Raw genomic sequence first — 144179 nt, 5'->3', positions numbered from 1 at the left:
ATGTAAGTGTTTATAGTAAATAATTATTTATATGTAAACATTATATGTGCGTGTATATATATATATATAATATAAATATAAATGGGTAGTTGAAGTATCAATGTGTCCTATGGTGTGACGGTGGCGATAGACCAGACTGGGTTGGATCCATTTGCAGCTTTTATTAAGATTGGTCAAACAGGCAGGGTCAATCACCAGCAAACTCGAGAAAATAGGCGGAAGGTCGAGGCAGGCAGCGAGAATCAAAAGTCCAATAAACAAATCCAAGTCGGGGCAGGCAGAGAACAATCAGCAACGATACACACTCCAGGGTCGAGAGGTATAAAACAAACACGGGTAATAACGCTCATAAATGACAGCCGGTGCAAATCAAGACTTCGCAATGAGGTGCTGTGTGTGAATGGCTTTTATGTGTGTTAATGAGATGCAGGTGTGGAGTGCAATCAGTCCCAGGTATGAGGCATGATGGGAATTGTAGTCTGAGGTGGCGTGCAACAGTTAGTGTAGTGCAAGGGTTCATGTGGTGAGCGAATGACCTCTGGTGGTGAGTTAATGGAAGTTCATGGCCAGGATTCCTGACAGACGGAAAAATGTACACAAAAAACGTTTTTAACAATTCTCAAAAATCATGTTTTTTCATTATGCATTCCAATTCATCTCAATCAAACTGCAGTTGGGTTATTTTGACTCGGTTAAAAAGTAACTTTAAAAACAGCTAACTAACACAAAAACAAATAAACTAATAATCATTGACCAAAACAAACTATTAAACTATTTAGGTATGATATTGTAAGGTACAGATGCATTAGTATTTGTAATAGATTGATCAAGAAACAAATGAATCATCACATTTGTGTATAATTTTGTTTGTTTTTGTAGTTGGATTTGCTAAAAACCAGGTGGTTCGTCTGAGCTCCGGACAATTCCTCTGCTTTCAGGACGCGGGGTGTGTGTGTGTGTGTGTGTGTGTGTGACATGTACCACCTGTGAGTGTAAATACTCTCCTAATGACGGTGTGTGTTTGACAGAGCTGTCAGAGGAGACTAAAGTGTGTGTGAGATGGTAAAACATGTAAATCCACCTTTTTGTTGGGTTCACGATGGCATCTGTTGTGTTTCATGTTGATGGAGAGCCGATGAGTCACTGTGATACTCAATACAGAAACACATGCTTCAGATTGAGTGTGCGAGTCCCCTGCGGTGTGTGTGAAGTTCATGAGAAATTCACACATAATGGGGGCTTTCCATTGACTTCTGTTGTTTTTGTGCTGCGTTTGCTGGCAGTGCAGTCCGTAATAATGATGATAAAACCAAACATATACGCTTGTGTGAGTGATTTAGTGTGGTAATGTTCAGCATGAGCCCTCGCAGTGATGTTGTGTAATCAGATCTGTGATGGTGAAGCTGATGTGTCAGTGAGCGTCTCTCCTGTGGAGCTGCTGGAGCCGATCGTGTCCAGCTCTGTCGCAAGAAAGACAAGCCTTCCCTCACTCTTCAGACTCACACAGATGAGCAGTTCTCTCACCGTTCACTCAATCTCAGGTCGATACAAACCTGTGTGTTTCTTGCTTCTATGCAACTTAAAAGGAGATGTTTAGTTGAATGTTCAAGCTCCTCATTTCCAGACAAGCGATCAACTCCATCAAGCCCCAAACATAAAAATCACTTTAAAAATAGTCCCATTTTCAGTCTGTTTCTCACTCAAAGCATTATATGACTTAATAATATTTGTGGACTAATATATATATATATATATAGACATATATATTAGGGGTGGCACGGTACATGTATTCGTACCGAGCCATCACAGTACAGACATCTCGGTTCGGTGCATGAGGCCTTACGATGAATACAGGCAATTGACCCTCAATCTAGAAGGGGGCCGCAGTAATGCAGCGCTGTTTGATAACCGCCAGCAGAAGAACAGCGAATGCTAGGTAGCGCCATGCGTATCCCTTCTAGCCTTTAGAGATGAGCACTTGAAAACAAAGCCCACTAGACAGTGACCGTGTGCTGATTCTGAACGTGTCTCTCACATAGACTGACAAAGGAGTATACTTTAAAGCAGGGCTTGAAAACGAAAAAAAAAAGGCAATCGGTTCACTCCGAGCAGAATCGATACTTTAACGTTTCCGTTCCTGCGTTCCTCTGTAATTTTACCGTTCCATAGAAAAAATAACGGTTAATAATGTAATTGTTTTAATTGTCTTTGCCTATAATAATAATAATAATAATAATAAAGTACAGTGTTTCTTTCCACAAAAAGAAAAATAAAGGGGGAAAAGAACAGGAATAGATGGAGCTTAGTCACAGCCAATACGGCATCATCTTTTCTAGATTTGCCTAAATGTAGGCTACTAAACAAAATATATAAATATATATATGTAATATTATTATTATTATTATTACTACTGTTAACTAAAGCTATTCAAATTGTTTTCATTTGCTGAAAATGTGCTGAAATCATATAAAATAGAAATATTAGGTGGAAAAAAAAAGAAAAAGTTAACTAAATAAATGAGTTGAAGTACTGAAATTACTCAAATGTAAACCTAAATAAATACAAATTAATGATAAATTAATGCAAATAACAAAAGCATATAACATAATTTCTAAACGTAATAGTAATTGAAAATATTAAATATTGTATAGTAAATATACACAATAATATATTATTAAAACATTATGTAAATAAATACTATGATATAACTTATACACACACACATACATCATTTTAAAATAACTGATGAGGCTGAATGTTAATTTTTGGTTGAAATGGTCTTTTAGTAATAAAAGAATCCATATGAGTTATATTTCTGACTTTACTGTACTCTCTGCTGTTTGTGGGTGTTTTTGATGTTGTGAGTGTTTCTGGTTGTGATTTACGCCTCTCGTAATCCTGACACATGCCCCTACAGATGTATCTCCATTAGTTCTGTTGACTTTACTCAGATGGTGGTTTTATGGCTGGTTATTTCGGAGGGATTTTGTCATGCGCTGGTTTCCAGAGGCCAAAATCAGCTCTCCTTGAGGTTCAGAGGAACGCCAGGAATCCTGCTCTCCTCCAGGAGCTACCGGGACTTAAACACAGATCCATTAGGACAAAACCAAATGCTGCTTCACATAAAACACCTCCCGATGATCCTCTGATGGAGATTACGAGATGGTCACATATGAATCGAAGGCGTCATTCTGCTTTAAAATCACTGAACATTTAAAAATCAGAAAGTGCAATAATTTTGTCCTTGTGTGCATATATGTTGCTGATTTAAAGTATAGTTTGTTAATTAGCATAGTATGTTTTGTTAAGTTATATATGAACATCAAAACACACTTCCTGCCTGATGCTTTGATGATAATTATGTGTGTTTCAGGATGACTTTATGAAGCCTCAGAGAGTTAGACTTCAGTACGAAGCTGCTGCAGCGAATCCAACCGCAGTGAGTAATAATAAAGTTAAGACATTTATAATGTAATAGAAGATTAATAAACGCTGTTCTTTTGAACTTTCTATTCATCTGTGAACCCTGAAAAATAAAATAGATCAGTTTCCACAAAAATATACTGTTTTCAACATGGATAATAATCAGAAATGTTTCTTGAGCTGTAAATCAGCATATTATTTAGAATGCTTTCTGAAGATCATGTGACACTGAAGACTGGAGTAAAGATGCTGAAAATACTGTTTTGATCATAGAAATCAATTACATTTCACAAAATATTCACATAGAAAACAGCTGTTTTAAATTGTAATAATATTTTACAATATTTGAAATATGAACCAAATTGATACACCAGGACAGAAACATGGTCTCGTGTATTTTTCATAAGCAGCATCAGCAGGAGGGCCAGCAGTTATTTTTACAGTGTTAAGGTCTTGAGGTCTGGTTTGTTGATTTGACCTCTGACCCCGGGTCACAGCGGGCGGAGTGGCGACAGACCGAAGAGCTGCGGCGCTAAACAAACAGAGCACCACTGATCACATGACAGGAAATGAGGCGGACCAGTGAAAGCGGCTGTTGTGTTTTGGTGAAGGTGTGTGTGTTGGTTTAGGGTGTAACTTGAGTTTGTGTTGTGATCTGCCCAGGCTTTACTCTATACACACACACACACACACACATTTATAAATGTAGAAATGTTTTCTAACTTTATAAACTTCTTCACTGTTACTTTTGATCACTTTAATGCATCATTGATGAATAAAAGCATTCATTTCTTTAAAAAACACACACACCTTAAATCCCATATTTGCCACTAACGTTGTGTGTGTGTGTTTTGTCAGATTGTGTGTTGTAAAGTGTCTCGTGTTCCTGAGGGCTCCACTGAACGTTACACCAGGTGGATCAACTCTCTGAGTCCAGAGCAGGTCTCACTCTCATCAAATCAACATTCATTTTCTGAATGCTATTTTATTGATCTTAATTTGAAAGATGCATCAATACAAGTTTTATTTTCTACATTTTTTTGGACTTGGTAATGTTTAATCAAATATCATAACCAGCTCTTCTCGAAGCATTTAGTTGGCTTAAACTCCGCCCCTTTTTTACTATCCAAGCTCACGTTCAGATCCGTATGTGACCCTGGACCACAAAACCTTAAGTAGCTGGGGTATATTTGTAGCAATAACCAAAAATACATTGTATGGGTCAAAATGATCAATTTTTCTTTTATGCCAAAAATCATTAGGATATTAAGTAAAGATCATGTTCCATGAAGATATTTAGTGAATTTCCTACCGTAAATATATCAAAACTTAATTTTTAATCAGTAATATGCATTTCTAAGAACTTAATTTGAACAACTTTAAAGGAGATTTTCTCAATATTTAGATTGTTTTGCACCCTCAGATTCCAGATTTTAAAATATTGTCCTATCATAACAAATCATACATCAATGGAAAGATTATTTATTCAGCTTTCATATGAAATAGAAATCTCACTTTTGAAAAATTGACACTTATTACTATTTTTGTGGTCCAGGGTCACATATATATATATTTAGCTTAGCATTTTATTATGAATTCAGCATTTAGTGTTAATTAATTCAAAATAATTTAATTTCACTTCGTTGCCAGGACAGAACATTTCATTTTTTTCATTTCATTAAATGGAAGTTTAGTAAAATATTTTATTTTGTTTCAGCTTTATTTTAACTTACAAACTTTTTAAATAGTTTTCGCTTTAGTTACCAATAACTGATAGCAATGCTGGACTCGATTTCATGCAGGTTTTTATCAGTTTTGGAAATTAATTGTATCGTGAAAATTGATTTGTGGTTCTTTTTATTTTTCAGTAAAAATGGAGTCCATTATAAAAACATTAATGAAAGTTACTTATTTTTTCTTCAGAATATTGTGTGCTTTATTAAGGAAGTGAAGGAAGTGGCTCTGAAGAGTGTGTCTCTTTCATGACAGTCTGTTTGATCTCTGTATATCTCAGTGGGTGTGTGTTGCCAGGATGTGTGTGTGTGTGTGTGTGTGTGTGTGTGTGTGTGTGTGTGTGTGTGTGTGTGTGTGTGTGTGTGTGTGTGAGTGAGGAAAGGCGAGGCGTGTTGTGTTATGAGGGGTCGCGTGCCACACGGTCAGTGGGTCGCCACCGAAACAGGATGTGTACCTGAAGACAGATATTTCCACGGAAACGGTGCGCGGGTGTGAGCGTAGAGCGTCACAAACGCTGGCGGGAAACGGATCCCGAGGGTCCTGAGGTCAGACTGATGTGTGGAACCTTCCCAAATCATCCCCAAAACACTCCAGTTACCATCCCAAACAGAGAGAAAGAACAAGTGCTGTTTCACACGGCAACATCAAATTCTAATAACACCCTAGCAACTGCCTGGCAACCATTCGAAACTGGCAGTGCCCTAGCAACCTATATGGAATTGCATAGAAATGGCCTACCAACCTGGCATACATCTATAGAAATATCATAGCAGCTGCCTAGCAACCACCCAGAACTTCCTAGCCATGTCGCAGGGACTACTAACAGCACCATAGGAACCACAATGAAAAACTCTGTAACTTTATAACACCTTAGCAACACTCTAGCAACCACCACACACAACCAGAACACCATGACGCCACTCTGCAATGCCCTAGCAGCTGCATGGCAACCACTCAAAACATCCTAGTAATGTGACTCCTCACAGCACCATAGAAACCATAGAAATCAATAGTAACATGCTAAGAACGCCTTAACAACAAGAACAACAACCTAACAACGCCTTAGCAACCATTCAAAACACCCTCTTAACTGTCTAAGAGCCATGCAGAACATCCTAGCAACACCCTATGCCTGCTCACATTACCCTAGTAACTGCCAAAACTTAGATACTGCATAGCAACCACGCTCAACATCCTAGCAACATCCTATGTCTGCTCACAACACCCTAGCAACTGCCAAAACCTTAGCAACATCATAGCAACCACTCAGAACATCTTAGCAATACCTTAGGGATTGCATGCAGCAACCTAGCAACAAGCAACTATTCTGAAAACCATAATAACAATAACACTAACACACTCAGAACATCTTAGCAACTGCATAGCAACACCCTAGCAACCTGGCGCACATCATGGCAGCATGTTTTAGATGATAAACGCTCATTTTTCAGTCATGAAAATCTGTTCTGAATGATTGTTTTCTGCTGTTAGTTTCTCCTCCGCATGTTCTCGTTCACTGAGAAGGGAGTCATGTTTCTCTTGGGTGTGTTTGCACATTCCAGACGAGGTTATCCAGTGAAACACACACACACAGTGTCCAGTGGGCAACATCTCCGTTACGACACACTCGCACCAGCTCAGTGTCAGAGTCTGAATATGGACAGACTCACTCTCACACACACACACAACCTTTGACACAGGACTAGTACGAACAGCAGGTTTTAGTTTGTTATTAAAGATGCTGATGTGATGTGAAAGTGATATTTCACCCAAAAATGAAAATGTTGTCATTAATTACTTACCCTCATGTCGTTCCAAACCCTTAAGACCTTCGTTCATCTTCCGAACACAAATTAAGGTATTTTTGATGAAATCTGAGAGCTTTCTGACCCTCCATAGACAGCAATGATATGACCATGAGCAAGGCACCAAAACGTAGTAAGGACATAGTTAACCCTCTGGGCCCTGAGGGTGTTTTGGGGGCCTGGAGAACTTTCGACATGCCCTGACATTTGTGCTTTTTTCAGTTGCTTATAAAAATATAAATAGCTAAAGTCTAATAACACTGTAAACAGCACAAACTGGGCTACAATAATATGTTAGCAGCATTTATGTACATGATTGTGTTTTTGAGAAATCAACGTTTATGCTTGGTTATTGAAAAACTAACATTTTGAAGTCACTGAAATAAGGCCATAAAACACATACAGAACAATTGTTCACAAGACTTTGGAGAAATGCCTCTTGTAGCCTAGAATGTTTGCTTCAAAATTATGTGAAAATCATCTTGTTTATTTGCTCACAGAAAACAATACATTGATTTAAATTTTTAAAGACATGTTTTGTGATTGAAAGCCAATATGCGAGGGAGTGGTAATGGGCTTGAATATTAAGTGATTCTCACCTGAGAGACAAAGGGCCCTCCCCTAAAGCTGCTAATGGGCCATCAGTGTGACTGTGACTGAGGCAGGTAAGCCAGAGAGTGTGAGGAGACTGAAAAATGGGTTTTTAAATTATTTGTATTTTATTTACAACACAGTATAATCAAAACATACATAATGAAGGTCAAAGACACTATTGTGCACTGATCTAACCACAGAGATGTGAACAGACTTTGACTCGTTCCTGCAACAGATTCTGTTCAACAAGTGAAACAAATATATCATACCTGATATTTACATGTTATTTAAGTGTTTCTGCTACTTTCCATGGATTCAAGAAGAAACTGTTCTGAACTTCTGATGTTGGTGCAGCGCTCTCAGAGGAAAACAGTTGGAAGAGACTGAAAGTCAGCAGGATTCATCATCTGTGGTGCAGGTGTCGGATTCAATAAAATACAAACAACCAAAAAAAAAAACATTTGTGAGCATGTTTATATCAATGCAAAAGATAGGGAAAAGTAAGTAGTCTTTTCATCTCTCCTGGTATGACAAAGTTAGCTGGCTGACTGGAAGTGCTGTGACAAAGAAAATGTACTGCTGGGAACGTAGGGCAGAATTTATGTAGAAATAAATAGTCAATTTTTATGATGTAGGCCGAAAATGAGCTTCCCCTCTTTGAAAGACCAGCAGCCGCCACTGATTTACACATACGAGGAATCTGTTTTAGTGACAGAAGCTCCACAGTGCAACAGAGAGACAGCGACAAGACAAGACACAGATAATACAAAGAATAATATACAAAACAGACACTGTAGAAAATAGCAAAAAATACAATATGTTATATAGATGATATGTGCATAACTGTACATACATAATTGTCTATATTATATATTGTGTTTTTTGCTATTTTGTACATTGTCTGTTTTGTATAGGCCTATTTGTATATTATTCTTTGCCCATATTCTTTATTTTAGGTTCAGTGGATAAGCACAAACTTAGGATTGTCAGAGAATCACAGTCACCTGCACCTTCATTAGCCAGATCCCAATCACCTGAGTACTGATTCCCCGCACCTGTCACCGGCTAATGAACAGCACTATATCCACTCACCACAAGCACTCCTTCCTCGTCCGGTCTACCGTTCACTACCCGAACCTAGCCTGACTACTAACCTTGTGTTACCTTCCTGCAGACCTCCAGATTCCCCCTGTTCCTGTTCTCCACCGCTCCTGGCTCTTCCTGGTCCTGTTCCTCCCCGCGGCAGTGCGCACCGCCGACTCCCCTTCCTGGATCCTGTTCCCGCTCCTCCACCCAGCATTCACCCTTGCACCTTTCCCAATAAACCCTGTATTGACCTTACTCCTCCGTGTCTCCTAGCCTGTTCGTGACAGAAGACCGGACCAACTACAGCACCGCGTGTCATGGAGTCCCGGCCACCCTCGGCCGTCGACACGCTGGAGGAGTTGGTCAATACTCTCCGGGCTTCCCTTCTTCCACCACCTGTCCCACCACCTGCCTCTGAGAGTCCCGTGGCCATTCCATCCAAGTACGCGGGTGATGCGGCGGGGTGTGGCGGCTTCCTGCTTCAAGTGTCCTTGTACATCGCGGCACAACCCCGTAAGTTCACCACCGAGAGATCGAAGGTGGCTTTTCTTACCTCCCTCCTGTCCGGCAAGGCGTTGCTATGGGCGCAGGCTATCTGGGACGCGCAGAGCACCATCATCAACTCCTACGAAGCGTTCACCAGCCACTTCAAGGAGGTCTTCGGAGTCGCCGCGGGACGCATCTCTGTGCAGGATCGTCTTCTTCGCTTACGCCAAGGAGAGGCGTCCGTGGATGACTACACCTTGGAGTTTCGCACTCTAGCGGCCACCAGCGGCTGGAACGAAGCAGCTTTACTGAGTGCCTACCGCCTCGGCTTGAATCCCCGCCTGCGCGCCCAGATGGCCATCTACGATGACAGTGTAGGACTAGAAACCTTCATGCAACGCGCTTCTCGCATCTCTCAACGCCTCACCGCCTGCCTCGAGGATGAGTCCGCCCCCCCGTCAGCTTCACCCGCTGCAAGCTCCCCAGTACCAGAACCCATGCTCGTAGACACCGCCCGCCTCTCCCGCATGGAACGTGCGCGCCGCCTCGCGGCCAACCTATGCCTCTACTGCGCGAAACAAGGACACTTCATCCGGGAATGCCCCGTCCGACCTCCACGCCCCGCGGTGAGTACCCTTCAACTTGAGCCAGATATTTCTTCATTATCACTGATGCCAGTACAACTCCTCACCCCAGACTCCTCTCTTACAGTCTCCGCCCTGGTCGACTCGGGCTCCTCGGGGAACTTCATTTCCCAAGCCCTACTAACCCACCTCAATCTCCCCCGGAGGCGGCAACCCCAGGAGCTCCGAGTCGAGACCATCCAGGGAAAACCGCTGGGGCGTGGTAGAGTGAGGTATCGCTCTCCTCCCGTAACACTCCGGGTCGGCTGTCTACACGAGGAGTCCATCACCTTTCTGGTACTGGAGGGGCCCACGGTGGATATCATCCTGGGACGCCCATGGCTCAATCTCCACTCTCCAGTAGTCAGATGGGATCCATGCGAAGTCACTCGCTGGAGCGAGTTTTGTTCCCAGTCCTGCCTGCAGTCAGTACAGAGGATCCCTACGAACCCCGCCCCCCTGACAGTCTGTTCCACGCTAGTAGAAAGTCCTGAGCCCCAGGTGAAGTGTACCGTCCCATCTGACTACCAGGCGTTCCAGGATGTCTTCAGCAAACAGGCAGCCACTCGCCTACCACCGCACCGGCCATGGGACTGTGCCATTGACCTGCTGCCTGGGGCAAAACTTCCTAAGGGTAAGATTTACCCCCTGTCCATCCCGGAGCGCAAGGCAATGGAGGAGTACATCAAGGAGGCTCTTCAACAAGGCTTTATCCGGCAGTCAACATCCCCCGCCGCCTCGAGCTTCTTCTTCGTGGGCAAAAAGGACGGAGGCTTGAGGCCCTGTATAGATTACCGCACACTCAACGAGCAGACCGTCAAACTCCCATACCCGCTTCCCCTGGTCCCGGCCGCCCTCGAGGAACTCCGTGGGGCCCGCATCTTCTCCAAGTTGGACCTGCGAAGCGCGTACAACCTCGTGAGGATAAGGGCGGGCGATGAGTGGAAGACGGCGTTCCACACTCCATCTGGGCACTACGAGTACCGGGTTATGCCGTACGGCCTCTCCAACTCACCGTCCGTCTTTCAAGGCTTCATGAACGAGGTGTTCCGGGAGTTCCTCCACCAATTCGTGATCGTCTACATCGACGATATCCTGATTTACTCCCGGAACCTGGCCGAACATCGCCACCACGTTGAGCAGGTCCTCCAGCGGCTCAGAGAGCACCGGCTCTACCTTAAACTGGAGAAGTGCGAGTTCCATCGCTCCACGGTACAGTTCCTCGGCTATACCATCAGTCCCGAAGGAATCCAGATGGACCAGGGGAAGGTCCAAGCGATCCTGGACTGGCCCCTGCCACAGACGGTCAAGGAGCTACAGCGCTTTTTGGGCTTCGCCAACTTTTACAGACGTTTCATCTGCCAATTCAGTCGACTGTCGTCACCCCTCACCTCCATGCTCCGGGGTAAGCCCAAGTCTCTGTCCTGGAGCCCCGAAGCCCACGAAGCGTTCCAAAAGCTCAAGGAAGCCTTCAGCACGGCCCCTATCCTACGCCACCCGGATCCCCAGCTCCCCTTCGTCGTGGAGGTCGACGCCTCCACCACAGGAGTCGGGGCCGTGCTGTCCCAGCACCACAACGAGCCTCCCAGCCTCCATCCTTGCGCTTACTTCTCGCGGAAGCTGTCCCCTGCGGAGGTAAACTACGACATTGGCAATCGAGAGCTGCTGGCCATCAAACTAGCCTTGGAGGAGTGGCGTCACTGGCTGGAGGGAGCCGCCTGCCCCTTCACTGTCATCACGGACCATAAAAACCTCCAGTATCTAAGAGATGCCAAACGCCTAAACCCCCGTCAAGCACGCTGGGCCCTCTTCTTCACTCGGTTCTCCTTCACTATCACCTACCGCCCCGGAATCCGCAACACCAAGGCCGATGCTCTCTCCCGCCTGCATGCCCCAGAAACACCCACAGACCCCGAACCCATTCTCCCTCCAGCCCTCATAGTCAGCCCCATCCAGTGGACACTTGACGACAACATCCGTGACGCCACTCTCACCGAACCCGCCCCGCAGGGAGGCCCAGAAGGGAAAATTTATGTGCCCCGCTCCCAACGCCTCACCCTTCTGGGCTCAGCTCACGAAGTACCGGGCTCTGGACACCCAGGCAGCCAGCGAACCCTCTCACTCCTCCAAGCTCGGTACTGGTGGCCCGGTATGACCGCGGATGTCATCAGGTACGTCCGAGGGTGCTCAGTCTGTGCCATGTCCCAGTCTCCTCGCCATCTGCCCGCGGGCAAACTGGTTCCCCTGCCCATTCCCCAGAGGCCCTGGTCCCATCTCGGTGTGGACTTCGTCACCGACCTCCCTGAGTCTGAGGGCCACACCTGTGTCCTAGTTGTGGTTGACCGCTTCTCCAAGGCCTGCAAACTCATCCCCCTCAGGGGCTTGCCCACGGCATTGGAGACCGCCGAATGCCTATTCCACCATGTGTTCCGCAATTTCGGCTTACCGGAAGACATCGTGTCGGACCGTGGCCCTCAGTTCGTGTCCCGGGTCTGGAGATCCTTCTTCCGCCTCTTGGGAATCACCGTCAGCCTGTCCTCGGGCTATCACCCCCAGACCAACGGCCAGACTGAGCGTAAGATCCAGGAGCTCGGACGCTACCTCCGGTCATACTGCTCCCCCGATCAGCACAGCTGGAGCCGTTTTCTCCCATGGGCCGAGTATGCACAAAACTCCCTTCGCCAGGCCACCACCGGTCTCACCCCGTTCCAGTGCATGCTCGGCTACCAACCCCCTCTGTTCCCCTGGACGGAGGAACCAGCGGAGGTTCCAGCTGTGGACCACTGGTTCCGAGAGAGTGAGAGGGTTTGGGACTCAGCACATATCCATCTTCAGCGGGCAGTGCGGAGACATAAACGCTTTGCGGACGTCCGGAGATCCGAGACCCCCCAATACCAGCCAGGAGATCGGGTCTGGCTGTCGACCAAGGACATCCGTCTCCGCCTGCCTTGCAAAAAGCTGAGTCCCCGCTTCATAGGTCCGTTTAAGATCCAGAGGCAGGTGAACGACGTCACCTATGAGCTTCAGCTCCCCCCCAGGTATCGCATCCACCCCACCTTCCACGTCTCACTGCTCAAACCCTTCTCCCCCTCTACACCAGGAACCACGGGACCGGACGCACCCCCTCCTCCGGAGATGATCGATGGGGCTGAGGTCTACCGGGTCCGCAACATCCTGGACTCGCGGCGACGGGGCGCCCGGCTCGAGTACCTGGTGGACTGGGAGGGGTATGGCCCAGAGGAAAGATCCTGGGTGGCCAGGGACGACATCCTCGACCCCTTGCTCCTCGAAGAATTTCACCGCAATCACCCTAGTCGTCCCGCACCCAGAGGCCGAGGCCGCCCCCGTCGCCGTGGTAGGGCGTCAGGAGCCGCCCCTGGAGGGGGGGGTAATGTCAGAGAATCACAGTCACCTGCACCTTCATTAGCCAGATCCCAATCACCTGAGTACTGATTCCCCGCACCTGTCACCGGCTAATGAACAGCACTATATCCACTCACCACAAGCACTCCTTCCTCGTCCGGTCTACCGTTCACTACCCGAACCTAGCCTGACTACTAACCTTGTGTTACCTTCCTGCAGACCTCCAGATTCCCCCTGTTCCTGTTCTCCACCGCTCCTGGCTCTTCCTGGTCCTGTTCCTCCCCGCGGCAGTGCGCACCGCCGACTCCCCTTCCTGGATCCTGTTCCCGCTCCTCCACCCAGCATTCACCCTTGCACCTTTCCCAATAAACCCTGTATTGACCTTACTCCTCCGTGTCTCCTAGCCTGTTCGTGACAAGGATATGATGATAATTCACTGTAGTTCAGTAAAACACAGGACAAACCCGCAAATGGTTTTATTTTAAAGAACAACTGCGGTGACAAATAAGACAATAATACCAAATAGCCCATCAGCATGAACTGGGGTTTTATGAGTGGATAATGGGAATGAAAACCTTAATATTTAAACCTTAAAATTAATATTTTATTATTATTATTATTTTGCATATAGACCTATTTTAAATGTTTTTGTTTACTAAAACAGCTGTTATTAAATCTGACCAATCGAATCAAATATTATTAATGGGTTTTAGTGCATATTTAAGCAATAAATGTACATATATTTTCTCTGTAACATTTTTATTTATACTTTTTTATATAGGCTGTGCACAAATTAAATGACTGGTTTTGTGGCTCAATCCTTTAAAAAGAACCACTGGAATCACTGTATATTAGACCTACTGATTTTAGATTTTTAGTAGGCTAGTTATTATAGTTATTATATCTTTAATAAATAAAAAAATATTAATCACAGAGACGGTCTCTTTTACTCATTAAAAGTTCACATATATATTGCTCTGAATGATTTAATATTGGATAGTTCTGCAGGTCTATATGGCTGCAATGATCGAGTGTTAATGAATCTAAATTCATCCCGTACACAGATTAGAACAGGCACACAACGATCGCGTGGATACAGAAATAATTGGATTTTTAATATCTGATGTGATGTGGACACTTATTTACTATAATATAGGAACCTTTAAAAATGTTAAGAGAATCAATATAGGCTCAAATATTTTATTAAGATATAAACAAGGAAACATTGTGCTTGCCATGAAAACATTTTATTAGCACTTTATAACCTACAAGTTTGTGACGCATTGAGCAACGTAGACTATAACTCATCTCTTTAAACAACAACAAAAAACAGTTGTGCTTTAAAACGTAAAATCAGCCGCTTATGTTCGTGTTTGTCCATCTCTAAATTATTCTAAATTATCATCATTTGCATATAAAATCCCAATTTAGTGCTGATCCATGGCCTGCCGATCCTCAAGGCAATATGAATGAAGCACTATTCAGCCTGAAGAACCCAGAGGTGCTGTCATCAAGAGTTTATTTGTAAACAATGACTTCATCTGACTAAAATTACCATGGTTACTAATCAGATAATAATTAAGATAGGCCTAGGATACTAGTTAGCTCATAATATTTCTGTAATATGGCCAAATCAATTACAAAATTGTACACAAAGGAATGTGCATGCTCGGGTCTACACCAATAAGATTTGCCGTGTTATAAACCAATGGAATTGCACTCTGGAGTACTTGATGAAACAGACCTGTGTGCTTTTTTAGTATAAGTATGCAATATAATATTTCTCTCTAAAGAAAAAGTTTTTTTTTTTTTGTCTCTCAGTGGATGCATATGAATTATTGTCATTGATATCATTATCGCAATAAATAGCAGAAACTCTCATGATATATTTTTAAGTCCATATCGCCAAACCCTAAGTGCACACAGATCCCAGTGCTCTAGTTAGTTTTGTTGCCCTGAAGCACATCACTGATTTCATCTATTTTGTCATGATTGAAATATTCCTCTTTCCTCTCTCCCCTCCGTCTTTCATTCTTTCTCAGTCTGTGTGTGTGAGAGCGTCTGGCTCTCCCTGATCTTTAACTCTCGGTCTGAACACACGCGGCCAAAGTAAACTCATCAGAGCAGTGTGTGTGATTAGAGAGTGTTGTGAACATGTAAATGGTTTTTATCTGCCAGACGCTGTGTGACAGCATTGGTCTGTACAGACTGGAAGCTCAAATACTGCATAACAATCGCAGACAGTCAGAACATATTTGATGTTTAATATGTTTAATATGATGTTAAATCAGTGATTTTGGACCAATGAGAATTCGCTGTGGGCGGAGCTACTAAACACATGCGAGAAATGGAGACTAAACATCCTGCTTGGTGGACAAAACTCAGATTTTAAGTTTCGATGGTATTATTTGTCATCTCCTCATGTGTGTTAACTTTAACCAATGCAACGAATCCTGTCACGTGCAGTACAGAAACTGCTAATGTGTTGTTTTTGTCATAAATAGCCCATAATGCAATCTCATTGGTCTCACACTCCACATCGAATATGATCTGATTGGCTCTGATTCTTTAAGCATTTTGCCTTTAAATGAGGATATGACGATAGTAAACTTAACTGATGCTATAAGGCTGCTTACACTAGCGTTCAGAAGATTTAGGTAAAAAAAAATTTTCTTTTTGAGTCTCTTCTACTCACTAAAGCTTCATTTGGTCTTCATTTATTCATTTACTGTCACTTTTGATCAGTTTAGTGCATCTTTAATAAATAAAGTATTGATTTCTGTCCTAAATTAGCTGTACACGTCTCACGGGCCGACGGTCATCATGCCCACCTGGTTCTGTTCTCGTGACTGGTTTGAGAAAGTGGGTCCGTTTAGCGAGGGAAGGTGAGGCTCTTCTGATGTTAAAACAGATGTGAATCTCATGATCGGCGGTGATCTGAACTGATTCTCTGTCAGGGCGTTCCTGAGGATCTGCTCTTCTTCTACAAGAGTCTTCGTCGCGGAGGTCACGTGATCCTAACGCTATCATGAACACAGCTACACATTCAGTGCTGGAGTGAGTCAGTTTACAGTCACTGTGTCAGTCTGAAACTACTGCAACATAGTGCTGTCAATCAAAGAAACACAGACACGCCAGATATTTCGTAAATACAGTTGAATACAGTTAATACTGTATTTTTTATTTATTTTTTTCTTAAATATACTTTTTTCAACTTCAATTTTTTGTAACTTATTTCAAAAAGTGAAACTTTTATATATGTTACATTCATAACATGTAAAGTAAGACATTTCAAAAGGTTTTTTTTTTTTTTTTAATTTTGATGATTAGAGCTTACAGCTCATGAAAGTCAAAATCAGTATCTCAATATATTAGAATATTTATATTTGAGTTGCATTAAACGACCATCCCTACAGTATACATTCAGAGTATCTCTTGTTCTTTGAAACCACAATAATGGGGAAGACTGCTGACTTGGTAATGATCCAGAACCACAAAGAGGGTAAGTTACAGAGGGTCATTACTGAAAGCTGTGGCTGTTTACAGAGTGCTGTATCAAAGCATATTAAATGCAAAGTTGACTGGAAGGAAGAAATTGGGTAGGAAAAGGTGCACAAGCAACAGGGATGACCGCAAGCTTGAGAATACTGTCAAGTAAAGCTGATTCAAACACTTGGGAGAGCTTCACAAGGAGTGGACTGAAGCTGGAGTCAGTGCATCAAGAGTCACCACACTCAGACGTCTTCAGGAAAAGGGCTACCAAGCCACTTCTGAACCAGAGACAACGTCAGAAGCGTCTTACCTGGGCTGTGGAGAAAAAGAACTGGACTGTTGCTCAGTGCTCCAAAGTCCTCTTTTCATATAAATAAAAATTTAGCATTTCATTTGGAAATCAATGTCTGGAGTCTGGAGGAAGAGTGGAGAGGCACAGAATCCATGTTGCTTGAAGTCCTGTGTGAAGTTTCCACAGTCCGTGATGATTTGGGGTGCTGTGACGTCTGCTGATGTTGGTCCACTGTGTTTTATCAAGTCCACAGTCTACCAGGAGATTTTAGAGCACTTTATGCTTTCATCTGCTGACATGTTTTATGGAGATGCTGATTTCCTTTTCCAGCAGGACTTTAGCACCTGCACACACTGCCAAAACCACTTCCAAGTGCTTTGCTGACCATGACATTACTGTGCTTGATTGGCCAGCTAACATGCCTGACCTGAACCCCATAGAGAATCTATGGGATATTTTCAAGAGAAAGATGAGAAACAGTCGATCCAACAATCCAGACGAGCTGAAAGCTCAATAGTGCCTCAGCAGAGCCACAGACTGATCGCTTCCATGCCATTCCTCACTGATGCTGGAGTTTGTGCTAAAGGAGCCCCGACCAAGTATTGAGTGCATAAATGAACATACTTTACACAACTTGAACTTTTCTGCTTTGCAAATCCTTTTTTTTTTATTGATCTTAGAAAATATTCTAATATTTTGAGATACTGGATTTTGACTTTCATGAGCTGTAAGCTCTAATCATCAAAATTAAAACAAAAAACTTCTGAAATGTATTTACATGTAATGAATCTAAAATATATATGAAAGTTTCACTTTTTTAAATAAGTCATGATATTAATTTTTTTTTTTTAGATGTACATGTAGATGGATATATATAACCAAAATATAAATAAATAGCTAAATGTAATCAAAATAATTACAATAAATGAATAATTAAAAATATGTATTTTTATTTAAAATTCTGAAGGGACTTTAAACACTAAAATAAATAAATTAATTAAAAATAGGCATGAATATTTACACACGTAAATATATTTATAATAATTATGATAATAGCAATAATAATAAAGTTATAGTACTAAATAAACAACACGTAAACATATTTACACACGTAAATATATTTATAATAATTATGATAATAGCAATAATAATAAAGTTATAGTACAAATAAACAACATTAAATGAATTAAAAAAAAAATATTATTATGACTGTCAATCCATGAAAAACTGTGATTTTCCTGACAAGCAATGAAAGTGAATCATGATCCTCATCTGCATGTGTTTTATAATCCTGCATGACACATTCAGCTTGAATGTTGTTTTTGTTACAGTTTATCAGTGGAAAAAATATTTCAAGATCCTCGTATTCTCACGGGTCACTTCATCATTGTGTGTGTTTGTGTGTGTGTGTGTGTGTGTGTGTGTGTGTGAGAGTGAGTGTGTGTGTGTGTGTGTGTGTGAGAGTGAGAGTGAGTGTTATCTGTCTCTGTTTGGAATGAGTGGCATCCTCTGACTCAGGGATTCCGCTTGTTTTCTCTCCATGGGCCCAGCAGTCCAGCGGGCCGCAGCTGTCTGTCAGTCTGATTCTGTGTGTGTGCTCAGTGTTGAGTGTTGATTGATGGATCTCTATGTACAGAGGAAGCTCAGTGCTCTTTAAATAACCCAAAGCAGCATGTTTCCACCTGAAGCGCTTCTGCTTCCTTCGCTGTCGCTGCAGTGTGTGAGTGATGTGAGAGATTTAATTAACTGTCTCCTGTCCTCTGCTCTCAGAGAGACCATCTAGAGTCTCTGTGCCGACTTCCTGCAGGAGCGAGTGCTCAGCCAATGGGAATCTTCCACCGTCTGGAATGCTGGGAAACAGGGCCGCAGACTTTACCGCAGCTTGAGCCCCACCAATCAGAAGAAGGTACCGGATCCAAACATCACCGCACGCTGCCTCATGTTTACAAACGATAATATCAGGAAATACAGAATACACTTTAAAATACTAAAATAAATAATAATTCATTACAAATAATTCAAATAAATAAATCATCATCATCACACTTATTATTATTAATTATTTAGGAACTTAAAAATACATTAACATTTTAAAATAAAATTTGTGTTAATTATATTAATAATATATATTATTACATAAGGACTTGTAATCATAAGAATATAACAGGTAACGGCTCAAAACATTACATCAGATGTTTCCTTGTGTATTACAGTAATATAAGGAAATACAAAATAGATTTTTAAATACAAAAATAAATTCGTTTTTAAAAATATTATTATTATTAATGTGATTAATGTTATTATTTTATTACTAAGTAATTAAATTCTAAATAACTGAATAACTAAATAATAACTAAATAACTGTAGTATTTTAAAATACTATAAAAATTATTATATTAAAATAGTATTTATTTTACTACAGTAAATAAATAATAACAATTAAAAATAATCTAAATAAATTATTCATTGTTATTTTTATCATTATTAGTTAAAATACTGGACCTAAATACTGAATTAAATAAATAATCATGATTAATTAAAAAATACATTAGCATCATGCTACATAAGACAATTTATGAGATTAATAGTACACTTTTACTCAGAACACCACAGCACTGCAATAATGAATTAACATTGGATAGTTAGTTAATTAGTATTCAGTTCATTCATGTTTAATAATTCAGTAATTGAAGAGGTTGTGTTGTTCTTTATTGTGTCTGTGTTTGTGATCGCAGGTGAAAGCGTTCTGTGACGTAGATGAGAACAGCATTCAGAAAGGCTTTTACACGTACGAGGAGTCGAAGGTGGGTCACTTCAGCTCATTATAATCTCTTTATGATCAAACACTCGCTTTAATGCAGAATTATAGTGCTTATATATGCTTTAATACAGGAATATAATCATAGTTTCAGCTGGGAACATTTTCATGGGAATGTGGTTGATGTAAATGCAGAAAAGTGATTAGTTGTGCATATGTAGCGCTAGTAATGGATCAGTGTTTATGGTCAGACACAGATTAGCCGTCAGCTGTTTGCAGAAGTACATGCAGTGACTAATTAATTTCCTGGGAAATCCATCATTAGCCACATTAGCGTATGAAAGCACCAAAACCATGCAATCAACACAGGAACAGTCACTTCCTGCAGAGCAGCGATTATCTGAAGATGAAGAGATGAAACCACTCTCACTTGAGCTTATTAATAACCGCTAATTAAACAGTGAAGCGCTGATATTGCAGTTAAACACTCACTCGTTTTCTGTGTTTCTCTCAGGAACGGCCCAAACCCAGGATTCCTGTGCTGCACTTCACAAATGCATGACCACCATTCATCGTGTGTGTGTGAAGCTGGTGAGTGTGTGTGTGTGTGTGTGTGTGTGTGTGTGTGTGTGAGAGAGAGAGTGTGTGTGGAAACACTGTTTAATAGAACATAGGAAATTACTTTTCTCTAATATCTGACCGCTACACACACACACACACACACTCTCACTCTCACTCACTCACTCACTCACTCACTCACACACACACACACACACACACACACACACACACTCTCTCTCACACACACACACACACACACTCTCTCTCACACACACACACGCTCTCTCTCACACACACTCACACGCACGCTCTCTCTCTCTCTCTCTCACACACACACACACACACACGCTCTCTCTCTCACACACTCACACAATGCTCTCACACACACACACACACACACACACACCATCACTCTCACTCACACACACACACAAACTCTCTCTCTCTCTCTCTCTCTCTCTCTCTCACACACACACTCTCTCACACACACGCTCTCTCTCTCTCTCTCACACACACACACATATATTTATTTATGTATTTTTCTGAAAATACTGCAGTGTGCTGGATGGAGAAACTGAGAAGTTTATAAACAGATGGCATGGAAGAAGAGAGTACAACAAAGAAATTATTCTTAAGCTATGCTCCAAATGTACCATTTACCATTGAGATCACTGAGATCTAACTGTGTGTCAATATGTGTCCCCTCTTTATCTCTCTTTCCTTTTTTCTGTCCCTCTTTTAGGATAAACTTGAGGTCCTGGGAGTTCTTAGAGGTTCTAAAGTGGTTTTTTATGCATTTGTTGATGTCAGTTTTTCAATAATAAATTCTCATATTTTTTACATTTTTACTTGGGGGTATTGAGGGGGACTCTGCACGTGTGTGTGCATGTGTAATATTTGTGGAAACAACATTGTTAAAAAAGATTTGAAACACAGTCTCTGAGCGCTGCTACTTCACAGGACTGCAGAAGGATACTTTCTCGAAAACAACAAATATTACCCAGAATTCATTGTTTTTTGCAGGATTTTACTGTTGTAATGAAAAAACAGGATGTTACTGTCAGAATATGGCCTTTTTTTACACTGTATACATTGCCATTAGAGTAAAATTACTGAATCTAAACATAGGAGCCTGATAGAAATGCTCATGAAAGTTTCAGACGCACTTAGAGAGGCTTTTGCATCTGAACTCTTCAAATGTATATTTTATATCTATTTTTATCTAGCTGTTGGAGTGGGACTGAATCAATGTTGTGCTCGTGTTATGGCGCTATATTCGGTGAGCGGTCGTGTCCCGCGAGGCGTGTGCAGCCGTAATAACAGCGCGCGACTCAGCAGCATCTGATAGCAGTGTTTATAGAGCCCAGAATAACCGCAGCCACCTCGAGACACACGCCTGGAGTCACACACACCCTACAGAAGAGCCATGCCAAATACTGAATATACAGCCTACCGTTATTTATGGTTTTTGCCAGGACAACGAATTTCGGTATAGGCTATGATCACTGTATAGTAGCCTATTGTGTGTGACAGTTACACAGTCAAATACACAGAAGTACCCATGTTTTTGGACATGTTCCATGATAGTTTTGTTTACAGTAGACTGTACGGTTGTATCATGATGTTGTATCTTCAGTAGGCTACTGTTTGGGACTTGAAGGCCTACATTGAAGGTGCTTCACATACAACCACAGTACCACTAAATGGGGTTATAAACTTAAGTTATAACTTAAGACTTAAATAGGACTTAATTAACATAAATACAATCCTGTTCAAAAGGTTGGGATCAGTAAGATTTTTAGCGGGTTTTTTTTTTAGTCTATTATGCTCACTAAGGCTGATCAAAAATACAGAGAAAAAAACAAAAAAATACAGGAATATTATTAAAGGTTAAGAAGAACAGCATTTATTGAAAATAGAAATCTTTTCTAATCCATTTAACACATCTACTGAATGAAACTAATTTCTTTTTTTTAAAAAAAGAAAGAAGGGAAGAAAGAAAAAAAAGTATCCTGAAAGAAATAAATAAAGAAAGAATCACAGGTCCCAAAAAATATTAAACAGCACAGCTGTTTCCAACATTGATGATAAATCATCATATTAGAATAATTTCTGAAGGATCATGTGACACTGAAGACAGGAGTAATGATGCAGAAAATTCAGGTTTAATCACAGGAATAAATGATATTTTAAAGCACATCGAAATAGTTACTTTGAATTACAGTAATATTTCACAAAATTACTGTTAGATATATATATTATTTTCATTTGTGTATATTTGATCAAATAAATGTAAGATTGATACGCATAAGAAACTTCTTAAAAAACAAACAAACAAACAAATATTCAAATTCTTAATGATCCCAAGCGTCTGAACAGCAGTGTAAGTGTGTTGGCGGAGGTGTGTCGCGTGTTGTGGGCGGGGCTTGGGTTTGTATGAGGGAGAAAGTTTCTGCGGGTCTCTTCTCAGTGTCTGGGGTTCAGACTCACGCGCGATCATGCTCTTCATCCCGGATCTGTCTGCTCTTGATCCGGTCATGTTGTTTCTGATGTGATCCAGAGCGGCGGTGGTTTGAGATTTTCTACAGACTAGAAGAGATTGATGGGGGTTTTGAGGATGTTTTTATTCATTCTGTTATCAGCTCTGGTCCTGTGTGGATGTGCACAATATTCCAGTGACCAGTGCAACTGGAGAGGAAGGTGAGTCTTGCATTTCAATCATTATAAAGGTCTTAAAATAAAACGCTGTCGTTATTCTGTCCGGAGAAAATGCCTACAAAACTAATTACACATTAAAAACTATTGTTTTTGGATAGTACTTTGCATGATTGCATTGCATACAAAACAGGCTAAATATTTTATAAAATATCCTATTGATCATTGTCAATTCATCTTGCATGTTTGTAGCTATATGGAAAACTTTTGTAGACTATGCATTTTAGTACTATATAGGCCTATATATATATATATATATATATATATATAAACCCATTGCATCTTACACTTCTTAACAGTTATTGGAAGTCTTTGCATTTAAGAAATTATATATATATATATATATATATATATATATATTTTTTTTTTTTTTTTTTTCTTTGTTAAGAAGTGTAAGATGCAATGGGTTTAAATAATGAAATCCTGTGAGAGCTAGGTGATGGGGAAGGTCCGGGCATGCTCTTAAAGGACATTTATTACATTTTACCTGAAGACACTGATTCGCGAACCGATCGTCCTTATGAACCACTTCTTAACCGGAACGATTCGGATTCAGAAGGTTTGTTCGTAAATTATTACTCCAGTGGATTACAACTTTGTTTAAGCGTGAAACGTTTAACATGTATGCATCATTAGATCGCATCTGACACAATATACTTTGTCATTACAAGAAAATAATACGCGAAATGATTCACGAACTCCAAAAATGAACCGTTCGAAAGAATCGATTCACTAAAATGCATTCGCTAAAGCGAAAAGACGCCACTGATTTGTTTTCAATCGTATCTTATACGCCCATATTGATGTTCGTATCCATCTGTTCTCTCTCTCTCTCTCTCTCTCATTGACTGACTGTGTTTTGTCTGTTCTCTGGTTTAGTAGCTGACTCGCACTTTTCCTTTGAACTCCTTCATTTGACTCCTTGAAGCAGACCGCGCTGAATCTGGCCTCTATTACGCGCAGCGAGCTTAATTGACTCCAGAAAATGATTTAATAACGTTAATTAAAAGCAAGCCGGATGAAATGGGGGTCATGAGTGCGAAACTCGGCTCTTTTGCTCTGAGGACATTTGGCACTGATTTCAGCAGAAACCAAACCCCGTCTGTTTAATTATAACACCCCAGCTGGAGTCCAGCCATCATCCTCATCCTCATGAAGACCCAGTCCTTCAGTATTTGGTGGAAATGCAGGAATATGATCAATCTGTATTTTGGAATCAGCCAGTAGTTTTTAAATGCATGAGATTGGACAAACTCAACTAGTAAAGTGAATGGGGTTTTCAATGGTGCTTTTTTCAGAAGGAGGTCATGTTTTTTCATGCTGTACACCTGAAGAGTGTAAATCTCCAAGCCTCTGCAAACCCATCAGCTGCAATCCAGCCGAAACAGACACAAACGCTGTAATCATCCCGAAATAAGCCAAATCACAACCACTTAAAAGCTCTGTGGCGGGTAAAATGACAAAGTCACATCTGGATGAAAGCTTGTGCCATATATCGGCATGTAACCCTTCTCATATACGATACGCTTCTTGACTTCAGGTTGAGCTGATATCTCACACATCTGACATCTGATCTGTCCTGATGTTGCTCTTGGAGATGAGGAGCAGGTCACGGGATCAAAGCCGTGGACATCACAATTGGTCAAGCTCTCAGATTTCTGTGCCATTTGAAAAAATTAGCAATTCGTGCACTTTGGCTTGAACTAAAATAATAACAATAAGAAATGTATATAAATATTGTAAACAGGAATACAAATGACAAAAGCCCATAACAAAGTTAGTAAAACTAAATTGAAAATATGAAGATAATTCAAAATATTAATAAATAAGTAGATAGGCCTAGATGGTAGATATAGTAGATGCAATACTAGAATAACATTGGAAAGTTGGCAGTGCATGGCATTTTACATTCTTTAATGGTTTTATATATATTATTATATATATTTTTTTTATTATAATTTTTTTCTGTATTGCTAAAATTGTGCATTGCTAAATTAGTGCATATAAATACAATAATGAAATACATTTTGTGGTATTTTAGTTTTTCTATTCTATTACAGTATTTGTTAATAATTTAATAGTATTATTTAATATTTAATATTATTTAATATTTTAAATGAGCTTATACTTTCAGTTTTATTTTAAGTTTTACTAATTTTGTTATGTGCTTTTTCATTTTTATTTTTTATTTATTTATTTAATTGAGTTTTAATTCAGAAAAAATGTGGAAAACATCTGATTATTATTTTATATTATTTTTACTTTTTGCATTAAACATTTTGAATCTGTTTGGCTGTGATTCAGATTCCCTTGACTGGGGAAAAAAAAAAAATATATATATATATATTACAGGTATTTCAAAGCAAATGCATAATTTTCCAGATAAATAATGAATATTGTGTAAGATTTTCAGTTCTCCTGGAGTGTGTGTGAAGTTCAGCTGATACTGAAAAGCTGTGATTCTCCAGGAGGACTGTCCACCAGGGTTTGTGACAGTATGTCTCGGTCGTGCAGCGAGCGTTGAGGAATGATCAGCTCTGTTTGTGCTCTCTGTCTGTCTGCAGCGGGCTGACACACGAGTCTCACGCCCGAGACGTGGAGCAGGTGTACCTGCGCTGCGCCGAAGGCTCTCTGGAGTGGCTCTATCCCACAGGAGCCGTCATCGTCAACCTGAGGCCCAACCTGCCGTCGGTGGAGGGTCCCCTGCGCGCCTGCGTCAAGCCGCGGCCGGACTCGCGTGGGGCCAGGCTGTATGTGGAGCAGGCCGGAGTGCTGCGGCTGCTGCTGTCGGAGCAGGACCAGGCGGCCGGACGCGTGCGCTGCTTCAGTCTGCACGAGGGGGTGCTGTTCGTGGAGGCCTCCGCCCGCCGGGACATCAGCCGGAGAATCGCTGCCTTTCAGTACCAGCTGACCTCCACATACACGCCTGGAGACCGGCCCCACTCACATACAGGTATACTGACAACAAAACTGTCTCAATTCAGACTTTACCTCCAATATGTATACACTTGCCCTGAAATGCCTTTAAAAAAATTGTTTTTATTATTTTATTTTTATTTTCACACTCAAAAGAATCATAATCACAATCATAATAACATTGTTGTCAAATACATCCAATACTAGAAGTAAAATATAATAAGAATAATCAGGCATGATTATTACACTTTTTCATTAAATTTATGCAGAAAATATATATTTAATATTTATTTATATACAGCAATTTAACAATACACAAATTTGTAGTTGTTTAACATATATATATATATAATATGTTATTTATATACACCAATTTCACAATGCACAATATAATTTTTTTAATACAGAATACTACTACTACTAATATTAATAATAATAATAATTACCTGTTTTTTATACAAAATGAAAACATGTAAAATGCCATCCAGGGACATCTTGACAATAATATTTTTGTATTAAATACTTACTATAATGTATATTAAATTTGATTTTGTTTTTATATTTTCAGTTTTCATTTTTGTGTAAGATTTAGTAATTTTGTTTTGTGCTTTTTTCATTTTTATATTTTTTAAACATTATTTAACTTTTGTTCTACTTTATTATTATTGTCATTGTTATTATTTATTACGTTTTCATAATTTTTGTACTTCAACTTGTTGCTAATGCAACATTTAATTTTTTTTTTAGTTTTGCATCTAATATTTAATATGCTGTATTTATTAGATACATTTTTCTGATCTTTTTTAGCTTATTTTAAATAACTTGATTTTCAATAGTTTGTGTGCATTGGTTTTTAATTAGGATGCAAATGAATAATCAGAGTTCTGCACTGATTCACTGGTTGAAACATGAGAAGAAAAGGAACTGTGTGCGTTTTTTGCTTCTGAAGTTTTAATAGTCTTATATTCCTGATACAAGTAGTGCGTCCGAAACTGGTTCACCGATATGATCATCATAATATTTACATTGTTAGTGAATTGTATATAATAATAAAAAAAAAACAATATTGAATATATTGTAAATATTCACCATATTACCCAGCTCTAGCGTATACAGGAATATGTGTGAAAAAGTGAGTGTTGTGTTGGGGGTCGAATAACAACACTGTCCATCATTCACATGAAAGACTGGTTTAGAGAGGTTGTAAAACCTAAACCCATCCGCCCCCGCCGCTCCCCCGGATCTATGTTCAGCCTGACATAAGAAAATAAACAGTCTAATCAGGAGGCCCGCCGGGGTCAACCAGCCTGTGGAGCTGTCAATCACAGTCTCATTGGTCCGATACTCGCCCAGGTCCACTCTCATTGGTTAGTTTGATATGAAAGACCCTGTTGTATTGTCTGTGATGGTGAGATGAACTTAATAGCTTCAAGAGGGATTTGTAGTGATATGATTCCGTTCTCTTTGTAAACAATCACATCCTGCATACTGAAATATTCATGATTCGTCCTTCGTTTCTTCCACAAAGCTACCTGGAGTTCCCTTCAGAATGCCTTTTTCTTTTGTTACCCTTCCCCCTCTCTTTTCCCTTTTTTCCCACTCCATTCCCAGAGGCGTTAGATTCATAAACATGTAAGTCTTGAGCTGTCCTGAGCTCCTCACCTGTTGGTCTCACTCACACTCACGCTTGGACAGGCTTCTGATGGATCTACACGGAGTAAAGTGTGTGTGCATGTTAGTGAAACCAGGTGTTTTTAGGAATGTCCAAACTGATCTCTTGTAAGCAATGAAAGTGGACCCTGATTTATACAAGCTCAAGCTCCATAAAAGTAACGTAACAGTCATCCAAATGACTAAAATCCCATTTCTGTCAGTTTTTCAGTCAGTAAATTTTATTCTGTTCATCATAGGGCTATCAAACCGTGATTTTTTGGTTCATCTGATACTTTAACTGAAGTCTGCGGTGCTCATAAGACAGCTGTTTCAGTCATTGATGGTTCGCAGAACAATCTGAGAATGTTCGATTTTTGAGAACATACATTTATTTAATTGGACTCTCATAATAAAATAAGATCGCTGGTCTGGAGGCTTCAGCTGTGTGTGATCAGTAAAACAAGACGGACACCCGTCACAATCTCAGCTCCGCATGTTAATGAGCCGTTAGCCGCGGGTGGAAGGTGATCAAAGTTGTTAAAGAGCAGTTTAGAGCGCTTTGATTCGGGATCTGTATGCAAGTGTGAGTCTGAATGTGCTTTTATGTGTTAAATCAGGTGTGAAATCACATTTACATTGAATCATTTCACAGGGCGAGTCTGGAGATCAATGCTTTACTTTTACATTTTACCCAATTTGTCAGTCTAAACTGAATTTGATGTGGAAAATATGTATGACACTGTCTTCTAAAACATGTAAATACAAACATGCAGCACGACCAGTGTAGTCTGATTCACTTCTGATCTGCTTGAATCATTGTAACGAATCAGAACATCTGACTCACTTGAGTGAACTATGACAGCCTTTTTATATAATAAACTAAATTAAACCACAATAATACACCTATAACATTAAACTGTGAATCTTTAAAATATAAAAAATGTTACTAATTATTGTGCTTTTTTCTGCTGTGATATCTGATGAGAAAAGGAAGAAAAGCGAGTTTGGCAAAAGACGGATCGATCGTATTATACGCTAATCCCCATTGCATTACTCTCCAAACTCCACCACTGCAGGCGATCATTTACGCCGTCCAACGAGATGAAATGAACAAGACACAAGTGTGTTTTTTCTCAAGATTTAATAAGTTTTTCCTCAAAATGTAATGTTTATTCTCAACGTTTTATTTTCGACTTTTTTCTCACAATTTAACAACCTTTTTCTCGTAATTTAATGAGTTTATTCTCAACATTTTATCTCAACTTTTTTATGGCACTTTTATCAACTTTTTTCTCATAATTTGAGTTTATTTTCAACATTTTATTTCGACTTTTTTATCAAAATTTAATGTTTATTCTCAGCATTTTATCTCAACTTTTTTTCTCGCAATTTAATGAGTTTATTCTCAACATTTTATCTCAACTTTTTTCTCGCAATTTAATGACTTTTTTCTCGTAATTTAATGAGTTTATTCTCAACATTTTATTTAGACTTTTTTATCGAAATTTAGTGACTTTAATCTCGAGATGGTTTTATTTATTTTTTATTATTGCTTGGCCCTAATCCTTCCGTTTAAAAATAACCATTAAGGAACGTTCTATAATTGTTTTTTTAATGTTGTGAATATAAAACCTACTCTGAGAATTGTCATAATAAATGTTTTTGGTTCACAGGATATACATATTTACGATGTCACTCTCACTGAACATTGCGAGTAACACAGACAACAATTACAATAGTAAAAACTGTTCAAATACTGAAAGGCTAAACAGCACAAATATGCAACCTTTAAAAGTATTAGGCACTGGAGGAGCTCTAATATCATTGGGTGGATTTTTGGGTAGACTTTTCAAATATTATGTGCAAATCAACCATAAAAGCATTCTTTAAAGGTACAGGTGTTTATTTTACAGATGTTTAACATGCTGTAATGTGGTTTAATCTCAGTCAGATGCTGGGTTTGGCGGCAGGGAAGGCAGATAATGATGATAATATCTGAACGGGGTCAGAGGGCAAAGGTCAGAGATCACAGGACTCAGACACAGCTGGAGTGTGACGGGTGTGACGCAGCACAGGCCTGACGTGTCTGAGGAGGAAATGTGTCTCCAGTTCCCTGCGTTCGTGTGTGTGTGTGTGTGTGCCACAGCTGCAGTCTCAGACTCATGTAACGTGTGTGTGTGTGTGTGTGTGTTTTAGCTGCATGCAGACCTTGTGCTGATGAGGAGCTGCTGATGGCGATCTGCACCAGCGATTTCGGTAAGATAAACCTGATTCTAACTGCTCTAAACTATTAGTTTCCCTGCCAAAATGTACCATATTTTCCTGAAAATAAGCCATACCTGACTATAAAGGTCTTTGAAATTCTTGTCCGAAATTTTTGCATGTAAAAAAATAAATACAACCTCACGTTGTGTCAATCACATTTACACACTGCCTCTGAAACATTCATCCGTCATAAAAAATCAGGTTCGATTTTCTGCGTTTTCGCATCCGTTGCAAGCATTTTGATAGGAAAGGATGACTAATACAAAAAATAAAAAAAAACGCATCAGTGTGCAAGGACCTTAAGTCACACAGTCAAAACTGCATTGTTGAGAGAAAAAACTAAGTTGCAAACTAAGTTGTACTGGTTAATAAAATAAAACAGACTTTGTTTTGCATGCTTGATTTTAATTGCAATTTTAAGACACTTTGTAATAAAAGTCGCAGCACGTTTCAGATGCTAAAAAACTCAACTTGAATTTCGGAAAATAAGTTAATTAAAAAGAAAACACTTTGTGCATGTTTTGCCTGTTTAATATTATTTGCGTTATATAAGCTCTAGCACGATTCAGATATTGTGCGTTTTATTCTGTAAATCGTGGTAATCTCTGTCGCTGCTCTCTGTCTCTCAGTGGTGCGTGGCAGGATTCATCATGTGGAGGAGGAGGATGAAGACCAGGCGTCAGTGGTGGTGTCGTTGAGTCACGTGTATCGTCAGAAGAGCCGTGTGTTCGTGTCCGGCGGGGGGCGCGGGCACGGCCGGTGGACAGGTCGTGTGAAGATGCCGCGGCGCTGTGGCCCGCAGGCGGGACAGGGCGAGTTCCTCTTCACGGGAGCCGTGCGGTTTGGGGAAGCGTGGCTGGGATGTGCTCCGCTTTATAAAGACTTCATCAGACTGTACCGCGCGGCTCTGGCCGTGGGAACAAACCCCTGCCACATACACACAGACTGAGCAACCTCTGCTGAACTTAACGCACTCTGGTCAATCTCATGAAAACATCTGGGTTATTTTATTATTTTTTTGATTCATGCCTAGGTCCAAGGTCGCATTTTATCCCAAAATCAAAAGGAAGAAATAAGATATTACATTTAGGATGCTTAAATAAAAAACAGATTATTTTATAACCAGGTTTTGAAATACTTTTAATAATAATTAAATACAATTCCCCTCCAAAATTCTCATTACTGCATTTCACCCAGAGGCTTTTCAAAATTATTATTATTGTTATTATTTATAATTAATAATTTTCAGCTGGGATTTTCTTTAGATTTATTACTGATTTAATTTTACATTAATACAATTAATCAACATAAATTAAATTGAAGTAAAATCCGGCAAATATGTATAAATATTTCACTTATTTCAATATTTAATTTACTTTAACATTACTGAAATAATAATAATAATTATTATTTGTTATTATAAATAATATTATTTGTAAATACATTGATTTATAAATATTACAAATATTTAAACAAAACTTAATAATGCATACCATGGTCCAAAATTGTCAGAATGTTAGAATTATTATGATGATATGACGAAAAAGCAGTAACATAGTATATACGTAGTGAAATAGTTGTATATAATGGCTCTATTTGTAGTGCTGAATTGAAATAATAATAATAATAATGTATGGGATGGGATATCCAGATCTCAGTCGTCAGTCCTCCCTGAGGGTTCAGATCTTGGTTACAGACAGAAGTATGTTTTTTTGTCTGTTGTTGCCTGATTCCATACGTCTTTAAGCCATACAGAGAAAGTGTGTCGTGAGATGAGCTCTTGCCTGCACTCGTGTGCTGCTGCGAGACGATGAACGCTGCTTTTGTTTAAAGCTTTGTTTATAGTTATTGAGCAGTCAATTCTTCTGACTGACATCTGGACTGTGTTCATGTCTTCGCGAGTGAGTTTGAGTGTATTGTGTGCGCGTTTATGCTGTGTTTGTTTCCTTGGACTCAGAAATAGTCTGGAATAAAACACTCCTAATGGAAACATCATGGTGTCGTTTTCTGTGTTTGTGTTGCTGGGTGTTTTCTGTACAAACTGCCCAACTGTGAAGAAAATTGTGAAATGTTCGTATTATCATGTGAACGCAAGTGATGTCAGCTACACAAGTCTGATGTTGCTGCTCAAAGTACATTACCTGAATGCCGTAACAGGATTTGAAGTAAACGTTTTCAATTAAACTGCGAACAGTTGGTTTAATCAATTCTCTGTCTAACCCTACCAGATTAACTTTGATATATAGCTTGCTATAACGGTAACACATCTCATTCCACTGAATGGGTGCCATTTGCTAGACTGAATGTAGTAATACACATATTTAACTATTCAAAATCTGTATTGATCCATCTCAGGTAAGAATTTTTTTACACAATTCTTAAGTGGAAGATTTATCTCAAGTCATGTTACCAGAACTCTAATGTCTTTTAAAAAGCATGTTTTAAATTATTTCAACAAATTCCTTCATTTCCCCCTCAGGCATGTGTTTATTTTAAAGAAATGGTTGGTTTCATGGTAAAAAAAAAAAAAAAAACATTATTTTCATCATAAAAAGTCACTATTTATCTACAAAAGGTGTATTTTTCAAAGTACACAAACCCAATTTTTTCATTTTAAAGACGAACCTCAAGCTAATCAGTTTTCTATGATGCAATTTATTAAACAATAGGATAAATTATGGACCAAACTTAATTTAATTTATTAATTATGAACCAAACTTTATACTAAAATAATGTATACTCCTCCACTTCCTGTTACCCATTTCATTCCTGTTACTAAATAGTGTTTTTCTTTTAAAAAATAAAGAGAAACCACTATTTTTAATTTATTTTTTTTATATTAGTATACAGGTTTGACTACATGTGAGGTGTTAATGTCCTCACTGATACAGAAACATTATGCTTTGGGGGGTTTTCTGCTAAGGGGACAGGATAACTGCATTGTATCAAAGGGCCGATGGACGGGGCCATGTACCGTCAGGGCCAGGGCATTGAAGCCGGCCAGGGCACTGAACATGGGTCGTGGATTGGTATTCCAGCATGACAATGACCCAAAACACGGCCAAGGCAACAAAGGAATGGCTCAAGGAGCAGCACATGAAGGTCCTGGAGTGGCCGAGCCAGTCTCCAGACCTTAATCCCACAGAAAATCTGTGGAAGGAGCTGAAGGTTCGAGTTGCCATACGTCAAACAATGACTTGGAGAGGATCTGCAAAGAGGAGTGGGCCAAAATCCCTCCTGAGATGTGTGCAAACCTGGCGACCAACTACAAGAAACGTCTGACCTCTGATTGCCAACAAGGGTTTTGCCAAAAAGTACTGTCATGATTTGTGAAGGGGTCAAATACGTATTTGACTCATTAAAATGCAAATCAATTCATAACTTTTTTTAAATGTGTTTTTCTGGATTTTTGTTGTTTTTCTGTTTCTCACTGTTCAAATAAACCTACCATTAAAATTATAGACTGATCATTTCTTTGTCAGTGGGCAAACGTATAAAATCAGCGGGGGATCAATTTATTTATTTTTTTTACACTGTATAAGTATATGATATATGAGTATATGAGTAACAGGATTGAGATTTTAGGATAAAATCAGCAAATACATATAATCTAGCCACATGGAGTACATGCTAATATTATGAGAATACTCAGCAAATTATAGTGATTCACCACAGATTTGTATTTTTAAAATAAACAAATAACATCTAAGAAATAATTTAGGTAACAGGACCGTATATTTATAATGATGCACCCACCGTTACAATATCATCAAATATACAGAAAAGAAAATAAGACCACATGTTTTCAATCATTTCATTGCCTTCAGAAGAGCCAGATGTTGCAATATTATGTTGAAAATGTGTTTTGCGGATTTTTCCCAGTTTTTTGGAATGTGTTAGATTAACAGGACTAAGTGAAAACCTGGGGACACGACTAAAATGTGTATTTTATCCAAAATATTATACATTTATTTAGAAATACAGGTATTTAAAACACAGATGGGATATGGAGATACACAAAAATTCAAAACAAAAATGATTTCTGAAGGATTTTAAACATTATATTTCAAGTTCAAAAGTAGCGTTAGACACTGGGGACATGTACAAATGCTATATTTGCAGTGTTTTAGGTAGTTTTTTTATTTTTAATTATATATTTTAAATTTGCAGTTAGATTAATGTGCAGGACACTTTGCTTAATATTAAAATGTATTTATAATTCATTTTTATGCATGTTTGTACCTATAATCTGGGGACATTCGGTGGATTTAAAGGAAACTCTAGCGCCCCCTTGAGTACTGCGGCTTAAGAACTTTAAGTATGAAATGATATAATGTTGAACAAGCCTTGAGAAAATTTACTTTGTATGAATATTTTTGTGGTTTATGGGGACTCTCCATAGGCGTAATGGTTTTTATACTGAACAAACTGTGTGTGCTATTGCCCTACACCAACCCTACACCTAAACTTAGCCCTCACAGGAGACTTTGTGCATTTTTAGATTTTCAAAAAAACACCATTTAGTATGTTTTTTAAGCCTTTTGAATTATGGGGACATAGGCAGTGTCCTCATAAACTACCTTCATATTGTAATACCTCTGTCATACCCATGTCATTATACACATTTGTGTCCTCATAAACCACATAAACATGCACACACAGACACACACACACACACACACACACACAGACAAACCTGCAACCTTTGGGTCACAAGTCCGACTCTCTATCCATTAGGCCACAACTGCCCCCACAAATTAACCGTGGTTTTGATACACTAAGCAGTTTAACCATGTTTTTTTTAGTAAAATTGTGGTTATACAAATGGTAGTCAATACGCCAAAAAATCATGGTTACTACACTTTTACTACAATAAAACCATGATTAATTTTCACAAGGGAAGTGTTTTCCACCAAAGTTCTGTCAGAATCAGATTAGCCTATGTTTTCAGACAGCAAATCTGGTGTTTGTGTTTGCTTACAGATCCTGGGCAAACATAGCTCTATTCATCTCACCCTGGACCACCAGAACCACGACAATAACTGTGTTTCCATGGTCATTATGTATGTCATTGTTCAGAGTTTGTCTTTCTGAGCTGTTCCTCCAATCGTTTCCGGGCTGATCTCCAAGCAGAGCGAACACGAGCCTAACTCTCATCTGATCTGTCTTGAATCTTAAGACTTTCTCCCACTCAGCTGTCTCAAGCACGGCTGGAATGAAAGCACAGAGGACTCAGACATGACTCTGAGTGTGTGTGACGGGTTATTATTAACAGCACTGTCCTGACGCAGAAACTGTCTGTCTGTGTCTCTGTGGTTTGGGGGTCTTGAATTGTTTGTTTTAACAGTGCGCTGCTGTTTAGCTTTAATGCAAGGAAAACCAGCTGATTGCGATTTTAAAGTCATGCAGCCTACAATTTCATGATTGATAACTGCCTGTTTATTTTTTTATGGTGTATTAATACCGTATTCTATCCCAGTTTTAACAGAGATACCATTAGGCTGACTTTAGCATAAACACCGCAGAGCAGCAAATCTTTATGGTTAGATATGTAGCCTATTTTGAGCAGAATACGCATTTTTTCAGTAACGATGTACTTAATTTGTCAAAATGTGCATGCAATACTGTGTCCCAAAATGCAACGCGGTCAACAAGACTTTTTTTAATCTGCATTTGGAAAAATCAGATCAGCTGTCTTCTACTTTGGTGCATCACTTTTGGTTTGCACAGAGTTTTGTGTCAGTGGCCTTTAACCCTTGTCCAAGATTTAACCCCTGCCCTCACCTTATTTTTAACTTAAGCGCTGCGAGGCTATTTGTATTGTGAATGTGCGAGCTAGGCTTCCGGTGTCATATGCTTCCGGTTATTTTAGCTGTACATAAAAAGATCCTTTGTTTGTACACATTGTTGTATTATTTAAATGTATTGAGACCTCAGGTCAGCAACATATCCGTGTGAGCTGAGAGAAACTAAAGACTACTCATAGAATGCTCCCTGGTGGACAGTATAGGTAAGTATATCTCTACTGAAATTGTTTACTCCCCTATAGGGTAAGGGAAGTGGTGTGTGGCCAAGTATGGTGACCCACACTCTGCATTTAACCCATCCAAGTGTACACTCAGTAGTGAACATACACCTGGAGCAGTGGGCAGCCAATGCTGCAGCACCCAGGGAGCAGTCGGGTCCCTCAAGGGTCTCACCTCAGTCGTGGTATTGATGATGGAGAGAGTGTTGGTTATTCACTCCCTACAATCCCTGCCGGACCTGAGACTCAAACCCATGACCTTCGGGTTATAAGTCAACTCTCTTTACAATAGACCACGACTGCCCCTATAGACTACTATACTTCAATAAGATTGGTCTGTAAATCAGTGTAATTTTAACACACTGCTTTTCTTCAGTCACATATTAGATTAAAGTTGACGTTAACACCAATCCATAATGTTTTAAAAATCACTCTAATAATGTTAGGTGTTTCTGAAACTACAGGCACTTTTAAGTCCCAGCAGTGAAATTTTAGATTTATGTTAAAATGCTTTATAAATATATTCACAGTGTCATTACACATATTGACAAAAATATAATTAATGATTAATGTGATTTAATATAAAATTATGAAGCATTTATAGATCCAAACACCATTTATGTCCCACTACTCTGGTCACAATGTTGAAATAAGTCAAATATGCAAATCGAATCACAATTTGACATTATTTCAAATAGAACTGTTTAATAGACATATTAATTTACAGCATAATTATTTTTGTTTTATTTACTGATTATTTTAATGATTTTTTTCAACTAAATGCGCCTGTCCCACACTTTTGAGTTCTGACCACAACAATGAAAAAAGGCTTTTATTACAAGTACGCTCACTGTGTGAAGTATTGGGTGGAGTTATGTTTAGTGATAGGGTAAGGGGTAGAGTTAGAGTGTGGTTAGGTGTCTATCTCCACCCATTACCTCCAGCGAGGGGCAGCTAGAGCTCCAGCTCCTCCCATTTGGCTCCCATTTCCTCTCTTTTATTATGAAATTTTATTTTAAAAAAACAAGACTAGTTTCTGTGGAAATAGAAATTAGGGCCTGAGCACATTGCTGACAGATTGGGCCACCTCACTACCTCACTCACAAGATCCCAAAAATATAAGGTAAATATCATCTTTTCTGTGTCAGTGTTTATTGCGTGTCCTTACCATACAGCTTAGTAATTCTGTACTTTGAACTACATTTTAAAAATAAATGTATATTACTGTTTAATTCATGTATATTAAGACGCCACGAGTCAAAACTAATGTAGTACACCTTGCTAGTTGCCAATTAGCTGCAACATTAGCAAAAATGTCATTTCCGCAACATGCCTTTACCACAGAAAATGTAGGTGTTGTGGTAAAGACCTTGTGTTGCGGTAGAGACAAGTTCAAGGTTTACTTACTATTAAATGACAAATATTCAGTCTACTGTAAATTATATTTAAACATGACATTTTGTAACCCTAGATGAGACCAAATTCATCAACAATAAGATCAAATAAATGCAGAGAGGAAATGAGAAAAGACCCAGAGAGGTATGCAGAGTATCTGCAGAAGGAAACAGAGCGTTACAAAAAGAGAAAGTAATAAAGTGTCTCCCAGCTGACAAAAAGAGGAACACATCTGAAAAGAAGGCAGTGGAGGATAATTAAAAGAAACCAGAGGGAAAAACACAAAGCCCTGCATGCCTCAAATCAGTTTTTTGCAACAAACACATCAGCTTTAGGAGAGAATATTTTTTAAACATGAAAAACAGTTTGAGTTATTTACTGCAAAACTACTGCTATCTTTTACACAATACCTTCTGTTTTCTGTTTATTTCACTGTTGTTCTGTACAGTAGCCTGTTTTTGATTTCATAGCACTTTAACATTGTGTCCTTACCGACACAAGGTATCATTACCACAGCTCTGCTTTTTTATCAGTATTTACAAAACTCCACAAAATTTAAAAGCTATTGGAATATTATATTTTTATAGAAATGAAAAACAAAGAAATATATATAATGAACATTATTGTAACATTGCAGTAAGGGCATTTTGTTGAAAAACATAAAATAAACATATTCCAGCTTAAAATCTTAATGACTCCATGCAATTTTGTTGACCTTTATATAAGTATTACAGACTTTGATGGTCTTAAATCATAGGGTTAAATTTTGGAGAGTCAAAAGTGCCTGTAGTTGCAGAAACACCTGGTAACACTGAACAACAACACTGGCATCATTTGTTGCCAATAAAATTGTTGAACAATTTTTGAAACAATAAAAACACTGACAGCCCAAAAAGTGTGCGATAACCTTGTGAGAACTGAGGCACGTTCTCAGAAGCTCAGACCAGTGCCCGACGTTTGGCTGTGGTTTCCAGGTTGAAGGACATGTTTCCTGGAAATAAATGTCAGCCCAATCAGCAGCAACATGTATATAAAGCACGCGGTTACTTTTTCAAAAAAGTAACGCCAGTTACTGCAGCCCATGGCTTTTACTCTGCACATGCGCTGTAGTGTTTCTGTGCTTCAGAAAAGGAGCGTGATCACATCACGCTGTTAGGAAGAAAAAAGGGATTTTTGATGTCTAGTATTGTCCTGTTTACATGTATCAAATAAAGAGGAGCGTCACCGTGCCGTTGTTAAGCTGATGCACGGAACAAAACCGTCAACATTCAACATATTAAAATGTAACAAATTATAATGTCAGACATCGATAGAACATCACCAAAAACACATATATAAACTTTATTTAAATCTTAATATATACCAATACATTAAACATGCATGAAATTATATGTCAAAGCATCAAACATGTTTTATGAAGCATGAAAAAAAGACACGAAAGACACAAAAACGGATGCTTACTGAAGAGTGACTAAGATATGTAACATCGAAACTGCAGTTCATGGAAAATTACGCAAATCTTTGGAAACATTACAAAACATGCTATTAAAAGTGTTTAAATGCAGCCAGTTGAGATTGTAACTTCCCACACAGACGCACCAAATCACAAACCACAGGCGTAAAAAGATCTAGGTACAACAATGTAAATTACCACCATGGGCATTCAACTACAGATAGGGAGAAATGTCATGTGACTTGACACACATTTAAATCACTATTATAAACATCTGATTCAAAGCTGCAGTATTTTCATTTCCAATCCATGTGTCGGGTCCTAGATCATTTGACTCTGCTGTAAATCACTGATGTACCCACCATCGCATCGGATCTGAGGAACAGCATAATCAAACAATCAAGTGTGAATGACCATTTAAGATCCACCACAAGTAATGCAGGAGACAATCAAAGGTCATTCAGTTCTGAGGGATCATGCAATTAGTTTAAATATCACAGGAGAAAAAGTGACTCAATCTATTTTGTTTCTCACCTCACAGCAGAATCAGGATGGTGCACTCAGATTCTCATAGTTGTTTCTGATGTGTTGGACGGTTGCATATATTGTCTTTGTAGTTTTTTCTGTGATCTGATCTGCTCTGGGTGAAACTCTAGCGTACAGACCATCATCACAGTGGTTTCTCTCATAGCTGGAAGGTTGTTGCACCTGGAGAAAGAAGCCAAAACCTCTCAGAAAAGTGAAGCATAAAAGTAAAATCACTTGCATGAGATGCATGTTCCTTTAGCTCTTCTTCTCAAACACACTGATTTCTTATTCTTTGGCCTGCTGGATTCAGATCCACACAATTAAAAAAAACATTTTATAAAGCGCAACATAATGAAGTTGTGATTTCATTGTCGTGACAGAAACAGAGATATTTCTTTGTTCTCACCTGCTTCTGCCTGACATCAGACACTCCACTTTTTATCTTCCTGTAGTGCAGAGATAAGCATGTCAACACAAACACACATTCATAATTATTAATGAGTACACCAGCGCACATTATTAAAGATGTTACCTTATGAACATGATGATGCAGATAAGGAATAAAACTCCACATCCGGCTGCGATCACAACAGTTGCATACAGGACTGTTTTATCTCCTCCTGAAAAAGAATGAAACTAAAGTATGATCGTATGTCTGTACAAACAGCAATATATGCAGCATTTTTTTAGATGCAGTAATTAGAAAATGTTCAATGGTGACTAAAAATATAATATGCCAGTCAGTGCATTCCGGCAGGTCTTTGGGTGACAAAATAAATTATATGGAAATGTGCAATTTTTACGTACTTGAATTAGGCAAAGGAAAATGAATGTGCTATTTAAATTTCAGTTCATTGGTAGGTCTACAAGACCTTAATACAACATTAGTTTTAACTAGCTTGATAAATATTAACTGGAAGCAATTTGTAAGAATGGAAAGTCCAGTGAGTTTACCTTGCAACATAAATACAGGCTGATCAAATGAGCTAAGCATTCATCATATCATATGTCACATCCAGCACTTCTCCAAACCACACCTTCAAAACATTTGTTCATTCATTCAAATCAAATCAAATCAACATTTATTTATATAGCACATTTAAAATGTGCTATATAAATATAAGCAAGGTAAACTAGGGGAAGTTGTGGCCTAATGGTTAGAGAGACACAGAGTAAAGGTGTGTTTTCAATATTGATTTAAAGCAATCTAATGAGTCACAAGATCTAATGTGCAATGGGAGACTATTCCACAGTTGTGGGGCTGCCACAGAAAAAGCTTGATCACCTTTGGTTTTCAACCGTGATCTGGGAACATGTAAAAGTAAACTCTGAGATGATCTTAGAGGTCTAGTAACACAGTGTTGCTGCAACAAACATGAAATGTACTCTGGAGCAAGGCCATGCAATCCTTTAAAAATCATTATCAAAATTTTATAATGGATTCTAAAATCAACAGGAAGCCAGTGCAGCGCACTGGAGAGATGCTGGAGCACTTCCTTGTGTCAACAGTCTAGTCGTACCATTTTGTACTTGCTGCAGCTGTGAAAGCAGATTCTTAGACAACCCTAAAGTGAAGTGAAGTGACATACTGCCAAGTATGGTGACCCATAATCGGAATTCGTGCTCTGCATTTAACCCAGCCAACGTGCACACACACAGCAGTGAACACACACCCGGAGCAGTGGGCAGCCATTGATGCTGCGGCGCCCGGGGAGCAGTTGGGGGTTTGGTGTCTTGCTCAAGGGCACCTCAGTCGTGGTATTGAGGGTGGAGAGAGCGCTGGACATTCACTCCCCCCACCTACAATCCCTGCCGGCCCGAGACTCGAACCCGCAACCTTTGGATTATGAGTCCAACTCTCTAACCATTAGACCACGACTTCCCCTAAATATAGCGAGTTGCAATAATCCAACCTGGATGAAATAAAAGCATGAATCACAGTTTCCATATCCTCAAAAGACAGAATTATCTTCAATTTGGCAATAATACGCAATTGATAGAAGCTTCCTTTAACAACAGCATTGACCTGTCTATCAAACTTCAACTCCGAGTCAAAGGTTACACCAAGATTTCTTACTTGCGTGTTGATATTATTGGCTAAGGGGCCAAGATGTACAGAAAGCTGTTTGTCTCATTTTTGGGGCCAAAAATCACCACTTCCGATTTGGACTCATTGAGCTGTAGGAAATTAGAAATCATCCACGCCCTTATTTCATCCAAACACTCAAACAAAGTAGAAATATTGAAGTCATTGTTACATCTTAGGGGCAGATACAGCTGGATGTCATCAGTATAACAATGATAAGCCACATAAAATTTTTGACAAATTATACCCAAAGGAAGAATATATAGAGAAAACAACACAGGACCAAGACATGATCCCTGAGGAACCCCCGAGGAAATAAACTGTGACGAAGATATAAAACTTCCAAGCTCCACCGCAAAGGATCTTCTATGTAGATAGGATGAGAACCAGTTTAAAACAACCCCCTCAATCCCCCCCACTCCTGCAAACGGTCAAAAAGGATCGCATGATCCACAGTGTGTCAAACGACGCGCTAAGATCCAGAAGCACCAAAACAGCGCAATTCCCAGCGTCTACAGATAACAACAAATCATTTGACACTTTGAGAAGGGCAGTTTCAGTGCTAGGTTGAGACCTGAAACCAGACTGAAATTTATCAAAATTTTTGTTTCCATTTAAAAATGTAGAAAGTTGATTAAGAACCACCTTCTCCAATAACTTAGCCAAGAAAGGCAGTTTAGAAATTGGTCTGTAATTGTTTAGAGTATAAACATGCACCAAGGCATCCACTTGATTGCCTCTATCACTCTCTCCTCTCCACCTGTAGCTGGTGTGTGGTGAGCGCACTGGCATCGTTGTACTGTGGCTGCTGTCGTATCATCCAAGTGGATGCTGCACACTGGTGGTGGTTGAGGAGAGACCCCCACATGATTGTAAAGCACTTTGGGTGTACAGCAATACACAATAAAAGCGCTATATAAATGCATCATTCATTCATTCATTTATTCAAGGCATGTTTAAAATATGAAGGAACAACACCCTTTGAAAAAGATTGTGATTTATTATGGACAGGATCATAGAACCCACCATATCCCAAATCTGAGTTAATACATGAGGTCGAATAACATCTAATGAACAATAAGATGGCTTAAGATGTTGAACAACTACCAACAACTCAGACAGAGAAACGGGCTTAAACATAGAAAACTGAACAGAAATGCAGGAGTCAGGCCGAGCTAGGAGTCCAACAGGATTTGAAGCAGAGATAGAGATATTGGCTCTAATAGTACTGATCTTATCCACAAAAAATTGTGTGAAACTTTCACAGGCTTTTTCAGAACTATCAAAATCAACTGAACCTACGGTATTCAGGACTGTATTTATTGTGCGAAATAGCACTCTCGGACAATGATGATTCTGTGAGATTAGAGCTGAAAAATAATGTGCCTTGGCAGATTTAACAAACTGTTGGTAGGTATGCAAACAGTCCCTGAGTATCTGATAGGAGACTTGGAACTTTTCCATCTCCTCTCTGCCTGTCTCCATTTTTGCCTAAGTAGGCGGCTCTCTGCATTAAGCCAGGGCTGTGAAACCGTTTTAGATTTAAACTTTTTAAAAGGGGCTATGGAGTCCAGAATACTCCTACACTCCGAGTTAAAACTATCTACCAAAATATCTAAATCAGAGCATAGTGGGGACAAAACTGTCACACAAATGTGTTTGGGATTTAAAAGCATTCATTCATAATTTTTCATACAAATGCTCAGCAGAAATATTTAACTGATTTACCTTTAACAGGGACAGTAACAGCGTCTGATCTCTGAGATCCATGTTGATTGTGAGCCTGACAGTAGAAGCGTCCACTCTGTAGTGCACTGAAACTCTGTCCAGATCCAACAGATGAGCTCTGATTCTCCTTAAACCAGCTGATTTCTGCAGGTGGGTTTGAATCACTGCTGCAGATCAGAGTCACTGAATCTCCCTCCACTATTTCAGCAGATCCATTTACAGACACTGAGACATTCCTTGGTGGGTCTAAAAAGGATACAAATAAAATCCTTCAATCATTTAATTCAAACACAATCTCCACGTTTTTTTTAAGAAGTACAAATAAATCTGTACTCACACGTGACACTGAGCTGAACAGCAGGAGAGATGTAAGTGTGTCCATGTAGAGCGCAGCTATATCTGCCTGCATCCTCTCTTCTGACTGACTGCAGCAGGAGTTGATTGTTTCCGTCTCTTCTCTCAGTTAATGGCTGTGAGTTTCTGTACCAGATGAATGTTGCTCTGTCAGTGAGAGCGCAGCTGCTTTTACATGTCAGACGGACCGAATCTCCCTCTGTCACTCTCTCAGGAGACTCCACCTGAAGATCTGAACACAACACACACATTATATCTAGTGCTGCTGTCAGACACTGATTATTATTCAACATAATGCACAGAAGAAGAGTGAAACCTCATCAAAGTCACCTGTGACAGTAAGAGTCACTCCTGGACAACCAAGCCATTTATCTTTATTGGTTATGAATCTGAAATAGTACTTGTGTGAATCCTTCTGTGTCACATGACTCAGTCTGATGGTGCACTTCTTCCGTTTATCTCCCAGATACTGAAGCCTCGGACTGTATTCAGGGTCCTCAAACAGATCTGGAAGCTCTTCTTGATTCTCTTCACTTGATTCTTTATTTTTACCTTTAACAAGTGTTTTGGTCCAGAGCGTTTTCCTGATCTGATGTCCAGTAGGGTATGTATAAGTGCAGCTCATTATCACTGATGAGTTCTTTAGTGCACAGATGTGTGAAGGATTGTAACTCACATCCCAACCAGCACAAGAAACCCCTGAAACACAGAATTCATAAGAAGAAAAGATTAGCAGCAGTTACTAACAGAATGCATTTGCTCAAGATCAGCATTGAAGCAGCATTGAACAGCTGAGCCAGAACAGTTAATACTGGCACTGTCTAGATTAAAATATTAATCAGATGCAATCAATATTATACATCAGTATTTTCTGAGAAAAAACACATAATGAAGATAAGTCTGGCATTACATTTATATTAGAAATGAGATACTGAGTAAAGCATTGGACAGACATAAAGACAGACGTCACTCGTGTACTGCTCCAATATAGAAGAATAATTTGTTTTATTCCTTTACAGCGTTCTTATTTACATTTAGTCATTATTTCTGTTAGACATCTACAAAAGCGCTTATTGAGAATTAACAGAGATTTAGATGATGATGTTTTATTGTTTTGTTTGACGTTACCATCGTGGTGATTTGACTGATCAGGGGTCGAGAGATTACTGACTGATCATCATGGAGGATTTGCTGCTCAACAGATCCTGAGCTCTTTGACAAACATCTTATTTTGTCAAATTAGTTCCCTTTACACAGAGTTTTACCGTTTACTGCACTTTGTTATTCTTCTGTTTTTGTTTTTTTCTCTACAGTGCCTAATGAACCGGAAGTCTCACCCAAAGGTTTACTTCTGGGTTGAAGAATAAGGTGGATATACAACATTAGCACATTTGGGAGTGGAAGATACATATTGCAGAAGCGGGCAGTAAGAAAACAAAAAAGAAAAATAGATGGAATTCAATTGAATATCGCACCAAGTTTGTGACAGGCCTGCTACAAACACATCTGACGTGTTTGCATTTTGGGCGTGGCGTGAGAACATGAAAAACATACACTAAATCTGATCTGAGCAGTCAGACTGAAACAGATTTCAGGAAATGCGATTTGAACAGGATTTCAAACCACATATGAATGTAGCTTGAAACGGATTTGTAAAAGTCGAATTTCATGTGATTTTTGCTGTTCACACATGCCAAATATGATCAGATATGCACTAAAAAATGACTTGGACTGACAATCTGAACAAGAAGCATTAGAAACTCACTGTGAATTGTGAGAGAAAAGATGAGAGGAAGAAGAAGAGCCATTCTGACTGCCATCACCATAGCAACACCTGCAACATGGAAATTCCAATATGGATGAGATTTACAACAAAAATAGATTTCAGTCTTTCTACCTCAAAATTTGTAATTATTTGTGAAATTTACTAGCAATTTCTGAGTGAAAACAGTTTCTAAGCAGATTCTATATCTTGTTCAGCGTAGAAGCATTAAAAATGTTTCTCCTTATAAACAAACAAACAAAACTTGATAAGAAACTGGTCATACCGTAGCACAGGACAACTCACCAGCTGAAACAAAATAACACATGAAGAGAAACAAGGAAGGTTTACCAGCCTCATTTATAACCGGAACGACGTAATGTCTTCCTCATTTCCTGACTTTTTTAAAACCTCTGACTAGTGATGTAAAAATATTACATAAATATTACAAAAAAAATTCTTTCTTTTAGATTTTTTAAAATTCAAAAAGCATTATGTTTATTTCCTGGTTTATTTAGCAGATTTTAAGATCATGAATACTTGTAAATGAAAGCAGGAATGAGCACATACTTAGGGTAGAGTGGGGGAAGGAGGGTGTTTTGTTTTTTTCTACTGTGAAACAAAAGTTAAATGTCATAGTTTTAGTGATAATGCCATAAATGATAAACCAAGCATGAAAAATGTCCAGAGTTTTCATTTTATTAGATTTTTAACAAATATTAAATTTGTACCAAGGGGGCGTTTTGCCCCTCAGGTGGGGTAAAATTGTGCCCAGTCTGACAAAGCAATTTACTTTAAACATTTACAGCAAAATCAGAGTACAGGCAGTTTTAGCTTAAAATGAAAAAAAATATTTTTTCTATTTTTCAAAGTAGCTACCTGGTGCTAATTTAAGGTCATTTTTAAATATAATGTCCAAATATTTTCCCCCACTCTACCCTATTGCATGTAAGCAGGACTATATTAAAACTTAAATCAAACACACAAGTGAAAAAGTACCTAAAGTCTTAAAATATAGATGTCTGCTGACGTATGAGGGCCCACGTCAAACTATTATTTCTAGATGCTGTGCTAATACATTAATGGGCAAAAAACAACAGTGACTGTGTTGATGTTTCCTGTTGCACATACGCACGTCTGACCAGCAGAATTCCAGTGCATTAAAACACATCTGCAAAAGTTTTGTGGCTTGTGTTTTTTTTTTGCTGTTATGATTTTGCATGATTATACATTTACGATTTTTAAAATTTAATTTAATTTCTTTAGTCTCACAATTAAATCAGTATCATGTGCATGTTACCCTTAAATTTGATTTTGTTGGTATAACTATATTTAGGTTGATTCAGTGATGTTAAATGACATCAAGATTTAAATAAAAACAATCAAGACATTATGTCATAAAACACAGAAAGAGGATGACAATCATAGGTTTCACTTCATTAACAACCAGCAGAAGATAGTGAGACTTCTAGTCACTCACACTAAACATAAAGTACCAACCAACACCAGTGTTGCCTGCATGACAGAAATGGGCCTTAAAGGCTTAAAATAATAATGGATTCCATGTAAGTGGAAGGACTTCAAGTCATCTGCATCGTTCAAACAAAAATACTTCTACAATGATCTGTGCGATTTGAAAGACACTCAATCAGGTCAAATAGGACAAGTTATTGCATATATCTCAACATGCATCCTAAGATAAATTTGGATATTGTGCTCACAGTAGGCAGGTCATAAAAATTATGAAATTATAAAAATTTCCGCCAAAGGCTTTGACAGATAATTTCTCTTGACAAGTTGTTGTCAGAAGTGTCTCTAGACGAAACATGCCACATTTCATACAAACCGGAGAAAGGGTTTACCAGCAATAATGTGGATTGAAATAACAGTCATTATATTTCCAAAAATCAATCTGCTTTTACCAACATTTTGTCAGGAGGGTCTTTAGAGTCTCTAGAATTCAGGATTTCAGCAACATCCCGATCAGAGGACCAGTGAGAGAAAATGCTCTTTGCAAAAACATAGAATAATTCAGCTCTTAGGTAAAACAAACAAAAAAGAAGAAATGAAAATCCAGCATCAGACTATCAGTGCCACAGTCCCACCACTCGAGGGCGATGTCAACATGGAGATCAGTTTTCCCAGAAACAGCAAACTGATCATTTGATTGTGCTGTAAATCACTGATTGATCCTCCACCATCTGATCACTAGATCTGTGAAATTAATATATTCAGAGATATTTCATCAAAGACCTTTACAGATGCCAATTAATACAACCTCAACCAATGCAGGAACGGCATTCAATGGAGCTCAAAAGTGTTCTGATTCAATCTAAATATGTTTTATTATGTTATGAACATGCCATGATGTTTCTCACCTCCTGGCAGCATCAGTCCGGTATTTTCTAATGTTGTCGTACTGGCTTTCCTTCTCTTCCGGTTGGTTCATCTCTTTGTTTCGGTGATGCAGGACAGTTGCATACTGGATCTCTTCTGTATCTTCAGAATCAGATGCTTTTCCTTCAGTCTGATTGTGACTGAAATTGTTGAGAGTAATTAAGGAATACAGGGCATCGTTTTTATTCACGGCATCAGATTCAGACAGAGACCCATCGTGAGCTGATATGTTGACATAAAGATCATCCTAAAATGAGAGGAAATTACTTATTACAATTTATTTACGCCAAAAAATTATTAATACCTTTGCGTATAACATTTGCTTAATGCTCATTTGATAATTTGATTCACCTGCTTCTGTGTGATGTGATCAGGTCTCTGTTTTTTCCTCCTGTAATACAGAATCATCTAAAATGCATTTAGGAAATAAGCTTGGTATACTAATGCGTTTCCTGACAGACAACATGAACTTACATGAGCAACACAATGATGAAAATGAAGATCAAACCTCCCGATCCACCAGTGACTCCAGCAACTGCATACAGAAACGTCCTTCCTACAACAAGACAAGTGACAAGATGATGCTTTTATCTTGAGAAACAAGACCATGATTCATAGAGTATTTCAACACAAATGCATTTATCTTCATAGTCAAAGATTTCATGACTGGTGCCCCCTTTGTCACATCTGAATGGATTGTTATTGCTACTTCAATAGACATCCCTGTGTATTTTTCAAACTCTAAATGTATTGTAGATAGCACACGTACATCTGCAAGATGTCTGTTAAAGCTTGCTTGATTTAGAAAGCATCTGCTGTGTACAAACACATGACAGACGTAAACACATGCATCTAATAAAGGTCTATTTGACATCTGATAGGAAACATCATAGGCATATTTTCTTCTTCTCCTAGCTCATCAGAATTGGAAATATTTGTCCCGTCACAGAATGACTCACCATGTACAATGACAGTAACAGCGTCTGATCTCTGAGATCCATGTTGATTGTGAGCCTGACAGTAGAAGCGTCCACTCTGTAGTGCACTGAAACTCTGTCCAGATCCAACAGATGAGCTCTGATTCTCCTTAAACCAGCTGATCTCTGCAGGTGGGTTTGAATCACTGCTGCAGATCAGAGTCACTGAATCACCCTCCACTATTTCAGCAGATCCATTTACAGACACTGAGAGGTTCCTGGGAGGATCTTAAAAGAACAAAAATGAAATGTCAAAATAAATATGAGAAAATTATGAATTTGGAAATTTGAGCAATGTAAAAATGATCATTAACTCACACATGACATTTAAAGTCACATTATCAGAGTATTTCTCTCCATGTTGATTTCTGGACTTGCACTTGTATTCTCCGCTGTGATCAGAGCTGATGTTTGAGATGCTGTAGATTCTTCCAGTTCCTACAAACGTTCTTCCTTTAAACCAGCTGATTTCTGCAGGTGGGTTTGAATCACTTCTGCAGTTCAGAGTCACTGTATCTCCCTCCACTATTTCACCAGATGCACTCACTATTATAAAAGTTTCCTTTGGAGGATCTAGAGGTCCAGTATAAATTAAAATAATATTAATAAAAACATTTTTGCATTTCTAATTCAATTTTGTTGTTGAACTTTATTTTGGTGGTCCCTTTTTAGCACTCTTTTGACAATAAGTAACTTTGCACCTACATGTCAGCAAACTGTCATTAGAGCATTAGTGGACTGTTTGTTTGATTAATATCTGCTAACTCTTTATTGTTATGGTCTCCCAACAGACATTCTACTGACTATAAGTAACTTTGCAAGTACATCTTGTAGGGTCAAAAATAATCAAAGACTTCTGCTTTCTTGTCCCAAACCCATTTTGAGAATTTGGCATCCCTGAAGGCACAGGGGTGTTGATAGTGATCAAGGCCTATAGGCTAAGATGTCTAAACATTGGGGTCTACTAATTGTCACACCTACTGAACAGTGAGTGAAGCTGTAATCTTCTGATTGGTCAGTTTGAATGTCTCACATTTGTTTTTTAGTCACCTGGTCAAGGAATGGATAACATATTGTAACTGTTGCTCTCTCTCTTTGCTGCGTCTTTTCTTTGCTGGCACTCTCTTCTTGGGGCCTCAATTCAATTCAATTCATATTGCTTTATTGGCATGACATACATATTGCCAAAGCATTGTACATAGCAGAATAAAAACAAAACAAAAATATAAATATATAATATACATCCATAAATGAACAAAACAAAATACATGTAAAATACATCCATATATATATTTATATAAACATTAATGGTACTACATAATGCAGATGTGTTCACTATGTGTTCATGTCTTCTCTCTCTCTCTCGTAACATTTTACATACATGCTGGGTACAATTAGCTGTTTATGTTTTACGATCCTTCATCTATTTTGTAACAAATTCAAGTGTAACCATAACAAAATATTGCTATTAAATCATTTCAATTATTAATTAATGCTACCTAATCTTGATTCAGGGTTAATATTGAAGTGCTACCTATTGGAATACAATATAGTCACTCAAAAGCAACGCTCTCCCACATATTTAGCTATTCTAACTGTGCTTATTTCCGTCGTTGGTATAAGTGGCAGTGGGTGGTAATAGACTAGAAAAGTACAGTTTTATACCATCGTGCTGACAATGTTTCTTTAGTCAATCAACAATCCTACAGCCTGAACCACTGTAGGGAAACCACCCTTACAATCTCAATGTATTCTAACCCTAACCAGTCTACTAATACTGTACTAACACTCTAATGAGAGTTTGTAGATATTTAGGTGCACTGTGACTTATAGTAAACACAATGTGTTAAAGGGACCATCAATATAAAGTGAAACTGAAACTTTTACATAATCTGAATTCTCTGTTGTGTGATATTCGAACACATTTACTCAAGTGGCCAAAAAATATTGAATCTGTACTCACACGTGACATTGAGCTGAGCAGCAGGAGAGATGTAAGTGTGTCCATGTAGAGCACAGCTATATCTGCCTGCATCCTCTCTTCTGACTGACTGCAGCAGGAGTTGATTGTTTCCGTCTCTTCTCTCAGTTAATGGCTGTGAGTTTCTGTACCAGATGAATGTTGCTCTGTCAGTCAGAGCGCAGCTGCTTTTACATGTCAGACGGACCGAATCTCCCTCTGTCACTCTCTCAGGAGACTCCACCTGAAGATCTGAACACAACACACACATTATATCTAGTGCTGCTGTCATACACTGATTATTATTCAACATAATGCACAGAAGAAGAGTGAAACCTCATCAAAGTCACCTGTGACAGCAAGAGTCACTCCTGGATGACCAAGCCATTTATCTTTATTGGTTATGATTCTGAAACAGTACTTGTTTTCATCTTTCTGTGTCACATGACTCAGTCTGATGGTGTAGTTCTGCTGTTTATCTCCCAGATGCCGAAGCCTCGGACTGTATTCGGGGTCCTCAAACAGATCTGGAGGCTCTACACCATGTTCAGGGTTTTTGGTCCAGAACACTTTCATGATGTGTTGTCCAGTAGGGTATGTATAAGTGCAGCTCATTATCACTGATGAGTGCTTTAGTGCGCAGATGTATGAGTGACTGTAACTGACACCCAAACGATTTTCACTTAAAACATCTGAAATATATATATATATAATAATTATTATTATTTTTCAAATTAATGGCATCTGTAGAGCTGGAGGATGTTGAAAAGCAGAAATAGTTCTGACTCACTGTGAATCATGAGCAGAAAGATCAGAGGAAGAGGAGGATCCATTCTGATTGACACCATCATAGCAACACCTACAACACAATCAATGTAAACGGCCTTATTTTAGCTTCTGTGAAGGTGAATCTCATGAAATCCATCAAGAACAAGATCAGGCCATTTTGAGATTATTGGCATTAGAGTCAAATATGGTCCCTACATTTGAACGTTTTTTTTTTTCCATCTACATTTACATGTAATCATTTGGCAGATGCTTTTAACTTAGGTTATAAAATAAAAGCAACTTTATGAGGGCAAAAAGAAGTAATCAAACTGATAAAAAAATAAAAATTGGGAGCAATATATGTTGTGACAAGTCCCGGTTAGTCTAATGCCAAACATGTAGCAAGCAAACAGAGAAAATCTCTTACCGTTTTTCAGGGATGAAGCGATACAGTAAGAACAGAAGTGTACAATAATAAGATGATTTCTCTTGAAGATGAATGCTTTATTTTCCTCTTATCAAGTACATTTTACTCTCAGATTCTGCTTAAAAACAGCTTTGTTTAAATCCATTCATAGAGTATTTTGATAATGAAAATACTCATCTCATCATAAAAAGGACAGGGCAAATGAAGCAGTATCTGCCAGTGCACGAGAATTAGTGAAACAGAGGGAAAAAAGAGGAAGTGAAAAGAGAACAACATGCAAAGTTTTTCACATTTTCAAGCAACTTTCACATGCAGTGGAGTTTTTAATTTCTCAGACAGGATTGTCCACACAGACTGAGTTGCTTCACAGTGAACAAATGCAATTGTGGGATCTTTTTTTTTTTTGTTTCTTCTTACAAAAAAAGTTAATTTAGTGAGTTTTGTTGGAGCTTTTAAGATCATAAAATTATGTTTTACACTAAGTTTATCTTCCTCTTTCTTTTATCTATCTATCTATCTATCTATCTATCTATCTATCTATCTATCTATCTATCTATCTATCTATCTATCTATCTATCTATCTATCTATCTATCTATCCGTCTGTCCGTCTGTCTGTCTATCCATTGAGGATCTGATTGTGTTATGATGTGAATCAGGCCTGCTGTAAACACTGTAGCGGCCTAAAAGCCAACCAAAGCCGCAGGAGCTGAGTGCAGAATGACTTGTGACGTTACCATTACCTTTGCATCTTGAGGTTTAATTTGATCGACCAAAAACTTACAATTAATGATTTCTTGAAGCATTAGAAGATCATTCTGTATCAAGGAAGTCTGATGAATTTACAAAAAAATGTGTGCTCCCACACTCACCCCCTTCCTTCCCTCCTTCCCAAATCACTCCCAAATCACACAGGAATGTTTACATGGCTCCTATAAACACATTCTCATCAAATGAAGAAATGTCTGTCAGTAACTAGAGAAGTGCAAACAAGGTTCACCAGCAGTTGGTGCAAAGACGATTCATGCACTGATAATTTAGTAAAATTAGGTTCATCATACTTATTTGTTTATGCTCTGTTGACATTACTCAGTTTGATGACTTTTTGTTACTTAAAGCATTGCAATTAAGTTCAATGAAATTTGAAAATGTGGCTGCTTTGTGCATGTAAAGTAAATGAAAATGTAAATGTATTTAGTTAGTTTCTTTTTCTAAATGAAATAATACAAAATAATAAAGTGTGATAAGACTCTTAGAAATCATATTAAATAAAATAAAAAGGGAGTACTAAATACAAATACAATCATTATATAGTAAACTTAAAAATAAAATGCTAATTTACTTTTTTATATGAATTTTCATCTTTTTCAGGCTTGTATTCAGGCGGGTTGCTGGTGTTGTACCAAAATCTGACTCCCTGGACAAATCGCACTCCTCTTCGCGTGCACGCGCATCACACAGCTGAACGCAGCGCTTGCAGTTCAACTCTAGTTGAACTCAACTCTTTCAGTTCAACTCTTTCAGTTCAACTCTTTATTATAAGCCTTTTATCGATCTTTTTTTCAACAGTTGGCACCAAGAACGAACAAGCATTGTCTGATTAACAAGCAGCTAAAGGATGCAAAATTTTACACTAAAATTATTAACTGCACAAACTTTATTATCTCGCAATGCTCTTCATATTAAACCTGCTTTTCAGAGACTTATTTTTTATTAGAATTTGATTTAAGTATTTTCCAGGTCTGGAAAAGTATGGAAAGCATACTTTTGAAAAAGCATGGAAAGTATTTTGACCCTATTTAGTTTTTTTAATAATAGAAAATTAAGAATTTAATGAAAATAAATTTATCGTACAAGAAGTGAGGTTTCATGGCAGCTGTTTAGTCATTCTTTAGTCATCGCCAAATATGACTGAATGAATTCAAGGTGCCTATTTTTATTATACAAAATGCAGGTTGTAAGCATTTTGGGTTTCTTCACACTATATTCTTAGCACCGTATTATTTAACCTCAAGGACCTTTACAAAAATAAAAATAAATATACAGACTTTTATGTGTGCACAATTAACTATTAAATTTAGCATATAGGACCATGCACACCTGTGTGTCATCAGCCCATTTCGTGGTGTGGTTTCTTGGCCACAGACTATGCATTAAAGAGACCTAAGGCCTTGAAACATGGCATACTGCCCCAATGAAAGCCAAATCTTAAACACTTTTTTACAGTACCAGTTTTTTTATAGACCCTTGAACTTGGCAAATTTTATGCCATCAGCCGATTTCGTGTCATGGTTTCTGTGCCGCCACGGAGGATGTGTTAAATTGGACATCAGGCCTTGATATTAGAGGTACTACCATAAGAAAAACAACTTTTTGAGCAGGCAGATCTCTGTTAATTCATGTGCATCCATGCTCTCATTTTATTCATAGTAAGATGGCAGTGATGCACAAAGGAACTAGGTTTTATAAAAATAGAAATTGTATTGCATAAGCATGCAAAATGCACATGTGAATAGTTTCTTGAGGGCTCAAAAAAGTTTCTTGTGTGAATGTAAAGTCTTTTTTTTTTTTTTTTTTTTTTAGGGACTGTATGTTGTCACTTTGAGAAAAACAATAAAAAAACAACAACAAACAAAAAAAAAAAACTGAGAAAATTAAAATATTTACAGATGGCTGTACAATATACCAAATATAAAGCTGAAAATAATACTCTATGAACCATTTATGTTAAATATGGTCTGAGGTTTGGAAATTTGAGTCTGGAAAAGTATGGACTTTTGAAATATAAAATATGTTGGAACCCTGAATTCATTCAAACGTTCATTTGTTGATGAACAGTACTCTTTTTTTTCATGCTTTAACATTTCAGGCTTCAGAACTCCAGTTATACTGTATAAATAAAATTGAAATGAGAATATGCATAAATCAAGTCAAATGCCTGCATTACAAACATGCCTATCTTCACCCTTTCATAAGGCTCATCACTATAACTGTGTGGCACTGTGGATGGTGCAGCATCTCGTGAGGCAACATGAACTGATGATGTTCCAGACCTCCATTTGTGAGTAAAGGGCTGAGAAACAGTTGACTGGGCGCCATGTGGAGGAAATATTCTTGCTAATATGTTGCCAAACTGGCTAACAGCCTCCTGTTGCATTGCCCGCATCTCCCTGGTCATTTCCAACACTGTTTGTCTGTGCTGAAGCTCTGCCTCCTTCTCCCACTCCCTCTGTATTTGCAGCAGTTGATCCTCTCTGGAAAATAACTTTTCCTCTGACTCGTTGAGGTGATGCAGCACTCATTGTCTGAGCATGGTCCGCCTTAGACATTTTTATTTTCGTTTTTTCTCGCAGTGGGGTGGCTTTTCATTTCTGGTGTACCTGTAGATGAGAAAAAAAATAAGACAATGATTGTACTCAAGTTAGATAGGATTTGACTAAATGTCACATGCATAATAAATCCAGTACAGAAAGTACAAACATAGTGCAGACAACATATAATTAAGGTGATCAAGAACACTAATGAAGAGAATATACAATAATTAAGGATAACAATAGTAATAAAAATCAAAATATACAGAAAAGAGACATGACCATAGACAGAACTGTGAATGTGCATGTGTCCTATGTACAGATGAAGGTTTGATGGGTTATTTACAGATGTACAGTACCGGGGTGTGTTATGTGTTGTTAAGGTGGGATACGGCCTGGAGGAAAAAACTGTTCTTGTGTCTGGCTGTTCTGGTGCTCAGTGATCTGTAGCGCCGGCCAGAGGGCAACAGTACAAAGAGAGAGTGAGCTGGGTGTGAGGGGTCCAGAGTGACTTTCTTAGCCCTTTTCCTCACTCTGGAGGTGTAAAGTTCTCCAGAGATATATACAGGCGAATATGAACTTGTTGGAGTGACGGTGAAAGAAAATGTAATTTTATTCATTTTAAAACTAGCCATTTATTATATATTACAAAAGATGTCTTAAAATGTTGAAAGTACATCCACAAGGACTACATCTGAATGTAATTTTAACCTTCAAGAGAAGTCATGTGGACGTCAATATAAGACGTTCAGAAGATGTCATAAAAAGACGAGGTCATTTCAACATGCGACAAAGATGTTGTACTTGTTAAAATTGTCCAAAATAACACAGTTAAGATTAATTTAGAGACATGTACAATTAATATATAATAAATGCATCAATATTAGTACAACTGACGTGCATTTCTTTGTTTTTTTTACCTGGGTGGTGACCCAACACATTATTTATTGAACATAAGTAAGCAAAACAAGATTGTGAAATAATGATGTTCATTCATATCATCATGAACTGCAAAGACATGACAGACTAAACAGGTTTGGTTTCTACAACTTTGGTTTCTAAAAGTAAAAAAAAAAAAAAAGGAAAACTTCATGCAAAGTTCTTGATAAGACAGAACAGGTCTAACAACACATTGAACACATCGCTTCAGGACAGGAACCATTTTTGTTTTGTTTTTTGTTCTAAAAAGAACATTTTCTTTACAGGTATGTATTTAAAGAATGTCATGATAAAGATCTCCGTCAACAGGCTCTTCTGAAGATTTCTGCTGTCTACTGCTTCTTTAGTTTAAATCAGCTATTGCAACACTGTCACGGTCATGTTAGTTTATGCTTTTAGTTTGTTTTCATTAGTTTCCTGGATTCCTTTGTTGTATTTTCCTGCTTGTTGTTAGTTGTCATGGTTTCAGATTATTACTTTATTTAGTTCAGTTGTGTTTTTTAATCATCCTTGTCTGTACCTACTTAAGTTCCTCAGTTCCTGTTGGGTCTTGTCAATATAAAGAAATGTTCTTTCAGTTCTCTCTGTGTGCAATATTCAGCAGTGGATTTATTAAACTGACTTTACCTTCATCGTCATGTATATCTTGCAACACAGTGCTTGACACACAACTGCTTAAAGTTTTGTAACATCCTAATTCAATTAGAACTTAAATTCTTTTGTGTTGGGACCACCCAGCCAACAATAATATATGTTATGAAAACATTATTGCTGAATGTTCAAAATGTCCCATTTTTAAATATGCATTACATTCTATTTATTAGTTTGGTTATGTTAAAGCTATGTAATCCAAATGATTGGAAATTTTATTTTATTAAATGCTTGAATATTGAATTTAGGCTTCAACAATGGTATATACCGATGTCCTCAGTGGTTCCCAACCATGTGTGTGTGTGTGTGTGTATTTAAAGTCATATATCATTGACCACAGTGTACCATAAGCTATGTACCATTTAGGTATTAATATTTACACTTTCGGTACTAATATGCAAATTTAAGAAGCTAAAATGCACTCTTACGGGAAAATAAAGTACAAAGGTATGTCTTTTTAAAAGGTACACGCCCCAAGTGCCCTTCCCTGGAGCCACATTCCACCATACACTTGGTTCTCTGCGCTACAGTATATTTCCCTGGAAATAAAAGAGTAAATATGTTGACACTCCTGTTCCTGCTTTTTTTTTTACAGACAACTACTGAATTTTAGCTCTGTGATCTATAATATCTTCACTAATCTACATTCATCTAAAGTAGAAATGAAACACTAAAGTGCTATTACTGAGGACAGCTGTGTTTGTTCAACTGCAAGCTGACGTACAATAGGAGATCAACAAACATGGGCACGCCATCTAAGAAGAAATCAAATGCACCAGGTAATCATGAGTTTATGGACATTATACATTTGGCATATTAAGGGTCAAAATCGTTTCATGTTTTGAAGGATTTCGAAGTTGATCATTTCCATGTATTATCAGTCTGCAGGTTAAGACCATATGCATTACTACAGGCTTGTTTTCTTTGGACATTGTTCTGTTTGGTAAGTTTGTGAGACATTTTAAAGCAGATGTTAAAATAATGATCATAAATAAGCATTTTATAAGAAGATTGTGTGGCATTCAACTCAATTTAAATTGAGAAATGTATTTTTAAATTCCAATTTAATTTACATTTATCTGACGCTTTTATCCAAAGCGACTTACAATTGCTATATATGTCAGAGGTCGCACGCCTCTGGAGCAACTAGGGGTTAAGTGTCTTGCTCAGGGACACATTGGTGTCTCACAGTGGATTCGAACCCGGGTCTCTCACACCAAAGGCATGTGTCTTATCCACTGCGCCATCACCACCCAATTTCTAAATCATTAGCAAACAAATCCATACATCCAAGTATACATCTTTTTATGTGTTAATATTAAATACAACATGAGAAATGGTGTTAAACATATGCATGCAAATCACACACACATCACTTCTCCACATGAACAGAACTACAATATGGACTGATGACAACAATTAGACATGCAGCGGCAACATTATCACAATATGACAGATAAATAAAGATAAATTAACTTACATTCATGCATGCACATTTAGGGTAGAGTGAGGGAAAACACCCCCCTTTAAGGACAGCGTAACAAAAAAAACCCGGAAAAAACAAAGGTTAAATGTGTTCAGAAAAGATATCATTAGTGACACTGGCATAAATTATAAACCAAGTATGAAAAATGAGTTTTCATGTTGTTAGATTTTTAACAAAAATAGATTTGTACCAAGGGGGCGTTTTACCCCACCTATGGGAAAAAACACCCCCATGGCTTGGGTAATATGCCCCCGAGTCAAACAAAGCAATTTGCTTTAAACATTTGCAGCAAAATCAGAGTACATGTCGTTTTAGCTTAAAATAAATAAAAAAATAATATAATCAATAATTATGGATTATAAAATGATAATAGCCTATTATCAGAAAATAAAAGCTACCTGATGCTAACTTGAAGCAATTTTTAAATATAAAGTCCAAATATTTTGATTCAACTTTCTAGAATATATTTGATAAACAAAGGATTTGATGTTCAGAACAGAATAACAGTAAGTGCTTATTGCCCCATGGGGGCGTTTTAATCCTCTGACTATGTTTGAGAAAAAAATATGAAAATATAATTATATGTTCTCATTTCATATACTGTATAACTGTGATGTTCAACAAAACAACAAACTTTCAAACACATTTTTGCTTCTGAAAATTACATAATTTTCTTTGAAATCCGTTTTCTGTCTGGTACATCACCAGTGTAAGCATCATGGTGGAAATGTCTTCATCACTCTCGTCAACGTAGTCCATAGTTACAATAAAAATTGATCTTGAATTTATCTTGTGGTTATTTTGGGAAAAAACTCTAAACCTACCACTCATATGGCAAGCAGAGAACGAAACCGAGAGTAAGCTGGAACCGCACTGGCAGAACAGATACAGCTAGGTCACATGCGTACTGGCAAGACTACACAGCTAAATCCCTGGTGTTAAATGAACACTGCTGGGTAGTGATGGTGAGATGAAGCTTCATGAAGCTTTAAGCTTTTCAGCCAAGTGGTTCACAAAAGGGTTCATTTCTGGAGGCTTCATTTGCTCATAATACCACCTGCTGGCCAAAGAGTGTAAATTAAAACAAGCAGATACTCGTGATGAGGTCACAGTGAGCTAAAAGTGTAACCTCACAGAGGCCTCACTGTGTGCTCATACTAATGTAAGGTCAAAGTGCACTCACTGCACAGAGACTAGATACCCAGCATGCATTGCAGCAAGAAGCTTTTGATTGTCACCATTGTTGAGATTCATACACTGATTCTAATGTCTCTCTTTGTGTTTAAATAACACAGTAGTTCAAAATGTGTCTTATCATGCTTTTAAAATCCTTCATAAATGACTACAGCACTGCAGAGTTCTATACTGTATAATAACAGAGCTATTATTATTAAAAGCTTCAGATTAATAACTCCTCACAAAGACTGTATAGGTGATGGCCACGCTGTTATCAGAAGTAACAAACCAATTTCACCTGATTGCAGTCTTGTTTAGGTTTTCCTTGCCATAACAAATGTGTTTTACAAACACAGTTACAGCAGCCCCAAAATATTAAAATATAAAAGTCATCAATAATTCTATGATTTATTTAATGCAAACAAATATAGATCCCTTTTTACCCTAAACAGGCAACGAATCTCAGGAGATACGCATATTTGAACATCTCAAGACAATGTTCACAATTATTGCTAATAGTTGTATTAGATTAATATATGCCTACTTTCTACATTTTCTGAATGTCTAGCCCCATGGGCGGACATGTTGGCTTTAGATCAAACTGACAAAACGAGCACAGAAAATTTGAACCAAGTGAAGTGACCCCCATAGTCCAAACAACCTCGACTATGATGTGCCTCCTACAAGAGACTAAAGAGTATGTATCTCGTAGTACACATTGCCTGTTTTAGGGTTAAGTGCATTAACTAAAATAAAGTAAACTGCCTTGTTGCCTGACCAAACAGTTTTATTTTTCTTACCCGTGTTATTTTCCACTTTCTAAATCCAGCAATGTGCTTTTCCATTCTTCATGTTTTCTTTGGCTGCATTCATCAGTAGACCTTATTTTCTTCATGCATGGGGAGACATGCATGAAGAAAATAAGGTTGAATCCCAGGAGCTCTACAAGCATGTTAAGAGTGATGAATGCAGCCAAAGAAAACATGAAGCATGGTAAAGCACAATGCTGAAATCACTGTAAGCTGGGATAGAATGTATTTTAACACTGAAAAAGTATTACCCCTACATAATTAGTAGTTGGGAAGTGGATGGCACGTTTGACAAAGCATCAACTTGCTGTTTGTTTTTGATTTGTTGTGTAAAGGAAACTTTTTACTTGATTTTACATTCACAGTTTGTGCATGATTTTGCATAAACGCCTACAGATATATAACTTATTATGTTATCCAGAAAGTATGTGTACCTACAATGAACATTAAAAATTTGCACTAGAAATGAATGTAATTTGGTGTGAACGATATCCTTGTCTTCTCTCAGGCTCTATGGGCATTGCATGGTGGGATCCACATCAAACAATTTCAGCCCACCAGACCTAAACCAGCTCCTCGAAATAATAGTTCATCCATAATATCTGCCTTTGACATGGGAATCAGTGATGAGGAGTGGGAAAGACTACAGAAGGCTATTGACTGGCCAATTCCAGATCAAGAAATCACTCATCTGGATCAGAGCACAAGTCCAGTCCACTCAACTTTCTCTATTGTAGGACTCAAAGAGAGTTACAAAGTGGGAGAAAAGATCTCTGTTACTATCACAGCCAGAGACCACGACAAGAACCTGAAAAGATACGGAGGAGATTTCTTCAAAGCAAAACTTTTCAATTCAGAGCTAAAGGTGTGTTATATTATATTATTTTTGAAATACATTTTTTTTTTGTATTTAAAAAAATAAATATAGTGTTTCACTTGCATTAATTGTTGATGTATTAGCAAAATATTACATATTATGTTTAGGGTTAAAAGCTTGAAAAATGTATTTGCCAACAGACATCTACATTTGTATTTACATAGCATTTGCCAACCTGTCAACAGTGTCAGTTCCGGTAGTTCACGTTAGTCAAGCTTGCATCAGCTGACTATCAGCTGATCCACATCTACCTGTAGGGATACAACACCTATCACAGCATTCATATAAGGTCCATCAGTATTATCACTCAATATTACCCACCTCCATCCAGGATTCAGCCTTCTGATTCTCATTTGAATCAGACTACTTTCTAACATGTTACATTAAATTACTGAATTTGATTAATATCTGCAATACATTTATGTTGGTTCTTTTCTATTTATCCTGGGGGGTTATTGCTGATCTCCCTGCTCTTATCCGTGCTAGGCTGCATGAATGCGCAGGGAGTTCTTGCCTAGAACAGAACCAAACCCCCAATCCAAACTGTATGTTAATTGTCAGTCACCTTTGACGATAGTGGTCCTGACAGAAATTAGTTTTCTGCATTACACTTGTTCTTTTCCATTCTTCTTGAAGGCGAGTGTTTACGGCGAGGTTGTGGATCATCGTAATGGGACTTACTCTGTTGCTCTTCTTCTGCCTTGGGAGGGTCAGGCACAAGTTTCTGTACGTCTTGAGCACTCCAGTGAGGTTGTGCAGATTCTTAAAAAATACTGGGAGTCTTCATTCCCACGCAGCCACTATAATGGCTACTTTGAAGGGCCAGGACTCAATAAAACCAGGATCAGTGAAGTAGTAGAATGTAATCTTAAGTGGGGTGCAGATGGAAGTTGGAGGAAAGGCGACTGCTGCTGTGAGTATAAGGATATCAAAACTGGGACGGTGTGGCAGTGTGAGAGACCAAAGGAACTTTCCTGTGACAAACTGGTTCATCACTCTTACGGACATTTGGAAAGCCCATTAAATCATTTTGAGCAGCAGCTTTTTACAAAGTAATGACTCAAATTCCAAAATAATTGTTGAAATGTAAAAAACAACAACAACAAAAAGTGTGCAACATGTCTTTTTTTTTTTTCTCCACAGGAACTTAACAAATGTTGCTATTAGTGGAGACAAAAAAATCATAGATGTCCTTCCCAACACTGCATCCATTGGTATGTTTAATGGTCTCTGAACATTTTGAACATCTCATTTCCTGTTTGAAAAAAAAAAAAGAAATAATCCCAGTCAACAATTTGATCTCACAGTGATGTCACCATGAGCTCGCATGATACTCGTGATGAGGTCACAACGTGAGGTCACAGTGAGCTAAAAGTGTAATCTCGCAGCGCCTTTAATGTGTGCTCATACTAATGTGAGGTCAAAGTGCACTCACTGCACAGAGACTAGATACCCAGCATGCATTGCAGCATGAAGCTTTCGATTGTCATCATTGTTTAAATGTTTCCCTTTGTGTTTAAATGACAGAGTCGTTCAGAATGTTTGTGTCTTATCATGCTTTTTAATTCCTTCATAAATTATTACACTGCTTGATCCTATACTGTATAATCACAGAGCTATTATAATTAAAAACTTTAGGTTAATAACTCCTCACAAAGACTGCAAACTGAATCTAGGTGAAGATTGCACTGTTAACCCCCCCCCCCCCCCACCCCCCCGCTCAACATTTTGAATTCACAATGAGCTCACATATTACTCACTGTGAGTATCACCGTATGAGAATGGTGTGATGTCACTGTGTTGACTGGGATAGCCCTTTTGGTAGCACTTTATTTTACAGTACGTGTACTTCCCTGGTAAATACATGGTAAATATCTTGTACCTACAGGCAAATGAGTGGTAACACAAGGTACTTACCTGAAGTGTATGTTCATAGTAACAAATAAGAAACATGGCTCTTTTTTTTTTCAGTGGCAAACCATAATTAGGCTTGAATTCTTCTTTTTGTTTTTGGTTTGCAAATTGATTTATGGCATTAATATTTGTCATTGTTTACACATTGAAATTGTCGCACATACATAAGTGGCGTTTCAGCAAATGAAATATTTAAAGGGGTCATGAACTGCCTTTTGTACTATTCTCTGAGGTCCACTTATAACGTTTTCACGATTTTTGACATCAATAAATATCATTTAAAAGTAATAGACTATTTTCTGTTCTGGTTTTGACCCCCTCATCAGAACACTCTATTAGAATATGGATGGAAGAATGTAGATTCGGAAGTAAACACCCACTGCTATAATTGTTTAACAGTTGTGTATATTTGACAATCTACATCCTTCACAGATGCATGGACACATAAATTCTCAGTAAATATCAAATTATATGTAATAACAGACAAAGCAATAGTGGCCACATAATAAAAATAAAAAAAACTCACACTTGTGTGTTGCGACATTACTGTCAAATCCAATAGTCGGCACAGCTTTCTCTTTTAGTTCCAGACTGAAAATCCTATGTGCTTCATTTGTAAACAAATCTGTGGTAAAATGAAGAACAAAGGATCAAGTTCTTACTGATGTGTTCTTACTGATCTTCATTAAAAGTTTATCCACTCTTTCCTAACAATGAGATCAGAAGGAAGGCACTGCACATGAAACCAGTTCTCCAAGCAGGATTCGAACTGCGGTCTGGCGCGGGAGGCGGGTGCTCTAACAAGGAGGCTAAAGACCACGGCCTCTAGCGTCAGTCGCTAGAGCGCTGCTTTTTAAGATCAGGGGAGTGAGGTTTACACGCACCAGCACTTACTTGCCTACGTCTGTTACACTCACCCCCCTAAACCTCACTCCCATTTTAGACTAACGAGAAAGTTTTGAGTTCTGAAACTTAATGTGTATTAGAGAAAAACATTTATTTCATAATGATATTTCCCTCCATTTTAAATTCTTATTATCCAATGAAAGGTTAGATTTTTTGTGATTTTTTTTTATTTTTAAAAAAGATCAAAAGGATTAACAATGCAGATTAATTTTCACAGCCTTCTTTGATCATATTTACCAAAGGTACCGATATTTTTGGCCATGACTGTATGTTGTACAGTACATTTATATCTTCATCTACCCAGATCATTTATATATGTGAAAATTACAGGTGACCTTATAGATAAAATATATGGCAGTATCATTCTTCGTATATAGTAGGGCAATATGTCATGTTACATTTCTGTATGTATTTCTTTATTTTCTTTTCCAAAAAGTCATAGTCAAAACATACATGGGCCACATATCAGAGGACAGATATCAAATGAAATAAAATGTAGTTTCGAAAGAATTCATATAGCTACAACATTCTGACCTTTTTGAATGTTTCTTTGTTTAAGGCACAATGGAGAAATGCAGGTCTGGCATGACAACACCAGTTCCTGCGGGATTTTATTTGAAAGATGTCTGGAAGTCTTTTGTATGCAACACTCGACAGTTCAGTCCTGCACAAATGGGAAACTGTCTTAAAAACAAGATTGTCTATTTGATGGGAGACTCCACCACAAGGCAGTGGTTTGAGCACTTAGAAAGAAACGTGCCAGGCAAGTGATTCAGTTTTCAATATTCAATTTAAGACTTGATAGCATGTATATTATAAATTAAACAAGGTACTGACATACAGAGGCCCCGCAAAGTATATGACCACTTAAAGGATTAGTTCACTCCTGAATTAAAATTTCCAGATAATTTACTCATCTCATTTTCTCCTCCAACGTCAAAACACTGGGTTGGTACTTCTGCCTACGTAATGTGTGACCTTTTTCAACGTGACTACGTAATGCATGAGAAAATTACCAATTATTTCGCTACATAAGACCCTTATTCCTCAGCTGAAGCTGCATTAAAACTGCAATTTGGACCTTCAATCCGTTGAACCCAATGGAAGTCCACTATATGGAGAAAAATCCTGGAATGTTTAACAGGCAAGACTATTACTATGCCTATGGAAACTAAGACAGGCTCCGTAACGTTGCTATCACTGCATAGCAATAAGTGCAAACAATACTCGGCAGTGAGAAAGGAAGTCCATGGCTTATGTAGAGAGTGTGATAGGCTGCAGCCGTGTGCTTAATCAGAGTGAACAGATGGATTGTGGGAACTGAAGTCCAGTGTAAGTGTAACAGTCTGTGTAGTGTGGAAGTCAATATGGAGAGTGGGTGACCTCTGGTGGTGAGCAAACTGAAGTTCATAGACCGGATTCGTGACAACACGGGGGTGAGTAAATTTTCAGGAAATTTTAATTCTGGAGTACATCAATCCTTTAATACAAAGATGTATGAATATATTGGCATTAGATGAAAATACCAAAAACTGCTGCACTTTTCAGGCAAAATTGCAAAATGTTGTTATGAAAATGGCATATAAAGGTGAAGTTGTTTCTGAAAAAAGCTCATGCAGATCTTGTTCGCAGACGCTACTTGGTTTAATATTTTGAATCTAATGCAATTGTAACACTTCCCAGTGTGCAATAATGAATTCACAGAGGGCGGTTGCACATTTAGGGTGGACTTTATTCTGAAAAATAAAATACCGAATTCGTAGTTTTTAGTAGCATCACTGATGGTTAACGCATTTCTCTCACTCTTTTTTTTTTTTTTTTCTCTCACTCTTAAACTCTCTTGAGATTAAGCATTTGTATTAAAAATGACATTTTAACATACAAATATTATCCTCAGCACGAAATATTTAGAACAATATATCTGCTGTTATCACATGAACTCATGTTAACACGTGCAAACTTGTAAATCAACGCATAACATGGTTAATCCAACATACTTGCTTCACTTACTATTCAAACTTATCAGGAAATATACACTCAAAATTATAAACATTAACCTTCATCCATCCCTCGGGTCATTTTGACTTTTTTTTTTTTTTCTCTTTTTAATTGAGTGTTCATCTGAGTAGCACAAGACTTTTGTTCCACTTGAATTTAGAACACACACACAAAAGAAATAAAAGAAAAATTGAGTGGAATTAAGGATTTATGTCAGTATACTTAAGAAAATTACAAATCCTTCCCTCGCAGGTTATTTTGACCTGACCATAGGAATGAATGGAATGTCGGAAAAAAACTTTTTTTTATATATATATTTTGTCACGCTTGAACGTGGATTACAAAAACAAAAAAAATAAACAAGAGTGGATTTGAGAAATTTATGTGGGTTTATTACCCAATAATATAACAATATGTGGGTTTAATAATAATATGTGGGTTTATAACCCAATAGAAATTTATAACCCAAATTCCGGAAATGTTTTTAAATTTTGAATAAAATGAAAACTAAAAGTCTTTCATGTCACATGAGCCTATATTTTATTCACAATAGAACATAGATAACATGAAAAATGTTTAAACTGAGAAATAAGTAAGTAAAACTGAGTAAAATTTTATGCACAAAATGAGCTCGTTTCAAATTTGATGCCTGCTACAGGTCTCAAAATAGTTGGGACGGGGGCATGTTTTAGGGAAGGAAAGGAAAGGAAAGGAAGTGTAAAGTATGGTGACCCACACTCGGAATTTGTGTTCTGCATTTAACCCGTCCAACTGCACACACATAGACACACAGCAGTGAGTAGTGAACAAACACACACACACACACACACACACACACACACACAGCAGTGAGTAGTGAGTAGTGAATACACACACACATAGAGACACATCATAACATGCATTAAAGTAAACAAGGCAAATAAAAAAATAAATAAAAAAACCCTACATAAATATATATATATATATATATATATATATATATATATAAAATAGATCTCACAGTGCAGCACTGTGTCAGAGCTTGATTCGTTTTTCCATAACTTCATGATCTGTGACCAAGGTCATTTTCGTAAAGAAAAATAATTGATGAAAAAACTATTTCGTAAACTGAAATGAAATAAAAGTCAAAATATTGGAAAAACTAAAACCAACCAAAATTAACAACAGTTATTGAAAAACTAACTGAAATAAAAGAATAATTAACAAAAATAAATAATAATTTTCGTAATCATTACCCAGCAAACAGAATTTTGTTCAGAATTATTATTTTTTTCTCTCAGGCATCTACAGAAGTCTTTACGGAGGATTAACAGAGGTTTAGATGTTGATGTCTTACTGAAAAAGTTTCATTTGCAATTGCTGCAAAAGAAGCAACTCAACAAAAGTCAAGGGTCAAGAGCCCAACTAAAGCAAACACTGATCTCCATGATGGTGACCTCAAACGAAACATTTTCAATAACACATCAACATCTAAATCTCTGTTAATTCTCAGTAAGAACTTCTGTAGACGTCTGATAAAAATAAAGTAAATCTGGTTAGTTATACTGTAAATGAAGCTGGTAAGGTTGTTTGTGGAGTAGTTTAATCACATCTTGAGAGATTTAATGTCTTTTATCTTCAGTTGATCTCAGGCTGTGGCTGAAGAAAGTTGTAGTTTGTGTTCTTATGTCTCTTTTCTTTCAGTGCTTGTTCACAGCAGGTGTTTGAAGGATTGAAAGGATGTTTCAGGAACATCATAATAACCTTTAAATAACATTCTACTACCATTAAGGAAAATTGATATTTTTATGTACTTGGAAAGTTACAAAGCAATGTTCCTAGAATGTCGAATTTTATATCAAAATTAAGTTGAAAGAACGTTTGAGGAACATTATATCTTTTATAAACGTTCCTCTAAAGTCAAGAAAACTGGACATTTTTTATGTTCCCAGAACCAACACTCAATATTTGGAGAATATTCTTATAACAAAATTATGTTAGCTGGGTACGTTCTCACCCCTTGACGGAAAAATATATGAGCTGTGAGATGGTTTAGGGAAATATTGTAGGGCTATCTGTTAATGGTGCATCATACACATGGGGTTATCTGACGGAGAGACACAAATCAGTTTAAAGCAGAGTCCTGCACGGGTCATGTTTGGTAAACGTGCACCAGCAGTAATTAACAGAACAGCCGACCTGTTATATGAGAGCAGCACTAATTTATTTCTGTACCAGACCAGAACCGTTCGAAAAAATGCCCGAGTCTGATGAAGACCTGAGGGTCGAAACGTTGCTGTTATTAAATTCATTTGGAGCAGCTATTTTCAATATTATTTCTTTTCTCATGTAACAAAAGCAATCAAACCAGCATTAGACAAGTTAGTCCTTTGAGGGAAAACAGGCACACAGAGCAACATGATAAATAACAGAAAACAAATATGAGAACGACCTTTCTGAAAACAATAAAAAACTTGGCCTGGCACTTATATACTTGTATACTTTTACCATCTAATCAATCTCAGCATGTGTTAATTGTATCAATAAACGTTTGCCTCCCTAAGGTTAAATTATGCCTACGTTTTTCTTTGGCCTTCGCTCTGGATCTGTTGATGATGCTAAACTTTAATTAAAACTGAAACTAAACTACATAAAATTTAAATAAAAATGTGCTCACAAAATGAAAACTAAACTAAAACTAACAAAAATATGAATGAAACTAATAAAAACTAAACTGAATTTTATAGCTAATTTGAAAACGATATTAAAATAAATGTAAAAATTAAAAACTAAAATAACCTTGTCTCTGACGTCTGAATATTATTTTTCACACGCAACCATGTGACTGCTTCATATTCTAATTCAAATAACGCGAACCCATTGTGCAGGTTTGGAGTGTCATTCACTTCTGTGAAAAGAATAAATCATAATACGAACTAAAATGTTATGTGTAGTTAAGTGCATGTTCAGTTTGTTTCAATCCCCACTTCAGAAGCACTGCAACTGACCATTTCTTTTGATTATGCCTACGTGAGCTATGCTTAGATTTTTAGTAATTTATTCACAAACTTGTTTATTCATACTTTGTGTAAGTACAATGAGATTTTTGTTTTTTTACCCAAAAATTCAATTTTGCTCATCATTACTTACACACTTGCTTTTCCAAGGCTGTATGACTGTCTAAAGCTACGATTATAATATTAGTTTCATGTCTCTTTATTAGGCATACAGAGAATGGACCTCCACACTCCTCCTTCAAATGGCCCACTGATGGCTGTTGAGTTGAAAAATAACATCATTATTCACTGGAGTCCACACGGTGTTCCTTTGCGATTTAGTAAAATGCCTATTAATAATCTGCACTATATCAGCAACGATATTGATGAAATAGCCGGTGGGCCTCATGCAGTCATTGTCTTCACATTCTTTGCTCACCTGGTTTTTCACCCAATATCCTTTTACGTGTATGAAGTGACCAAAATCCGCCAGTCTGTGGTTGCACTGCTGAGCCGCGCTCCAGAGACCACCGTTATCATCAAGTCTGGAAACACTGCTGGACTAAAGGTACACTTGCACACTTTCCAATCCTACCTTGTTTTCAACAAGAAAATACAGTATGGTACTTGTTATGGTATTTGTTGTACATGGAAGTCTACAGTGTTGGGGAAACTTACTTTCAAAGCAATGCATTACAATATTGTGTTACCAGAGGTGTAAAGTCCAGCGGTCAGAAAGTAAAAGTTCTGCCATATGTTTATTCCACCCATGAACTCAGCAGCTGATTTCACCAGAGGAGGAACCAAGTCATTCCTTTCAAGTCACAAACGAGTCTTGAGTCAAACCCCAAGTCCTCAAAGAGATAATTAAGTGGCTAATTAAATGTTGATTGTGCATTAGTGCTGAACACCTGCTGTTATTGAGAATTACAGAGGATCAGATGTTGATGTTTTATTGGTTAAAATGATGCCACCATCATGGAGATCAGTGTTTGCTTTAGTTGGGCTCTTGACCCTTGACTCCTGTGTTAGATCTCTCTGTGTAGCAATGCATGTGGTGTTGGAAAGCAGAGAGGTCTGTGTTGTGCAGTGAACAGATATTAGCTGTTTTTATATGATGAGACACTAACCTGATTACATCCAAAATAACTTTTTTTTCTTTCCATTTACATGTTTAGGTTTTGAATAATCAACCATGTGAAAGTACTGCATGCAAGGAAAGTGTTGCTCTAACATTTATAATAAATTATTAAATCTGCTGTATGTAATGAATATAAATATTTGAATTATTGTACTATTTAGACACACACAGACATCAAGAACCAGCATATGAATCTCAACAATTGTGACCATCTACAAAATTTGTCATGCTGCAATGCATGCTGAGTAACACCATAGTAAATACTCCCATCATGCACTGCAGTATGAATAATTGTCACCACTGTTGAGGATCATATGATAAGTGTTCATGTCCCCTAGTATTTAAGCATTACAGTGGTATTTGTTGTCACAAAAAAATGACTTTTTTGCAGTTCTGTAACAGCTGAATGTCGGTCAATTAACCAAAGAGAAACACTTTCATGATGATCAAGAGGCTTAAAAGCAGAAAATATAAGTTAGTTTTCTACCTCAACCTTTTAATTCAGCAAAGCGCAAATTAGAGCCCAACTACAACAAACACTGATCTCCATGATGGTGGCATCATTTTAACCAATGAAAAATCAACATCTGATTTTCTGTATTTCTCAATAACAGCAGGTGTTCATCATTAATGCACAATCAACATTTAATTAGTCACTTAATAATCTCATTAACTTTAAGTCTTTGACTCTTTGAAAGTCCCACCCCTGCTGAATTGATTAAAAACTAGGACTCAACACTGAACTCAACACTGTAAAATATTAAGTTGGTCGCAGTGTCATGCAGAGGTTAGCAATGTGGTCGTTCAGTGTTTGTAGATAAGTTTTAATTGTGAAATAGATTTGAACAAAATCAAGTGCTACGCACAGGCCATGACTTGATTGCAAATACAAATACAGAAATAAGATGAGGAAAGAAAAAGCAGTACTTATCAAAATGTTCACCCTTTATTTAAATATATGAACACAGAAAACAGCTGTTAACAGGTTAATGTAACATTTTCCATTCTATGACTAATAAAATAATCACAACTTACTGTCTGCATAATACTGAACATGGTTGTCCTCGGAGTAGATGCGCACACTGTATTTTCTTGTATGATAAGTGTCAAAAGTTAAAGTTAGAGATAATTAAGAGATTCATTGGGGAATGATTGATCATTATTGAACACACCTAATAACAAGCAGAATCACCAAATAAGTCACCATTATAGTGATCAGTGTTAGTGTATAATTCTGTTATAATAGACAAACAATATGCAGTATTAAAAAGTCAAGGGTCAAGAGCCCAACTAAAGCAAACACTGACCACTATAATGGTTACTTAAAAATTGTGATTTTCTTCTTTGGTGATTCTGCTTGTTAACATCAGGTGTGTTCAATAATGGCCAATCATCACTCAATTAATCTCTTTATTACCTCATTAACTTTAACACTGCTTCAGTGTTACTTTTAACACTCTGTAGTGTGGACACATATATACACTTGGCAGTGTTAATTTAACACTGGGGATTTTGCTGTGTAGTGTTAATCCTCTGCTGAAATCTTCAGAGATTTAATGTCTATTATCTTCAGTTGATTATGTTTAAGGCTGTGGCTGAAGTCAGTTGTTGTTTTTGTGTTTCTATTTGTCTCTTTTCTGTTCTCTGCTTGATAACGGGCCTGTTAAGTCTTAGTTGACTCCATATTTAATATACACAGATTTTGTGGTTTATTTCTTTGCTCTTGGCTGACATGTGGCATTGCTATGGCCTGCTTTTGGCCCAGATCTGGCAAACAGATCATCATTCCACATGTGCCAGATGTGGGACAGATCTGGGCTGAAACTATGTGGCAATCTGGGTTGGCAATAAAGTTCTGATTCTGATCTGTATTTTTCCAGAATATATTTCAAAGTGATTGGCACACAATGCAGTTGGACACAGTGATGCGGGAGATGTTCAGAGACATAGATGGAGTCATCTTCTTAGATGTCTGGCAGATGACTTCCTGTCACTATCTACGTGATCACATTCACCCAGGACATGTCATCATTGCTAATGAAATCAACATGTTTCTCTCATATGTTTCTCCTAGCTGCGGCCTGTTCAAATTGATTTTTTTCCATAAAGAAAATGGGAAACTAACCTGGTCGAGGGAAGGCTAACTGTCTGACTCTCTGGCAGGCTTCAATATTATTTGACTTTATTATCCACTATCAGTCCAAAAATTAAACTATTCTCCCTAAACCAGCTGAAGTTCAGAGCAAGTGGTTTTGAATAGTTGCTCAGCATGCACTCTTTGTAAGATGTTATTAATCTAAAGTTTTTAATTATAATAGAAATGATTATACAGTACAAGATCCAGCAGTGTCATAATAATTTATGAAGGATTTTAAAAGCATGATAAGACGCAAACGTTTTGAACTACTGTTTCATTTAAACACAAAGAGAGGCATCAATAATCAGTTCATGAATCTCAACAATAGAAGTAAGCATTGCATACAGTATTGATTAATTGTTTTTATCTAAAATTTGAAATAAGTGTGTCAAATAGCACTACTAGTATTGAGACCACTAATTTATTAAATGAAAGAAGAATCCAAATGTAAAAAAAAAAAAAATCCAACAAATAAATAAACAATTATCAATAACTACAATTACAATCAAACAAATCACAATGCATAAAGCAACAACATAGTCACATGATGATATTACTAGCTGGCAACAAGCCTTCATCTTTCACTTTTATCCACTGCCGTCAATTCTCCAATAAAGCATCATCAGGCACTTCTGTCAATCATCTAGGGCAGGGATGGGCAACTTCGGTCCTGGAGGGCCACTGTCCTGCAGAGTTTAGCTCCAACCCTAATCAAACACACCTGAACCAGCTAATCAAGGTCTTCAAGATCACTAGAAAGCTACAACCAGGTGTGTTTGATTAGGGTTAGAGCTAAACTCTGCAGGACAGTGGCCCTCCAGGACCGAAGTTGCCCATCCCTGATCTAGGGCTCCACACCCACAGAGACGCATAAAGGCTGTACAATATTTTGGCGTGTGTCATCATCCACTACAGCATATTCCTGTTAGGCTGAGCCAACGAGACAAGAAAACAAGAAAGTTACAAATTCACAAAGCCATTTACAAAGATGAACTTTTTTGATTTTTTTAAAAGGTGCTTATTATAGTTAATCATAATTCTGCAGTGGTGTACACTGATGAGCGTTACATTATGAGCACCCCCAGCCTAGAGCAATGAACTGGCCTGGCGACCAAACGGTGCCACTGGTGCAGTTAACAGAGCAGTATACATATCACACAAGGACTGCCTTTCGGTCACTACAGTGTTCAGTGCCCTGTGGGTTGTTTACGTGTTGCTGTAGTGAGTACGCTTTAAAAGTGGTGTACGGATGGCCAAAAGACAAATCGTCGTCCAGCTGTGTGTCTCCTGCGGCTCATTGATGCCAGAGGGGAGCACATTGTTCACAGCAACCGCAGTAATTAGTTACATTGCAAAAGTAATTAGTTACATTACTAGTTATGTAATTTTTTTTCTGTACATCCATGAAATTTACATGAAAAAGTAAGTTTTGTTATATTAGTTCTTGTTGCTTTTGTGCAATGGATGAATAACAATTTATTTGTTTTTAGATATTTTATGTTTAGATGTTTCAATTTTGCGGGAGTCCCGTGAATCGTTTTATTCTCCCGCATCCCGCACACACGGGTCTCTACTCACCCATCAAGTCTTGTCCCGCACCGCCCTCTGTTGCGTTGGGTCCTTCAAGAGTGCAGGTCTCTAAATTACTGCACTGGACTCGACGGCAGAATTGATGCATTGCTCTCCGTGCCTGGTTCTTTCTCCGTGCCTTTCGCCCTTTCAGCGGTTTTAAATTGGATGTGGAGTTTTTCGCGGTTGAAAAGGTTTTCTTCCCCAAACAGGCTAATTGACAACACGCAATAATGTTCTTGTCTTTGACAGAAATAAACTAAAAACAATGATTGTATTTTATTTTATTTTTTTGGTATAGAACACATGCTTTTCTCTCTCCATGCAGAGTTGGCTTTCTTTTGGTAGTATTCACCTCACAGGTGCTTAACCAGACAAAGTAGGTCTCAGATAGAGGAGTGAGGTGAACTGAAGAGAAGAAGCAGCACCGTCATGGAGCTGTTAATCTGAAGGATCTGGAGTGATTCTGGATGAAGCAATGGTCTCTGATCTCTTGTCAGGTGTTCTCTAACCTCATCAGGCATTATAGGAGAACATTTAGAGCTGTTAAACTGACAAATGGAGGTTTCAAAATGTATTGAATAAAAGGGTGTCATTAATTGTGGCCAATGTGTATTAGAGAAAAACATTTATTTCACAATGATATTTCCCCCCATTTTAAATTCTTATTATCCAACGAAAGGTTAGATTTTTGTGAATTTTTTTAATAAAAGCTCGAAAGGATTAACAATGCAGATTCATTTTCACAGCCTTTTTTGATCATATTTACCAAGTGTGCCAATATTTTTGGCCATGACTGTATGCATATATATTTATTTATTTTGCAACTATACATTTTAGGTGCAGGGAATAGCAAATTTTTTTCTTAAGGTGTGCCTTTCACCCCATTGTACCCTATATATATATATACATTTCTTTTTTTTTCATACCCTCATTGGGGGCTGATTGGGACCGGCATTAGGAATAAAAATCCTAGAATTGCCCCTGCTGTCTGCAATAATGTAACGCAGCGGTAACGTACAGAGACCTCGGCTTGGAACTATACTCAAATTACTATTTTGGAAATTACAACAGGTAAAATTACTCCGTTATCAGAAAAGTAATCAAATTGCAGTAACTAAGTAATGCGTTACTGCAGAACGCTGACCGTTACCAACAGGATACACTGCTAGAATTATCGAGTGGTTTGTGGAACATGATGGTGAATTTCTGTTAATGCCTTGGCCTCCAAATTCACCTGACATTAACCCAATTGTACATTTGTGGTTTGACTTGGAAAAGGTCATATATATATATATATATATGACACAGTGGTTGCCAAAATTATTAGAATATAGTTTTCACCAGCTAAAAATGGTTATACAGTAAATCAGCTGTTTTTATATTTTGTTGTAGTGTGTCAGTAGGAAATATCAGTTTACATTTCCAAACATTCATTTTGTCATTAATTGTAATAATCCAGTGAGATTTTTGTTTGCACAAGGAGTCTGACAACAGCCAGAGATCAGATCTGATCATCATCCAGTCTGTCTGGAATGACATGAAGAAACAAAAACAAACTGAGACACACTAAATCCAGAAGAACTGGCAACGTTTCCAAGATGCTTCAAGAAACCTACCTGCAAAGCTCCCTGAAAAATTATGTGCAAGTGCACCGAGGACAAAAGCTGCTTTAAACGCAAAGGATGGTCCAAGTCTTTTCGTACATTAAAATGTAAATACGAGCTCACATTGTGTCAATCATGTTTACATTCTGCCTCCGAAACTTTGGTCCGTCATAAAAATTAAAAAAATAAGATTGGATTAAATTTTCTGATGCTCGCGCTGCGTTGCCATTTGAACTTTGACCCTTACGAAAATTATCCATGGTTTTATTATTGTAAAATTGTAGTAACCATGTTTTTTTGGCTTATTGACTACCATTTAACCACAGTTTTACTACAAATAATATGGTTAGTATTGCAAAACTATGGTTAATTTGAAGTTACCTTGGTTTAAGTATAGTAACCATGTTTTGGTTTATTTGTAGTAAAACCATGGTTAGTTTTCGTAAGCAGAGTCGAGCGTATAAACGGTCCGTGTGGCGTGCTTCAAATGAGTAGCACTGTTTCATTTGCCTCATAAACATTATATTGAACATTTATTGAACTCTTGTTATCATTTTATCAAGGAAAATTATATCACTATAATTACTTTTATCGTTAGCGCCCTGCCCTACCACAATGCAAATCCCCAGGTTGGGAACCACTGCCCTAGGAGATCTATCGCCACCTCGTTGAATCAATGCCTCACTGCTACAGGTTATCATAATGTAATGGCTCATTAGTGTACATTACAGAGTAGGATATTTAATAGCAAAAAAATATTCTCTATTGACTCACAATTGGAAGATTCTCATAAATCGTAACATTTTCATACAGAGGGATGATCATTTTAGGATCAGGTGTTTTACTGTATGGATGAACAGCCTTCATGAAAGAGAGAGAGAGACAGAGATGAGAACCAGGAGAAAAAGGAAAACACAACTAGTCTTGAAAATACTATAGTGATATTGTAGGCTTGAATAAAAAGCTGTACACTCACCACCACATTCTCATACACATATGAGAACAGACTAGGATCATATATTATGCTCATGTCATCAGAATTGTTTATGAGGGACTGAAAAGAAGAAAAATATCCAGTAGTGTTGCCATCAGCAATCCAAGACAGAAGAATGGAGAATCAGAGTAATAAAATGAAAACATATCAGACAAGAATGGCATACATTATAAAATGCATCAGTAAACATATGTGTTCCTTTGTGCATTTGAGTGGTTAAACAAAAATCTAGTGCTCTGTCAGTAGATTAATATAACCAACATTTTACTGTACACTAAAGCAAATGATTACAAACATGGACATTTCAATACTTTATCTGATGCATGATGTCGTAGCCTCTTAGAGTTATTTGTGAATGAATCATTCATCTGAGTCATATCTTTTCAGTGACTCAAGTGATCTGGTTCAGTAAACCAGACTGAATGATTCTTTTACAAATCAGACTGAATCTAATTTTTTAGATTAGGTTTACACACTTTACCCCTCAGTTCTTAAAAACATCTGAGAAAATAGTACACAGGGGCCTTATAGAGACATGAATGTTGCATTTGCGATGGATGATCCACCGTACAACCGTAGCAATTTTTTTTTTAACTGTCTGTCTTCCAGATGTTCCAGAATTATCCCAACAACAGCTTTAATGATTTTATGGCCGGTTACACCAATACACCCGTCGACGTTGTCTGAGATGGTATCAGAGGTTGTAGCGTCACCCGCAACATTTTGCGACGTTCCGTACTTTGCCAGGAAAGCGAGGTTATGGTATCCGAGCTCTGGGCAAAATTTGTTCAACCAGGCGATGTTGTCCGTAGACGCCCCCGCAGCGGATGCAACGTCGTCGCATACAAAACTAGGAGTCGTTGAAACTTTTCTTGGGTCATGTTGCTGGCTTTAGCGATTGAAAGCTATTTCCTTCGAGTAACCTCACGGCCTGTATTTAATGGTTATAGAATGTAGGCGGTGCTACGTGAACGCCTCTCCGACTGGCCACGCACCATTCAGGGTGAAACAATTTCACTTTTATGTTGTTGTATCTTTCGAACGCATCGCACCACTTAAACAATTTGTCAATCTTTCCGAATATGTCTTCTAACGCAGGCACATCTTTCCATTGAAACAAGAATTTAATGTTATAGTATTTGAGATGATCCTCTTCGGATATCAGCCAAACGCGTTCAGACAGACCTTCGGTGCTATCGCTACAAAGTATATAAATGTAGTCATCACTGTGCTTGTTAACGTGATCCCCTAACACTCTGTATCGCATACCAGGTGTGACACCGTTCCATTCCCCTATGAATAGAGGATCGTCGCACCCGTCTTTTAAATCACGCCAAACGTAGTTGTAAAAAAAGCACCAGTCTTTTACGGTGAAAAACAGTTCGGGGTCATCGCTGGTATCGTACGTGAATCTTTCATCTGTATCCACGGTGCTCAGCCTGACCTCCCTATCGGTCTTGTCAAAATTATAGCAGCATATGCGATTACCGGATAAATGATACTCGCACTTAACATTATCCAAAGGTTCGTGAAGGAATTTGGTCAAACACAGGCTGTGTTTCATCTTCCTAGGAACCAGAGGTGCTCTCAATAGTCTTCTCGGGGGGTTTAGGTGATGATACCTCGATCATATTGTAGAATAATTTTTCTGTTTTTCCTATACGTAAAACAGTCGTTTGTATTTTGTGTCTAGGTGAAGATAAGTTATCCTCAACGCCGCTTTTTAAACACGGCGTTACAGCCGTAAGCTGCACGCTTCGTCACCAGATCTGTGTTAGGGGCGGTGATGTAGGTGTAGCCTGACTGCAGCGCTCGTAACCTCATTCTCAGTTTGACACAGAAGTGAGAGGTTATCTGACGGACACTGCGTAAAATAGGTTGCTCTTTTAATTTCATAACTTGTGGCAACTAGTTTTAAATTGTAATGTTACAAGCTTTTTACAAGTATATTATACTATTGTTTTAACGGTCTGATATTTTTATTTCACATCACAGTAAGACAACAATTACAATTCTATATTATTTAACTTTGTATCTGTTATAAACAAAAACTTTTTTAAAAAGTACGACATACGTATATTTTGATAAATATATCGTATTGTTTTAACTACGTTAAACTTATGCTTTTTTGTTATTGATGAACGAACGCGCTCACCTCTTCTTCTTTTTAACTTTGTCAAACTAACTAGTTTTAAATTCTAATGATAGAAAAAAAACTGACGTATTGTTTAACTAACATGTCAATGCTTTTTTGTTTTATTTTCTACGTTTTTAGGGGGGGGGGGGCAGGCGTTGTACGTTTTACGTACATGTTTGATCTTTTTTCTTGATATGTATGTGAAAACACTTTAATAAACACTTTAATAAAAACATCCCTTAACACAATTTCACCATTTAAAGTTTAAACCACATAACATTGGCCCCACACACATTGCCATCAATTCCTTAAGATCACCGGGGTGGATGAAACAGATGGCCACTTAGACAGGTGGGGGTGTACAAAACAGGTGTCCAAACAGGTGTCCAGTTATGGGGGGGGGGGGGGGGGGGGTGTTATTTTATGAGGGGCAATAAATCAATTTTTAGAGACAAGGTGCCCTTCTTTCTCTCTATTGTAACATATTAACTAGGTTTGCTATTTTGAGTTGGGAACATTTGATTCAATTTGCTGATTTGGTAATTATTTTTAAGATCTTAAACAGTTTTGCTCCACCTGTTTTTAAGAATTACATACATTAGATAACAGGAAGATATACACATGCCGGTATTAGTGGTGATTGTAATGTGCCATTAAGAAGAACTACCTTTGGTTTATCTTTTGCTTTTAGAGGAACACATGAGTGGAATAGACTCCCAGTGGAGCTGAAAGAATTAAAACATTTAACAGGAACATTTAACTGAAAATATGGCTATTGACCCATCAAAATTATGGTCATTTATAGTGATTTATGGATATGGTATGGTAGTCTGTAATTTTGTTTCAATATTCTTGGTTTATTTATTTTTCTGCTCTCAAATTTTATTTTTGTTCTTAATGTGGTGTATTAATATTTTGTTTATATTTTCTTCCTGTCCTTAACATCAACCTGACAAAAGGGACTGCGGATGAAAATTAGTCAGTGTTGGCTAAATCTGGTGCATTTTGCATATTGTTTGTGTTATTAATGTGCATTGTCCCTGTTTAAATAAATGAAATGAAAATGAAGTCTTCAAGTCAAATCCCAAGTCCTCAAAGAGTTAAAGTTAATTAGATTATTAAGTGACTAATTAAATGATGATTGTGCATTAGTGATGAACACCTGCTGTTATTGAGAATTACAGAGGATCAGATGTTGATGTTTTACTGGTTAAAATGATGTCACCATCATGGAGATCAGTGTTTGTTTTAGTTAGGCTCTTGACCCTTAACTCCTGTGTTAGATTTCTCTTTGTAACACTGTATGTAGTGTTGTAAAGCAGGGATGGCAGCTGTTTTCATACGATCAGCTAGTCATCATGAACTGGCCTGATAACAATCAAAATAACTTTTTTTTTTCTTCATACATTTATGTTTTGTATAATCAATCCTGTGAAATTTTAGCATGCATATATGTAATGCATATAAAAATTTGAACTGCAGCGCTGTTCAGATACACACAGACATCAAGAACCAGCATATGAATCATGCGGCAATGCATGCTGGGTAATTCCATAGTAAAAACTCCCATCATGCACTGCAGGATGAAAAATTATTGTCACCACTGTTGAGGATCGTATAATATAATGTGTTCATATCTAAAAGCCTGAGCCGATACAGCTCTTTTTATTTAAATATTGAAGCATTACGGTGGCAATTGTTTAATAGAACTACTTTGTTTTTTGCATATGTTTGCTGTAAAACAACATTATAATTGCTTAGAAGCAAACTACTTTGAAGTAATAAAAGGGTCAAGAGTCCAACTAAAGTAAACCTTGACCACAATTATTGTGACATAGTTTTTTATTTTTTATTTTCAGTTGATTTCATCCAAGGCTGTGGCTGAAGTCAGTTGTAGCTCTTGTGTTTCTCTTTTCTTCAGTGATGTTGATTGTTAACAGGTGTTCATCACTAATGCCCAATCATCATTTAATTATCTCATTAACTTTAACTCTTTGAGGACTCTTGAGACTTGCTTGTGACTTGAAAGCCCACCTCTGCCCTCTTAAACTCAATTGATTAAAAACTAGGACTCGACACTGGACTCGGATACAACACAGCTTTCTAGCATATAAAATATCAACGCACATGCGATAATGTAACAAAACATCTTTTTTTTTTTTTTTTGCAAGGTGGGTCAACTATTGGGGAAAGATAAAAAAATAAAAAAATATTGTATTTTGAACAAAGATCGATTTTAGTAAAATCTGTATTTCATGGTTCTTTTGCTATATTTTCCTTATTCATTTTTAATTACATTATCTTTTCCTTCTGCGCCTCCCTATTGGGCAAAGCGTGTATTTGAGACCATATAGTGAAACTCACTGACCTCAGACTGCAGTTTGTTCCTTTTTAAACAGCTGCTCGAAAAAAGAAAAAGAAAAAAGAAAACCTAATTAACGTCACACAATATTAAACCACATAACTAACACAAAAAGAAAACTGACACTTACCAGGTTAGTAATGCAATTATGACAGCAGCTACAATTCCACAAAGTGTTACTACAATGGCTGTATGAGATATCTTCCAGTATAGTACTGAGACAAGATTAAATATTAAGAGAAATATATCAGTTTGACTCAGTTCAGAAAGATTCATGTAATTAAATGAGCTGTTCTACCTTTAACAATGACCGTAACAGCGTCTGATCTCTGAGATCCATGTTGATTGTGAGCCTGACAGTAGAAGCGTCCACTCTGTAGTGCACTGAAACTCTGTCCAGATCCAACAGATGAGCTCTGATTCTCCTTAAACCAGCTGATTTCTGCAGGTGGGTTTGAATCACTGCTGCAGATCAGAGTCACTGAATCTCCCTCCACTATTTCAGCAGATCCATTTACAGACACTGAGATAGTTTTTGGAGGGTCTAACACACACACACACACATACACATAAAAAAAAAAAACAATAGAAGTCGTTATCAATAATGATACATTTGAGGCGACAGAATTAAACAACTGAACCATCATTAACTCACACATGACATTTAAAGTCAAAGCAGCAGAGTATTTCTCTCCATGTTGATTTCTGGACTTGCACTTGTATTCTCCACTGTCATCAGAGCTGATCTTTGAGATGCTGTAGATTCTTCCAGATCCTACAGTCTCTCCTCCTTTAATCCAGCTGATTTCTGCAGGTGGGTTTGAATCACTGCTGCAGTTCAGTGTCACTGTATCTCCCTCCACTATTGCACCAGATGGACTGATGGACACTGAGATGGGTGGGTCTAAAATAATAATAATAATAAAAAATAAAGTACAATTTAAATCATCTTTAAAAAAAAAAATGTTTAAAGTACGAATAAAGCTGTCCTCACACGTGACACTGAGCTGAACAGCAGGAGAGATGTAAGTGTGTCCATGTAGAGCGCAGCTATATCTGCCTGCATCCTCTCTTCTGACTGACTGCAGCAGGAGTTGATTGTTTCCGTCTCTTCTCTCAGTTAATGGCTTTGAGTTTCTGTACCAGATGAATGTTGCTCTGTCAGTCAGAGCGCAGCTGCTTTTACATGTCAGACGGACCGAATCTCCCTCTGTCACTCTCTCAGGAGACTCCACCTGAAGATCTGAACACAACACACACATTATATCTAGTGCTGCTGTCAGACACTGATTATTATTCAACATAATGCACAGAAGAAGAGTGAAACCTCAAAGTCACCTGTGACAGTAAGAGTCACTCCTGGACGACCAAGCCATTTATCTTTATTGGTTATGAATCTGAAATAGTACTTGTGTGAATCCTTCTGTGTCACATGACTCAGTCTGATGGTGCACTTCTTCTGTTTATCTCCCAGATACTGAAGCCTCGGACTGTATTCAGGGTCCTCAAACAGATCTGGAAGCTCTTCTTGATTCTCTTCACTTGATTCTTTATTTTTACCTTTAACAAGTGTTTTGGTCCAGAGCGTTTTCCTGATCTGATGTCCAGTAGGGTATGTATAAGTGCAGTTCATTATCACTGATGAGTTCTTTAGTGCACAGATGTGTGAAGGATTGTAACTCACACCCCAACCAGCACAAGAAACCCCTGAAACAAAGAATTCATACTGAGCAAAACTTATATTAATTACATTTTTTATTAATTTTTAATATATAATCAAAATGTATATATATATATATATATATATATATATATATATTTATTTATTTTTTTAATCAATGAGTGCAAAATGAGTCTACGCAGTGTCTACAGAGTGAACAGTTGCAGTGACTCACCATGAATCATGAGCAGGAAGATCAAAATAGTAGCAGCCATTCTGACAAACTTCAGCGATACAACAAATATGAATTAGATATTTAAAATGACATAATTTATGACATTATTACCATCATGGCTGGAAAACCCCTGTGTGTTCTTCAAGAAGGATCAACCCAGGACCACCTGTATCCATTAAACTTCAGACAATAAAATGTATACCCGTTTCTTTAAATAGAGGCACTTTTATTTATTTATTTTTTAAATTTTTTTTGTAAAAGTAACCACTTTTATGCCAAGGTTTTGTTGTTTTATTTTGACCTGGATCGTCAATCATAGAAGATAAAAATAGAAATGTGAACTTTTGCATGTTTACAACTTTAGTAATCTAACCAAATAATGAAGAAAACATATGCCTTGAATCAAGAAGTGAACAATGATTATTTATACTTTTTTTCCGATGTTTTTATTAAAATTATGATGCTTTATTGTCATTCACATTTCTTCTTGTCTGAAGATTTTACCTGCATAAAACCTGGCTCAGCTCACAATTCTGTTGACACTGATGTTCACTGAATGATTGTACAGCATCATATGAACTAATGATAATGTGTTCGAAAAATAAACAAAAACAGAGACTTTTGGACAAAACACCATAGAGATATCAAAAGTCTGTCTTACCGTGCCCCTTAAAGCCTGAATGAGAAATAATGAGATCAAGACAACATCATGGTACTGTAAACCAACATGATTTAACTTCCTCTGTCTGAGTGAGTCCCTTGGTTTGTGGCAAAAAAAGGAGAAATATACAAATATCTTTTTTTAGGCGAATGGACGTTACCATCAAAGTGATTAGTGTTTGCTTTAGTTAGACCCTTGACTTTATAACATTGTATTTTTGGTGGGATGCTGTAACTGTGTTTGTAAAGCACATTTGTTACGGCAAGGAAAAGAGATTTTAACTAGATGATGTTGGTTTGTTATTAACAATGCAGTTATCACCTAGATTAGAGCTGAATATTTCCCCAAATTCCAGCAAATTAAACCAAATTGTATGGCTTTATTTATTTTAAACAATGCTTTAAATATTTTTTCTTGTTTGTGGGGGGGAGGTATACATGTACTTATTTAATTATTTTAAAGATCTGTTCTTGTCCTATGTATTATATAATCGTTTGTTCCTTATTCATGTAATGGGCAATGCTTTGGCAATACTGTGGAAGTCATTCTAATAAAGCTCAATTGAATTTAATTGAATTGATAGACAGACAGACAGACAGACAGACAGATGGATATGTTGATAAAACATTGAACATCTGTTGATGATATTGAATTTTTTAGTTTGGTGGCCTACAGGAGTTTTCCTGCACAGATGGTACAAAGGTCTGTTTCAACAGAACTGTATTAAAGTAACATTTCCTTGACTGTATCATCAGCTGACTTCAATCTAAACCCCTCATGCCATAAAAGCTTCATCCATAAGGAAGTCTTTCTGGGAAAAACATGAGACGTGTTTGTGTTTAAGCCCCGCCCCCAGCAGATATTTCAGTCTGACGACGTTTGGGACTTCAGATTCGTCCCACACACCTGAGAGCATCATTCACCTGTGGACAGGTAAGACTGCTTTCATCTGTTCTTTCACACACAGAACATAACTGAGATATTATATGACTTACATCGAGCAAACAATGATAAGGTTTTCTGGGTTAAAACTACCGAACTGTTTAGGTTCTATAATTGTAGATTTGTAAGATGAGGAATACATTTATGTTTATACAACCAAACTAATAGAAGATAGATTAATAGTTTTGTTAATCTAAATTCTTAATAGCTCTGACTGCTTCTATTTCACACACACACACACACACACACACACAATGAGCCAGAAACCCATTTACAGAGAACACCAACAAAATAATTTTAACAAACGTCCTCCTCTAGTGAGCTTCACCATATCTAGAGGAACCAAACTGTCCTGATGACTTCAGAATCGCCTTCGTTAGTCAAATATATCTCAGAACCAGACAAAGTTGTAATTACTCATTCCAGTTCCTGTTAGCAGGAAGTAGAGCAGCTGTCCATTAATCTTTAACTAGTGGTCATCAGCAACCCTTCAGACACAGGTTTCTATTATCTCTGTATTGTGGTGCTTCGCCTCATTTTTATGGTTTTTTTAATGGTGTTCATTACAGGTTACAGTTCTGATGTAATTTCAGAGAAGCAGGTGATAAAACAGCTACACTTTTAATGATCACAATTCATTTTTAAAACAAAACTAGGGTTGTGAGGTTACAGCTTTAGCTCACTGTTACCTCACATTGTGACCTCATCATGAGTATCCTGGGAGATCAAATTGTTGAATGGGTCTATTATAGAACATATACATTTGAACAGTATACTTGAATGCTCTATAAATGTTTAAAACAAGTTTAAAAGAAATTTGCCAGAATGTTAGTCAAAGTTAGTTGGGTTTACTGTCACCTTTGATTCATTTAAAGGTGGGGCATGTAATTTTTCAAAAACACTTTAGAAAACTGAGTCGGGGGCGAGCACCAAAACAAACTTGTAGCCAATCAGCAGTAAGGGGCGTGTCTACTCATGATGTGGAGGAAAGAGTGTTCAGTCCACCGAGAGACAGAAAGGTAGAGATGGCGGATAAATAACAAAAGAGGAAAACGACTGCGGAACGATAAGGCAAGAAGTAGTGCCCGTGTAAATATCAGATTAGCTTTCCAGCGCTGAACTCGAGCGGAAGGCCTGCGATCGGATGCTGAGGTTGCTTGGTTTCTTCTCGATAGGTGAGTTACACCGTGTCTACACCGGAGGTGCCGCGCTGCAACAGCTAAAGTCTGTCTACACTGGACGCGATAAAGCGACCATTGAAAATCATTTGAAATTTGTGTCAGTACGTCATAAATAGAACTCGGCAGCAGTTTTCTGGGGATTTGTCGCGCTGCGCAGCATCCAGTGTTGACAACATCACTGATTATAATGACTTCTATAGTATTTTGGCGCGCCGCTCGCGTCTGGTGTAGACATGGTGTAACATTGGCTTTGCTTTGTTTCCCAGAACTAATCGCTGCCTGGGTTGCGTAGGCTACGTATGTGTGGGGCGGAGCTATCAAATTGGGGGCGAGACCCTTTTGGGGCAGGGGCGTGTTTGTTTTGGTGATTTCAAATATCAACATGGGCTACCAGAAATAGCTTACCCCACCTTTAATGCATTCTTGCTGAATAAATTGATTAAACAACAACAACATTATTAACCCCATACTTGAATGGTGAAATAATATAAAAGATAATAAAATGATCTATTACAGTTATTGCTGGAAGTACATTCAATAGTTCTGTAATAATAATAATAATAATAATAATAACTATCATTATTTTCTTTACAATCTTAGTTTGTCATGACAGGATCTTAAGGTTCACCTTCATGCCCCTGGTTGTCTAAAGACGTGTACCTGTATGTTAAGTATGTATGAAGAAATAAATAAATAATTAACCTGGCTTTCTTTCTTTCTTTCTTTCTTTCTTTCTTTCTTTCTTTCTTTCTTTTTCTTTCTTTCTTTCTTTCTTTTTTTTTTTAAGGAATAAGGAAAATCTGCCAAAATGTGCTGCAAGGGTTTCCTCAAAGTTATGATGTTCGTCTTCAATGGCGTCATCTTTGTGAGTATGATTGGTGTTGAATTCTGGCCTTTCCAGGATTTCTTAATCCAACAGATTTTTATTGCATCAATTTAAATTATTTTAAGAATAGATTTCATAGCACAAATCTATGAATTTTATCTCTTAACTACTTTTACCGTAAAGTCCTCTTTTAAACTGCGCTACAATAACCCTTATCAAAGGAATATGATAAAAGCTCCTTCACCCAGTCATGTTTCCACATGCAAACCAGTTTATTGCATTATTAATTTGTAAAATGACACAGTGTTTTCCTCTATCCTCCTCTTCCTCGTTGCAGCTGGCAGGTGCTGCCATATTGGGGGTGGGCATCTGGGTGGCAGTGGACAGAGTCTCTCTTCTGGGCATTTTAGAGAACATTGAAGACGCGCCACCTGAACTGGCCCAGCTGGCAAACATCGGCTACGTGCTGATCGGCGTGGGAGCGTTTCTGACGCTCATGGGTTTCCTGGGATGCTGCGGAGCCGTAAAGGAAAGCAAATGCATGCTGCTTTCAGTGAGTGAACCCATTTCTGTCAAATGTGTTCAGCTAAAGCTGCTGTGAAAGATTCACTCCCAAACTTTAGCCACAGATGCTGACAAAAAGGTCAAATTCCCAACTTCTGTCCTAGTTCTTCAGCATCGTGCTCATCATCTTCCTCGTGGAGGTGGCAGCGGCGATAGTGCTCTTCGTCTTTGAGCCTTTGGTGAGAGCTGATGCACTGCACCAGAACAAAAGCAAATATACTCTGAAAACAAATTGGTATAGGATTTTCAATTTGCACTCAAAACTTTCTAGCAAATTTCACAAATAATTATAAAGAAACAGCAAGTAACTCATTGAATTAAATTGAGGTGGAAGTCTGAAATAGCATTTTCTTGTAAAACATTATTTTTATTTTGTTTACAATGTCGAAAAAATCTTTTTTTAATACTGCTAACAGGTTTCACACACCTTTCGACCAATGAAATTTGATTGTTTTTTAAGGTTATTATTATTGTTGGATAAGGATTTTTGAGAAGATTACTCACAAAAAAATCTAGCATATTTTAAGCATATCTATACAAACTAATAGAAATGTCCATATTTCAAATAATTTCATAACCGTGGAAGCTCACAGAAATAACACAAATGCAAAACAGTTTCTTAGCAACACAAAAAATTACAAGTAATGATGTTATATAGAAGGGATTTAAAAATAATAATTTGATCCTGAAAATATGTGGTTTAAATGAATTTGAATAAATACGTTGTCCATGAGATCATATTCACAATACAAGAAACAACACATTAAATAGGACAATGGTTTATTCTGTCTGTATAAAAATACATATAACATCCACATCCTTATTATATGATTTGTTTATGATTCCATAATCCTATGTGGTTGAAATGAATCTGTCTTTACAAGTATGTAGCATGTGATTCTGTAAAATCAGAGGCTGAAAGTGAATTTTATCTTCATTCCAGTTTCAGAAAGCTCTGGATGAAATTGGACAGAAAGTTGTTGAAAGCATTGAGGGCAACTATGGCAAAGATGATAGTTACACTTCAGTCTGGAATAGCACTATGTCTGAGGTACGGCACCAGACATCATGTCTAGCTGTTTTCTGATATTAGAATACCTAATAATTCAAACCCTTGTTTGCAAACCACTGCATATGCAAGCATGTTTTTTTGTTGTTTTTTTTCCTAGCTGAAATGCTGCGGATATAACAACTACACTGACTTCACAGACTCTCAGTTTGTAAATACAACGCAGTTATATCCTGACACATGTTGTGCAAACAGATCTACACCATGTAATGCAAAAGAAGCAAACAAAGAGGTATGTTATAGAATGTTTTGCGCTGAAACTTACTACCAAAGCTGAAATGTATGAGATATGTAATGAAATTAACAAATGCATGACAATCCCATAGCCTCACTGCACACCAATAATTTGTCATACAGCAGGACGCTACTATTTGCATTATTTTGGCACATTGGTTTAGCCTATTGGGTGTGTGTTTGCTGTTGTTGTAGCCGGTCGTGGGCTGCATCCAGGCATTAGTGGATCTGATCGAGGATAATGCAGTTCTACTGGCTGGTGTGGCTTTGGGAATCGCTGCTTTAGAGGTATTTACTTCATTTTTACTTTCCACTTGAGGAATTCAACACATAAAATTTCTTCATCTTAGTATGCGATACAATAGAACCGACGGTCAGAATTATTTTAGGAAAGGTCCACCTCATATGTCATAAAAGTTCACCAATTTTTTATCCACAGACCGAGATGAGAAATTGAGGTTTGCATACACATATGTATAAGCAAAATTATCACAAAGACTCTGGTTAAATCTGGTTAAACCAATTAAAATACAAATAAAGTTTAGTTACAAAAATAAAAAGGTATTTAGATGGTCACGTAACCAACTCATTCAAATTCTTATTACTGCAAATGATCTATTTTATACATTACTGCACACCATTTCTTTCTCTTTCTATACAGATTGCAGCAATGGTTGTTTCCATGATCCTCTACAAGAATGTAGGAAAATGAGACCAGGACTGACTACAGACGGTTCTGTTTACATCACTGTTTACTGTAAAATGTAACTTAAATATCTGAACTAGAGTTATGTAAATACTATATCTGCTGCACGACATTTGCACTAAAATCTTTGATATTTTTTGTTCTCTGTTTTAATTTTTTTTTTTCCTTTTATCCTCAAGTACAAGGACATTTTTACTCTGTGCTCAGCGTACTAATATATGAGCCTGACTCCAAAGGTTTAATATAAAACTATGTGTTGAATACTATAGCTCATTAAAGATCACTACAAGATTTTCTACATTATCGTTGATACAATAAAAAACCTAAATCCTGTAATATGTTGATGTATTTGTATGAATGAAACAAACTGATGTTTTTAAATTTCTGTACCAACTATCTTATTATGAAGCATAAACCGGGAAACACTTTTGAAAAAGTCAGTTGATGTCAATGTAAATTCATAAACATCCCATGATTGTATCATATCACAGCCACTGGGGTCCCCGTCTAGTTGAATGATTTATTAGCTCATGAGTCATGGATTTGCCTTTTGTCTTTTGGATAATTGGCTGTAAATTCAAAGCACAGGTAGCTTTTGTTCATCACCAAAGGGCAGGTGCTCAAGCCCCCTTTGATGTCTATGTGTGCACGTGCCTGTGTGTGTGTGTGTGTGTGTGTGTGTGTGTGTGTGTGTGTGTGATATAAAAAGATTCAATGAAAAGACACTAAGTATGTAAATGGCCATTGAACAAAAGAAGAAGAAAGTAGAAAGCATGCTTTTTTGTAGCGTCCGTTTCCATGGTGACTCATTGATTCTTAGCTCTGTTAAGAATGTCTTAAGACATGTTTGTTCACAGATCTGTTGTTCTATAGTAACATGAACTGTTACTACTCAGGAGAAAAACAAGTGCACTTCCATAATGCACTTAAAGTGCTCTATTTTCGCTCACTAATTGTGTACTTGATATACTGAAAACGGTTATTTAGTACTTCTTAAGAAAAACTTAAGATAATCTAAGTGTACTCAGCAGTGCTATTTTGAGACACCATGAATATGATCTAAATGCACTTTTAACAAACTATCTCTGTATTTTTTAAAAATGTATTTTTTTTTACCACTTGTAGTACACTTGAACCATCTTTCATTTTACTAGAACACTCAAATGCACTTGTTTTTCACCTGGGTATGCCAAGGATGTATAACACCTAGAGTATCAATCCATGAGTATTCCCAATGAGCTCAAATAACATTTGTTTGGCCTGATGAACTCAGCACTGTAAATACGAGCTCTTGAAGCTCATGTGCACCAAAGGTGTAGTAGATGAGAAAAACTTTGGGGAACCAAAGGTAATGTAGGTTACGTCCTGTAAAGCAGGGTTGTTTCAGTTCATTTCTTAGTGACTTGAAAAACAGTCTTTTATGCAAAGGTACTGTATAAGCATGCACACTCGCTGCAGACATTCATGTTCTCAAAAAAAACTGCCACACATGGTATCACAGTAACATTTGCATATTAGAAAGAAAGTAAATGATGCTGCTTTGGAATAATGTCACCAGCAGGTGGTGCAAAGAACACACAAATATGACATCTTCAGTGAGACAAGCCAGGGGTGCATTCCCAAAATAATAATTAAAAATAAAATAATAAAATAATTGTTAGCTGGTCGCAGATTCCATTCTCAAGTTCCATTCTTTGCAATTTCCGAACTCTATTGGTAAAGACGGAACTTGCGACCATAGCTGCTCTTAGGAAATGCACCTCAGATTAGTACCAACAGTACTGCGTAGGTCATACTGTGTAGGTCATAGTACAGTACAATGTATTGCTATGTATGCTGTTATACTGAGGTATTGAATGACAGACAATTGCAGTAAGATTTTTCAGATCAGATCTTTATTTTCTTGCCTTGAAAACACAAACAATGCCATTAAAACAATGCTTAAAAAAATCTGAAAACATTTAAATGGAGCAAACAAAATATAAAATACAAACTTAAAGAAAAAAATTACAATAACACATTTGATTATATACTTGTATATAAACTTTCAGAGCTTTTCAGGGCTCTCCACATGCATTAGTAGTCCACACATCCCTTACCAAGTATTATACTTCAAGTTTATTTTATTAAGTATACTTAAGTTCAAGTATATTTTTAAGTATACAAATGTCAGTGTACTAGTAAGTATACTATGTCAATACTCCGTGGGACTAAATTGGCCCACTTTCTAGTATATAAAAGTATACTTTAAAGTACTCTTTAAGTATAACAGTGGTAAACTGAGTACACAACTAGTTTACATCACGTACGTTTTTATTATATTGCTACAGGTACGTACGGTGGCGGTTCAGAATTCAAATATCCGGGGTCTGTCCCTAAAAGTTAAAGCTCTATCGTGTTGGAAATATGCCCTACACCGAACCCAACCCTAAACCTACCCGATAGTGTTAACAAATGCAAAACTGGTATAAAAACATACTTGTTGATGCAATGGTGCCATTTCAACTTCCTTTTATGCAGACTTGAACTGTTTTGTCAAACAGTAGTTACACAGGATGTAAACCGGAGCTCCTCGCCTTCTAAGTACAGCTCCATACTCCGTGAGCTACCGAACAAACTTACCGTCTATGAAAACCCACAGATACGAGGCTGGATATGTGCGATGCTAACATTCAAAAGCATCAGTTTTCAAATCTCCCAGTATATTAATATTGTTTTGAAGTCGTAACATGATATTCTTAAAGTAATTGTGCGAAAAATACACTTTATTAATCAAAACTCTGTAAATTTGTGTGAAAAGGAGTAAAAGGTGTCAGAGTTTTACTGCCTCTACTGTTTGTTTCTTTAGGAAACTGAAACTGCAGTAATATGTAGTTATTGGTAGGCATTTGCCATGAGACTAGGTCTTGTAGTAGCATTTTCACTGGAAAAAAAATCCTGTGGAATTTACATAAACTTACTGGCAATTTTGGTTGCCAGTATGACTGTAAAATTTACAAATGTTCTGTAAATCAATAATCACAATTGTACTGTAAAATTACAGCAAACTCTTGCATGCTGTAAAATTGTTGTGATGGTGTGTAAACATTTGGTTAACTTATTTCATTTGAGTCCACTGAAAAGGAATATTTCTTAATATAAAACTGCAAACACTTAATTTGTAATAGTAAAGTTACTAAAAACATGACTTTAACTCAGATCATTGGAGTTTATCATCAGCTGTAGCACACGTGCATGTTAAAGCACTTAAAGAGATCATCACTGCATCAGCAACTCTACAGTTACTGTCTTTAAACAAAGCAGCAGAACATCAGTTTGTGGCTCATCATTGACTGAAGCAACGGCTCTACTCGCAGTTTGAGGACAAATGTTCAAATGCATGTAAATACAAAGGAAAGACTTGAAACAAGGTGAATAATATAATACAATTTAATTAAAGAGCAGTCCAAAATATCATCAAATGCACTGTTTTGAAATTTTGCAGATTATGAAGAAGTTAATATGCATGTGTGATATTTTATAAATATATTTGTTTTTATATTGCCTGACATTTACATAAACAGTTCATACGAATACAATAGGCTTTATTTGTATACTAAAGTTCTTATTTATAACTTATACATAAACATATATAAATTGTGACACAATTGATATGCATGCTAAGCAAAGATTCAAAGGTGAATGCTGTAAATGGTGCACTTTTTGAGCATGTTATGTTCTATTTAAAGGTGCTGTATGTAGGATTTTGACTCTACTAAAGCATAAAAACACCATATTATGTTTGCAGATATTTAAGAAACAGTCAGTTATTCTCCTTTGAAAATGTGCATTCGTTCCTGATGGTGTTGTTAATCTGGCAACCTGCGTGTGCATCAAGAGGAAGGGCCTGGTGAAAAAAACCTTACATACAGCACCTTTAAAAAGGAAATAAAGGGAAATTACACATCGATGCTTTAATACACAGATAAAATATATATAATCTTCTTGCAACAGCTCACAGCAAATTAGATCATTTTGCTCAACAATCAAACTTATATTGTAACTGATAACATTGCTTTAACACTGCTGAACATAATTCATACAAATGATATGAGAACTTCACTGCAGAATGGAAATACATAAAGTCTTTCATTTTCATCAGGAGCTGTGATGTGGGTGTCCTGCGATGCCACAAAAAGTGGAGTAAAGTTTAACTTGGGCTTCATCTTTCCATGGCAGCTTGCTGTGTGGTTACAACAGAAATAAGACAAGTAAAACAATAAATAAAAAGAAAATAAATTCACAGAATTGAACTTATTTGCTATTGGTAAAATTACTGGTCTAGCTCGTAACTGAATAACAGTGCTGTTCAGTATTGTTGACTAGTAATGATGACATTTTTTGTTGATGATCAGTGGTGCAAAGCAACTAGTTACATTTACTCGCATTACTGTAATTGTGTACTTATACTTTTTAAAGTATTTTAGTTATTTATTTTATCTGTCATTTTACGTTTAAATATATTTAGTTTGAAGTACGTACTTCTCTAAATTGTAAAACACATTAGTTACTGAGTAAAATAAATAAATAGCATCGCACCCTGGACGCTACTGCAGTAAATGATGGGCAGGAGAACAAACTGGCACTGTTGAGTTTATGAATGCAATGTCCAATCAGAGGTGTTTTGATTCATCATCGCAGAGAATGCCGGAGTTGTTCAAGTGTGCGCGCTCTCTGACTGAATTCCGAATGTGCATTGGCAAATTCTGTCATAATCATAAACAATAAAGTGCAAAATAAACGAGTGATTTGGTTCAGTGATTATTGGAGTTTTTGCAAAAGTGCATAGCCCACATTAGACTGAAGTCATGTACTGCTTTAGTGTCATTTAATCACTTTCTTTGTATATTTTATAATAATATGTTTTGTTTTTCATGCTACTGAAATAACCAATGTAAAATCTTGATTTTCTAAAAAAAAAAACATTAAAAAGTTCATAAAGAGTCCTTAGCTTGTTTTGTTGTTAGCCAGAATATAACTTGCTTTTTATGGTCTGCATTAAAATGACACATACCTCCCTGATTGTTTTAAATGTCGTGTGTCAAATAGTTTTTTTTGTTTGGTTTTTTGTTGTTGTTGTTCTATTGTTATTGCAGTTTAATTTGTAACAAAAACAACTAGTTTATTGTCTAATTTATTGTCTATTCCATTTTTGCCCCCACTGTTAAAATGCAACTAAGTAACTTTACTCTGAGTACATTTTAAATGAACTCTTTTTACGTAAGTACAACTAAAAGTACACTTTTTACTTAAGTACAACTAAAAGTACCAGTCTAAAAATCACTTTTTACTTAAGTACAACTAAAAGTACCAGTCTAAAAATCTACTTAAGTAAAATTTTATTCACTTAATGGTACTTTTGCTTGAGTAGAATATTTTAGTACTCTTTCCGCCTCTGTTGATATTGAGATGACTTGAGGATCTTCTGCAGTACTTACTAACTGATTCTCATATTAAGAAGAGCCCGACTGGTAAACAGCAGGTGCGGGATAGGCAGACTATGTACAAAAACAAACAAACAAAAAAAACATTTATTATTTATTTATTATTATGTATGAACATATTTGAAGATTTTTCTGCAACTCTTCTGCAAGTGTAGTTTTTTTAATGTTTCACTTACTGTGAGTGTGATGTACGGATCAGAAGATCTGGACCTGGGGTCAAGGGTCATATATTTGTTTGCACTGAGATCATCATTCTGCAGGGAAACAAACAGAATACACACACACACACACACACACACATGTTGGGTTTTATGGTTTACGGAGCATCTCCATAGGCATAATGTTTTGTATACTGTGCAAAATTGGCCCTAGACCAACCCTACACCTGAACTTACCCCTCACAGAAAACTTTGTACATTTTTAGATTTTCACCAAAAAAAAAAACACATAGGCATGCACATACACACACATACACTCACAGACACAGCAAACAGATACACACACACACACACACACACACACTGCATGTAGGAAAAAAGGTAGCTTTTATTCTTTAACTGATTTTAGTCTGTGGTTCTTTTATAACCTCACCTCATACTCATGTATTGCAGATTTTCCATTCATATTTTTTCTCTGACTGTCAAAAACAACAACAACAACAAAAAGAAACATAAAGTGTTTAAAATATAATTAATAATTAGTTACTAATGACATATATACTCTTATAATATAATATTAGATTATTTTATTTACATTATAAATAGTACAATGATGCTTATGATGATGAATAATCCTCCAGACACCAATGCGATTTGGAACACAATCCTACCAGCACTACGCTGAACTGAAAGAGGAAGAGGATAATTAATCAAATTAATTGTCCAAACTGATGTAAAAAAGCAAGTGTATTAATAAAAAGCTTCACCTGTGATAGTAACAGCGTCTGATCTCTGAGATCCATGTTGATTGTGAGCCTGACAGTAGAAGCGTCCACTCTGTAGTGCACTGAAACTCTGTCCAGATCCAACAGATGAGCCTTGATTCTCCTTAAACCAGCTGATTTCTGCAGGTGGGTTTGAATCACTGCTGCAGATCAGAGTCACTGAACCTCCCTCCACTATTTCAGCAGATCCATTTACAGACACTGAGAGGTTCCTTGGTGCATCTACACCAGACAAATGAATCATTACATTAATGTTTTATTCAATTGTTAACCCACTAATCTGTTTGATACCAGTTATTGGATCACCATTAAAGGTTCACACCATATCAGAATTCCCGTAATTACGAGATTCCAACTTGTAAAAGCGTTCACGTCCTCGTGGAACTCGTAATTACAACTGGGTGTTTTCTGAGAGCTACGACTTGTACCACGTGACCGTTTTACCACCTGACCACCGCAGGCTCTGTTTAGGCGTTGATAGTTTTGCCATAGAAAAGCATAATTACAAATCCAAGGATGTGAACAGCTAAAAGTAGAACGTCACGTATTGTCATCTCAAAATTACGGTAATTACGATATGGCGTGAACGCAGCAAAACTCACACATGATGTTTAAAGTCTCAGCATCAGAGTATTTCTCTCCATGTTTATTTCTGGACTTGCACTTGTATTCTCCGCTGTGATCAGAGCTGAGGTTTGAGATGTTGTAGATTCTTCCAGATCCTACAGTCTCTCCTCCTTTAATCCAGCTGATTTCTGCAGGTGGGTTTGAATCACTGCTGCAGCTCAGAGTCACTGAACCTCCCTCCACTATTTCACCAGATGGACTGATGGACACTGAGACGCTCCTGGGTGGATCTAAAACCGAAAACATAGATTTCAGTAAGAATTAAAAATAATTTGAAATCAAATATAGTTGGAAGATGTAATGATACAACAAATTAACTGTTGTTTACTCACACATGACGTTTAAAGTCACATTATCAGAGTATTTCTCTCCATGTTTATTTCTGGATTTGCACTTGTATTCTCCACTGTGATCAGAGCTGATGTTTGAGATGTTGTAGATTCTTCCAGATCCTACAGTCTCTCCTCCTTTAAACCAGCTGATTTCTGCAGGTGGGTTTGAATCACTGCTGCAGCTCAGAGTCACTGAATCTCCCTCCACTATTTCACCAGATGGACTGATGGACACTGAGATGCTCCTGGGTGGGTCTAAAACCGAAAACATAGATTTCAGTAAGAATTAAAAATAATTTGAAATCAAATATAGTTGGAAGATGTACTGATACAACCAATTAACTATTGTTTACTTACACATGACGTTTAAAGTCACATTATCGGAGTATTTCTCTCCATGTTGATTTCTGGACTTGCACTTGTATTCTCCGCTGTGATCAGAGCTGATGTTTGAGATGTTGTAGATTCTTCCAGATCCTACAGTCTCTCCTCCTTTAATCCAGCTGATTTCTGCAGGTGGGTTTGAATCACTGCTGCAGCTCAGAGTCACTGAATCTCCCTCCACTATTTCACCAGATGGACTGATGGACACTGAGATGCGAGGGTCTAAAAAATAAATAAATAAATAAAAAATAGCAAAGTTAATTTGAAATCACACACTTGAAACTGATTAATCAGAATTATGAATCTCCCTCCAATATTTCACCAGATGGACTGATGGACACTGAGACGTTCCTAGGTGGGTCTAAAAAAAAAAGAAAATTAAAAAAATCACAATTAATAATTATGTATTTCAAAATTTTAAACAATATGCAGATGATTAACACACATGTGACATCTAAAATCGGACACAGACAATCATTAGCAACAATACATTTTAGTTCACATACTGTATGTTTAGACAATTTAATATCAGAGTCACTGAATCTCCCTGCATTATATTACCAGATGGACTGCTGGAGATCATTGGTTTCACTGGAGGATCTACAGAATAAATATCTGAAATATTAAAATAAGTATCAATGTAATCTCTGAGTTGAAGCTTTTACATGGATATTGAAACTGTCACCTGGTGATGACCTATTCACTCAAACAGTGACTCTATTTGAGTTAATGGTATGGTGAACAGTACATTCCAGGGCCCAGTTTATGCCGGGGCCCCATCTGACCACAACCGTGGACAAAGGACAACAAACTGTCCAACACCATTAGATAGAGATGCTAGAACAATGGCCAGACACCTCTCACAGAGCAAAAAGAAGTCCTCTTCTCAATGGCTACCATCGACTACCTGTTCGTGTCTGAGTTCTGTCAAGAGTCTTCGTGGTCTTCGTCTCACCCGGATCTTCACCTGCACTGGATTCACCCTCGCCACTCCTCACGTGCACGTTGTTCCCTTGATCCCTGCGCCACCATCCCACCCGAGAGACTGTGTTAAGTTTGTGTCTTCTGACCCTCAATAAATTACTAACCTGCATCTTTGCTTCCGCTTCGTTTCTGTGACAGAACGATCTGACCAAGCATGGAAGCAGCAGGCGGATCCCCTTCTTCTCTGGAAGATTTCTTAAGATCCAGCGTCTCTCGGATGGACGCCCAGGAGAAGAGCATAAAGGAGTCGGGGCAGGCGATTCGTGCTCTTGTGGCGCAGGTGTCCGAGCTCACCCAGCAAATGCAACATCTGCAAGTTTCCGCTGCGCCACCCACACCGCCCGCTCCCCTCGTACCATCAGAGAACGTCTCCCAGTCAGAGCCGCGCCTACCAGTTCCAGAATTATACAGCGGTGAGCCGAACTATTGCAGAGCATTCCTAACACGTTGCTCTATGCATTTTTCTCTGCAGCCCAGGACCTTTGCCAGCAAACAGAGCAAGGTGGCGTTCGTGCTCACGCTACTGACAGGGAGAGCAGCACTATGGGGAACAGCGGTGTGGGAGAACCAAGATCCATGCTGTGCCTCGTTTCAGACACTCTCCGCCGAGATGAAGAGAGTTTTTGACCACGCGGTCGTGGGTAGAGAGGCGGCTCGGATCCTCGCGGATCTCAAACAGGGGGAGAGATCAGTGTCGGATTACTCTATCGAGTTCTGGACCTTGGCGGCAGATTGTCAGTGGAACGAGGAGGCGCAGTGGGAGATTTATGCCCTGGACTTACCCACCACCCTGAATGAACTGATTGAACTGGCTCTTCGGGTGGACGCTCGACTCTCTCGAGTCGAACGGCGGAGGTTACCCGTTCGGTTTTCTGGAGAGACACCGACGTTACGAGCCAGCGACAGGGACGCGGTCAGTCCCGTCTACGATCCCGAGCCCATGCAGGTCGGGCGAGCTCGGCTTTCTCGGGAGGAGAAGGAGAGGTGGAGGTCCCAGGGCCTTCGCCTTTACTGTGGTGCGGCGGGACATTTCGCGTATAACTGCCCAGTAAAAGGGCAAGCCCGGTAGTGAATCTGAGGCTACTGTCGGGTGGGATCTCTGCTGAGAAGCCGTCATCTACATCTACAATCCTCCCGGTAAGACTAAGATGGTCAGCCCACACTCACGACTGTCAAGCACTACTGGACTCTGGGGCAGAAGGTAATTTCATGGACTACACATTTGCACTCAGGATTCAGGCTCCCCTTCTATCCCTCACTCATACCATCGCAGTTCACGCCCTCAATGGCCAAGCCTTGCCTACCATTTCATTTACCACTGGACCCATCACACTCATTGTATCTGGCAATCACACTGAAATCATCTCCTTCTACATCTACATCCTGGACTCCCCCCTGGCACCCATTGTTTTAGGACACCCCTGGCTCACCGAACACAACCCCAGGATAGATTGGCAGCAGAAATCAATATCGGAATGGAGCACTAAATGTTATGAATCTTGTCTTGTGTCTGCTTGTCCGTCTGTTTCTGTTTCTACCTTGCAGGAGGAGGCAGGGGATTTGTCTAACGTGCCCACGGAGTATCTAGACCTGAAGGAGGTGTTCAGTAAGTCTCGTGCTGCTTCTCTCCCTCCACATCGTCCCTATGACTGTGCCATAGAGTTACTGCCAGGTACGTCTCCGCCTAAGGGCAAGTTATATTCACTTTCTGTTCCAGAAAGAGAGGCTATGGAGAAATATATTTCTGATTCTCTAGCAGCGGGGTTCATCCGGCCCTCCTCTTCTCCTGCGGGGGCGGGGGTTCTTTTTTGTGGGGAAGAAGGACGGATCACTGCGACCTTGTATTGACTACCGAGGGCTGAACATCATCACGGTAAAGAATACCTATCCTTTGCCGCTGATGTCTTCAGCTTTCGAGAGGTTGCAGGGAGCGTCGATCTTCCCTAATTGGACTTACGGAACGCTTATCATTTGGTCCGCATCAGGAGGGGGGACGAATGGAAGACTGCTTTTAACACCCCCAGGGGGCACTTTGAATATTTGGTCATGCCCTTCGGGCTGTCCAACTCCCCAGCAGTCTTCCAGGCACTCGTCAACGACGTGCTGCGAGATATGGTTGACCAGTTCATATATGTTTACCTGGATGACATATTGATTTTTTCTTCTTCTCTCCAGGAGCACGTGCAGCACGTTCGACGAGTGCTTCAGAGGCTGTTAGAGAATGGGCTTTTTGTCAAGGCGGAGAAATGCGCTTTTCATGCACAGTCTGTCCCTTTCCTAGGGTACATTGTGTCGTCTGAGGGAATGCGTATGGATCCTGACAAGGTTAAGGCTGTGGTGGATTGGCCAAGCCCAGACTCCCGTAAGGCACTGCAGAGGTTTCTGGGGTTCGCCAATTTTTACCGGCGGTTTATTCGCAATTTCAGCCAACTGGTCTCTCCTCTGACCGCCTTGACCTCCCCCAGAACTACGTTCAGGTGGTCAAACGCAGTGCTATCCCAACGCTCTCCGGCAGACGACAGAATGCATCCGTGCGCATTTTTGTCCCACCGTTTGTCCCCTGCCGAGAGTAATTATGATATTGGTAACAGAGAGTTGTTGGCAGTCAAGTTGGCATTGGAAGAATGGCACCACTGGTTAGAAGGGTCGGGGGTACCTTTTATCGTATGGACCGATCACAAGAATTTGGAATACATTAGAACCGCCAAGAGACTGAACTCCAGGCAGGCTCGGTGGGCACTTTTTTCGGACGTTTTGACTTCATTCTCTTGTACCGCCCGGGCTCCAAAAACATCAAGCCCGATCCTTTATCACGTATTTTTGACCGTTCCGATCGCCCGTCTACTCCCGAGTGTATTTTTCCGGAGACCCTTATTATCTCCACACTCACATGGGAGGTCGAATCGAAGGTCAAGACTGCCTTGCAAGGGGTAACGCCTCCGGTCGGTTGTCCACCGAACCGGTTATTTGTGCCAGAGGGATTACGGTCCGACGTTATTCAGTGGGGACATTGTTCCAATGTGGCTTGTCATCCAGGAGTCAGTTGCACTACATGTTTAGTCAAGCAACGATTTTGGTGGCCACTCATGGCTCGCGATGTCCACAGTTTTGATTTGGCTTGCTCAGTTTGTGCCACTGGTAAGACTTCCAATAGACCCCCAGATGGGCTCCTTCAAACGCTGCCGATCCCTTCGAGACCCTGGTCCCATATCGCACTAGATTTTGTCACCGCCCTCCCACCCTCTCAGGGTAACACGGTAGTTTTGACCGTGGTGGACCGATTCTCGAAGGCGGTCCACTTCATTCCCTTGCCCAAATTACCCTCAGCCAAGGAGACAGCGGTTACAGTCGTTCACCACGTCTTTCGGTTACATTTCCGACAGAGGACCCCAATTTGTGTCCAAATTTTGGCGAGAGTTTTGTAAGTTACTGGGTGCGACTGTTCGTCTGTCCTCAGGGTTTCATCCCCAGAGCAATGGTCAAACTGAGAGAGCCAACCAGGATTTGGAGAGAACATTGCGATGTCTGGTCTCCAAGAATCCTTCCTCATGGAGCCAACAACTGTCAATGGTGGAGTACGCCCACAATTCGTTACCAGTGTCATCTACGGGCCTATCTCCGTTTGAATGTAGTATAGGTTACCAGCCACCAATGTTTCCTAGTCTGGTCCCCTCCGCTCACGCCTTTGTCCAGAGGTGTCATCGCACTTGGACTAGAGCTCGCGAGACTCTACTCCAAGTGGGAGTGTGCACCAAGGCCAAGGCCGATCGCCACCGGTCTAGACCTCCCGTATACGTCGTCGGTTCCAAAGTGTGGCTTTCTACCAAGAAAATTCCTCTCCGCTCCGTTTCTAATAAGCTTGCTCCCAAATTCATTGGCCCGTTCACTGTCACTAAAATCATTAGTCCAGTGGCAGTCCGCCTCAATCTTCCTCCAGTGTACAGGAGAATTCATCCCGTTTTCCATGTATCCAAGATCAAACCCGTGTTTTATTCCCGCATTAATCCGCCAGCCCCGGTTCCTCCACCGCCGCGACTCGTAGAAGGGGAACCTACTTATTCGGTCAATTGTATTCTGGACTCAAGGCGGAGGGGACGCGGATTCCAGTACTTGGTGGACTGGGAAGGTTACGGTCCGGAGGAGAGAGATTGGGTGCCTGCTAGAGACATTCTGGATCACTCCCTTTTCGATGATTACAATCGACAGGTATGGGAGTCTGGGGACGCCAGGAGGCATCCCTAGGAGGGAGGGTACTGTCACGGTATTTGAATCTACTGCCTTCTTCATGTCTCGTGTTTGTTGTCTGTGTCTGTGTATTGTGTGCGAGTGGGCGGTTCCCCTCGCTCCGTGATCAGCGCGCCAGCTGATCTCATTCCCCGCACCAGCTGCTGCCAATTTACTCCTCTATAAAGCCTCACTGCACTCTCCTCTCTTTGTCAGATCGTTTGGATGTTTTCCCCAGTGTGTGTTCATCGTGTGCCATCGACTACCTGTTCGTGTCTGAGTTCTGTCAAGAGTCTTCGTCTCACCCGGATCTTCACCTGCACTGGATTCACCCTCGCCACTCCTCACCTGCACGTTGTCCATCTGGTCCCTGCGCCACCATCCCACCCGAGAGACTGTGTTAAGTTTGTGTCTTCTGACCCTCAATAAATTACTAACCTGCATCTTTGCTTCCGCTTCGTTTCTGTGACACTTTTGCTGCAAGCCCCCAGATATCAACTAAAAAACGGCGGGCCCCGCAACCACCAAAGCCTGTGGACCCAGCTCATCCTACTCCTCCTGTGAGAGCACTTCGACCTCTGCCACAACGCCAGGGCCCAAACCCTCCTCCATCGGCTGTAGGTGAACCAAAAATAACTGATAGCTACTCTCAGTGATGTGTGTCAGGTCCCCGCTATGATAGCAGCAACTTTCACAATTGTTTACAAAACAAGCGGGAATCCAGTGTGCCTGTAGCTTTCTCTATCTCTGTTCTATCACGTGATAGACAGTCTAAGGCCTTCTCAAGCCGTACGGCTGACCCATCTAATCTGCGACCTATAATGATGCAAACTAAGATTGCTGAGACACAAAATAATGCAATCAAGTTAGCATTTTTAAACATTCGCTCACTAAAACATAAATAATTTCTGATCAATGACTTAATAACCACAAACAACCTGGATTTTATATTTCTGAGGGGTGGTGGACGAGGAGACACCACCCCTCACAATGTAGAGTGCTTTGAGTGCTTAGAAAAGCAGAAAAGCGCTATATAAATGTAATGAATTATTTATTATTATTATTATGTAAGTATAGGAGAGCATAAGTCAAAGTGGACGTCCATACCATGCGGAGTCCCACAAGGCTCAATTCTAGCACTGCTCTTGTTTAGCTTGTATATGCTCCCACTAAGTCAGATAATGAGGAAGAACCAAATTGCCACATCACAGCTATGCTGATGATACCCAGGTTTACCTAGCCTTATCTCCAAATGACTGTGCCCCATTGACTCCCTCTGCCAATGCATTGATGAAATTAACAGTTGGATGTGCCAAAACGTTCTTCAGTTAAACAAGGAGAAAACTGAAGTCATTGCATTTGGAAAAAAAGATGAAGTTCTCAAGGTGAATGCATACCTTGGGTCAAACAACTAAAAATCAAGTAAAAAATCTTGGGGTGATTCTGGAGACAGACCTTAGTTTTAGTAGTCATGTCAAAGCAGTAACTAAATCAGCATACTATCATCTTAAAAACATTGCAAGAATTAGATGTTTTGCTTCCAGTCAAGATTTAGAGAAACTTGTTCATGACTTTATCACCAGCAGGGTGGATTACTGTAATGGTCTCCTCACCGGCCTTCCAAAGAAGATCATTAGACAGCGGCAGCTCATCTAGAACGCTACTGCCAGGATTCTGACTAGAACCAGAAAATCTGAGCATATCACACCAGTCTTCAGGTCCTTACACTGGCTTCCAGTTACATTTAGGATTGATTTTAAAGTTCAGATACTGAATTTGGGACTTTCATTTGTTGTCAGTTATAATCATCAAAATTAAAGGAAATAAACATTTGAAATATATCAGTCTGTGTGTAATGAATGAATCTAATATACAAGTTTAACTTTTTGAATGGTATTACTGAAATAAATAAACTTTTTCATGATATTCTAATTTTATGACCAGCACCTGTATATATAATTAGAGGTCCATGAGGTCTTTGCGGAAAGCCCTTATATGGAGCTGGTTTGGGCGTGTGTTATGCTAACCACTAACCTTGTTCACGCGGGCACTCATTTAGAAGACTCCAAATTCATTAACAGAAGAACGAATTTAAGAACAAGCTGATGTGCGTATGCACGTGTTGTGAATTAGGCGGAAAGTTTTCGTGGGACGTTCAAATGTGCGTATAAAAACGTACGCAATTATTAGTGAATGAGACCCATTTGTAAATGAGAATGTGAGACGCTAGAAGGGAGGTTCTAGTCGTGAATCGCTCTACCAACTCTAAATTCCTACCATTACTGACTGGGGCACGCCCCGAGTTTTAGCGAATAGGTCAGATATGATGGTCAAAGTAAGTAGGGGTGAAGTAGTGGAATAGTTAGGTGGTTTGGAAGGTGGTGGTTTTTTTTTTTTTCTGCTCACTTAGTGTGGAAGAGTTTGAACAAAGCTTGAGAATATTTGTTTTTAAGTTTATTTTTTTTATTATTATTATTATTATTAAAAAAAAATTCTCTTTTTTTGAACTCCTTATTTTTATTGCTGTGATCAATATTGTTATTATTATTATTATTTTATGACTATTTTACTTTCTTTCAAGTAAAGCACTTTGCATTACCTTTGTGTATGAAATGTGCTGTATAAATAAACTTGCCTTGCCTTGCCTATGTACTTTACTTTGCTGGAACCTTCTAAGACTATCAACTGGAGAATTAAGAAACGTCATGTAGTCGCTTATTAAATAAACTTGTTTCATTGTGACTTTCTGTAGCTGGGGATTTGCCAACTATTGGACTACCAGTTGAATCCTCTTACACACACTGTTAACGCTTGCTGTAGAAAAACAGAGTTGCCAGTATTTTACCATTAATTTACAGGGCAAGTTTTTAGTGTAGATGTTTGACCTACAGTAACTAGCTGGCAACAGTGTTGCCAATATATTACTGTAAAAATGTCTGGTAAGGTCTAGCAATGCAAATATGTAAAAAATAATTAACTTACACATGACGTTTAAAGTCACAGCATCAGAGTTTTTAACTCCATGATTATTTCTGGACTTGCACTTGTATTCTCCACTGTCATCAGAGCTGATCTTTGAGATGCTGTAGATTCTTCCAGTTCCTACAAACATTCTTCCTTTAAACCAGCTGATTTCTGCAGGTGGGTTTGAATAACTTCTGCAGTTCAGTGTCACTGTATCTCCCTCCACTATTGCACCAGATGGACGGATGTACACCACTACATTTCTTGGAGCATCTAAAATAGAAAGAATGAAATATCTCATCAATGAACAGTGATAAAACACACTGGAACTGGCGAAGCTATTGTCAGTTCTTGCACCAGCATTCACTTACACATCACATTCAGCATCACAGCAGCAGAGTATTTCTCTCCATATTTATTTCTGGACTTGCACTTGTATTTTCCACTGTGATCAGAGCTGATGTTTGAGATGCTGTAGATTCTTCCAGTTCCTACAAGCATTCTTCCTTTAAACCAACTGATTTCTGCAGGTGGGTTTGAATAACTTCTGCAGTTCAGTGTCACTGCATCTCCCTCCACTATTGCACCAGATGGACTGATGGACACTGAGACACTCTTTGGAGGATCTAAGACAGAAAAAAAAGCATTTACATCATTAAGTATCACAATAGATTTGACATCATAGAGTATATTTAGAGGATTTAAAGTCACAGTTAATGAACCATCTTTAACTCACACATGACGTTTAAAGCCACAGCATCAGAGTTTTTAACTCCATGATTATTTCTGGACTTGCACTTGTATTTTCCACTTTGATCAGAGCTGATCTTTGAGATGCTGTAGATTCTTCCAGTTCCTACAAACATTCTTCCTTTAAACCAGCTGATTTCTGCAGGTGGGTTTGAATAACTTCTGCAGTTCAGTGTCACTGTATCTCCCTCCACTATTGCACCAGATGGACGGATGTACACCACTACATTTCTTGGAGCATCTAAAATAGAAAGAATGAAATATCTCATCAATGAACAGTGATAAAACACACTGGAACTGGCGAAGCTATTGTCAGTTCTTGCACCAGCATTCACTTACACATCACATTCAGCATCACAGCAGCAGAGTATTTCTCTCCATATTTATTTCTGGACTTGCACTTGTATTTTCCACTGTGATCAGAGCTGATGTTTGAGATGCTGTAGATTCTTCCAGTTCCTACAAACATTCTTCCTTTAAACCAACTGATTTCTGCAGGTGGGTTTGAATAACTTCTGCAGTTCAGTGTCACTGCATCTCCCTCCACTATTGCACCAGATGGACTGATGGACACTGAGACACTCTTTGGAGGATCTAACACAGAAAAAAAAAAAAAAACATTTACATCATTAAGTATCATAATAGATTTGACATCATAGAATATGTTTAGAGGATTTAAAGTCACAGTTAATGAACCATCTTTATCTCACACATAATGTTTAAGGTCACAGCATCAGAGTATTTCTCTCCATGTTGATTTCTGGACTTGCACTTGTATTCTCCACTGTCATCAGAGCTGATGTTTGAGATGCTGTAGATTCTTCCAGATCCTACAGTCTCTCCTCCTTTAATCCAGCTGATTTCTGCAGGTGGGTTTGAATCACTGCTGCAGCTCAGAGTCACTGAATCTCCCTCCACTATTTCACCAGATGGACTGATGGACACTGAGATGCTCTTTGGTGCATCTAAAAAAGACAAAAGTTTAATGTTTTTCCAAACACAGACTCAACAACTTATTAAAGAGAGCTAATAAATCTGTACTCACACGTGACACTGAGATGAACAGCAGGAGAGATGTAAGTGTGTCCATGTAGAGCGCAGCTATATCTGCCTGCATCCTCTCTTCTGACTGACTGCAGCAGGAGTTGATTGTTTCCGTCTCTTCTCTCAGTTAATGGCTCTGAGTTTCTGTACCAGATGAATGTTGCTCTGTCAGTGAGAGCGCAGCTGCTTTTACATGTCAGACGGACCGAATCTCCCTCTGTCACTCTCTCAGGAGACTCCACCTGAAGATCTGAACACAACACACACATTATATCTAGTGCTGCTGTCATACACTGATTATTATTCAACATAATGCACAGAAGAAGAGTGAAACCTCAAAGTCACCTGTGACAGTAAGAGTCACTCCTGGACGACCAAGCCATTTATCTTTATCGGTGATGAATCTGAAATAGTACTTGTGTTCATCTTTCTGTGTCACATGACTCAGTCTCATTGTGCAGTTATGCTGTTTATCTCCCAGATACTGAAGCCTCGGACTGCATTCAGGGTCCTCAGACAGATCTGGATTGGTCTGAAATGGATTCCATTTGTTTCTGAAATGGATTCTATTTGTTTTGATCCAGAACACTTTCATGATCTGATCTCCAGGAGGGTATGTATAAGTGCAGTAGATTGTCACTGTTGACGCCTTTATTGCACAGATGTGTGAAGAGCCATAACTCACACCCCAATCAAACTGGCCATAAACTCCTGAAACACACAATAAAGGGATAGTTCACCCATTTTTTTTAATCACTATCCCCTCGTACTCATCATATTCATAATATCCCAAATATTGACTGAATGAATGATGATACTTTATCGTTCCTTTTAAGGGGACATTTGTCTCCTGCATAACAAGATATATAAGTATCTTTTTACACTAGAATTCAACAGTCTTGTAGGTGAAAGAACAAAAGGGTTCTTATAACAGTTGTGTCTAATCCTTGTGGTGTGGAAACAGTGACCAGATGGAAGTAGTTTAAATTCTGGATAGAGCACAAAAGAAAAAAAATTTAAACTGTAGCTCTGACTAAAGTTTGCATGTTATTGTAGTTTTGATTGATATAAAGAAAAAAAAATCCAATGATTGACAGACCCCCAGGTAAGTAACAAATAACAGGTTTATTTAATAAGCAAGTATGTAACATTTGTTAATGAGACAATGACTTACCATGAATAATGAGCAGAAACGCCAGAGCAAGAGGAGGAAACATTCTGACTGACATCACTACAAGAACACACAATATTTAGCTTCAAAAGAAAGAGAGAAAGAAAAAACAAATCTTAAAAACATTTCCATGAATAAGTTTTCAATGAGAATATTTCCTATTGAATAAATCAGTTGGTTGTACAACAGTATTAACTGGACTATATTCACATATTAACCATATATTCACACACATAATATTCCCATTATTAACTCTTACCATGTTCTGGTGAGTCTACCATGAGCAGGCGTTAAACTGATTTCACATTATTAACACGGCTTGTATTAAAAAGACCATGCAGATAAAAATGTTTCTTCCTCTTTCTTGTGTGCTGCCCACACAAGTAACTATACACATCACACCATGATCCAATGTATATTTATAATTAAACCCAAAATGCTTAAAAAAATCTGTCCACCACATTGAATCATCAGTGAATCACAGATTTATTGCCATATAGTAGGACATTTTTACAGTTTCACTTCATTTTGCACGTAGCAGGATAGAAGATATGTTCAAGTATAAATCAAATAAAAATAAAACTGGGTTTTTATAGTGGCCAGCGTTACTCCCTGGAATATATATTTTTTGAAGAAGAAGAAGAAGAAGAAGTAGAATCTGAATGTCTCTATGTCATCACTTTGACCACAGACAGACAAGTTATTCTTTAACATCCTTTTTTTTCAACTTCAGTTTACTGGTAAAAAAGAGAAGTGAGTGGGTCGGACAGGAAATGGCCTCATCCAGAATCCCAAACTCTGCCATGAATCAGAGCCCACCTACAGTGATTCAACATAGAGTATGTCTCTGATCTAAATAATCAAAATTATGCCTGTGTTCTCCCCAGCTCTACAGCGCCCCACATTTTTCAGATATTAATCTGTGGAGAAGAATGGAACTGCAGCGCGCTCTAATCAAGAGACACTGGGGCAGATTAGCTTTCTATGTGTAATAGACGTAGGCAAGTAAGTGCTGGTGCGTGTAAACCTCACTCCCCTGATCTCAAAAAGAGGTGCTCTGGCGACTGATGCTAGAGGCCGTGGCCTTTAGCCTCCTTGTTAGAGCGCCAGCCTCCTGCGCCGGAGACCGCGGTTCGAATCCCGCTCGGAGCGAGGCGAAGTAGAACCGGTTACATTGGTGCCGTGACCCGGATGGGAGTGAGGTTTAGGGGGGGTGAGTGTAACAGACGTAGGCAAGTAAGTGCTGGTGTGTGTAAACCTCACTCCCCTGATCTCAAAAAGAGGTGCTCTGGCGACTGATGCTAGAGGCCGTGGCCTTTAGCCTCCTTGTTAGAGCGCCCGCCTCCCGCGCTGGAGACCACGGTCCGAATCCCGAAGTAGAACCGGTTACATATGCACTTTACTTAAAACACCATTAGACCCTACCCTACCTCTGCCTACCCAAGTTTATGGTCAGGAACCACCTCTGGTTATATATTTTGATTAGTAAAATAGGGGAAACATTCAAGAGGGAGTCCAATAATTACCCAACACAATAAATCAATCAATAAAAAATGCATTTATTTACAATTAAGCCCAAAAATACTTAAACAATAGGAAATTAATATGTTATATTTTGTGTTGTTGTGGTTGTCCACCACCACCAGACAGTAGGAATTATTTACAGTTTCACTTGCTTTTGCATGTATTCAAATTGAGGAGATGTTCAGGTATAAGTCAAATATAAATACATTTTTTTTATTTATTATTGTGGCCGTTTCTTGCTGAAAACATTTTCTGAAGAATTTTGAAACATATGCTGAATTAGACTGGATGTCGTCACTTTGACCACAGACAGAGAAGTTATTTTTGAACATCCTTGACAGATTTTCTTTTTGCCTTCAGTTTATTTACCAAAACAAAAACAAAAAAAGCTTTTGTATATGCTCACAAAAGATCCTCAGGGAATCAGAATCAGAATTAGCTTTATTGGCAGGTATGTTTGCACATACCAGGAATTTGTTTTAGTGACAATAGCTCCACAGTGCGACAGAATGACAGCAACAGGACAGGACACAGATAATAAAAAAAATTAAGAAGTAAAAAAATAATGTACAAATATACAAAAATGGACAATGTGCCAAATAGCACAAACACAATACATAAAATAGACAATTCAGTATGTACAGGTATGCTAGGTGCAAATTTGAAATGCAATAAGTATGTGTGTAAAATAAAAATAAAAAGTATGATAGTGTTTTGTGTTTCATGTTTATTGTTAAGAATTCAAGTGTTCATGAGATGGATTGCCTGAGGGAAGAGACTGTTCCTGTGTCTGGTCGTTCTGGTTCTCAGAGCTCGGTAGCGTTGACCAGACGGTAACAGTTCAAAGAGGGAGTCCTTTCCACACTGAAGCAGAATCACTGGAAGGGAATTGGGTCCTTAACTTATCGGAATAATTCCTCTTTGCCACTCTGATCTCCTTTTCCAGTGTGTATTTGGCCTGTTTATACAAGACTCTGTCCCCATTCCTGTAAGCATCTTCTTTGGCCTGTGGAGCTGTCTGAGTTTTGCAGTGAACCACGGTCTGTCGTTGTTATAAGTTAGATGAGTCCTGGTAGGAATACACATATCCTCACAGAAATTGATATATAAGATGGATGCTAGGCAACTGCATTCGAAATCCACGCTGTCTTAGCTTCACAAGCTCGCCGGCTCGCTTCCCCCTGCTGCAGCTCCGCCGACTACTATGTTCAGCAAAACATCCGAATAATTGAAAACCGGTTGGAGATTTCGTGGAGTGTTCTGCCGAATGTTTAGCAGTTCTTCCTTGGTGAAACTGATCATGTTAGACAAACAAAAAACAGGAAAAACTAACAAAAACACTAAAACAAGTGGAGAGCCAAGCACAATGGCTGCCATGCACGGCGCCATCTTGAATGCAACACATCACAACATCAGACAAAAAGGTTTTATTTTTTATTTTGGCTTTTCTGTTTCCGGCTCATCTGTTCACCTGATTTAATTAATGATGTGCCATAAATTATGTTGAATTGCATGCTAGATTAAGCAGCCGTACTTTCAAGCACATTGTTTAATTTATATTTTGTTTCATATTCAATCAATATTTGTGGCTTTAGCAGACCAGATTTATGTCTGAACACAGGCTTCATGATGGTCTGTCGTTCATTTGACGTGGCTGTAGGTCACAGAGGCCTCTTCCACAGTCTCCACATCTGATTGCCTAAAACAAAACAAAATGAAAACAGAAACACGATGATATAATGCCTCAGATTACATGATGATAAAGTCATTTTAAAAATACAGCCACTTTGTATGTCAGGTTCCTGTGAGTAGTGAGCAGATGATAACAGAAGTCTTATTTTTGCACCTCATGGCAGCACCAGGCCGGTGAATTCTAATATTGCCATACTGGTCTTCGTTCTCCTCTGCTCTCTTTGTTGGTTTGGTTTTGTGATGTTGGACGGTGTCATACTGGATCTCCTCAGCGTCTCTGTCTCTGTCTCTTCTGGGTTTGCTGGATGAAATGCTGGCATACGGAGCGTCCTCATAAACAGCTGATTCAGACATGTGAACGTCCCTCTTGGCTACATTAGAATACAGATCATCCTGATATGAAAGAAAATGAATTATTGTACATATGAAAGTATATGACAAATATGTCCTGTCATGTCTGCATTATTTACCTGTTTTGGTGTGGCATCTTCAGCTTGTGTACCTCTTCGTTTTCTCCTGCTTTTATGACATTAGGGTAAGTTGTGTGTTAAATATTTACAGGTACATCTCAAAAAATTTGAACATCGTGAAAAAGTTATTTTTTTCTTGTTTTAAAAACTTATTTCAAAAGGTTTTTTGTTTTAATTTTGTTGATTAGAGCTTACAGCTCATGAAAGTCAAAAATCAGTACCTCAAAATATTACAAAATTTTAATTTGAGTTTCAATTAATGACCATCCCTACAGTATAAATTTCGGGTATCTCTTGTTCTTTGAAACCACAATAATGGGGAAGACTGCTGACTTGGCAATGATCCAGAAGACAATCATTGACGTCCTCCACAAAGAGTGTAAGTCACAGAGGGTCATTACTGAAAGCTGTGGCTGTTTACAGAGTGCTGTATCAAAGCATATTAAATGCAAAGTTGACTGGAAGGAAGAATTTGGGTAGGAAAAGGTGCACAAGCAACAGGGATGACCTCAAGCTTGAGAATACTGTCAAACAAAGCTGATTCAAACACTTGTGAGAGCTTCACAAGGAGTGGACTGAAGCTGGAGTCAGTGCATCAAGAGTCACCACGCTCAGACGTCTTCAGGAAAAGGGCTACCAAGCCACTTCTGAACCAGAGACAACGTCAGAACAGCCTCACACATGACATTGAGATGAGCAGCAGGAAGCTCTACATGTTCTACAGGTCCTTTGGTCCAGAACACTTTCCTGATCTGATGTCCAGTAGGGTATGTATAAGTGCAGCTCATTATCACTGATGAGTTCTTTAGTGCACAGATGTGTGAAGGACTATAACTGACACCGCAGCCATAAACTCCTGAAAACAACATTCATGAAGACATAATGAAATAATTAAAATGCCTTTTTTGCAAGCACATGTCAACAATAGAGAATTCATTAATTATAGTAGTTTTACCAGTTATACATATTGAGTCCTACTGAGTCTCAAGGCATTTACAGGTGAGACTCACCTGGAATCAAGAGCAGAGACGCCAGAGGAAGAGGAGGAACCATTCTGACCAACGTCACAACAAGAAATAAGATAATATACACAATAGTACAGCACCTCAACACTGTAAAAACTCTTTTAAAAATAACTCTTTCAAATAACCTTTTAAAATATTTACTGTTAACAGTTTTACACTGTTGAAACTCAAGTACACACCAGCACTAACTGTTCAGAGGTTTTAAAAAAAAAAACTTGAAGTTTCTTGTGTGACTGGAGATTCATTAATTACTTTATTTACATGATTTATTACTGAACAAGTGTAACTCTTACCGTGTTGTAATTTCAGCCAATAGATTTCAGCAGAGTGAACTGCAAATGCAAGCTGAAACAGTTGTTCTGCTGTTTTACAGTTTTTTTCTTTCCTCTTTTTAAAGTCTATTTTAGCGGCCTTCCCCATAACAAGACAGGAACAGCCAATAAGAAACCACTTACAAAAGACTATGACTTTCTAAATAAATAAATAAATATAATTAAAACAGTACATAGAATGAAATAAATTAATGAATAAATACAGTAAAACACGAAAAAGGAAAATAATTAAAAGTAAAAATGAAAGAAATTAATTAAAAACAACAAATCAAAAGTAAATGTCAAAAAATGTACTTTTTGCTACCCTGAAGAGGGAGCTGTTTTTCAGATCAGACTGACACTGTGTTTCTGTTTACTTAACCATGTGCATTAGAGAAGTGTGACACACACACACACACACACACACACACACACATACACACAATATCTACCTAGTATTTAGTGTGAGAACAGGTAGTGTGAGTTGAGGTTGAAGCAGACAGTCATGAGAACCGCCACGTCCATCAGTTTCTCGGGTACGATCTGTCATTATGTATTAATTGAGAATGGCTCTTTTTACTCTTTACTGTACTTGATTTCATTGATAAACACCAAAATTCAGCAAATTAACTCTGAAATGACATCTGTCAGCAGTTCTTGCTCTTTCAGCGCTGTGGCTGATGGAGAACTCGCTGGCTGTTAACATCACTGGATCTGTGGGAAGCAACATCTCAGTCTCCTGCAGCTATCCTGAAACCTTCCAGAATAACAGCAAGTACTTCTGCCAGATCAACAGCTCGTTTGCTCCAGGAGATCTTCTGTGTGTTCACATCGCCAGACCAGAGACAAAGTCTGAACGAGGGAGACTGGCTCTTCTGGATGACACCAGAGATCATGTTCTTAAAGTGAACATCTCTAGACTGGCTCCAGATGACTCGGGAAAGTACTGGTGTGGTGTAGATATCGCTCTGCTGCCGGATTTCATCTCAGAGATCTGGATAACAGTCACCAAAGGTGAGATACGCAGCAGCTGAAGACTCACTGTCTAAACTGAATGTACGAGAGTTATAAGGGAATTTAACATGACATGTTATTGTAGCGTCCTCAAAGAGAGAGAGAAAAAAATCAAATCAAATCAAAGTCAAAATAAATATATTAAATACAAGTCAATGCAAAAAAAAAATGTAAATCAAGCAGACAAAGTGTTAATTAGATAAATTCCAAAATATTTTTTTATAAAAAAATTAAAAATCAAACGTTTCAAAGTGAATTGACAAAATACCTTAAAATCTATAACATTTTGTCACTTTGTCACTAAAAGCTATTTAACAGCTCCTTTTTAAATTGTTTTACAGTTTATAAAACTTACTGTCAACTGAGCCATGATGCAATGGACAATTTGTACTATATAGACAGATTTGTTAAACAGCAGGACTATTGAAATGATATAGTGAAACCTTAAACCTTAACCTTAAAAAAAGGGGGTTTGATGTCCGTTTGTCCATCATGAACACTGACGTATAAGTTGTTGAGTAGGCTATAACAGGAGATTTTTGAGGTACCACTGAGTCTCATATTGGTTTCAGATGGGATGTGATACAGCATGGTCTTCCTCTTACGCGTCTCGTAATGAGTCAGTGTGAGAAGTGAACTCGCACACATATGGGGGTAAATGAATGCCAGCCAAGGTTTCGTGTATGAGGATGAACTACACACCTTTCACTTTTGTATTCTGTGCAGAACATCTACAAGAGCAAACCACAGACCTGTTCACGGAAGAGCCTGCCGGTGAGATTGCGAAACACACACACACACACACACACACACACATACACACATCATGCAGTTTAGCTTTTTTCAGCCAAGTCATTATCAGCTTTGCATCAACAGAGTCTTACTCAAGGTTCATGATGATGGTGGCTTTGATGTGTGTCGGTGCCCTGTTTTTCGTGTGTCTGTTCGGTCTGTTTCAAGTGCTCAGGCACAACAGCCGCAGTAATGCAGGTAAGCAGATCTCAGAATCATCTCAAGCACACCGACACCACGTGATTTATTTGAAACCACATGGTCTACAGGCAACACATGCTAACATATCTCACCCTATAAAGAAAGTCACTTTTACAATCATGTTCTGCTGAGGCCCATTGTACTTTAATGGAAAATCTTCAGAGTGAAATGTGATGTAATGCCATAATCTACATGATATAATTTTATGGCAGCAAATATGAAAGGTTTATTAAATTAAATGAAAACTTATTTCACTCAAAAAAAACCTTTGTTCCATAAACATTTTAAGTGATAGTTCACCTACAAAATGTTTTTTTCATTATTATTGTTATTCCCCTTATCGGAGTGTCTATTTACACTAAGTGCAAATAGCCCACCTTGTTGGCAGAGGCTATTTACACTAACTCCGCCCACCAGCGTGTGATTGAGAATGAGCTTTTATTTTCTATAGAAATGAAGGAAATGATCAAAAAGTTGAAAAATAAAGTATGGGGTAGGGTTAGGGTAGGTGTAGGCATCCATTTAATAATTTGAATTCAAATTTAAATTTCATTCAATAAGTTATACTGTTTTATAATGCACATGAGCTTGAGTAAATTACAGAATTGTAATTTTTAACACTTTTTACACTGTTTGTACATCTATTTTAGAAGTTTGGTGGGCATAGCATCAAAAATATGTACTTAAATATGAATTAGAATATGTGCATGTGTGTGTACAAACCTGAAAACAAGTACATAGAAGACTACACAACATATATTTATGCTATTTCAGGTCATAATGACTGATTTAATAATAATCAGTCACTTAAATCCTTATCCATTCTTATCAGGTTTTGTTCTCCACCGCACCAGGACTTTCACAAAGCCAGTGCCAGTGAGTTCATGAACTTCTACAGCATATCATACTGTTATCAGCATATAACTTTCTGATTCATCTGATTATTTTATTTCATATAGGATGGCCACCAGAGAAAACACTGTGACCTTCCAGATTTACCTAAAGGTGAAAGTGAAAAAGAGGAATTTTATAGACTCACAAACCCAGATTATACAAACACAGAACCGGCTGACTACACCGATGTTGTTTCAGCACAAACAAAAGATCAGATCTACACAGAACTGGACAGGAATAGACAGAGTCAAGTGTATCAGAGTCTCACAGCTGATTCCCTTCAAGAGTCGATCTATCACACTATTGATCAGACAAAACACTGAATCCTCAGCCAATCAGAATCCTAGTTTCCTCCGACAGCTACAAACTTAAGATGGTATTTTACCTATTAAATAAATACAGAAATCATACTCCTGTCTCAGGTATAGATTTGTGAAGCAGAAGCTGCCTAATAAACTATCATAAATGTATAACTTTTACTATTCTGCTTATCACCTTTGTCTGCTCTACATTTTCAGCTGCTTTGTTTTTTGCTCTCCAGTAAAAATATTTAAACATCCTTAATAATAATTTAATCTTTACAGAAATAAGCAACTGAATTAATCAATTTGCTGTACATTTCTTTTAAACAGAAAAACACTTTCAATAGTCAAAACTTATGGTCCCACTTTATATTAGGTGGCCTTAACTACTATATACTTACATTTAAATTAATCATTTAGTACAATGCACTTATTGTGTACATACATGCTTTTACATTGTACTTATATTTTTAAAAATACCTATATGTAGTTACATCTGTAATTAATTTATGTCATTACATTTATAATTACACTGTTGACCCATCCCTTACACCTTAACCCACCCTTAAACCAACACATACCACCAAACCTGTCCCTAACCTTACCCGTATCCCACCTCAATAGCAGCAAAAGTGTTTTACAATAAAATATGACCACAATAAGTACATTGTACTTATTTTTTGATGTACGTAGATAGTAGTTAAGGCCACCTAATATAAAGTGGGACCAAACTTACATATAATTTAGTATATTATAGCATGTTCCTGTGTAAACAAGTGTATTATGGAAAATATACAAATGGCTGCATTTTAGTCAATATTATCTGGTGAAAAGATCCCGTTGACAGGGAAGTTGGACATATTGAGAAAGTTCATTAAAATGCATTTGAACTGCCTACTTTGTCCAACTAGCTACAGTCTTAAGGGGGGGGTCCAATGCTGTTTCATGCATTCAGAGTTATTTTACACTGAGAGCTGGATTGTCATGCTAAGCATGGCCAAAGTTTAAAAAAGTATTTCTGTGGCAAAAATCTTACTTCCGGGTTCGTACAAGTTTCCGAAAGTTCAAAATTGTGTCCCCACTTTGTCAACGCCTTCAGAAATTCATTAAAATGTAACAAAATAAGGGAATATCAGGGGCAGCCATCACTCTTAAAGACCCCTCGCCACAGCCCACCTCTGTCAAACAGGCTCTGGTCATTTTTATAGTTTTAGAATATTTTAAATCCTAATGTTAATATTTCCTGGTCACAACCATGATATGTCCATTACCATACATCCATTAGCATCTATATCAACAGAAAAAACTAACAAAATGGCTACTACATGAACTCTATTTGTTTTGTGAAAGAAATGCCAAATTTGTCAACACCGTCAGATTTTGTGTTCCAATAATACTTAAATGTGACTCTTGAGTAAAAGCTTCATAAACAATAACATACTCACTGTTTGTTGTGTTTGATAGTTAACCTGTTAGCCAGCACCTCCCATTGTGGGCCTCACAGGTGATAATAACCTACCTAAATTAAAACGGTAACAGTTCCTGACAACAGTGTGCTACACACACAAATTAGGTATCTTTGGAAAGAAGACACTCTAGGCTTTACTATCCATCATCCAGAGTTGATAATGCTCAAAAAGATAAAACGTTATAGACACTTACGTGCCTTGAAAAATGTTTTTTTTTCACACTGAATGTTTTTTAATTTCATATATAAATACATGAAATAAGTCCTGGAGCAATCCAGAAAAGTAATGGATTGAAAGCCACATGTCTCATGAGTTTATATTTCAAATTTGAAGAAGATACCATGAAAAATGTGAATCCAAATTCCAAAGACTACAAATTCAGGTTTTGTAAAAAATGTTCTCTTGGACCAAATGGCATGAGACTTTGTACACCTGTCAACACTTTCTAGATCTACAAATAAAAAAAAATAATTGGAATGATATCTGTTTTTATGTCAGCGTGAAGAAAATGGATCAAATTCATCCTAAAAATCAGAAAAAACAGAGAACTCACATAGAGAGAAATGAAGTAGCATGCTTCAAAACATCCACAATGCAAAATCATGCTCGCACACACACACACACTCACACACACACACACACACACTCACACAGACACACACACACACACACTCACACACACACACATGTTGGTTTTTGTGGTTTATGGGGTCTCTCCATAGGTGTAATGGTTTTTATACTGAACAAACTGTGTGTGCTATTGCCCTACACCAACCCTACACCTAAACTTAGCCCTCACAGGAGACTTTGTGCATTTTTAGATTTTCAAAAAAACACCATTTAGTATGTTTTTTAAGCCTTTTGAATTACGGGGACATAGTGTCCTCATAAACCACCTTCATATTGTAATACCTCTGTCATACCCATGTCATTATACACATTTGTGTCCTCATAAACCACATAAACACACACACTCACTAACTCACACACAACACAGACAAAGAAGAAAGCCCCAGGAAGAAGATGAGATGCTACCTCTGTTCCCGTGTACAGGAATGAAAATCATAATGTAACATTATTGAAAAACTGATTTTAGTTTTCACTACAAAACATGTTCAACTTTTGAAATTTTTATTGTTATAATTGTGATTTTAAAATATTTAGATATGAACCCAACTGGAAAAACTTGTGAAAATATGTATTTCAGTTAGTCAAATAGCAAGTAGTAGAGCTCTAATGCCATCTACTGGTTAAAGTGATGATTTTTTTTATTTTAAAACTTCAAAGATGAGACAAAAATCTTACACTAAACCATGACAAATTATCCACGTTATCCCCAAGAATAAAAGCTTTGTATGAAAAGAAATGTGTGTCTTTCTATAAAGTAATTTTTTTGGGAAATAGGCTCATTTTACACCTCCCCTTGAGTTAAACCGTTATTGAATCCATTCAGCTGATCTCCGGGTCTGATGGTAGCACTTTTATCTTAGTTTAGCATAGATCATTGAATCGGATTAGACCATTAGCATTTGCTCATCAAAAATGACTAAAGAGTTTCGATCATTTTCCTATTTAAAGCTTGACTCTTCTGTAGTTACATCATGCACTAAGACCGACGGAAAATGAAAAGTTGCGATTTTCAAGACTGATATGGCTAGGAACTATACTCTCATTCCGGCGTAATAATCATGGAACTTTGCTGCCGTACCGGCGCTTCGTCATATCACTGCGCCTGCTGCACTCATGGTACGGCAGCAAAGTCCCTTGATGTGGTCAGAGATACAGAGACGGGGGAGGAAATGTTCAAGATAGTTGCTGACACAGTATGATTTTAAACTCAGCACGGAAGAGAAAGACTACCATTTGAGCTTTTGTCTTATATTAAAGCAAAGTGTGTGTAAAAGTTTAGCATGTGGGATGTTCTATTCCTGTTTTCCAGCATCTGTACAGGTGAGCTTGAGGGCTTTTTCCAGAATTTGACATGTTTTTATTGTTTTAACTCTGTTATTGCATGATCATCAGTCTCATGTGTGTAAGTTATTATTCAGTTGGGATATCTCTTGCTCACACTTAACAGCTCTATATAATGATTTTAATTTATATAATTTATATAATTTCTGTTTTGAGTTGTTGTTGGTGCTCCAGAAACAGTCACAGGACACAGAGGAGAGAGACTTGACATCAGATGCAGATATGAATCTGGATATGAATCAAATTCAAAGTATTTTTGTAAAGGCGAGTGTAAGTCTGGAAACAGAATCATCATGGTTAAATCAGGATCTCCAGCTGAAGACGAGAGATTTTCTCTGATTGACGACGAGAGGACCAGAGTTTTCACCGTCAGCATCACTGACCTGAGAACAGAGGATGAGGGACAATACTGGTGTGCTGTGGAGAGGACTTTAACTGATTTCTATTCAGAGATACTGTTACTGGTTAAATATGGTAAGTGTCTAATGTGGCTTCTGCACATTCACCTATATTAGAAATTTACACAGAAGCAGGTCAGCAGCTGTAGTTTATGTTATTATATAAAGGATTTACTGCATAATTCAGGATTATATTTGTTGTCAGGTGTCCAAAATTCAATGTCAAGCCAACGTCTAATGACAAGGTTATTTGACGTCCAAGACCGATGTCAGTTGACGTTGATATTTTGTTGTTTTTAGGTTGTGTTGTGAAATAACCAAAATCCAACGTCTCAAGCCAACGTCACATTGACGTCAAATACTGATATATAGTCGTCAGGTATGGCAACCAAAACCCAACACAACACAAAACACAACATCAAATTCTAACATCATTTTACGTTGATCTTCAGTTATTTTTAGGTTGTGGCATTAACTAACCAAAATGCAACGTCTGTCCAACGTTGGAGATTGACGTCAATATGACGTTGGGTTCTGACGTCAACCCGATTTTCATTTTCAACCAAAATTCAACGTCTCTCCAACGTTGGCGTCCAATGTCAATCTGACGTTATATTGACGTCCGGTGCCTGCTGGGATGAGTTTAAGTTGATCTTTCTTCTTCAGATAATAAGACCACTGAGGTTTCAACCATCAACCCTTTTACAAACACACCATCATATTTCAGCACAACAGAATTGAATCAACGATCCTCCATCATCACAATCACAGAAAGAAAAGAAACAATCACAGATCAGCACAGCTCTTCAACAGGTCAGATCATCTTCCACTCTTACTGTATTTTCCTTTAATACACTCTCTCTGCCTTGATGATGTCTCTCTGTAACAACCATCTGTTTATTTCATTCATTAGTCTTTCACCTATTCACTCTGTAAACTAGTTTCTGTCCTGATTCTGGAGGTTGTTTCTGTTTTTACAGTATTTCAGTGTTTTCCTCTTGTGTTTTTCAGGTTCATTTGTGATTATCGTCACTGCAGAGGTTTTGGTTTTACTCCTGATAGGACTTCCGCTGATTATACTGGCTGTATGGAAGAAAAAGAAGAAGAAAGGTAATGTTTTAAACAGAAGACTAAAGATTGCATTTGTTTGGGTTTAGGATGATATCCACGGACACTGGATTAATTTATGAATAGTTTTAAAAAGCATTTAATAAAGACTTGTGCTGATGTGTTGTGCAGGTCTGCTGTCATCATCCATCATAGAGTTTAATCCAGTGATTTATGAACAGGTGAGTCTTCAGAAACTGATCGTATAAAACGGCTTACAGCTGAATTGCATTAGCAGTTTCCCTAAAACACAGTCAGGGTTTCATCTCCTGCTCAGCATTAAGATGATGATGATGATGATGATGATGAATAAGTTTGTGACTGCAGTATCCAGTTGCTGGTGTATGAATGATCGTATTCATGTGTTATTATAACATTAAACAGATTCACTTTGGTTATTTTCTCTGTTCATTAACTAGTTCTTATTTTCTGTGACTGTAGATGAAAGATGCTGGACGTCACTGTAATCCAGACAGAGACACAGAAACATCTGTAGTTTACATCTGTGTTTCCTAAACTTGTGTCAGGTACTCCATCAACACCACAAATGACCTCATTTCAACTAATAATATAATATAATATTATGTACAATTCAAACCATGTTGTTCTGGATTATGTGCATTTTTATATTTATTTTTATTATTTAATGTATGCTTTATGCAGCATTTTCTTGTCGGATGTTGAGCTCAAGGTTTGTGTGGTTAGTTTGATCTTCATCTTCTGGTAGATGCTGTAACTGCACCGATCTGCTGCCAAATCACATATTGATCAAACGACTGACTGAACAATGATGGCTCATCAACAGACCATCTATAACTCTTTTTGATTTAGACTTTTGTGGCATATTAATGTTGCATATGCTCAGTTCAAACCATGAACGGTAGTCCTAGACAGCAGTCAGGACAAAAATAAGATCACTTGAAACCTTAAAGGTCCTCCAAAAGTGTATATAACATCTACTGTAATTCAGTATAAATAAATATTTACCATTTAAATGTTGCAAATGGAGAAAAATATCAGTCAACATGGTTTGCAAGTTTGGTCTTCACTTCAGACTCTGTGTCACTTTGCCAGCATCTTGTTCTGTCTTCATGCTCAGTGATGCAATAAAGATGCATGGAAGTGTAATGTGTTGCTTTAGTTTGGTCTCTATTATATTTTCAAATGTTGTCCATCAGAGTTCAGTGTGGATCAGATGCTGACACCCTTCAGTCACATTAAAGAAAACTTGCTGTGTCTTTATTATTAAAGAGTCTTACTTCCTCAATATTTTTCTTTGTGCAGAAAGGATTGTGTTGAAATAAGCATCTGCTTGCTGTAAGTACTGTAATTCACATCTAGTTCCTGTAGTTCCTTGATTTCACACATAACGCCCCTCAACATCATACAGACAGTTAGTCGACTGTAGAGTTTGATTCTCACTACAGGAGATGAGCAGCACACAGACACTCAACACTTGCTTGTTTATTTATAGAAGGTCATTTGTGGAGCTGCTGTCCATCACTTGTGTATCTTTCAGACTGATGTGACCGTAATAATGAGCTTCTCACCAACACTCTCTGTGTTTCTGCTGATTGGTGAGTTTAGGATGATCTCTAATTCATTACTTTCTGTTTTTACCGCTACATAAAAAAAATAAGTTTATAGTCTAAAGTATGGCTATCGGTGTATGTGAGTAAAGCAGTGTGCTGGTGTGTGTGTGTGTGTGTGTGTGCAGTGAGCAGTTCAGTGTGTGAGGAGATTATAGAGAGAGGAACAGGTGACTCTTAAGTGTCCTTATGCTAAAGGATATGAAAACTCCTACAAATACTTCTATAAAGGAATTTACAGAGATAATACCAAGTAAATTTAGTAGAATTTTTCTACTAAAATCTGATGGAGGACAGTCAGTGTCTGATGGCAGATTCTCTCTGTGGGACGTTCATCAGACAAGATCATTTACGGTGACCATCAGACACCTGAGGATGGCAGATGCTGGACTGTACACCTGTGGATCTGGATGGGGAGAATATACAAACATCCAGCTGAATGTGATTAAAGGTGATTGATATTCAGGACTGAACAGCAGTCTGTTTCATCCACTATGTTCACATTAATTCATGCTATAGATAATAATTGTTTTATGAATACAGTTGTTTTATTTGAACGGTGTGATCTTGTTTCTCAGCTCCACAGAAAACAAGACCTGTCCAGAACTCAACATCCACACTTCATCCAGGTACTGGATATTTAATATGACATTTCCGGTTTCCAGTTACTGTGTCAGTATAACAGCTCAGTCTGTATTTACTTTCAGATCAAACTACGAGCTCATTTTCAAGCATGCCTCCTTATTTGAGGACATCAGACACAAAGCCTCAATCCAGCACCAGCACAGATCTTCACATCTCCTCACCAGGTCAGATCAGCTTCTGCTCTTTCATATTTCTTTAAGATACACTCTCTCTGTTGTTTACCCCAGATGTCTTCACCTGACACACGCCTCTGCGCTATATATATCTCACAGGAAGTGAACTTAATGTAACACTGCTCATCTGAACAGGAAGTGAAAGCTCTGATGCATGGTTGTCATGGCAACAAGACTTTCAATAAGCCTTAAATCTGTCTAATTTCATCCAACACTCACCTATTCACTCTGTAAACTAGTTTCTGTCCTGATTCTGGTGGTTGTTTCTGTTTTTACAGTATTCACTTTGGTTATTTTCTCTGTTCATTAACTAGTTCTTATTTTCTGTGACTGTAGATGAAAGACGAAGGACAGAGACACAGAAACATCTGTAGTTTACAGCTGTGTTTCCTAAACTTGAGTCATATGTGAGTCTACAGACCCATCTCTGAGATTCCAGCATCTCTTTATCAAAACCACAACACAAACCAATTCAATTTAACTAATATCATATAACATCATATTTAATATGATACTAAATATATGTTGGCAAGCAACACTAATATATTGCATTTATGAGCATGTTGAGAACCAAGAGAAATCATCTTCATCCTCATCATTTTCATGATTTTACTGAAAATCAGTCATAATTGAGTTTATTTTGTTCGCTTTACGCACAATCTTTTTTATTATTATTATGTGTATCATTGTTGTTATAATTGATCCTTGCACGTTTACAGCTGACATGCACAAATATGGATCATTTGAATGTATTCATTTCTGAAGTTGAGTCTCATGAGTTACTTGCAATCTGCAGTTTAATGGACAAATTAAACCATGTTATTCTGGATTGCAAGTGTATTTTGATATTTATTTACTTTTATTGTTGTATGTCTGTCCATGTATTAATATATAGCATTCCCTTGTTCGATGTTGAGCTCAAGGTTTGTCTGTTTAGTTTGATCTGTTAATTAATGCTAACTATTATTAGCTTTATGAAAATATTACTAGTAGGTCTTTTTGCTTTGGTTAAACATGAGATATGTGCAGCAGTTTCAAACAGGAAGCACAACCAGAGCCACAGGAAAAGGCTTCAGCTAAACACACAGACTACACTTGCCACAATGCAGCTCTTCTCCCAGGGCTGATATAATGGAGAAAGTATTGCTTTAATGTTCAATCAGTATTCTGGATTATTTACAGTTTCTGTAAACAACAGCATTTTTGCTGCCAATTGACCGTTCACAGAGAGCTTGATTGACAAGCCATTTGACCAATAATAATGCATCATCTGCCATTTTGTCTGACAAACAAATCAGACAGGAGAGTAGATTCACTTCAGTGCACTTTAACTTGAAGAATTGTGTGTATTGATGTCTTTCCGCAGTTGAAATGAATACAAAAGGCAATACAGTGATCTGTCATGATACATTAACCCTTGTGCACTGATGTTTGCCGAAGTTTTTTTTTTGTCCAAATGGCATGAGACTTTGTACACCCGTCAACACAAATACGTCACATTCTTATTATTTTGAAACAGGAAAAAAGCATCGATAAGAAGATAATTGTTTGCAAACCGCTAAAAAGAAGTTTGCTGTGTTGGTAAGTAAAAAATCTTTGGTCTTTCCGAAGACTTAAAACGTTGACAGCTTGAATGTGTGCGTCGTTTGTGTGCATGTGTGTAAACTACAGTTCAGCATGCTTATGTGTTTTCAACTGTACACAGGCACGTTATTACTTAGATATCACTAACATATAAATATGTGTGTGTGTGTGTGTGTGTGTGTGTTATCCAGCAAGACTCAACCAAGATACTGTGCAAGGGTTCTGTGATCAGTGTCATTAAAAATATCATGTGTGTGTAGAGAGGTAAATACATATTTGAGAGGGATAGAGTGTGTATATGAGTAGGTAAGAGTGTTATGCAGCTATTATAAAAAAAGAGAAAAGGGTTATTAAAAAATGTGCACATTCAGTTCATTTTATGTCATAAACAAATCAGTGTACTATATATTTATTAGTGCACTGATTCTTACAACATATAATGAATGTTGACCAAATGTGCAATTTGTTTTATAACACTCATCTCACCGACTCACACATATGTACTTACCACCCCACCCCACACCACACCACACCACACCACACACACACACACACACACAAAACACTTACTCACGTACATATGATATTTTTAATGATATACACTGATCACAGAACCCTTGCAAAGTAACTTGGTTGAGCAACCACATCATTTCACTATGAATTGCTGGATAACTCTGTGTTTGTGACAAATTATCTTTGTATTATTCTGTATTAATGGAAAGATCACATAATGATTGTCAATCTTTGTTTGTCATGTTTTACAGTATTTTTGTTCCTAGCCTGATGCAGAGCGGTTCTGCTGGGAGGAGGGGTTCCTGCTGCTGTGTCAACTGTACAGAAAGGTCTGGAGGAACGGTGGGAGCATTTCTCTAGATACTGTAGTGATTGATTTTTGTGGTTTAAAATCATAAATATTCTTGTTTGCAAAATGATGAGGTAAATACTATTTAGTATGACAAATATTTAGTGGAGCAACACACACGTATTCTGTATTTGTAAGAAGAGTGCCAAGAGGACATAAAGTGGAAGTTTGTAAGAGACATTGGCCCAGTGTTGTGCTGGATACAGAGTCACCGTGAGTTATTCTGTGGGGAGGTGAAAGGGCCTGCCTTACTCCAGATGGACAGTAAAAATCAATAAAATGTCATCTATAGCCCGATTCGGACGGTAATTGTTTCTCAGGGGGACGTAAGTGATTTTCACCATAAACAGGGGGTAGCTGGATTGCCGTCTGAATCCAGGATGTCTGTGTTTTTCTCTCACCGCCCCCGTAAAAATCCTCGGCTGAATTACCTACTGTTTTTTGACAAACACCAAGGTCGTGTGGTAATTTAATTGGTGTTAATCGGTGTAATTTGCATGCATATTTATTTCTGAAATGCTGGAAAGTATTTAAAAGAACAATACTTCATAATTGCTCCACCACAGCGAGTGAGAGCAGAAAGAGAAGAAAAGCATGTAAACATTCGAAGTGGGTCTTTATTATGGCAGCGGCAGGTATGCAATACAATTTTAAAATGTGTATTATAAACGGATATATAATTATATACAACTATAGGGCGTATTTTCCTATTTTTAAACAGGAGATTTTAATAATCAAATAATAAATAGGATTATACATTGTAATATATTCTTGGAATAATAAGAATACATTTTACATAAGTATTTTTAAATACATTTTCCACAATAATAAGAATAAATTTGTAAATAAAATTCATTTTATTCACGGCACACAATCATGTGACTGGCCACGTGAGCAGCGCAGAACTCGCTCCTCCTCTGTGAATAAATCGCCCCCGGGTCCATGAGTTTATCACTGAGGTGATATGTAAATTTATTTTTACAGACGTCCATATGAGAAAAAATTACTGTCCGAATCGGGCTAAAGACTACCTGGGGTTGAATCGGATGAAGCAAGAGATGTCTTTTTATTCATCTCTCAGGACCTGAAGTGGGATATTCACATTGACTCTATTGTGAAAAATGCCCAGCAGAGGATGTACTTTCTTCGCCAGCTGAGGAGGTTCAACCTGCCACAGGAGCTGCTGAAACAGTTCTACTCCGCCATCATTGAATCCATACTCTGTACTTCAATAACTGTCTGGTTCAGCTCAGCTACCAAATCTGACCTCAGAAGACTACGGAGGGTAGTCCGGACTGCTGAGAGAATCATTGGTACAACCCTCCACACTCTCCAAGAACTGTACTTATCCAGAGTGAGCAAAAGGGCTGGTAAAATCACTCTGGACCCCTCACATCCAGCACACTCCCTCTTTAAACTGTTACGGTCTGGTCGACGCTACAGAGCTCTGAGCACCAGAGCGACCAGACACAGGAACAGTTTCTTCCCTCAGTCAATCTACCTCACAAACAGTTAAATGTTCTCCCCACTGTGCAATAAAACATGTGCAATACCAAACTATCCATACTTATATTTATTGTACATATGTTTTTGATTTAATATATCATACATCTATCCACAGTCCCTTGCATAATTTGTATGTAGCACATCTGTACAATACAATATTCTGATTGTTTGAGTATCCGGAGGAGCTGGACACATTCAATCAAATTGTCTTGCTGAGCAAGGCTTGAAAGTCCATGCCATGTTTCTGTGAATAATCAAACAAGACAAGGAATCTCTCTATGTAGCTTATGTATGTATGTGTAGTGCATTTCAAGAACTGTTTATCTGATCATTCAGCTGTTCATTTATTTAGCCGTTCATTTAGCCTAGACATTCTTTAAAGAAATAAGAAAACGTGTATTAGTAAAACGAAAGTCAACATTATTTTATTTAGATCCCAGAAATGGCTGTAAATTGCTTCAACATAACGTTACTTCTGGGTTTGCCGGGGAATCACAAGAGGTGACATAAATGATTGGGGCGTGGCTTATGATGTAATTCTTGGATGTGGGCGGGGTTGGAGCCCTACTTGGAACCACTGAAAAGCTTCATCTGACCATCACTAATATACTGTGTATATACAGGTGCTGGTCATAAAATTAGAATATCATGAAAAAGTTGATTTATTTCAGTAATACCATTCAAAAAGTGAAACTTGTATATTAGATTCATTCATTACACACAGACTGATATATTTCAAATGTTTATTTCCTTTAATTTTGATGATTATAACTGACAACTAATGAAAGTCCCAAATTCAGTATCTCAGAAAATTAGAATATCAATTAAGACCAATGCAAAAAAATGATTTTTAGAAATGTTGGCCAACTGAAAACTATGAACATGAAAAGTATGAGCATGTACAGCACTCAATATTTAGTTGGGGCTCCTTTGGCCTGGATTACTGCAGCAATGCGGCGTGGCATGGAGTCGATCAGTCTGTGGCACTGCTCAGGTGTTATGAGAGCCCACCTTGCTCTGATAGTGGCCTTCAGCTCTTCTGAATTGTTGGGTCTGGCATATTGTATCTTCCTCTTCACAATACCCCATAGGTTTTCTATGGGGTTAAGGTCAGGCGAGTTTGCTGGCCAGTCAAGAACAGGGATACCATGGTCCTTAAACCAGGTACTGGTAGCTTTGGCAGTGTGTGCAGGTGCCAAGTCCTGTTGGAAAATGAAATCTGCATCTCCATAAAGTTGGTCCGCAGCAGGAAGCATGAAGTGCTCTAAAACTTCCTGGTAGACGGCTGTGTTGACCTTGGACCTCAGAAAACACAACGGACCAACACCAGCAGATGACATGGCACTCCAAACCATCAATGACTGTGGAAACTTTACACTGGACCTCAAGCAACGTGGATTATGTGTCTCTCCTCTCTTCCTCCAGACTCTGGGACCTTGATTTCCAAAGGAAATGCCAAATTTACTTTCATAAGAGAACATAACTTTGGACCACTCAGCAGCAGTCCAGTCCAGACGCTTCTGATGCTGTCTCTTGTTCAAGAGTGGCTTGACACAAGGAATGCGACAGCTGAAACCCATGTCTTGCATACGTCTGTGCGTGGTGGTTCTTGAAGCACTGACTCCAGCTGCAGTCCACTCTTTGTGAATCTCCCCCACATTTTTGAATGGGTTTTGTTTCACAATCCTCTCCAGGGTGCGGTTATCCTTATTGCTTGTACACTTTTTTCTACCACATCTTGTCCTTCCCTTCGCCTCTCTATTAATATGCTTGGACACAGCTCTGTGAACAGCCAGCCTCTTTAGCAATGACCTTTTGTGTCTTGCCCTCCTTGTGCAAGGTGTCAATGGTCGTCTTTTGGACAACTGTCAAGTCAGCAGTCTTCCCCATGATTGTGTAGCCTACAGAACTCGACTGAGAGACCATTTAAAGGCTTTCGCAGGTGTTTTGAGTTAATTAGCTGATTATAGTGTGGCACCAGGTGTCTTCAATATTGAACATTTTCACAATATTCTAATTTTCTGAGATACTGAATTTGGGACTTTCATTTGTTGTCAGTTATAATCATCAAAATTAAAGGAAATAAACATTTGAAATATATCAGTCTGTGTGTAATGAATGAATCTAATATACAAGTTTCACTTTTTGAATGGTATTACTGAAATCAACTTTTTCATGATATTCTAATTTTATGACCAGCACCTGTACATATATACATACACAGTATTTATTTATTTGATTTATTTTGCTATATGGGTTTGTAGCTGGAAAAGAGCAACAGAAAAGCACTCAAAGGTAGAGGCAGAACAGAAACAGACAGGAAACAGGCTGCAGTTTGTGAGTTCAGCTCATTTCCTGGTCATTTTTCACACATACCGCCCTCGACATCACATGGAAACTCAAGCATACTGTCCGTCAGCTCTAGTGTTTGATTCTCATCACATGACATGAGCAACAGACTTTACTCTACTCTACACCGAGAGAAGAGAGCAGTATTCACAGCATTACTGGAGATTTGACTTTAAGAAAGTTGTTTGAGGAACTGCTGAGAGTTTTGCCCTGATTTTCTGAACTCAACCGATGAAGAAATGAAGTTCACATTAATGACTTCTGGATTTCTACTGATGGGTAAAAGCTCAAAAACCTTTTTCATTTTTTTTTTTTTTTTACATTTTACTGTTACTTAAAAAGTGATTTATTAAAATATGGCTTAATATTTGTGTGTGTGTGTGTCTGTGTGTGTGTGTGTGTTTGTGTGTGTGTGTCTGTCTGTGTGTGTGTGTGTGTGTGTGTGTGTGTGTGTCTGTGTCTGTGTGTGTGTGTGTGTGTGTGTGTGTGTGTGTGTGTGTGTGTGTGCAGTGAGCAGTTCAGTGTGTGAGGAGATTACAGTGAGAGGAACAGAAGGAGAACAAGTGACTCTTAAGTGTCCTTATGATAAAGGATATGAAAACTCCAACAAATACTTCTATAAAGGACCTTACAAAGATAATAATCTTCTACTAAAATCTGATGGAGGACAGTCAGTGTCTGATGGCAGATTCTCTCTGTGGGACGATCATCAGACGAGATCATTTATGGTGACCATCAGAAACCTGAGGATGGCAGATGCTGGACTGTACACCTGTGGATCTGGATGGGGAGAATATACAAACATCCAGCTGAATGTGATTAAAGGTGAACAGCAGTCTGTTTTATCCACTATGTTCATGTTTCATGCTGCAGTTAATGGTTTTGTTATGTATTTTTGATCTAAATAATGTGATCTTGTTTCTCAGCTCCACAGAAAACAAGCCCTGTCCAGATCTCGACCAGCACCATTCACTCGTATAGAAACACCAGCACTGACCACACCAGCACAGGTACCTGAACACACACAATCACTGACTTCACTCTCAGGCATCTTTACACACATGCATTTGTGTTAAAACCATTGCTAATTTACATAAATAATTCAAGTCATAATTTCAGTGAAATCATTAATTAATCTGATTATCTTGAATACAGAGGCATTAAAGCTCTGAACACATTTTTTAATGCTGCATTTATGATAGTGGTGCAATTACCATAATTTATAAGTTTTCAACTAGTACTGACTAGACTGGTCATGTCTCAAACTTGAAAACTCTAAATTTCATCAACACCTCAACATCTGTAAAACATTAACTATAACGATAAGTGGCCTCAACACCTGATATATTGATTCAAATGTAAAATAACTGAATGCTTCATATGTCATTTTATTACAACCAGAGGTTCTACAGTTCTACAGTCTATGATCGGCTCAAAATAAAATCATTAAATCATTTGGACATGAGCACAGCATTACATTACATGGGTTTTCTGTGATGTCTTAACATCTGCATTCATGCATCTGACAGACACATTTATCCAAAGAATCAGTTCATTATTAATTGTGAGCAACACGTTCACATTTCATTTCTCTCTCTCTCTGTTAGTGACACCTCAAGCAGAAAGTGAAACCACAAGAACAATGACAGGAAATACTGCAGTTCATCTCTATCAGCAAAACACTGGTAAGCACACAAACTACATTACCCACAATGCATCTGTCCCCTGTTTGATTATGTGGTATATTTTGGAGAAAAGCAATTGGTTTGAACATTTGTGGAGACACATTTTAACTCAGAATGAACCTGATCAAAGTGATGCACACATCAGATGTGGTTAAACTGGTTTCCCATCAGCCGTAGACAGAAGCGTTTTCCTCAGAGGACTGAGGTTCACCATCACGGTTACCCTTCGGTTACACAATAGAACAGCAACACATGTCCAATATTTTAGAATGTTTAATATTGCAATAATCAAAATCATTTATGTCAATTTTAAGATTGTTATTGTTTATTCAACAGTATAATCAGAATCAGTGCTGTGTTTTGTGTTTAATGTTGTGTTCAGATCTGGCTTCTGTCGCTGGCGGTCTGGGTTCGGTTCTGCTGGTTCTGGTTCTGTGTTCTGGAACGTTCCTCATCCTGAAAAAGAGGAAGAGGAAATCTGGGACAGGTAACAGTTTGTTTGTGATTATAAAATAATTTGTGAGGGTTTGAATAGATTTGACTTTGAATTTTCTCTCTTTTCGTGGTCCCTGCAGCTTTATTTCAGCAAAATGTGCAGCTCAATACAGAGGTGGGTGATCAAATCTTTACCTGTAGAAGATCAGAAATGCATGTTACATTATTGTTTACTGATGAGCAGTGAATGCTTTCTATAAAAACCAGAGGTGGATAGTCCAGGGGTCAGAAAGTAAAAGTCCTGCCATATGTTTATTCCACCCATGATCTCAGCAGCTGATTTCACCAGAGGAGGAACCAAGTCATTCCTTTCAAGACACAAGCAAGTCTCAAGTCCTCAAAGAGTTCAAATTAATGAGATAATTAAGTGATTCATTAAATGATGATTGTGCATTATTTATTATTAACCTTTACTTAACCAGGAAAGAAAACTCGCTGAGATTACAATCTCTTTTTCAGGAGTGTCCTGGCCAAGATAGCGGCCCAAATTGACAAATACATCACATACAATACACAAAATACTACACAAAAAAGACAGTCGCTAAAAATACAGTCATTAGAAACATTTGCAAATCTCCAAGTCTTTCTCCAAACCACTTAAAAGTGTTTAAAATATCTAATAGACACCAACTGATTTAACCTTAATATCATTTGAAGAAAATTCCAGTCCGAAAGGGCAGCATATTTAAAAGCCTTAGTACCCAAATTAGTTCTATAGCAGAAGGTGCATTGAGATTATAATATATTTGTGAACGAAGTGAATTATTACCAACTGTTTTTTGTTGAATCAAACAACAGAGATACTGTGCTAAAAAAAACAAAATTGCCTTATATATCATTAGGTACCAATGCATTTTTCTTCGAACAGCTAGAGAGGACCAAGCAACTCTTCTATATAATGTACAAAGATGTGTTAAATGTTTACAATCAGTGATAAACCTTAAGGCACCATGATACACAGCATCTAAAGAGGAAAGGAGATAAGATGGTGCATGTTGGTACACTACATCTGGGATTGTCTCCAGGGTGTTTGAGTGCATATTTCCACTGTCCAGCACTGGGACGTTCAGTTTTATCCTGCAGCAGGGGTCTGGTCTGATTTAAGGAAAGGAGGAAAGGACTAATTGTGTAGAGCTATGACAAAGTAATTGGTGGAAGAAGTATTAAGTTACTTTAGTGAAGTATTTTCAGTAACTACTAATAGTGCATTGAGGAAAAACTGCATGCACTGCTTAATTAGAAGTATTATCTTTACTGTAATGTACTTAAGATATGAAGAGTAAAAGTAAAGGTATGTATTCTGCAAAAAAAAACCAACCTTTATATATGGTCTTGCTTTAATATGTTGCATTTTACTTCTGAATTTGTTCAAGGTTGCTACATTTAAAATACTTTACGGCTACTGTTGGGCAGTTTAATGTACTACAGTGCATCATATTGTAAAAGATGATTTTTTTTGTAATGTTGCTGTCCTGTGAGGAAAAAAAACTCACTTATCTCATTGGCATCCATGTGAATACAAGGAGTTTATTTCGTTACACTCCACCACTTTATTTTGCAAATGAAAGGACCAAAGTTTATTGATAGAATATTAAAAATAGTTGCTGATTACAACTGCGTCTGATAACGAAGGCTGCTTCTGAGGACTCGGACAGCTGTCATTGACGAGCGGTAGTAAAGTTTGTAAGTGGACTTTTTATATTCAGCTGCATAAAACTAAACAGGGTTGAAAACATGCTTAAATATGTTCACCATGGTCCATTTATGTACATAATAATCAATAATAAAATAAACAACTTAAAATCACATTTTGGTAAGATATGTCAATTTTAAACCGCTTTATATTTTGTATTTTTTTAATATCATTGCAATATTCAAGTAAGTCGAAACTCAATACTTATATATAATCAAAAGTCAAAGATGGGTGGAATAAATAAATGGCAGGACTTTTACTCTTTGGTCCCTAGACTGGTAAAAACTAGTAAATATTTGTTGTACATGCTGTTTTTCAGTCTGAGCTTATGTATGAGGAGATTCCAAACAGTGATGTCATCACTGCAGCATCTTCATCCAATCAGACGCCTGCATCACATCTCAACACCCGCCCTCAAGTCTCTACTGTTTATGCCACAGTAACCAATCAGCAGCCTGATTCAAACCCCAGTCGCATCCACTCCACCAATCAGGTGACAGATACAGACTGTGATTATTATGCCAATATGAAGTCTCCTGAACCAACAGCAGACAGCAGAACAGAACTGATCTACTCAACAGCAACACATCCACACAACATCAAGACAAACGACGGACAGATATATTCAGAGATCAAACATGAATAAAAAAGACTGTCAAAACTTCTTCAACAGACATCTGCACTGACGCTCAAGTGAGAAGGAAAAACAAAACAAACTAAAAAATGTGGTACATGCAACATATTTTTAATTAATTAGTATTTTGACCATTTTCTGAGTTTTTATTAATATTTTATAAACTGTATGATGGTACTAACAAGAAACGTTACTAAAAATAAAAGGGCCATTCCAACGAATGGGTGCCATTTGCTTCCAAAACTCTTTAAAAAAATCTGTACTGGTCCATTTCAGGTAACTATTACATTTTTTTGCACAATTTTTAAGTGGAAGATGGATGCATTTTTCTCAGTCCTGTTACCAAAACTCTCTTTTAAAAAGCATGTTTAAAAATATGTCAACAAATTCCTTCATTTCTCCCTCAGACAGGTGGTTATTTTAAAGAAATTGTTGGTTTCATGGTCAAAAAATATTATTTTAATCATAAAAAAATCACTAATTATCTAAACAAGGTGTATTTTTCTAAAGTACACAATCCATTTTTTTTTTTTTTAAAGGCGACTCAAACCTCAAGTTTATAATTTTTCTATGATGCAATTTATTAAACAATGGGATAAATTATGAACCAAACTTAATTTAAAAAATAGTGGTTTAACTTCATTTTTTTAAAGAAAAAACTATTTAGTAACAGGAATGAAATGGGTAACAGGAAGGAGTATTCATTATATTAGTATACAGGTTTGACTACACATATGAGGTAGCCTATTAATGCCAGCATTTAGTGAAAGTGTTTTTACATTGACTAGTGAGCTGAGCTGACCTCACTGCTAAAAAAGGCCAAATCATGTTTCACTGAAGATCAGGAGCAGATTGATGCAATCCACTCTCACCTGACTTCAGTTCTGGACAGCACACACACACTGACCAGATCAAATTCATCTTGAATGGACTTTTTCCAGAGGTTGGTCTCATGTGTTAGCTGAGCTCTGCATTATGTCAGATTCACATTGTTTTAAATGTCAAATAGTTTATCCATAATGTGAGACCATTGCTCTAAAAATAATGTTTTTTGTGCTTATTATAGAAGAGACACTTTTCATTTTGTTGTAAAAAGCTAAACATGTGAAATGATAGTTGGCTACTTGGGATGTGTGATCAATCTCAATTCTGTCTCTGGTAGTCCATTATCTGTGCCCTGGCTTTTGTGGAAAACCTGTCCATCCTGGAGGCTGAGGAGGAATTTCTGCAAGGATCTGTCATCTACATAAGGTACTGTAAGGATACTATAAAGGAAAATGTGGTCAAACATGACATCCTGCCATTATTCACAAATAACCATTTCTTTCTACAACTATCCAGCTTTAGTTTTTTTACCAGTGAGTGGAGCATTTTGACAGAAGGACTGAACAACAATTAAAAGAGTCATCAACCAGAGTCATGTTTTTAATAAATGGTGTTAATAAATAAGATTGTTGTACACAAAATAGTTGTCTTTTTCTTCTCAGATGGCTAAATGGCCCTTGAAATTTTAGAAAAGGGTGAATTGTGCTTGTCTTTATAAAATGCTTTGTAGGACACTTTTCTGTTGCTGTATGACAACCAATAGTGAATACTAAAGCATACATAAATATGAAATATTTAATTGATGGTCCATATGATTATACTGTAAGTCTGATGAGCTGAATATGGTTAATATCTGAATGTAACTTATATATAAATTCACAACAACATATATATCACTCCATCTCCTGTAGGAAAACCTGAATATATAGGCAGATCATGTACCATTACACTGTCCATTTGATCCAAATATGTGTATAATTTTTAATTCACTAATTAAATGTTTAATGATAATTTTTTTTTTTTTTTAAACATTAATTAATTTGTCTCCCGTTGGCTATGTATGTAGACCAATATTGAATATTTGCAGATATTTTTATCTGTAGTGCAGATCATTTGATATCTTAATGTAATTTTTATAAATTCACACAAAAACAACAAAATTGTCTATTAGTCAATGTTTATGGACGGGACAGTTATTAATGAAATTTCAAGCTCGTGGTTTAATAATGTTGCTGTATATCCTCCTCTCTCTACTGGACGCATCAGGAACAACAGGGCCGTAGATCTGCCTGCTCCAGGTCTGCAGCCTCCCCGTATAGAGGTTGATTGTCTTTATAAACTTATAACAACCAAATACTGATCATTTTCCCTGGGCTTCTGAGCTGTCACAAATATGTTCGAGGAACACATGGTTACAACAGCCAGAGAAAAAGAACAAGAAGAAACTACCAGAAGTCAAGGGTCAAGAGCCTAAAGCAGACACTGATCTCTAACATGGTTTCTTCAAATGAAAATAAATCAACATCTAAACCTTAGTTAATTCTCAATAAGATCTTCTGTAGATGTCTCAGTCTGGTTATTAATAAGTGGAGCTGGTGATGCGGTTTGTGGGGTTGTTTAATCAGATTTTGAGAGATTAATGTATTTTATTTCAGTTGATTTCATCTAAGGCTGTGACTAAAGTATAGTTTATTCTTGTGTTTCTCTTTTCTTCAGTGATTCTGTTTGTTAACAGCAGGTGTTCATCACTAATGCACAAGATGCACAATTATCACTCAATCACTTAATTGCAATGTATATCTTTTTTAGTGAACTCAACTGAAATAAGTTCAGAGCACTCATAACTGTTAGTTATAAAAACTTAAATGGTTTAGGGCAATCGGTTTCCTCAAACGGTTTGAGTTACCGTGACTTGTCAGTTTTTACAGCGATATGTCATTGACTCGTCAAAAAAAGGGAGTGAAGCAGCAAGAACAATCAGCTAAACACTAGTAAGCACACAAACTACACTACCCACAATGCAACAGTGTCTTCAATGATTGCATAGAATAAGATATTTTGGAGAAAAGTGATTGGTTTAAACATTTGAGGAGACACATTTAACTCTTGTTGCTCATGATGAACCTGATCAAAGTGATGCACACATCAGATGTCATGTGGTTAAAGCGTTTTCCTCTGAAGTGTTGAGGTTCACCATCGCACTTTCATTTCCAGAAAATATCAACTATATTTAAAATATTCTGAATATTACAATAATCAAAATGATTTTTATACATTTTTAAGAGGTTATTTATTCAACAGTATAATCAGAATCAGTGCTGTGTTTTGTGTTTAATGTTGTGTTCAGATCTGGCTTCTGTCGCTGGCGGTCTGGGTTCGGTTCTGCTGGTTCTGTGTTCTGGAACGTTCCTCATCCTGAAAAAGAGGAAGAGGAAATCTGGGACAGGTAACAGTTTATTTGTGACTATAAAGTCTTTGTGAGTGTTTGAGTTGATTTGACTTTGTCTTTTCTCTCTTTTCATGCACCTTTCAGCTTTATTTCAGCATAATGTGCAGCTCATTACAGAGGTGGGTGATTACATCATTACCTGTAGAAGATCAGAAATGATTCTCAGTATCATCTGTATAAACTAGTAAATTATTGTAGAATATGTTGTTTTTCAGAGTGTCCACATGTATGAGATCACAAACAGTTACCCTGGACCATCTGATGACATCACTGCTACATCTTCGACCAATCAGACGCCTGCATCACACCTCAACACCTGGGGTGTATTCCAGAAAGCAGGTTATGTGACATACCCTGTGTACATTATGTAAACCTTTAACCCACATGGAATCAACCTGTGGAAATAGTTTAAAATTAGCACAATTACACAGGGAAAACCAGACTTGGCAACCCTGGTCTGAGTGCAGTTCAGAGAGCTCCCTCTACAGATGATAGGAAACACTACACAAAGATTCAGCATGCTCCTGTCACTCTTATTATAGCAAATCTCCAGCTAAATTGACTCAGTTTGACTGACATCACCTGCAAACAGAAAGTGAACTCATAAAAAGACTGTTGTTTCACTGTCATTGTATGGTCTTGTTCATCTGAATTGTGCTCTTCTTTGACCAGTTACCAAACTAATATATAAACAAATTCTAATTTGAAATGTGGATTATGATAAAGCAAACACTCGTGTGTTATGAGTCTGTTTAGATTAGTAATATAAGCAAAGCATGTGCTGTTTTTCAGTCAATAATGTGCTCTCTGAAGATGCCCCGAAGAGCTGATGTGGTCAGAGATACAGAGAAGGGGAAGGAAATGTTGAAGATAGTTGCTGACACCACATGCTTTTTTTCACTCAGTACGGAAGAGAAAGACTGGAGCGCTTGCAGACGCTGAATTTAGTCTTATATTGAAGCAAAACACGTAAATGTTCAGCATGTGGGTCGCTCTGTTTGTCTTTTCCAGCATCTTTACAGGTGAGTTTAATCAGGTCTGACGTGATGAGTTTGACTTCTTTTCTTTTCTTTTTTTAACTCTGTTGTTGCATGATGATTCGTTTGATATGAATGATATTTGTAAGTTATTATTCAGTTCTGATATCTCTTGCTCACACATAACAGCTGTATATAATGATGTTTCTGTTTTCAGTTGTTGTTGGTGCTCCAGAAACAGTCATAGGATACAGAGGAGAGAGACTTGACATCAGATGCAGATATGAATCTGGATATGAATCAAATTCAAAGTATTTTTGTAAAGGCGAGTGTAACTCTGGAAATAAAATCATCATGGTTAAATCAGGATCTCCAGCTGAAGACGAGAGATTTTCTCTGATTGACGACGAGATGACCAGAGTTTTCACCGTCAGCATCACTGACCTGAGAACAAAGGATGAGGGACAATACTGGTGTGCTGTGAAGAGGACTTTTACTGATGTCTATTCAGAGATACTGTTGCTGGTTAAAAGTGGTAAGGGCTTTTTTTATTAGCTGTTGTTAAAATGAACTGCATAGAGAGAGATCATTTAGTCTTTAAAGGAACACTCCACTTTTTTGTTAATAGACTCATTTTACACCTCCCCTTGAGTTTTACCGTTTTTGAATCCATTCAGCTGATCTCCGGGTCTGATGGTAGCACTTTTAGCTTAGCATAGATCATTGAATCGGATTAGACCATTAGCATTTGGTCATCAAAAATGAGACCAAAGAGTTTCGATCATTTTCCTATTTAAAGCTTGACTCTTCTGTAGTTACATCATGCACTAAGACCGACGGAAAATGAAAAGTTGTGATTTTCTAGACTGATATGGCTAGGAACTATACTCTCATTCCGGCGTAATAATCATGGAACTTTGCTGCCGTACCATGAGTGAAAGTAGTCCCCAGCTATGTCATAGGCTACTGACTAGGGATGGGCGATACCTCTTATTTTATTTTCGATCCAATACCGATATTTTCAAGCCCAGTATCGTCGATATCGATACCAATACCTGTAAACTAAAATGATCTTTTAAATTATTAAACTAATATAATCAGTAATTATACTCACTTAATATTAGATTTTAAAGCCATGTTTTTGTTTTGTTTTTTTACATTTCACAGGCCTTTTTTTGTTTATACTGTCAGAAATTAAATATACTAAAATTCTATTTTAGCCCTTTACTGGGGCAGTAACCTCAAAACCTCAGTACCTTTGAGGGTACCTCATGAAAAATAAACATGGTGTTACATATAGTAAGTACTAAAATGTATTATTATTATTATTACTACTACTATGGTAAACTGTGGTTACTGTAATAAAACCATGGTTATTTTTTTTAAAAGGTTGCCAGAATGCTGTACTCCTAAAAGTGAAACTTTAGCATATTTTTTTCTGACATATTTATTAACAGCAAATACAGAACATAACAGAATCTTTTATCTTTTGAACTTTTAACAACAGTTTAAATTTACTTACACAAATTAGCCTATTTAAAATAAATATTACATGTACACAAAAGTTTGGGGTTAGTAAGATTTTGAAATATTTTTTAAATAAGTCTCATGCTCACCAAGGCTGCACTTATTTTAACAAAAATACAGTAAAACCAGCAATATTGTGAAATATAACCATTAAAATAAATATTTTCTATTTTAATGTAGGCCTATTTTAAAAATGTAATTTAAAATGCATCTGTGATCAAAGCTGAATTTTCAGCATCATTACTCCAGTCTTCCGTGTCACATAATCCTTCAGAAATAAATCTAATATCATTTGCTGCTCAGAAAACATTTCTGATTATTATTGCTGCTTCATATTTGTGTATAAATCGTGATGCATTTTTCAGAGTTAATTTTATATATAGTAATAATGATATGTAATGCAATGTAATAATGTGGCAATGGTTTCTTATGCTTCTGATGCTTTTGGGAAGCACAGCTCTATTTGAACAAAGGTTCTGATGAGCCATGCGTCATCAGTGAACGCTGTCTGTGATTGGTTGCTTCTGTCTTTCAGCATTTGTGTGCGTTCCAATGAGCAGGAGAAATAACTCTATCCAACACTATTGTTCGCTTATGTAGTCTATTTTTCCATTTAGAAGCTTATTTTATGCACCGAGTTTCTTAATAAATAAAATTAGTGGTTTAAAAAAAATGCACTTTAGAATCGATATTTTTATGTGAGGATCGATCCTTTCGATACAACACCACTATCTAAAGTATGGATACTTTAGTATCCATCCGCCCATCCCTACTACTGAGCTGGGGACTACTTTCAGAAAATCGCAACTTTTCATTTTCCATCAGTCTTAGTGCACGATGTAACTACAGAAGAGTCAAGCTTTAAATAGGAAAATTACGGTGGCCGAGAGAGCTCAACACGCTGCAACTTCAGAAAACACATGCAAATAGAAAAAAACACCAGCAAATCAAGAAAACATCATCATTTTGACAGCACATGTGCTGCAAATGCTCACAACACATGCAAATTAAGAAACGCTGCAAATCCTCACAACACATGCAAATTAAGAAATGCTGCAAATGCTCACAACACATGCAAATTAAGAAACGCTGCAAATCCTCACAACACATGCAAATTAAGAAATGCTGCAAATGCTCACAACACATGCAAATGCTCACAACACATGCAAATTAAGAAACGCTGCAAATGCTCACAACACATGCAAATTAAGAAAAGCTGCAAATGCTCACAACACATGCAAATTAAGAAAAGCTGCAAATGCTCACAACACATGCAAATTAAGAAACGCTGCAATCCTCACAACACATGCAAATTAAGAAACGCTGCAAATGCTCACAACACATGCAAATGCTCACAACACATGCAAATTAAGAAACGCTGCAAATGCTCACAACACATGCAATTAAGAAACGCTGCAAATCTTCACAACACATGCAAATTAAGAAACGCTGCAAATCCTCACAACACATGCAAATGTCCTTTCTTTCATTAGCCTACTAAAAGGGCCTGAATAAATTTTTAAATATTATTCTTACATTTTTATTTTGACCTGGTTTTAACAATTAATGAAGCATTGCGAATTTATTTTCATTAACCTTGAAATTATATTTAGTTGAGGATATTAAGTTAGCCATCTTATATAATAACGTTAATCATGTAATTAGTCATTATTAATCTAATAATATCCAAAAGACAAAGAAATCATGCAAAACACTCACCTTTCAGTTCACCAACAACTCAACCAATAGCCACTGCAAAATAAGCAAATCCCAGCTGGTCCGTCACTTTTTTGGGGTCCCCTTGACACATTTCCATTGTGGTCCATGCAGCGTGTTTTTGTGAGGATTTGCAGCGTTTCTTAATTTGCATGTGTTGTGAGGATTTGCAGCGTTTCTTAATTTGCATGTGTTGTGAGCATTTGCGGCTTTTCTTAATTTGCATGTGTTGTGAGCATTTGCAGCGTTTCTTAATTTGCATGTGTTGTGAGCATTTGCAGCGTTTCTTAATTTGCATGTGTTGTGAGGATTTGCAGCGTTTCTTAATTTGCATGTGTTGTGAGCATTTGCAGCGTTTCTTAATTTGCATGTGTTGTGAGCATTTGCAGCGTTTCTTAATTTGCATGTGTTGTGAGCATTTGCAGCGTTTCTTAATTTGCATGTGTTGTGAGGATTTGCAGCGTTTCTTAATTTGCATCTGTTGTGAGAATTTGCAGCGTTTCTTAATTTGCATGTGTTGTGAGCATTTGCAGCGTTTCTTAATTTGCATGTGTTGTGAGCATTTGCAGCGTTTCTTAATTTGCATGTGTTGTGAGGATTTGCAGCGTTTCTTAATTTGCATGTGTTCTGAGGATTTGCAGCTCATGTGCTGTCAAAATGATGAAGATGTTTTCTTGATTTGCTGGTGTTTTTTCTATTTGCATGTGTTTTCTGAAGTTGTAGCGCGTTGAGCTCTCTCGGCCACCGTAGAAAATGATCAAAACTCTTTGGTCATTTTTGAGCGAGATGCTAATGGTCTAATCTATGCTAAGCTAAGCTAAAAGTGCTACCATCAGACCCAGAGATCAGCTGAATGGATTCAAAAACAGTAAAACTCAAGGGGAGGTGTAAAATGAGCCTATTGCCAAAAAAAGTGGAGTGTTTCTTTAAGTCTTGTAAGCTGCCTGCTTAGATTTGAATGTGTTGAATATAAAATACAGCAATAAGCCACTAGTGTGCATTATAGTTATCTTAACACAGTTAAGAGGGTTTATTCATGCAACACAACACAGTACTAAAAACAGATTAAATGGATGAAAATATAATTTTTTTAAATTAAATGTATGGTCTGTCTATCAGATTAACTGATATTTTGTTCTTTTCTATCACCTTTTAGATAATAAGACCACCACGGTTTCAACCATCAACCCTTTTACAAACACACCATCATATTTCAGCACAACAGAATTGAATCAACAATCCAGCATCATTACAATCACAGAAAGAAAAGAAACAATCATAGATCAGCACAGCTCCTCAACAGGTCAGATCATGATGATCTATAAATAAGTTTAAAGGACATTAAACCCATATAACAGGTGATGTCTTGCACACAGTGTCTGTCATCTATGTCTCTGTGGGGTTAGTCATCATGCTGGTCATCTTCCTCACTGCGCTGACGGTGTTGTGTAGGAAGAGAAACAAGAAATCACCAAGAGTTACACAATCGAGACTTTCTCAGCAAGGTCAGATTTAGAAACTAAACACACACACACACACACACACAGAGAGAGAGAGAGAGACACGTTCACGTGCAGTTGCTCTCTAAATGGTAATTTTCCATAGGTTTCTATTGCTTTTTATATATTGCTAGTTATAAATACTGTAACATAACACTAACAAAAAAATATTCTGCATTTTTATAGTTTAAAAACAAATAATCTTTATTTACTTTATTTTATACTATATATAAAAATGTTGTTTTTTTTAAGTTTGTTAGTTTTTTTTTTTTAACTAAAGTAAACCTAAATATAACCATCAGCAGAGAGTGTTCACCAAAACATAAATATGAACTGTCATAAAAGTGTGTTTCTATTTTTGTTTTTTGTTTTTTTACAAATAAGGACATTACAGTTGTCCCAAAATAGAAAGTTTGCTGTTTGCATGTAAATTGATTCTCATCATGTTTTGACAGTCTCTGTTGCGCTTCTTCCTTTGAATGAACACACTGCAGAGGTGAGTGATGATGATGATCGAAATTTATGAGCTGCTAAAAACAAGAAAATTTGGAAGATAACATGAGTTCTTTTGCAGGACATTGACTGTAACAACCACAAATATGAGGAAATCAACAAGATGCAGGGCAAGAACAAAGACATCACCACTCTCTACTCAACAGCAGATAGACCAGATGTTTCAACAATCTACTCAACAGCAGATAGACCAGATGATTCAACGATCTACTCAACAGCAGATAGACCAGATGATCCATCGATCTACTCAACAGCAGATAGACCAGATGATTCAACAATCTACTCAACAGCAGATAGACCAGATGATTCAACAATCTACTCAACAGCAGATAGACCAGATGATTTAATGATCTACTCAACAGCAGAAATTCCAGATGTTTCAACAATCTACTCAACAGCAGAAATTCCAGATGTTTCATCCGTATGATGTTTTTACTGACTGAGTCTCAGAGCAGCTTCATGGACTGGAAGCTGTCACGAGTCCGGGTCCCGCACTTCTCCCTGGTGCCACAGGAGGCCGCCATCTCCCGTTCTCCCGGACTCCTCCCATATCACATACACCTGCCACATAACACACACCTGCCGCATCATCATCACACTCAGTACACCCACAGCTGTTCCCCATTTGCCACTGACTATTTAGTCTCCCCTCTCCCACCACTCTGGTGTGGGTTCATTACTTGTCTTGCCA

The 144179-nt window shown here is 37.8% G+C and overlaps 12 protein-coding genes across 23 annotated transcripts; 8 read left to right on the top strand and 4 right to left on the bottom strand.

The window, feature by feature from the left end:
* Positions 1-531: 531 nt before the first annotated feature.
* LOC306873746 (queuosine-tRNA galactosyltransferase-like) lies at positions 532-20218 on the top strand (the record flags this gene model as incomplete). The annotated part of the gene is made up of 9 exons (XM_079423231.1): positions 532-544; positions 880-944; positions 3374-3439; positions 4282-4365; positions 15908-15999; positions 16068-16125; positions 18682-18804; positions 19634-19702; positions 20171-20218. 9 exons carry the CDS (start codon positions 532-534, stop codon positions 20216-20218), a joined length of 618 nt encoding a protein of 205 aa, XP_079279357.1.
* Positions 20219-22685: 2467 nt separating this feature from the next.
* On the top strand, positions 22686-30819 carry LOC306873511 (meteorin-like protein). Its single transcript, XM_079422853.1, has 4 exons — positions 22686-22917; positions 25497-25885; positions 29698-29757; positions 30396-30819. Exons 1-4 carry the CDS (start codon positions 22820-22822, stop codon positions 30713-30715), a joined length of 867 nt encoding a protein of 288 aa, XP_079278979.1. The 5' UTR covers positions 22686-22819; the 3' UTR covers positions 30716-30819.
* A 7678-nt stretch (positions 30820-38497) lies between these two features.
* LOC306874191 (B-cell receptor CD22-like) lies at positions 38498-46818 on the bottom strand. Its single transcript, XM_079424040.1, has 8 exons — positions 45101-46818; positions 43666-44034; positions 43319-43567; positions 42982-43227; positions 39700-39787; positions 39574-39613; positions 39174-39347; positions 38498-39014 (listed from the first exon to the last, which is right to left on the bottom strand). The coding sequence occupies exons 1-7, from the start codon at positions 45159-45161 to the stop codon at positions 39186-39188; spliced, it is 1215 nt and encodes a 404-aa protein (XP_079280166.1). The 5' UTR covers positions 45162-46818; the 3' UTR covers positions 38498-39014; positions 39174-39185.
* Positions 45602-51832, bottom strand: LOC306874190 (pregnancy-specific beta-1-glycoprotein 4-like). The gene is made up of 10 exons (XM_079424039.1): positions 51627-51832; positions 51222-51290; positions 50782-51123; positions 50435-50683; positions 48790-49044; positions 48454-48699; positions 47969-48050; positions 47846-47885; positions 47476-47741; positions 45602-47311 (listed from the first exon to the last, which is right to left on the bottom strand). Exons 2-10 carry the CDS (start codon positions 51280-51282, stop codon positions 47257-47259), a joined length of 1596 nt encoding a protein of 531 aa, XP_079280165.1. The 5' UTR covers positions 51283-51290; positions 51627-51832; the 3' UTR covers positions 45602-47256.
* Positions 51833-56047: 4215 nt separating this feature from the next.
* LOC306874189 (NXPE family member 3-like) lies at positions 56048-74237 on the top strand. Of its 4 annotated transcripts, XM_079424035.1 has the most exons (10): positions 56048-56140; positions 57121-57304; positions 57407-57468; positions 60505-60861; positions 61510-61925; positions 62017-62087; positions 64253-64456; positions 68894-69234; positions 71688-72592; positions 72793-74237. In XM_079424035.1, the coding sequence occupies exons 2-9, from the start codon at positions 57268-57270 to the stop codon at positions 71949-71951; spliced, it is 1752 nt and encodes a 583-aa protein (XP_079280161.1). In that variant the 5' UTR covers positions 56048-56140; positions 57121-57267; the 3' UTR covers positions 71952-72592; positions 72793-74237. The 4 variants fall into 4 exon arrangements, with proteins under 4 accessions (XP_079280161.1, XP_079280162.1, XP_079280164.1 ...); XM_079424036.1 differs by lacking the exons at positions 56048-56140; positions 57407-57468 and having other exon boundaries at positions 57021-57304; XM_079424037.1 differs by lacking the exons at positions 56048-56140; positions 71688-72592; positions 72793-74237 and adding an exon at positions 69845-70382 and having other exon boundaries at positions 57023-57304.
* A 9842-nt stretch (positions 74238-84079) lies between these two features.
* LOC306873745 (tetraspanin-1-like) lies at positions 84080-88755 on the top strand. Its single transcript, XM_079423230.1, has 8 exons — positions 84080-84102; positions 86080-86157; positions 86456-86671; positions 86787-86861; positions 87626-87733; positions 87852-87983; positions 88181-88273; positions 88647-88755. The coding sequence occupies exons 2-8, from the start codon at positions 86101-86103 to the stop codon at positions 88695-88697; spliced, it is 732 nt and encodes a 243-aa protein (XP_079279356.1). The 5' UTR covers positions 84080-84102; positions 86080-86100; the 3' UTR covers positions 88698-88755.
* A 3350-nt stretch (positions 88756-92105) lies between these two features.
* Positions 92106-97684, bottom strand: LOC306873744 (B-cell receptor CD22-like; the record flags this gene model as incomplete). The annotated part of the gene is made up of 12 exons (XM_079423229.1): positions 92106-92913; positions 94169-94228; positions 94351-94428; positions 94766-94811; positions 94928-95018; positions 95100-95339; positions 95720-95872; positions 95918-95974; positions 96077-96229; positions 96293-96331; positions 96434-96586; positions 97549-97684. 11 exons carry the CDS (start codon positions 97682-97684, stop codon positions 94184-94186), a joined length of 1191 nt encoding a protein of 396 aa, XP_079279355.1. The 3' UTR covers positions 92106-92913; positions 94169-94183.
* Positions 97685-103320: 5636 nt separating this feature from the next.
* LOC306873743 (B-cell receptor CD22-like) lies at positions 103321-107643 on the bottom strand (the record flags this gene model as incomplete). Its single annotated transcript, XM_079423228.1, has 10 exons — positions 103321-103346; positions 104651-104905; positions 105004-105258; positions 105369-105623; positions 105722-105976; positions 106093-106245; positions 106309-106347; positions 106428-106676; positions 106772-107137; positions 107601-107643. The coding sequence occupies 10 exons, from the start codon at positions 107641-107643 to the stop codon at positions 103321-103323; spliced, it is 1896 nt and encodes a 631-aa protein (XP_079279354.1).
* A 5458-nt stretch (positions 107644-113101) lies between these two features.
* Positions 113102-117746, top strand: LOC306873485 (uncharacterized protein). Its single transcript, XM_079422813.1, has 6 exons — positions 113102-113155; positions 113274-113633; positions 114360-114407; positions 114510-114623; positions 115459-115502; positions 115586-117746. Exons 1-6 carry the CDS (start codon positions 113125-113127, stop codon positions 115841-115843), a joined length of 855 nt encoding a protein of 284 aa, XP_079278939.1. The 5' UTR covers positions 113102-113124; the 3' UTR covers positions 115844-117746.
* Positions 117747-119121: 1375 nt separating this feature from the next.
* Positions 119122-121893, top strand: LOC306873889 (CMRF35-like molecule 3). Of its 2 annotated transcripts, XM_079423421.1 has the most exons (7): positions 119122-119241; positions 119419-119736; positions 120327-120473; positions 120672-120770; positions 120900-120949; positions 121209-121294; positions 121495-121880. In XM_079423421.1, exons 1-6 carry the CDS (start codon positions 119202-119204, stop codon positions 121281-121283), a joined length of 729 nt encoding a protein of 242 aa, XP_079279547.1. In that variant the 5' UTR covers positions 119122-119201; the 3' UTR covers positions 121284-121294; positions 121495-121880. The 2 variants fall into 2 exon arrangements, with proteins under 2 accessions (XP_079279547.1, XP_079279546.1); XM_079423420.1 differs by having other exon boundaries at positions 121209-121893.
* Positions 121894-122024: 131 nt separating this feature from the next.
* On the top strand, positions 122025-135445 carry LOC306873887 (uncharacterized protein). 8 transcript variants are annotated; one of them, XM_079423417.1, is made up of 7 exons: positions 122025-122344; positions 130147-130300; positions 130402-130485; positions 131083-131160; positions 131543-131647; positions 131736-131770; positions 133668-135440. In XM_079423417.1, exons 2-7 carry the CDS (start codon positions 130201-130203, stop codon positions 133992-133994), a joined length of 729 nt encoding a protein of 242 aa, XP_079279543.1. In that variant the 5' UTR covers positions 122025-122344; positions 130147-130200; the 3' UTR covers positions 133995-135440. The 8 variants fall into 8 exon arrangements, 2 of the variants coding, with proteins under 2 accessions (XP_079279543.1, XP_079279542.1); XM_079423416.1 differs by lacking the exon at positions 122025-122344 and adding an exon at positions 129220-129754 and having other exon boundaries at positions 129986-130300; positions 133668-135445; XR_013784537.1 differs by lacking the exons at positions 130147-130300; positions 130402-130485; positions 131083-131160; ... (1 more) ...; positions 131736-131770; positions 133668-135440 and adding exons at positions 122696-122807; positions 122935-122985; positions 123064-124755; positions 125523-125613; positions 126702-128295.
* Positions 134658-143915, top strand: LOC306873742 (uncharacterized protein; the record flags this gene model as incomplete). The annotated part of the gene is made up of 11 exons (XM_079423227.1): positions 134658-134666; positions 135145-135238; positions 137155-137253; positions 137341-137375; positions 137472-137614; positions 138268-138278; positions 138451-138768; positions 142633-142779; positions 142853-142981; positions 143431-143471; positions 143550-143915. 11 exons carry the CDS (start codon positions 134658-134660, stop codon positions 143913-143915), a joined length of 1392 nt encoding a protein of 463 aa, XP_079279353.1.
* Between the last annotated feature and the right edge of the window lie 264 nt (positions 143916-144179).

The sequence above is a fragment of the Barbus barbus genome, assembly GCF_936440315.1.
Source record: "Barbus barbus genome assembly, chromosome: 8".
Taxonomy (NCBI): domain Eukaryota; kingdom Metazoa; phylum Chordata; class Actinopteri; order Cypriniformes; family Cyprinidae; genus Barbus; species Barbus barbus.
This window is presented reverse-complemented; position numbering and strand designations above follow the sequence as displayed.

Coding starts and splice junctions, on each gene's coding strand:
- LOC306873511 (XM_079422853.1), top strand. CDS start 22,820: ATGGGGGTTTTGAGGATGTTTTTATTCATTCTGTTATCAGCTCTGGTC. Junction 22,918..25,496: donor CAGTGCAACTGGAGAGGAAG/GTGAGTCTTGCA, acceptor GTCTGTCTGCAG/CGGGCTGACACACGAGTCTC. Junction 25,886..29,697: donor CCGGCCCCACTCACATACAG/GTATACTGACAA, acceptor TGTGTGTTTTAG/CTGCATGCAGACCTTGTGCT.
- LOC306874191 (XM_079424040.1), bottom strand. CDS start 45,161: ATGGTGATGGCAGTCAGAATGGCTCTTCTTCTTCCTCTCATCTTTTCT. Junction 43,568..43,665: donor AGTGACTCTTACTGTCACAG/GTGACTTTGATG, acceptor TGTTGTGTTCAG/ATCTTCAGGTGGAGTCTCCT. Junction 39,348..39,573: donor CTGATGTCAGGCAGAAGCAG/GTGAGAACAAAG, acceptor TTCTTTCTCCAG/GTGCAACAACCTTCCAGCTA.
- LOC306874190 (XM_079424039.1), bottom strand. CDS start 51,282: ATGATGGTGTCAATCAGAATGGATCCTCCTCTTCCTCTGATCTTTCTG. Junction 48,700..48,789: donor TGTGACTTTAAATGTCATGT/GTGAGTTAATGA, acceptor TGTTCTTTTAAG/ATCCTCCCAGGAACCTCTCA. Junction 48,051..48,453: donor TGTTACTGTCATTGTACATG/GTGAGTCATTCT, acceptor GTCTTGTTGTAG/GAAGGACGTTTCTGTATGCA.
- LOC306874189 (XM_079424035.1), top strand. CDS start 57,268: ATGGGCACGCCATCTAAGAAGAAATCAAATGCACCAG. Junction 61,926..62,016: donor GAGCAGCAGCTTTTTACAAA/GTAATGACTCAA, acceptor TTTTCTCCACAG/GAACTTAACAAATGTTGCTA. Junction 64,457..68,893: donor CTTAGAAAGAAACGTGCCAG/GCAAGTGATTCA, acceptor TCTCTTTATTAG/GCATACAGAGAATGGACCTC.
- LOC306873745 (XM_079423230.1), top strand. CDS start 86,101: ATGTGCTGCAAGGGTTTCCTCAAAGTTATGATGTTCGTCTTCAATGGC. Junction 86,158..86,455: donor TCTTCAATGGCGTCATCTTT/GTGAGTATGATT, acceptor TCCTCGTTGCAG/CTGGCAGGTGCTGCCATATT. Junction 88,274..88,646: donor TGGGAATCGCTGCTTTAGAG/GTATTTACTTCA, acceptor CTTTCTATACAG/ATTGCAGCAATGGTTGTTTC.
- LOC306873485 (XM_079422813.1), top strand. CDS start 113,125: ATGAGAACCGCCACGTCCATCAGTTTCTCGG. Junction 114,624..115,458: donor CAACAGCCGCAGTAATGCAG/GTAAGCAGATCT, acceptor CATTCTTATCAG/GTTTTGTTCTCCACCGCACC. Junction 115,503..115,585: donor CTTTCACAAAGCCAGTGCCA/GTGAGTTCATGA, acceptor TATTTCATATAG/GATGGCCACCAGAGAAAACA.
- LOC306873889 (XM_079423420.1), top strand. CDS start 119,202: ATGTGGGATGTTCTATTCCTGTTTTCCAGCATCTGTACAG. Junction 120,474..120,671: donor TCAGCACAGCTCTTCAACAG/GTCAGATCATCT, acceptor TGTGTTTTTCAG/GTTCATTTGTGATTATCGTC. Junction 120,950..121,208: donor ATCCAGTGATTTATGAACAG/GTGAGTCTTCAG, acceptor CTGTGACTGTAG/ATGAAAGATGCTGGACGTCA.
- LOC306873887 (XM_079423416.1), top strand. CDS start 129,715: ATGAAGTTCACATTAATGACTTCTGGATTTCTACTGATGG. Junction 131,161..131,542: donor TCTCTATCAGCAAAACACTG/GTAAGCACACAA, acceptor TGTTGTGTTCAG/ATCTGGCTTCTGTCGCTGGC. Junction 131,771..133,667: donor ATGTGCAGCTCAATACAGAG/GTGGGTGATCAA, acceptor GCTGTTTTTCAG/TCTGAGCTTATGTATGAGGA.